The following is a 130,906-nucleotide window of genomic DNA, read 5'->3' on the forward strand; positions in this document are numbered from 1 at the left end:
CTAATTAGAAATATATTATTATTTTATTTATGTTAAAAAACACTTGTTCAATCTTTATTTTATTCACTGTATTTACCAAAAATCTACTGATTTATTTCAGTTTATGATTAGTTACTCCTTACAAAGCTCATAATGAAAAAAAAATGAAAACAACATTATAAGAAAATTTGAAAAACAAAAAATGGAAATAAGTTATTAACTTCAGGGTTTAACCCTAACGTTTTATTTAAAAAAGAATGCAAGCTTTAATGACATACAAGTTGCAAACAGTACAAGTGTTTTAATTGCATTTTTATTACAGTAAGTTTCAAATAGATGTTAGCCATATTGGATTTTAATGTTGGGTTGGTGATAAACCGTTTTTTTAAATGTCTGTCATAATGGTGGTACTTGAAAAACTAGCATTCAGAGGTGGTCCTCAAAAAATTTGTAAAGCCACTGGGCAAAGGCATTGCGCTCCTAAACAGCAGATGGCGCTAATGGAACTTGAAAGAATGACTCGGAAAAAGGAAGAAGGGGCAGTGGTGGCACTTCCGGGCGGGCTGATTTAAAATTAACAAGATGGATTTGTTAAATGCGCTGCAATTCCTGAACTTGAACCAAATCCCCCAAGGTAAGACCAAAATATTCTGTTGTATTTATTAAATGTCGGATATTTGGCATTTTTCCGGGTAATTTGGCTGCGGCTCTTGTTGCAGTTTCCCGGGTTCTGTCAGGAAACCTGCAACGCGATATTAACATGGTCACATTTCTAAAAACCTAACGCATTCTCCGTTTACAAAGGGCATACAAGGCTGTTTATACTTTATTTTATCTGAGCAATGTTTATAAAGCAATACGTGTTTAATGAAAATATGACAATAAGATAAAAAAAAACCAAAACAAAAACACAAATAAGTGAATTAAATGAATAAATACAGAATTATGGTACCTTTGGCAAGCAGACAAAAAAGGCAAAATAAATAGGTTACATAAAAGATGAATTTATTCCATTACTATTATTATTCTATTATCTATTCTGCTAAGTTCTGTTAACTTTGAACTAAAGCTAGTGTTAAAGATGAAAATGAAGCTATGGTTAAATTTTAAAATGACAGAAAATTGCTTAATAAAAAGATATCCTTAGTTTACCTTTAAACATTGCAACCCTCTCAGCCTTCTTCAAGACTTCTTGACCTGCATAAATAGACTACATTTAAGGACACCTTAGAACCAGTAATTACCATGTGATTTCCACTGTTTTCTGAAGATACATCATCTCAAGTGGTTTTAAACAAGCTTCATAAAAATGTAATTGTAGTTCATTTTAATCATCTTTCATCTCTTGTGTTGCTGTTGCGTTTCTGTTATTTTTGTCTCATTATTTTTCCATCATTTCAAACAAATAAATGTTATGGTACAGAATGGGCCATGTAAGAATGTAGCATTTGTTCACTAGTTTAGGAAACAGGCAGTAGAGGACAATCGTTGTTTCCCATTATTAATCAATCCAGTTGGTCCAGCATGACTTTTTCTGTGATTAATGTTGATATTTAAAAATAATGATGATGGCCTTTTTGGATCAATAAAAGCAATGTGGTTTAGAATGCAGTGAAAAATTGTGCTAAATAAATGTTAACATTCAAATTCCAAGCAGAAAAAGGCCAGGATTGGAAGCCAGGTCATTTTTGCTGTCAGGTAACAGTGCTAACCACTGTGTCACTGTGCAGTCTATGCTATGACCAGTCATTCCCAATTTCCTTTAGAATTGTCCTTTTAATTTGTTAACTTCATGTTTGGTTTGTTATTTTTATGTTTCTGTACTTTAATAATTTTTTTATATACAGGTCCTTCTCAAAATATTAGCATATTGTGATAAAGTTCATTATTTTCCATAATGTCATGATGAAAATTTAACATTCATATATTTTAGATTCATTGCACACTATCTGAAATATTTCAGGTCTTTTATTGTCTTAATACGGATGATTTTGGCATACAGCTCATAAAAACCCAAAATTCCTATCTCACAAAATTAGCAAATTTCATCCGACCAATAAAAGAAAAGTGTTTTTAATACAAAAAACGTCAACCTTCAAATAATCATGTACAGTTATGCACTCAATACTTGGTCGGGAATCCTTTTGCAGAAATGACTGCTTCAATGCGGCGTGGCATGGAGGCAATCAGCCTGTGGCACTGCTGAGGTCTTATGGAGGCCCAGGATGCTTCGATAGCGGCCTTTAGCTCATCCAGAGTGTTGGGTCTTGAGTCTCTCAACGTTCTCTTCACAATATCCCACAGATTCTCTATGGGGTTCAGGTCAGGAGAGTTGGCAGGCCAATTGAGCACAGTGATACCATGGTCAGTAAACCATTTACCAGTGATTTTGGCATTGTGAGCAGGTGCCAGGTCGTGCTAAAAAATGAAATCTTCATCTCCATAAAGCTTTTCAGCAGATGGAAGCATGAAGTGCTCCAAAATCTCCTGATAGCTAGCTGCATTGATCCTGCCCTTGATAAAACACAGTGGACCAACACCAGCAGCTGACACGGCACCCCAGACAATCACTGACTGTGGGTACTTGACACTGGACTTCTGGCATTTTGGCATTTCCTTCTCCCCAGTCTTCCTCCAGACTCTGGCACCTTGATTTCCGAATGACATGCAGAATTTGCTTTCATCCGAAAAAAGTACTTTGGACCACTGAGCAACAGTCCAGTGCTGCTTCTCTGTAGCCCAGGTCAGGTGCTTCTGCTGCTGTTTCTGGTTCAAAAGTGGCTTGACCTGGGGAATGTGGCACCTGTAGCCCATTTCCTGCACACGCCTGTGCACGGTGGCTCTGGATGTTTCTACTCCAGACTCAGTCCACTGCTTCCGCAGGTCCCCCAAGGTCTGGAATCGGCCCTTCTCCACAATGTTCCTCAGGGTCCGGTCACCTCTTCTCGTTGTGCAGCGTTGTCTGCCACACTTTTTCCTTCCCACGGACTTCCCACTGAGGTGCCTTGATACAGCACTCTGGGAACAGCCTATTCGTTCAGAAATGTCTTTCTGTGTCTTACCCTCTTGCTTGAAGGTGTCAATAGTGGCCTTCTGGACAGCAGTCAGGTCGGCAGTCTTACCCATGATTGGGGTTTTGAGTGATGAACCAGGCTGGGAGTTTTAAAGGCCTCAGGAATCTTTTGCAGGTGTTTAGAGTTAACTCGTTGATTCAGATGATTAGGTTCATAGCTCGTTTAGAGACCCTTTTAATGATATGCTAATTTTGTGAGAAAGGAATTTTGGGTTTTCATGAGCTGTACGCCAAAATCAAAATCATTAAGACAATAAAAGACCTGAAATATTTCAGTTAGTGTGCAATGAATCTAAAATATATGAATGTTAAATTTTCATCATGACATTATGGAAAATAATGAACTTTATCACAATATGCTAATATTTTGAGAAGGACCTGTTTAAGTGGTGTTACTAATAAGATAATAACTGACTAAAAGCGATTAGATCCAATACAGTATTTCAAGTGTCAAAACATATAAATATATTTTTTTAAATACATTCCTCTCAGTTGTTTCTACAAGGATATCACTCAGGGCTCACTGATTAAGTAAAATAATTACTTTTCAGATTATTATTTTTTTTGTAGATATTTTCAAAGATGTCAGCAGGTTGTATGCAATAAAAGTTTAGCCAATAATTATGTCTAAGAGAGAGACAGCATTACACATTAAAAGACATTGTTAAATTTGTCAACTAAATACTGCTGCACTAAAAGTCTTTTTTCGGAAAACACCCCAGTATTCAGATGTGAAGGCATACAACTTTTATCTGTTATGTTGAAAATAGAGTGAAATATTATGCAGGCTGAGATGGGTTACAAAACATGTACATTTAACTGCAATATATGCCAAGTATTTGACTTGCATTGTGATTTCCAGACTGGGTGGATGCTGTGTGGGACTTGGAGTTCACAGAGAGGAAACCAATAGAAGACATCATAGAGGACAAACTCCGAGCTGGTGGAGAGAAGTCCTTCAGAAGCCTGTACTACTCTTTACTGGATCATGCTGCAGAACAGCAACAGTCTGCTGGCAGGGATGGAGCTTCACAGGTCAGCTAGACTCCTTCTGTTTTACTCTACAACCTTTCTAACACTTCCCTTTGACAAAACGATGATCTGTGATCATGGTTATAACATTGTTCACAGACAGTGTAATAAGTATTTTACAATTGTGATGTGACAAAATGTGAAACAGTTGAAGAAGTATGATGTCCTTCCCAAGGGACTGGATGTCTGAGAAATGCTCTGTGTGCTACATGCAAACACCAGTCTATTGAGCTTCTATAGTGGTCAGACGGCAGCAGTACGTCTTGCTTATGTCCAATGTTGCAGGGTGTCTGGGTGATCCTCGGAGAAAATGGGGTGTCTCTGAAGTCTCTGGTGGCTGTGCTGTCCCACTTCGTCCTTGCAGTGAGAGCCAAAGGGGCCAGCGTACAGCAGAGGGTTTGTGGACTCTATGCAGCCTCTGTCTACCTGCTGCTACTGGGGATCCCAGGTGAGCATATCTGTAAACTTTGTTCAAACAGTGTCAATGTCAATTTTATTTATATAGCACATTTAACAACAACAACAACAACGTTGACTAAAGCACTTCACAAAAGTGTAAGAACAAACAAAACTAGAACTTCAAGCAGTTATCAACGGGTTCCAAGCCCGATCTAGCAAGTCCGCCAATGGCTCCGCCTCTCCAAGCACGCCACGTCAGACGCATAGCCAACCCATCATGTGTCCACCAATTAATATGACTCCATTTTCTATAGTGTCTGATTAGAACTTGCTTGCAGAAGCACTCATGTCTGAATAGCTTGGCCCTTACAATGCATTCTAGGTATTTGATAGTAATGGAGGAAAAATAAAAACAAATTGTCAAGAATACAGTGTCCTTAAATTCTCAAAAATATTGTTAGAGGAAGCATTTCATGACAAAAGTATGATATGAAAATCACATGTCCTTAGATTGATTATTTCTTCAAAAAAACATTTTAATTTCCATTTTTAGGGTGAACAGATCATTTAATGCAAATTTCATAAATTCACAAAAAACCCATGCTATGCCCGAAGATTCTGAATCTATATCTATGTATAAATATAATATACATTGCTTATTGTGTTCCTGATTCAGATAATTTTACAACAAAGAAATGATAAAATAACTTTATACAATATAACATAATTACCTGAATTTAAAAATTCAATAAAAAAATCCATTGTTCATCTACCAATTTCCAAATAATTCTTAGATGACCACAAATATAGAAGGAACAAGATGAGTGTTTATTCATATCTCTGGATTAAGTACTATTTTAACCAAAAATGGTTAACTGTCATTTCCACAATAGTTGCCCATATTCATAAGTACATTAAAAATAATTAGCTTCTAATAAACTTATCAAAACATTATCAATTGACAATGTCTGTATTAGGAATAATATACATTGTTTATCATGTCCCTAAATTTAATGATTTAAAAAATAATAATTTTTACCTATCATTTGATCTATGGTAGTGTAAGGGATTATGATTATTGAATATAAATATTTCTCAAAAAGTATAATAAAAAAAAACATAATTCAGAATTAATACATTTTAACCAAAAATCATGTCTTACGTATAGAAATTAGAGATACACTCCAGAGATCCTCGTAATAATTACAATAATTAATTGTCCTTAATTAATTATTAACCAAAACCATGCTAAATGTCTCAGTGTTATCAACCGTCTACCAAATGGTGGGGAACACTAACATTATTTTGACAGATAATCACTCTTACACAAAATATTAACACCTATGTGACAACAATTTGGACAGATACAGCAAACCTTCTTTCCACAGTGCCATCCTGGATGAGCTGCACTACCTGAGCCACTTGTGTGGGTTGTAGTGTCCGTCTCATGCTACCATGAGCGTGAGAGCACCACCAAGATTCAAAAGCGACCAAAACATCAGCCAGAAAGCATAGGTATTGAGAAGTGGTTTGTGGTCCCCACCTGATGCCTGATAATTTTACCTATTGGATGCATATATATAGTAAAGACAATTTGCCCAAGTACTGAACCCTGTGGTTCTCCACAATTAACTCTGGAGTTTGAAGATGATTTATCATTTACGTGAACAAACTGGAATCTGTCAGACAAATAAAATTTAAACCAGCTTAGTGCTGTTCCCATGATCCCCACAAAATGTTCTAGCCTTTCTAAGAGAATATTGTGATCGACTGTATCAAATGCAGCACTGAGATCTAACAGAACAAGTGCAGACACAAGTCCATTATCTGAGGCCATAAGAATGTCATTAGTGACTTTCAGCAGAGCTGTTTCAGTGCTATGATGAGCTCTGAAACCTGACTGAAACTCTTCAAACAGATCATTATTGTCTAAATGTCACACAGTTGATTAGCAACTATTTTCTCAAGAATTTTAGATAAATGGGGGCGGTGCTGATGGTGTAGGGGTTAAGTACGCGACCATATACAGAGGCTACAGTCCTTGAAGCGGCCGTCCGGGATTCGAGTCCCGGACCCGGCGACATTTGCCGAGTGACTCCACCTCTCTCTACCCCTCTTTCCTGTCTGTCTACTGTCAAAAAATAAAAATAAAAATAAAGGCCACTAGTGCGGAAAAAATATATATATCTTTAAGAATTATAGATAAATGTCTATGTGGAAATTTAAATATTTAGGAGTTGACTCATTTACGGTAACAATCCTCTTGCTGCAGCCATGTTTCTTTGAGACAAAATAAATCAATCAGGTTGTCACAAGTCAAGTCATTACCTAACAAAGTCTTTGAAGAGGGACATATTATGTTCAATAAGCCACATTTAATTGTTTTATTTTTCTTTTCTGTTTGAGTTTTATGTATCTTTCTGAGATTTTCATGGTTTCCTCCTTTTAGATAATTATTTTGATCTATTTAATTTTGGCTGTGGGCAAGATATTGTCTTAATAGGGTAATGGGTGGGTACAGTATAGAAGCTCCAGAGAGGAGTGTTAAACTACGACCCTGCTTCCTGGTATGAACCCTGGGTTGTCAGAGTTTGAGAACTAATACATTTGGCCAGATTCCTAGAAAGAAGAGCTGCTCCATCCAAAATGGGACGGATGCCGTCTCCGGATCAGACCAGGTTTTCTCCAATACTGTTTATACTGTGAAAAATTATTTTGTGTCACCAAAAAAACATTAAACATTCAAACACAGTTATCGTTAAAATATTGGGAAAACAAACAAAATGAACAGCAAAATAAAGATGGTAAATGATTTATTTTTGTGTACATATATTTTAAATTAATATTTTTTTAATGTTTTGCAGGGTTTTCAAAATTAGCAAAGCTATAATACAACAAACTATTTTTATGTTGCTAATATTATGTTCAGACTTAAATACTGTGACTATTTATGATAAACTCCGAACTCTTCAAACACATACTCTCAAAAGACAGTGTGAGTCTGTGAGAATTAAAAGTTCAAGGGAGACAACCCTCTAATAAATATTGGGCCATTGTCCATTTTGACTTGAAACCGGGCTGCTACTACCCCTCCCATTACAAATACTATAGGGTTTCCTGCTTTGCTGGGTGCAGGCAAAAGCCCATGCAAAGGCATGGCCTACTCTCCTTCACCGCATGCTTGAAACACTAATAACTTCAGAAGATACCCATAAAAAGAAAACAAAAATATGGAAACGCCACAACCTAACCCTAACCTTTCTGATGGAACTCAAACTGAACTCAAGTTACAATCAAGCCTCAAGAGTTTGACTCCCCCTATAGTTGCAACACACTCTACGGTCCCCCTTTTTGAATAGGGGGACCACCACCCTGGGCTGCCAATCCAGTGGAACTGCCCCCTGATGTCCATGCGATGCTGCAGAGTCACGTTAGCCAACACAACCCCACAACATCCAGAGCCTTAAGGAACTCTGGGTGAATCTCATCCACCTGCGGGGCCTTACCAACGAGGAGCTTTTTAATTACCTCGGTGACCTCAGCACCAGAGACTGGATAGCCCGCCCCAAGGTCCCCAGGCTCAGCTTCTTCAGTGGAAGACGTGCCGGTGGGATTGAGGAGGTCTTTGAAGTACTCTGCCCACCGACCCACAACGTCCAGAGTTGAGGTCAACAGCACACCCTCCCCACTGTAAACAGTGTTGGCGGTGTACCTCCCTCCCCCTACCCCCAAGCTGCCGGATGGTGGAAAGGGAAAATCATGATGTACTATTCCATAATTTCAACACATCTGCCAAAACCCATACAACTACGGGACTGACAGTTATGTGAATATCCTACAAAGATTACTCATCTTGGGAAAAGGGAAGAGAAAAAAAAGTTCAACTTGATAACTGGGAATAAATCCAAACTACTTATAGGTCAAGGACATATGGTGCTTTCACTGATCTACCATTGAGACTCTGGATTTGATTTGCTTGATGTTAAATTTACTTCTTGGTATTGGGGGAAAAAAAACAATAAAAATAAAGTAAAAAAATCAAAAGTTCTATCTGCTGTTTTAGTAAATATATACACAAATTATAGTCAATGCACACCGGTGTGGTAATATTGAATGTGACTTTCTGTCCTGTGGGTTCTATTGTGTTCTGTTTGGGATGGGACTATCACAGTGAGGCAAATGCTGTCAGCGAAACACCAATCAGTTCAGAAACAAAATCACTACTCCTGCTGGGGGAAAGTCACCAGCTTTTCTCCTAAAACCTCTGCTGCACTACAGACACTGAGTTGAGACACTGACTTTCCTGTCACCATGGAAACAACAATTTACTTATAGTGTATTGCCAAACCAAGTCTGGGTTGCAACATTAGAAGACAAAACAGTAGTTCTGCTTGTGATGTTGCCAAAATAAAGAAAAATATCACATATCCCCACTTTAAAGTGTGCACCCTAACACTGTCACATTTACACAATCTCCTACAACACAACTTTATGCTCACAGACATGAGGGGGAGCTGAGCTGACTGGGACTGGTTTCCTAATTCAAATGCTCAGACCTAAATGGAGACAACAGCAACTGCTTATTGAGAGCTTTATATCTGGGAACTGCAAAGCTTAGTATGCGTTATTTATTTATTTATTTATGTATTTATTTATTTATTTATTTATTGTTTCTCGAAGAGACTGTCATTAAAATTCAATTCAAAAATACTTTATTAATCCCAAAGGGAAATTAAATGTTGTTGTAGCTCATTATGAGGGTTTCCTCAAAGAGCCGTTGTAGATGCTGATGGCTGTGGGCAGGAAGGATCTTCTGTAGCGCTCCGTCTTACAGCAGATCTGAAGAAGCCTCTGACTGAAGACACTCTGTTGTTGTAGGACAGTTTCATGAAGAGGATGCTCAGGGTTCTCCATAATGTTCTTCATTTTATGAAGAATCCATCTTTCCACAATGATCTCCAGAGGTTCCAGAGGAGTCCCCAGAACAGAACCAGCCTTTTTTATCAGCTTGTTGAGATTTTTTAAGTCCCTGGCTCTGATGCTGCTTCCCCAGCAGATGATGGCAGAAGAGATCACACTTTCCACAACAGACTTATAGAAGATATGCAGCATCTTGCTGCAAACACCAAAGGACCTAAGCTTCCTGTAGATGGCTTCACAGTTGCATCTCCACTCTAGTCTGTTGTCCAGGTGAACACCGAGGTATTTATACTCCTCCACCACCTCCACTTCTTCTCCCATGATGGAAATAGTTTTTGACTTATTCCTGTTTCTATTAAAATCTACAATCATCTCCTTTGTTTTAGTTACGTTCAAAATGAGATGATTGTTTCCACACCATGCCACAAAGCGGTCCACCACCTTCCTGTACTCAGCTTCTTGTCCATCTCTGATCCACCCCACGACTGCAGAATCATCCGAGTATTTCTGCAGATGACAGGAGTCTGTCTTGTACTGGAAGTCTGAGGTGTACAGAGTGAAAAGGAATGGTGAGAGTACAATCCCCTGTGGTGCTCCTGTGCTGCTGACTACCTGGTTAGACTCACAACCCTTCAGTCTCACAAACTGTGGTCTTTTTGTCAGGTAGTCTGATCCAGGAGATAGTTGTCTTCTGGAGTTTCTGACAAAGCAAATCAGGTTGGATTGTATTAAATGCACTGGAGAAATCAAAGAACATGATCCTCACAGTGCTACTGGCTTTGTAAAGATGACAGTGGGTTTGTTGAAGCAGGTGTATGATGTAAGTATGATGTAAAGTAAGGTAGATTTATGATATGAGGAAGATGTGATACTTATGAAATCCTCCAATATCATGGAAGCATACATTTCTGATTTCTTTATGTTTTCTGAAAAATTAAAAAGTCTATGAATTGTTTGTTTTGATTGTTAGAAAAGGCTCAATTGTATATAGTTGGATAAATAATGTGTGTATAGTGGGGTACTCCGTGCTGGAGGCATTTCTTTAACATGATTGTTGCTATAAATGTTTGTTGCTTCCAGGAAGCATTGCCAACAAGGTTTTCCACGAGGTTTTGTTGGACACATGTTCTGACCTGACTACACACTGCTGGCCTCAGGAGTCTGGGAGGAAGCGCAAGAAGGACTGCCTGAAAAGTTCCCAAGCTGACGGCAAACGCTCCAAACCACAGCGGAGAGATGCTCCAGAGGTGCAGTACAAAATCATAAATAGGCTAAACAGATAGTTAAAATCTGCTAAGTACATGGAATTATTGTAGTCTGTAAGCCTAAACACTTCGGGGAGTTTTTCCTGCCAAGCATAGAGGTGTATTGTAGCACCTTTTTACGTTTTGGATGATAAGAGTATTTCTGGAAGAAAACTTCCCAGATTAATGAATTCTACTGTAAGTTTTTGTCTCTAAGCACATTTTTCAAAAACATGTTTTTTGTCCTTTTCTCAAGCTTTTTGATAAAAAAAATCATATATTATCACAATCAGATTTGATTGAATAGAAGAGTGTGCTGTTTTCAGACGGAAATGGATGAAGAAGAGGAGGAAGAAGAGCTACAGTTCTCTGGCCAGGACCTGATAAAGATCAGAGATGCTATTGCTCACTTGGTTCAAAGTCTTCTCCACCTCCTTCAAACATTTCCACTCAAAGACAGACCACACATTGCCAGCAACTGTGCCCAGGTAAATTTACCCACATGAACCATGTCCAACAGTGCAACATCTGAGCCGGTGAGCCGGTAAAATATTCCTTTCTTTTCCACAGATCTTCAGTAAGCTACTTTACTTTGAACTTGTGTTGGGGGAGCTGACCTTTGCTGCTCCACGGTGAGTTATTTTTTCTGCCTTAGGCCATATTGAAGAAGGGACATCTTGGAGATGAAAGTGAATTCATATCATTTCTTCACAGGGACGTCTCCGAGCTCAGGAGTGTCCCGGAGATGGCTTTCTATGGCCTAAAACTTCTCTGCTCACCAAAACATGGAGACCAGAAAGAGGTAGGATGCAAACATTATTACAAACTATACACACCACATGCCGCCCTAAGTGGAACTAAACCCCAAATCAACTTTTTTTTGCAGATAAACTGTATAAATTGGGCCTTAAAGTATGGAAGCCAATGTGTCCCAATATACAAATTAAAATGGAAATAGAAATGCCTTTTCATTTTCAAAATGAAGCTGCATTTTTTGACTCATAAAATAAAATTAAAAATAAATCATCCAAACTGCATTCAAGACTGCTTATTCTGTTAATTAAAATGATAAATAAAATAACGTTTAACATTAAACTTGTCCTAACAAAAAGTGACTAAAATTCATTTTTAATTGTCAAATTTGAAAATTAAAATGTATTAACAAAAATGCCTTTTCATTTTAAAGTCATAGCTGCATTTTCTGACCCATAAATGAAACTGCTAAATGATCTTTCAAACTGCGTTTTCATTTTCTTCTTCAAGACTGCTCACTGTGTGACACAACTGAAAAGAGAAAACTAAGAGGAAAATGCATCTTCGTTTTCATGCCCGCCCCTACAAAAAGTGTTCCATAAATTAATTAGACTTCGCAATTCCAAGCGGTGCAGGAGAGTGTCGTCAGTGGCAACTCTTCTTCTCCTGCCCCAGACCGCATCATTACGCAACTTGTGCGTTAGGGAGCGGTGTGCATTGCTCCCGAGATGAAATAGGAGCGCGAAGATTGTGTTCAGAGACAGTGGGAAATCACCATGTCCAAATCTGTACCAGAGCTGCTAAGGGAAGCCGCAGCTGCCCTGGAATGGCAACAAAATCTAATGCTTGTTTTTGCGACTGAAATATAAATTTGGCTTTTGTTTCCCACACAAATAAATATAAAAATTTCCCATTGGGTATCAATAGGCTACTTCTGATTTAAATTTAGCCTGAGGTCTCTTTCAGCAACAGCTTTTACAGCTAATTAAAGCGCTGAGTTTAATAGTTTGGAGATTTAGTTTGAAAGTTTATTACATTAAACTACTAAATAGTAATAAATGCTTTATGCTTACACAGAAATATGTATTATGTAATAATGTGTTGGACCACTTGTTGCTGAATATTGGACTACTTGCACAGACACCAGGCCTCCTGCTGCTTTCGGCCATTTTGTATCCAGGACATGGCGGCTGATATGACACTCCCCAAGTCTGACGTCACAAGACGCTATATAGGAAGGCGAACATTTTTAAAACTCGCTTTCCAGCTGGCAATCTTGACGGGGTCGCCACGCAACTGGAGCGTCCTTGGAAGTAACAGAGATCCCACGTGGAGTTTTCAGTTATTTCTCTCTCTCGTTGGCCAACGAACAATTCATAACTGAGGTTTCTGGACTAGGAAGGCCAGGAATTTCACTTTGCCGATCGAAGACGTGAGTTTAACACGTAACTAAAACACGGAGTTTGAGGAAACGAACCGCCATCGTGTTTCACCCCTAGTCGACTGCTGATGGTCAGATCCTATTTTTTCCTTTTCGTCAAGAAGACCAAAGGACAGGACTGACCACTCTCTTGGAGTGTAACTGCGGACGCGCACAACACTCAGCCCCCCCTTTTTCTCCCACTCGCGGACCCAGAAGGAAACTTCACCAAGTAAAACCCATCTTTTGTTTAACCTTTTAATTCTTTATTAGAAGGCCTGGGCAGGGTCAGAGGTTGTAGAAGCGATCAGAATTGCTGGTTAGGATCTCATGTGTTCTGAATGATATGCGCATGTAACCTTGCTTATTGAAACTTTGATGTGTTATTTTGATATCGGGATCCGCCGCGGTCCTAGAGCTGCTTGTGTTTACTATCTGAGAGTCAACGCGGGTGCGTTGTAAGACTGGACTGTTAAACGACCTCATGGTAAAATTCTCCATTTCCCCTTTGTCTTCAATCTCACTGTGCTAGCTTGCCGCCAAAAGTTAGAATCCTTTGTGCTCAGGAGTTGGGGGGAAGTTTTATGATCAGAAGATCATAAAGTACAGTCGGAGCTGCGCCCCAACCCCCCACCACTCGCCACCACACCACTTTTCATATTCTCATTTCCTTCTTCTGTTTTTGCCATAAACTGCTGGTTGATTCAATACATACCCACTGCCATTTGTTGAATTTTGCTTAGTTAGATGTGTTACCCCTGTGTTTGTAGAATTTTGCATGTTAAGTAGGTGGAGATTAAGAAATATTCACATAGATAAAGAGAGAGCGTTTTGTGTTCATTGTGTGCGAAAGTGATTCGTCAGTCAAAAAAAAGGATTAACGTTCCACACGTTTCGGCAGAAACGGTCCATTAAACACTGACATCTCCGGCAATAGTTATTAATTATTACGGAGTATTTAACGGTTGTAATTGTCAAAGGCGTTGAGCCGCAATTACAACACCAGAAACATCTCTGGTCTCGATTCATAAATGAAGATTTTGGTTAGGAAGTTGATTTTGTCAGATTATGATTTGTAATTATAATTATTGATCAAGATTAATCGATCAATAATCATAAACCCAACAAATGTATACATAAAACATTCATGTGCTTCAGCTGATACCAGGAAAGTCAAGTCCTGAGAAATTCAGCAAACGATTTTAGTAATACATGTATACACATACACATACACATACTATTGCATGTAGTCACATCCACTGCTAATACAAAAGTCCTGATGAACTTTGTAATATAATAACATCATGACTTCATGAAATTCAAACATACCTTCAGACATGTGTCCCTGATGGATTCAGAGGGATGTGGTGGAGAGATTGAGCAATCTCAGGTCATCTGCTTCATGGCATCTTGATGGATCCGAACATAGTGGTGGACGGCTCCTCTCTGTTCAATGCAGGACAGAGAAATTTTTAAGATCCTTCATTTCTGCAGCCATCAGACTTCCTTCTTATCCTTGGCCTCTTTTATGCTTTTTAAGATATTTTTTCGGCACTAGCGGCCTTTATTTATTTATTTTTTGACAGTAGGCAGACAGGAGAGAGGGGGAGACATTTGGCAAATGTCGCCGGGTCCGGGACTCGAACCCGGGACAGCCGCTTTGAGGACTGTAGCTTCTGCACATGGTCGTGCGCTTAACCCCTACACCATCAGCGCCGTGCCCCTCTTTTATGCTTTGTAAAAGCAAAATGTAAAATGCTAATGAAGTTTGTTGGGTGCCTGAAAACTTTGAATACACTACCATAGACCTGAACTTAAACAAGTTCAGACCCAACTGTGTGGGACTAAATAAAGCTGCAAAAGGGACAGTGAAAGTTTGTGCAGCAGGTCCTGTATCTGTCCAATATGGGCGAGATTTTTCCGTTCTGGAAGATTATATGCAACTGAAAAAGAGAGAGCCTAGTTAGTCCAAGTTAAATAACTTAAACATACACAGTAACATAAATATTTACTGAAATATAAACTTTTGGGCATCTCTCAATGAACCTCTGGGAATTTCTTTCAAGACTCTTTGGAAAACCATTTCAGGTGACCACCTCATCAAGCTCATGGAGAGAATAACCAAGAGAACAAATCAGGAGGGGACACTCAGGTTGTAACAGTTCGTCATATAACCAGTGGGTTGTCCGTTCGAATCCCCGTTTCATCTGTCTCAGTCGCTGGGTCCCTGAGCAAGACCCTTGGCCCCAGAAAGCTCCCCGGGCGCCGCACTGTGGCACCCCACTGCTCCCTAAAATGATGGATTAAAATGCAGATTTCAATTTGTGAGATCAATAACGTCTAAGTTATTATTACTCATTATTATTATGTTTACTGTATAATTCCATGTGTGTTTATTTACAGTTTTGATGCCTTCAGTGAGAATCTACAGGTCCTTCTCAAAATATTAGCATATTGTGATAAAGTTCATTATTTTCCATAATGTCATGATGAAAATTTAACATTCATATATTTTAGATTCATTGCACACTAACTGAAATATTTCAGGTCTTTTATTGTCTTAATACGGATGATTTTGGCATACAGCTCATGAAAACCCAAAATTCCTATCTCACAAAATTAGCATATCATTAAAAGGGTCTCTAAACGAGCTATGAACCTAATCATCTGAATCAACGAGTTAACTCTAAACACCTGCAAAAGATTCCTGAGGCCTTTAAAACTCCCAGCCTGGTTCATCACTCAAAACCCCAATCATGGGTAAGACTGCCAACCTGACTGCTGTCCAGAAGGCCACTATTGACACCCTCAAGCAAGAGGGTAAGACACAGAAAGAAATTTCTGAACAAATAGGCTGTTCCCAGAGTGCTGTATCAAGGCACCTCAGTGGGAAGTCTGTGGGAAGGAAAAAGTGTGGCAGAAAACGCTGCACAACGAGAAGAGGTGACCGGACCCTGAGGAAGATTGTGGAGAAGGGTCGATTCCAGACCTTGGGGGACCTGCAGAAGCAGTGGACTGAGTCTGGAGTAGAAACATCCAGAGCCACCGTGCACAGGCGTGTGCAGGAAATGGGCTACAGGTGCCGCATTCCCCAGGTCAAGCCACTTTTGAACCAGAAACAGCGGCAGAAGCGCCTGACCTGGGCTACAGAGAAGCAGCACTGGACTGTTGCTCAGTGGTCCAAAGTACTTTTTTCGGATGAAAGCAAATTCTGCATGTCATTCGGAAATCAAGGTGCCAGAGTCTGGAGGAAGACTGAGGAGAAGGAAATGCCAAAATGCCAGAAGTCCAGTGTCAAGTACCCACAGTCAGTGATGGTCTGGGGTGCCGTGTCAGCTGCTGGTGTTGGTCCACTGTGTTTTATCAAGGGCAGGGTCAATGCAGCTAGCTATCAGGAGATTTTGGAGCACTTCATGCTTCCATCTGCTGAAAAGCTTTATGGAGATGAAGATTTCATTTTTCAGCATGACCTGGCACCTGCTCACAGTGCCAAAACCACTGGTAAATGGTTTACTGACCATGGTATCACTGTGCTCAATTGGCCTGCCAACTCTCCTGACCTGAACCCCATAGAGAATCTGTGGGATATTGTGAAGAGAACGTTGAGAGACTCAAGACCCAACACTCTGGATGAACTAAAGGCCGCTATCGAAGCATCCTGGGCCTCCATAAGACCTCAGCAGTACCACAGGCTGATTGCCTCCATGCCACACCGCATTGAAGCAGTCATTTCTGCAAAAGGATTCCTGACCAAGTATTGAGTGCATAACTGTACATGATTATTTGAAGGTTGACGTTTTTTGTATTAAAAACACTTTTCTTTTATTGGTCGGATGAAATATGCTAATTTTGTGAGATAGAAATTTTGGGTTTTCAGGAGCTGTATGCCAAAATCATCCGTATTAAGACAATAAAAGACCTGAAATATTTCAGTTAGTGTGCAATGAATCTAAAATATATGAATGTTAAATTTTCATCATGACATTATGGAAAATAATGAACTTTATCACAATATGCTAATATTTTGAGAAGGACCTGTACAATGTAGATAGTCAAGAAAATAAGGAGATCCATTAAGTGAGAAAGTGTGTATATATATATATATATAACTATGAATTAACATGTGGAATTATATACTGAACAAAAAAGTGTGAAACAACTGAAAATATGTCTTATATTCTAGGTACTTCAAAGTAGCCACCTTTTGCTTTGAGTACTCCTCCGCACATTCTTGGCATTCTGTTGATGAGCTTCAAGAGGTAGTCACCTGAAATGGTTTTCCGACAGTCTTGAAGGAGTTCCCAGAGATGCTTAGCACTTGTTGGCCCTTTTGCCTTCACTCTGCGGTCCAGCTCACCCCAAACCAACTCGATTGGCTTCAGGTCCAGTGACTGTGGAGGCCAGGTCATCTGGCGCAGCACCCCATCACTCTCCTTCTTGGTCAAATAGCCCTTACACAGCCTGGATGTGTGTTTGGGGTCATTGTCCTGTTGAAAAATAAATGATGGTCCAACTAAACGCAAACCGGATGGAATAGCATGCCGCTGCAAGATGCTGTGGTAGCCATGCTGGTTCAGTATGCCTTCAATTTTGAATAAATCCCCAACAATGTCACCAGCAAAGTACCCCCACACCATCACACCTCCTCCTCCATGCTTCACGGTGGGAACCAGGCATGTAGAGTCCATCCTTTCACCTCTTCTGTGCCGCACAAAGACACGGTGGTTGGAACCAAAGATCTCAAACTTGGACTCATCAGACCAAAGCACAGATTTCCACTGGTCTAATGTCCATTCCTTGTGTTCTCTAGCCCAAACAAGTCTCTTCTGCTTGTTGCCTGTCCTCAGCAATGGTTTCCTAGCAGCTATTATATATATATATATATATATATATATATATATATATATATATATATATATATATATATATATATATATATACACCCATTTGTGGACGTCAGGCCCTCTTACCATCCTCATGGAGTCGGTTTCTAACCGATTGTGCAGGCACAAACATTTGTGGCCTGGTGGCGGTAATTTTGCAGATCTCTGGCAGTGCTTCTCCTGTTCCTCCTTGCACAAAGGCAGAGGTAGCGATCCTGCTGCTGGGTTGTTGCCCTCCTACGGCCTCCTCCACCTCTCCTGGTGTACTGGCCTGTCTCCTGGTAGAGCCTCCAGGCTCTGGACGCTATGCTGACAGACACAGCAAACCTTCTTGCCACAGCTCGCATTGATGCGCCATCCTGGATGAGCTGCACTACCTCAGCCACTTGTGTGGGTTGTAAGAGTTCGTCTTATGCTACCACGGGTGTGAAAGCACCACCATCATCCAAAAATTCAAAAGCGACCAAAGCATCAGCCAGAAAGCATAGGTACTGAGAAGTGATCTGTGGTCCCCACCTGCAGAACCACTCCTTTATTGAGTGTGTCTTGCTAATGCCAAAGATTTCCCCCTGTTGTCTATTCCATTTGCACAACAGCATGTGAAATTGATTGTCAATCGGTGTTGCTTCCTAAGTTATAAGTTTAAGTGTTTCCTTTATTTTTTTGAGCAGTGTGTGTGTATGTATATATATATATATATATATATATATATATATATATATATATTATGTACACACACATGCACACAATAGTCAATTTGATTCACGTTTAATACTTACTTTCTGATTGCCATCAATGTTGTCTCGCACATGTAAATAGATGGCATTTTAGTCATAGTCATTTTAATTAAGTAACAGAATAAGCAGTATTGAAGAAGAAAATAAAATGCAGTTTAGATGATCTATTACTCATTTTATTCATGAGTCTAAAAATGCAACTATGACTTTAAAATGAAAAAGCATTTCTCTTAATACATTTTAATTTTGAAAGTTGACATTTAATAATCAATTTTGGTCACTTTTTGCTGAGACATTTTTTGAAAATTAAATGTTAAATGTTAAGTATTTTATTTATCATTTTCATTAATTTACAAATTGAGCAGTCTTAGAGAAGAAAATGAAAATTCAGTTTGGATGATTTATTTTAATTTTATTTATGAGTCAAAAAATGCAGCTTCATTTTGAAAATGGAAAAGCATTTTATTAATCTTTTTGAATTTGTATTGGGACACATTTGCTTCCATATTAAAAGTGCTATCTTTATTTTACTGTGCAGTTTTTTTTTACATTTTCATGTTTATTATTATTCAATTCTGTAAAATGTGTACTAAAACCTTAGTGCTGCCTTCTTTGGGTTGAACTTTGGCTACTGCAGTTGAATTTTCCTATTTGCTTAAATGGTACAGCTTGGTACATATCTCCGTCAAAGCCCCACGTTGGGGTATAAACCATCTCACTCAGACACATAACCCCGTAGCGAGTCAGGAGTTGGAATTGTGAGCATTAATCATAGAGTTATAGCTTTATACCTTCAATCATATGCTTTACTTGACATAATATAAATTAACATGTAAATTCAAACTTTCTGAAAGTTAGTTACTGCTTTGAACGTTAGCCCATGTTAGCAATGATTCTGCTAACATCACTTTACCACAGACCTATGCGGTCCTACGCTGACTCAGTAATGCCCTTGAGACAGCGGCTCCAACTGATAAAGCTCAGGCCTGCTGGGGTCCACAAAGCTCTCTCAACCTCCAGTGACGAGGGGGGTGAAAAATTCTCCACTTCAAAAGATCTATCCTTGCCAAAACTACCAGCTTTGCTCTGCTCACTCTCCTTGTTTCAATAAGTCAAATTTAGCTACCTGCCACTTTCCCTCGTCTTCATGACCACGACCCTGCTTAATCCACTCCGCTCATACTCACACTTGGCCATGCCATAAATTTGTCTGTGGAGGGGTTATGCTTTACATCGGGTTTAGCTCCACTTTAAAGTTGTCTGTTGGTTCTTTATGCCTTTTTTTTTTTTTTTAAATAGGCACTTTCTTATGATTTTTGGGCACCAGTCAGCATCAGTAAGGAGCCTTAAAGCTGTAGTAGGGAGTTCTGAGAAAACCGTGGACTTAGTCTGAAAATTTTAACAAGCACCCTTTACAGGTCATTCCCCCATGCTCTCTGCCATGCTACAGCCCTCCACACACAGCTCCTCCCTCACAGTTTTCTACGCCGTGAAAGCGTAGACTAGCAAGCAGGGCTACCGATGACAGCGTATAAAAGGCTATGGCACATTCACTGGTGGGGACGTAACATCAACAATATGCTTTTCATTGACTATGTACTGTACATACCGTTAGCACAGCTTGAGCTTGAACGACCGTACACGCTGTGTGGGGGAGTGGCGTGGGTACTGTATACATGAGCGTGATTGACACTGCTAAGACATTCGGGAGCGTTGTCTTTCTGCAAATGGCAACTGGGAGGGATTTTTTAAATTTTGTTATTGTTTTTCTTCACAGATTATCTGTCTCGTATTCTACTGTCAGGACATAGTGACAGTTTTAACAAATATAAAAAATAAAAAATAAACTTTTTCAAAAGTTACTTACTGCAGCTTTAATTTGTCCCAAAACATTCAGGATGTTTTTATTAATTCTTACTGGGTTTAACCTCTGCAGAGATGGGTTGTTGTGAGAGGCCTTGCTTGTGCAGCTCAACAGTCCAGCCTCGTTCCAACACAGTAGGTCTTTCTGCTTTTGCCATAAAGGCCTTTGACAATATGAATGTCTGACAGAAATAGATTTAAGCACAAATTTGGACTTTTTAAGGCTGAGGGTCTTAAACTGTAAATGAGGTGATGAACAGCCCGTGAGTTTAAATTGCAGACTCTACTTCGTCCTGTTTTTTCTTTTAACGGTTGGAAGCTCAGCATACCACCTCGTTCTGTTCCTCGTACTCGTCGTCTTCCGCTTATCCGGGACAGGGTCGCGGGGGCAGCAGACTCAGCAGAGACACCCAGACGTCCCTCTCCCCAGACACCTCCTCCAGCTCCCCCGGGGGGGAGCCTAAGGCGTTCCCAGGCCAGCTGAGACACATAGTCCCTCCAGTGTGTCCTGGGCCTCCTCCCGGTGGGACGTGCCTGGAACACCTCCCGAGGAAGGCGGCCAGGAGTCATCCGGTATAGATGCTCGAGCCACCTCTATTGGCTCCTCTCGATGTGGAGGAGCAGCGGCTCTACTCCGAGCCCTTCCCGGATGGCCGAGCTCCTCACCCTATCTCTAAGGGAGTGCCCGGCCACCCTACGGAGGAAGCTCATTTCAGCCGCTTGTATCCGGGATCTCATTCTTTCGGTCATGACCCAAAGTTCATGGTGTTAGGATTATTAATCTGAGAATATTATTTAATATTAATATTTTTATATTTTGGCAAATAATATTTCGGTCTGTTAAGGGTTGTCCTGTGAATAAAAGCCCAGTAAGGCGATGGTAGTAGGACAAAATAGAAAGGTGTGAGATGAGCTCTGACATTATTGAACAGCATAAACTCTGCACACACATGGAATGAATTCACACAATTTCTTAAAATACAAGAATCTATTAACAAAAATAAGTCAACTCAAAATCAAACATATTTCAATCAACAAACTCTTTACTATGCTAAAACAATCCAACTAAACTACCAAGCAAAATTAAAGAATAACAAAGACTAATAGGCTATGTACAATATAAACAAGTTGATGAGAGATGATTGAAAATCATGACCAAAAAGAGTGATGCAACATTACCATGCAATGTTTATGTTTGAAAACCAAAGATTATCTTGAAGAATCTGGAAGTGACGTGAAGTTCGTCTTGGAACTAACTTAGACAACCATTCACAATGCAAGATCACATAAAATATTATTTTAATAAAATAATTTTTTAAAGAATGATCTGCTGAATAAAACCAACCTTCTGGATGACTAATTCTCAACGGGGTCTCATTAGCTGCCTTTATTAATTTAAATAATATTTAAATAAATATTAAGGCAAATGGTAAAATATTTAAGGAAATATTTTGGAAAAGAGCCAAATCTGTCTGGAGAAATGGGGCTTAATGGTGTTTACATAGTTATCAAATTTTGTAAAATGATGTTAGAGACACATTGTTTACTGGATTGAAAACTAAACCTTTCTGGGTAAATATTATTTGGCAGCAAGCACTGTCCTTACCTGTTAGCTGTTGAAGCTAACAAAGGAGGCTGATAGCTTAGCACCAGAATCAAACACACACCTTTAAAAATACCGTCAATAAAAGGGTTAAAATGCATGAACGCGGGTGGCGTGTTATGGCCTATCTTCTGTGTTTAAAATCACTTTAACCTAACTTTAAAAAAACTTTAAACTTTAAAAACACAGACAAAGAACACAAAACTGAACATGTGTGTTGCAGATATTCTGCTAGCACCAAGATAGCTGAGTTCAACACAAACAAAACAAAACTTCATAAAATGAAAAACGTTTAGATCATTTCAATCTAAATCCTTCACTATTATTCTGCCCAAACCTAACCTCTTATGAACGTGTTGAGGAGTTGTCCGGGCGACGATGAAGTTTGAAGAAACGTCCACAGTCAACAAACGGTTAGCTTTCAGCTAACCTCCATAGCTGTGGGGGGTTTGAAGGTGCGGCCGCTCTGTGAACAAAGGGTTAGCTTCCAGCTAACCTCCGTAGCTGTGGATGAAAGACGGCTCATTGTGTCCGCCAACCACACTGCACGTTAACTGCCGTAATGCGGTCTCCGTTGTCCTTCCTTGGGAAACTGCTGCACTCGGCGTCGTGCTGGGAACTCTCTGGAAACAGTTCGCTTCTGCAGATCTCAGAGAGAACAGTCAAGCAATGCTTGTACCTTGATTACCCCGCTCATGAATGAAAATCACCGGATATGCAGACAGTGATTTATTTCTACTTATCTTGTGCATATGATCGCATGATCTTATGACACCCTTGGATCCAGTTGAAGAGTTTATGTCTGTTTGCCAGACATTAGCGCACTGTTCCTCTCCGGGCAGTCTCTCAGCGAAGTCCCGGGTGGAAGGGGGTGCTTTTATACAGCCGGTGGCATCATGGGAAGTCTGCTGGACAGTTGCTGGAAGTCAGTTAAATGCAATTTATTTTGAAAGTCCCAGAAAAGTTTGTACCAGAGTTTTAATGTTGTTTCCATGGCTGTGGGTCCCAACAATGGCCATAGGTGAGGGTTGGAACGTAGACCGACCGGTAAATCGAGAGCTTCGCTTTTCGGCTCAGCTCTCTCTTCACCACAACGGACCGGCACAGTGCCCCCATTACTGTGGCAGCCGCACCGATCCGTCTGTCGATCTCCTGCTCCATTCTTCCCTCACTCGTGAACAAGACCCCGAGATGCTTTAATTCCTCCACTTGAGGCAGGAACTCCCCTCCAACCTGAAGAGGACAAGCCACCCTTTTCCGGTCGAGTACCATGGCCTCTGACTTGGAGGAGCTGATCTTCATCCTAGGCGCTTCACACTCGGCTGCGAACCGCCACAGCACATGCTGTAGGTCTTGGCTAGAGGGGGCCAACAGAACCACGTCATCTGCAAAAAGAAGAGACGAAATCTTCTGGTCCCAAAACCAGATCCCCTCCGGCCCTTGGCTGCGTCTAGAAATCCTGTCCATAAAAGTTATGAACAGGACCGGTGACAAAGGGCAGCCCTGCCGCAGTCCAACATGCACCAGAAACAGGTCCGACTTAGTGCCGGCAATGCGGACCAAACTCCTGCTCCACTCGTACTGGGACCGGATGGGCCCTAATAAAGGGCCCCCGATTCCATACCCCCCACAGGGCATCACGAGGGACACAGTTGAATGCTTTCTCCAGGTCCACAAAACACACGTGAACCGGTTGGGCAAACTCCCATGAACCCTCGAGTACCCTGTAGAGGGTATAGAGCCGGTCCAGTGTTCCACAGCCAGGACGAAAACCACACTGCTCCTCCTGAAGCTGAGGTTCGACTATCGGCCGGACTCTCCTCTCCAATACCCTGGTGTAGGCCTTACCAGGGAGGCTGAGGAGTGTGATCCCCCTGTAGTTGGAACACACCCTCCGGTCCCCCTTCTTATGTAGGGGGACCACCACCCCAGTCTGCCAGTCCAGAGGCACTGTCCCCGACCTCCACGCAATGTTGAAAAGGCGTGTCAACCTAGACAGCCCCACAACATCCAGAGCCTTGAGGAACTCAGGGCGGATCTCATCCACCCCCGAAGCCCTGCCACCATGGAGCTTTTTAACCACCTCGGTGACTTCAGCCTGGGTGATGAAAGAGCCCCGAGTCCCCAGCCTCTGTTTCCACCAGGGAATGCGTGATGGCAGGATTGAGGAGATCCTCGAAGTACTCCTTCCACCGCCCAATGTCCTCAGTCGAGGTCAGCAGCCTCCCACCCACACTATAAACAGTGTTGGCGAAGCACTACTTCCCCCTCCTGAGGCGCCTGACGGTTTGCCAGAATCGCTTCGAGGCCAACCGGTAGTCCTTCTCCATGGCCTCACCGAACTCCTCCCAGGCCCGAGTTTTTGCCTCGCTCATTTTGCTTGCTCGTTCTGTTCCAACACAACCAAATATAAATACTTTTTAAATAATTTTTATGCTGGTCTTAAGACTGCTTTCAAACGAATTGGAGTTGATAGGGCTTGTCAAAATCCCTTACGACTTCAAAGGCGGGGGTTCACACCTGTTGATGTTATGACACAGCTCAACCAGTGGGGGAGAAGTAACATTTCAACCAGTTTTTTAAGGTTTAACAAAACTGTGTTTTATTGTTAAGTTCTGTTTTTAAAACGCAATGAAAATGAAGAATAATCAAAAGTAAACTCCAGTGATTCAGAAAACAAAACAATCACAAAGTTTAAGGTGTTTGCAAACAGAGGTGTTAAGATCGCTTAAAACAAAACAGCATTTAACCCTCAACGCCCTGCAAAACCAGGCTACAAATCAAATAGCTCATGGTAAATGGACTGAATTTATATAGCGCTTTTCCAGTCATACAGACCGCTCAAAGCGCTTTACACTAGAGCCACATTCACCCAATTGCACTCACTAACGCTCACACATTCATACACCGATACGCAGATCGGTAGGCAACTTGAGGTTAAGTGCCTTGCCCAGGGGCACATCGACCTATGGCAGGAGGAAGCTGATTGCAAGACGACTACTCTTCCTACTGAGCCACAGTCGCCTCATGGAAATACAAAGTATAAAAACTAAACAAGAAAACTTACTAAAACAGGTCATTACACAGTTAACCAGCGCACAGGCTGAAACTACTGTATTAGCACACATAAAACTTACAAAATGCAACAGCCAAGCCAAAACTATCAAAACACCGGTCAAAGAGGCGAGCTGCTCAAACAAAGACAAAGGTTCATCTTCCCTGGGAGGAAAATAAGGAGGCCTCTTCAGGGATTGGTTGAGCCAACAGCGCAATGATCCAATCACTTCTGCCGGAGGCTTCAAGTAGGAAGTGCCAACCAGGATGAAGAAGCTGCAACTCAACAAAATAATTAAAATAAAGAAACAGACAAGGCTATTGGCCGTAACAAGGACCCACAAAAGTTACATTTTACTATGGCCATTAAAAGTATTTACTTCCTCCTTTTTTGTTGCTTTTACAAATGAAATGTTGATCAGTGTTATGTAGCTTTGTAGAAACAAAAAGCTTCTTTCATGTCAAATGAAAACATATTTTTACAAATTGTAAATAAGCAGTAGCATAAATATTTACACCTTTTTTAAGTGAGTAATTTATCCAAGCAATGTCACAGTTAGTGAAATGGGGATTACCTGAGAACGGTTCATGTGCGTCATGAACTTCAATGTCTCAGATAGGGGACACTGTACACATAGCAACTGTTACCTGGGTTCTTCACCAGTCAGAGCTGCATGGGACAGAGGCTTGTGGGAGCCTGGAAGGCCAATCAGAAGAACGTTTCAGTAAGGCAATGACACCAATCATATTGCAAAAACAGACAGTGGTTGGTTCATCACAGTCAGAGGAGTTGATTAGAACAAGCATGATTGGTTTCACAGAGGTTTAGTGACTGTAAACTTTGTGTCACTCAGTCCCTGCGGAGGATCTTCCATCGGCTGCTCTATGTCATCCTGATGATGAATAAAGACCACAGTGGGAAGCCTTCCCTTCTCGTCCCTAACCAAGCCATCCTCACAACCCGTGATCAGGCCGTACACTTTGTTTGGTAAGCAGCTTTGGTCTAATTTAAATTATGACATACTGTGCAATCTAATTTCAAACAGGGGGTTATTTAATTTAAAGTAGTCACTCTTTATGCAGTCTGAAAAAGTATGGAGAAATGTTTGATTTGCCAGACCTTGTTCCTTATTGCATTTTCTAGATAATAAAATCAGAGTTTCTATCAATGTGTTTTTTGCACTGATTTATACAGTACAGACCAAATGTTTGGACACACCTTCTCATTCCAAGAGTTTTCTTTATTTTCATGACTATGAATATTGTAGCTTCCACACTGAAGGCATCAAAACTAGGAATTAACACATGTGGAATTATATACGGAACAAAAAAGTGTGAAACATCTGAAAATATGTCTTATATTCTAGGTTCTTTAAAGTAGCAACCTTTTGCTTTGATTACTGCTCCGCACACTCTCGGCATTGTGTTGATGAGCTTCAAGAGGTAGTCACCTGAAATGGTTTTCCAACAGTCTTGAAGGAGTTCCCAGAGATGCTTAGCACTTGTTGGCCTTTCTGCCTTCACTCTGCGGTCCAGCTCACCCCAAACCATTTCAATTGGGTTCAGGTCCGGTGACTATGGAGACCAGGTCATCTGGCGCAGCAACCCATCACTTTTCTTCTTGGTCAAATAGCCCTTACACAGCCTGGAAGTGTGTTTGGGGTCATTGTCCTGTTGAAAAATAAATGATGGTTCAACTAAACGCAAACCGGATGGAATAGCATGCCGCTGCAAGATGCTGTGGTAGCCATGCTGGTGCAGTATGCCTTCAATTTTGATTAAATCCCCAAAATTGTCACCAGCAAAGCACCCCCACACCATCACACCTCCTCCTCCATGCTTCACGGTGGGAACCAGGCATGTAGAGTCCATCCGTTCACCTCTTCTGCACCGCACAAAGACACGGTGGTTGGAACCAAAGATCTCAAACTTGGACTCATCAGACCAAAGCACAGATTTCCACTGGTCTAATGTCCATTCCTTGTGTTCTTTAGCCCAAACAAGTCTCTTCTGCTTGTTGGCTGTCCTCAGCAATGGTTTCCTAGCAGCTATTTTACCATGAAGGCCTGATTCACACAGTCTCCTCTTAATAGTTGTTCAAGAGATGTGTCTCCTGCTAGAACTCTGTGTGGCATTGACCTGTTCTCTAATCTGAGCTGCTGTTAACCTACGATTTCTGAGGGTGGTGACTCGGATGAACTTATTGTCCGTAGCAGAGGTGACTCTTGGTCTTCCTTTCCTGGGGTGGTCCTCATGTGAGCCAGTTTCTTTGTAGCGCTTGATGGTTTTTGCGACTGCACTTGGGGACACGTCTAATTTTGAGAGGTTTTTTCATGTTTATAAATACCCCAGATCTAATTTAGAAACAGAGAAAAATACCACACTGCTCAGTATGAAACCAGTTGTAGCATTGTGGTATGTTAGGATTTATGCAACTGATAATAAAGCTTTGTATTTGCATTATTATCTGTTCGCTATTTTACAAATTGCTGTAAAAATTTTGAAATTTCTGTCTAGAAAGGCTTGCTATTTCTAAATGGTAAATGTGACGGAACACAGTGTGCTTTATGGCACATTTATGGCCAATGGCATCTCCACTGCACTCTTTGCACACTGCCATCTGCTGGCGGTAAAGGGAAATGCAGTGAGTTCTGGGGAAACTTTCAAAAAAATGTAGTTTCCACATTTTAGAAGAGCAACATTCTGTAACAGCGGTAGATTTACAACTTCACCATATTGTGGACCCAGCACTTGGAGAATGTAATGTAACGGACTGCATTGTTCTAATATGGTCTTTCTGTTTGTGACTTCAGTCATTTAGTGGATGAGCTAAAAGAGCTGGCTTTACCTTTCCTTCAAATCCTCCTGCAGCATATTTGTTTCCAGGTGAGTCCTCAGCAAAAATCAATTCAAAACCTTTTATTTGCTGATAGCTACCTGTTGCTTCCAGAGTAATAGGAGAAAGGTGTAGCAATGAAATTGTGATCAGACAGTGCAAAAATATCTTCTGAGTCATGGTTCTGTTGCGCTGCTGTGTAGATGGTGGAGAAGAGTGAGTACCGCAACCATGGAGCTCAGGCTGTGGGTATGCTAACATCTCATATGGCCAGTACGGACTATGCCCACTTCATTAAGTGGCTCTTTAACTTCTCTGGTCATTCAAAGGTAACACATCATCATTAACTGTCTCATCATAGGTAATGAGTGAAGTTTTACATGATTAGCAGTGGGGTATTTAAAAATTAAATGTGAGGAAGTAATGTAATTAAAACAGCATGTTTTCAGACTTTATTCACTTATTTATGTTTCTGTATGTCTAATTACCTGCATAGGCTGTTTTACAAAGAAAGAGCTGTAGGCATGTGTCAGTATGACATCCTCCGTAGGGCTGCTCTGATTCCTTCATATAATTAATGACGTCGAGTGTAAAAATGCATCATCATTAAAGCTTTTAGTTGATACATGATTTTAATGATTTTCTTAAAATTCTTATCTAAAGTTACAGCTTTTCCAACATGCTTTGTGCACAGTGGGTCCCCTTCCTAGTATCTGCTGCTGTGTGCACATGTGTGTGCGTCCTCTTTTATTTAGACAGGAGTTCAGCTACAGTAAGGGTTAGGCTTTGACATTATAGTTCTGCAAAACAAACAAACAACCCCATATCCTTTCATATCATTCAAGTCAACCTCCAGGCATCACGAGCCTGCATGCTTGCATATCAGTTTGTATGCACAAACAACAAATTTGACGTCAGTTTCCATCGTTCTCCTCTTATAAATCAATATCAGTCCAAACAATAACCACCATGTGTAAAAACAAGTAAAGACAATGAACAGTATGTACAAGTGTGTGTGTGTGTGTGTATTTTTTAATGTATATAAAAGATGGAAGGCAGATTGTTATAGTGCAAATATGCTTATTTTTTCAGCAGAGTATGTTACTACTCTGTGAGGTGCTTATTGTGGTCAACAGAGAGACAATCTAGAGCAGGGATGTCAAACTCCAATCCTCGAGGGCCAGTGTCCTCAAACTTTTACATGTGTCCCTGGTCCAACACACCTGAATCTATGGCCGAATTACCTCCTCAGTATGCAGTCAAGTTCTCCAGAATCCTGCTAATGACCTAATTATTAGATTCAGGTGTGTTGAAGCAGAGGCACATCTAAAGGTTGCAGGACACTGGCCCTCGAGGACTGGAGTTTGACACCTGTGATCTAGGGGAAGAAACCGTCTCTGTGGAGGCTGGTTTTTGCCATTAGTGCTCTGCAGCTCCGGCCTGAAGATGAAAGTCTAAACAGTTTGTGTCCAGAATGTGTGCGGTCTGCAGAGATGTCAGCTGGGCTTTTCCTGATAAGTCCTGGATGGAGGGAACGTCAGCCCTGTTGATCCTTTCTGCAGATTTAATTGATCGTTGTAGTCTGAACCTGTCCTGTTTTGTGGATGAGCCGAACCACATCGTGATGGACGAACACTGGACAGACTGAATACTGGCAGGGTAGAATATGATCAGCTGCTCCTGTGGATGGTTGTACCTTTTGAGTTGGTGTAGAAAGTACAGTCTCTGCTGGGCCTTCTTCTGAACAATGTCAATGTATGAGGACCATGTCAGGTCCTGAGAAATGGTGGTTCCTTGGAACTGGACGTTGTCCACAGTAGGCAATGTTGTTGAGGAATGTGAGGAGAAGTAGAGTTGAGGGAGTTCATTGGAAACCCAACGTCATCTCCACTATCTTTAGTAAAGTTAGCTGCAGGTGGTTCTGAGCACACCAGTGGACCAGCCGATTCAGTATGTATGCAGACTTGTCAGTGTCCTGGATCAGACCAATAATAGTGCTGTCAACTGCAAACTTCAGGGGTTTCACAGACTGGTCTGCTGAGGTGCATTAATTTGTGTACAGAGAGAAGTGGAGTGGGGAGATGCAGGTCGACCCTTTGTGTGAGAGTAAGGTGTAAAAGCTGGAAATGAAACCTAGTGAAGAAACAATTCAGATCCTCAGCCAGGCGGGGTCACAGCATGTGGGGTAGGGCTCCTATACTGTAGTTGGTAATAGTCTGCAGACTCCTCCACACTGAAGTACTGTCATTAGCTGATAAGCTGGTTTTTATTTTCTCACTGCAGGATCTTTTACCTAGTTTGATCTCCTTTGTCAGTTTGTCTCTTGCCTGCTTATACAGGGCCTGGACTCCACTGTGGTAAGCGTCATCTGGAAGCCTGGCAACAGAGGTACGCTGGTGACAGATGATGTACTGCGATATCTCCTCCCAGATCCTGACCAGGATTTCTCTGAGCTCCTGAACTGCCTGGTGGCGTTGAATAGACCTAAACATGATGTCCCAGAAATGTTATGATGGATTTAGGTCAGGAGAGTGTGGAAGCCAGTCAATGTTATCAATTGCTTCATCCTCCAGGAACTGCCTGCATACTCTTGCCACATTAGGCCAGGCATTATCATGCACCAGAGGGAGCCCAGGACCCACTGCACCAGTGATGGGTCTAACAATGGGTCTAAGTATTTTATCCCGATACCTAATGGCAGTCAGAGGACCATCATTTATTCTGTAAAGATCTGTGCGTCCCTCCATGGATATTCCTCTCCAGACCAACCCTGACCCACCACCAAACCGATCATGCTGAAAAATTCTGCTGGCAGCGTAACATCCACTGCAGCTTCTCCAGACCCTTTTATATCTGTCACATGCACTCCGATTGAATCTGCTCTCAACTGTTAAAAGAACAGGGCACCAGTGCCCTGATCTTTTCAGTTTCGAACCTGCCAATTCCGGTGTTCTCTACTAAATGCCAGTTGAGCTCCACTTTGCTGGGCAGTGAGCACAGTGCCTATTAGAGGACATTGGGCCTTCAGACCACCCTCATGATGTCTGTTTCTAATGGTTTGGTCAGAGACAATCAGATCAGTGGCCCACTGGAGGTCACTTTGTAAGGCTCAACCTCCTCTTTTTGAGCAGTGTTTAATGAATATTACAGTTATAATAATGTTGTCTATAACAGTCCTTTCCCATTCTGTTCTTCATAGAGTAATGAAACTATAACAAGCTGATACCTGCTGGTTGGTCAGGTTATCTGCTTGAGTCATGTCTGTAGTCATTTGCAGCTGTTTATATCATTGCATTAATAAGAGTGATTAGTGGTGCTCCTTCAGTTTTCACACCATAACCACCAGGTTGCAGGATTTTAGGCACCAGAAATATTTTCAAACAGCCAGATTTGTCTTTCTTGTTATTGGATAGGTTAATAAGTGTGGAGGCCTTATTACTGTCAGCTGACCAGCATCTTAATAAAAATGCTATCATAAACTGTAGGGACTGTGTTTGGCTTAGGTTAAAACCTACTGACTACCAACCAGTAGTCAGTTGTCATAGATTGATGAAGTTACCTGAATGGCTTTCATCTTTAGGAATCACACCTGCACAGTGCCCATGTGCTCCCTGTCAGATCCATTGTCTGAAAGGGTTGTCTGCGGAACCTTCAGAGCATAAATCAGTCTGGCATGCAGGTATAGTACAGCAAACCTGTCTGTGCTAATAATATCCTAGACAATATACACCAATAAACATCTAGGAGACACTTGATAAAATACAATCAATTTTAGTCTGGGAAGTACAGTTCTGGAGGCTACAAGTAGGTTAAAAAGTCTGACGGGCTCAGGTAGAAAAGATGTGTGGTAGCGCTCCTAAACACATCAAGGCTACAGTAATCTTTGGCTGTGTGTACTCCTTAGGTCTACTGTGCTGTTGAGAGGGTGAGCAAGATTGTGCATAATAACTCTAATCTTCCCTAGCATTCTGTCTCTCACCGCCTTATCCAATGGAGCCAGTCTGGTCCCAACAACGGACTTTTTTATGAGTTTGTTTAGTCTTTTTGAGTACTTGGTCTTTATTCCGGCACCACAGCGAAGAAGATTGAAGTAAGCAACAGAGGATTAATAAAACATCTGGAGCATCCTACTACAGATATTGAAGGACCTGAGCTTGCAGAGGAAATAGTCTGCTCATGCCAATTTTGTACAGTACCTTAGGGTAACACAAAACCTGACCACCATTTCCTTGGTCTTACTTATATTTAGCTATAATTGGTTCTTACCACGCCACCTTACAAAGCTGTCCACCAGGTTCCTGTACTCCTCCTCCCATCCCATCTCTACATACCCCACTAAAGCCGTGGAACTGTAATTAAAGTCTGCAGTGTAGGTGGAGCAGAGGTAACGAGACCGCACTGTTCCCTGGGGTCCCTGACACTGCATATTAGGCGATCTGACACACAGCTATGCAACTTCACAAACTATGGTCGTTCTGTAAGATAATCAGGAATAGGCCTTATGCAGCAGGTGTGTAATTGCATCCTCCATTCCTATGTGGGGCCAGTAAGCAAATGCAGAAGATCCTGGGCTGCACACACCTGTGTCCTCAGGTGCACCAGAACCAGCCTCTACATGACCTTCATAATGTGGGAGGTCAGAGCTATGGGTCTATAGTCATGCAGTCCTTTATGATATATTTGCTTTGGCACTGGGACCAGACATTATGTTTTCCATAGCTCTGGAACTCTGTTGATTCAGGCTCATAGCAAATAGGTGCTGCAGCACTGCACTCAGTTGACCTGCACAAACCTTCAGAGTCCTTTGGCTGATGCCATCTGGACCAGGTAGATTCCCAGGGTGAAGGCTCTCCAGCTCTCCACGCATCTGGTCAAAGCTACAAGCAGAAGATAAATGAGGAGAGGGAGTCAGACCAAGAACCTTATGGCTACTGCTGGGAAGTAATTGTTGTAACAACAAAGCAGAATTAAAGTTGCTAGCGGGGTGTTGGGATTATGATTATTGATTAATTAATATTTATCAATAATTATAATTAAAAATCATAATTTGTGAAAATTAATTTCATAACCAAAAATCCTCATTTATGAATCGAAACCAGAGATGTCTTCTGGTGTTGTAATTGTGGCTCAACGCGTTTGATAATTACAACCGTTAAATACTCAGTAATAATTGATAACTATTACCAGAGATGTCCATGTTCAGTTTACCTGAGAACCTTGGAAAGATGGTATGTGGTGTTTCTCCTGGAGAGGTCCCAGGGGGTACTTGGAGTTTCCCAGGTTTGTCTCCCCATCCAATCAGGTAGACTCTGATGGCTGTGGAGACTGGGTCCACGGCTAGTCATGCTGACGGGAAGTTTGGGTCTGGTTTAACTCGAGGGTCAGCTTCCTGTTTCAAGGGTTGTGGGGGCGTGGTGGCCTGACGCACTGCTTCTGTCACCATCTTGCGTAAGGCATCCTCCATCTCTTTCCCCATAATCCCTTCTGCATGTCGGTTCCATCCTTTACCATCAGGTTTACCTTTAGGCCTCATGTGATGATCAGGTCGTCTGTTTGACTGGAAGTGGTCCTGCAGCTTTGACTGTGGTTGGTATTCAGTACCACCCCCCTGGTCCAGCTGACCAAACCTACGTTGTTCCCTGAACCTGTTCTTAATGTGGGTCCTTGCTGAAGGCATTTCCTGACCTTCTAACGCAAGGCTGGTTCTTTCAGTCTGGACCTGTAAAACCCTAGCCTCGCCCTCTGATGCCTTGGTCGGGCGAGCTCGAGTTTCCCACACCATTTGAGCATATTTGCGGATCTCTTGCATGCTCAGGGTCTTTGTTCTGCAATACATAGTAACATTGTATCGCACTTTCATGAAGGTTGTGGAGGAACAGGGATTTAAAAGCATGTTCCTCCTCAATGCCGGGAGCATTACGTCCTTGGAAGTAAGCAGCTCTCAAGCGCCGGTAATACTACCTGGGTGCTTCGCTTTTCTTTTGCTGGATTGCGAAAGCACCAAGTGTGGCGGAGGCCCGGTCAGTGTACACAGAATATTCTTCCCTTAAAGCTTCGCAAAGGGGTGAATAACGGTCTCGGACTGCGGGGGTCAGGCTCACCATGAAAACATGAACGCTCCTGGATTTTGTTTTCTAGATGAGCTTTAAATTTTCCCGTGCTGATGGGCTGTACAAATCTAGAAGACAGCGTTCAATTTTTTCAATTCAGTTTTATTTATATAGTGCCAATTCACAACACATGTTGTCTCAAGGCACTTCACAACAGTCAGGTACATATATTCCAATTAATCCTAACAATTGAACAGTGCAGTCGGAGTTAGCTTTTTATTCAAATTGGATAAAAAGTTTTTCTATCTAAGGAAACCCAGCAGATTGCATCCAGTCAGTGACTTGCAGCATTCCCTCCTCCCGGATGAGCATGTAGAGACAGTGGACAGTCACTGGCGTTGACTTTGCAGCAATCCCTCATACTGAGCATGCATGTAGCGACAGCGGAGAGGAAAAACTCCCTTTTAACAGGAAGAAACCTCCAGCAGAAACAGGCTCAGTGTGAGCTGCCATCTCCCACGACCGACTGGGGGTTTGAGAGAACAGAGCAGAGACACAAAAAGAACACAGAAGCACTGATTCAGAAGTACTTTCTATGGGAAGGAAAAGTAAATGTTAATGGATGTAGCTCCTTTAGTCGTTTCACCTAGAAAGAAAGAACAGATAAACTCTGAGCCAGTTAGAGTCTGAAAGAGAGCACATAATTAGTTACAGTAAAAGCTCAGTCAATTTCCATGTCTTCCCTAAGATAATCATCAATGTTTGATTCTGCATTATTAGGGTCGAAACGCTCTATCTCTTTGGCCAGAGACTCAAGCTGGCGGGTGCACAATCCACTCTCAGGGATTGGTGCCGGCCCATCAAATCAAAGTAGAAAATGCAGGTGTTGTTCTGTACGTGACTGGGAGAATGTTGGTCACAACTGTAATTATGCCCAGCGGACACAGGGGGCAGATCAGAAACCTGCAGCACAAATCTGGTTTCTGTGGTAACAGCTGATTGCCCCTAACAGACGCTGGGGGTGGATGTGATGCCTCTTGCTTTTGCAGGAATTTAATTTTACGTTTCACACCACAAGCTACACAACTTCCACCTTGCATCCACAAAAACACTTCTGAAAGATTATTTTATCCTCTGCAACAGAACTGAGCAAATTCTAGTTAAGATATCCTTTAGATCACAAACGCTCTCTGCAAAACTCACCAAATCTCACAATAAAGCTTGTTAAATGCCACGGATATCACAATTGTTTAATTCTGTGCAACAGTGATGTAATATCTGTCTTTTTAAGGCCCACCCAGGGACGCCAACTGTTGGGATTATGATTACTGATTAATTAATATTTATCAATAATTATAATTTAAAATCATAATTTGAGAAAATTAATTTCTTAACCAAAAATCCTCATTTATGAATCGAAACCAGAGATGTCTTCTGGTGTTGTAATTGTGGCTCAACGCCTTTGATAATTACAACCGTTAAATACTCAGTAATAATTGATAACTATTACCAGAGATGTCACTGTTTAATCAACCGTTTCTGCCGAACTTTAACCTTATTTTGGCTGACAAATCACTTGCACAAAATAAACACAAATGACTTCTCTTTATCTATGTATTTATTAAGTCAACAGCCTGATCCACCTCGCTATTCCGATTCAATAATCTTCACATAATCAAACATGCAAAGTTCTACACAGAAGGGTTAAAAAAAAAAAAATCTAACTAAACAAAATAAAACAAAACAGCAGTGACGGAATTTTAGGAAGCGTAGACCCCTCAACGTGTAGCTTAGTTACGGTGAATTTCTGTTTCAGCAGTTTTTGTATGCTTTTAAGTTCCTTCCTGTCAAAAGATTTAAAGGCCCTGTTTTTATCACTAACTAATGACTTCAACTTGCTTGTAACCCTGATTTATTTAGGTAACATCTGACCATTTTTGTGGGGATAGAACAGTCCACACAAAAGCCAATATAGTCTGAGATACACACTGTTAATCTATCTATATCCTCCATGTGACCTTTGTAAAATGTTTCCCAATCAGTGGCTTCTAATGCACCCTGGAGAGTATCTACACCCTTGGGGGACCACTTCCTCACTTTCTTAACAGTAGCCTGTTGCTGTTTAATGACAGGCTTGTACCCTGGTGAAAGTAAGACTAGATTTGGGAAAGTTTTACATAGGGAGGCATTATTGAAGTCACCAGTAATAAAAATGAACGCTTCAGGGTTTTTTGTGAGGAGGTCAGCTGTGACAGAATGAAAGACATCACATGCAGAGTAAGCTTTTCCGGAAGGAGGATTGTAAACATTGATGGCAATAACATTTGTAAATTCCCTTGGAAGATAGTAAGGGCACATTCCAATTGCAATAAGCTTGATGTTAGGATTACACATACGTCCTTTAAAGTGGATATGTCCTGGATTGCACCAGTGGGAATTCCATGATGGCCAATCCGCTTCCTCTGCACTTGCCGCTCAAAGTAGCTACTCTGTCAGCTAGAATGGTGTGGAAGCTGGGGAGGGACACGGAGTCCGGCGTCTGCTCCTGTTTCAGAGAAACACATGATGCTACACTCCTTGTATTCTCTCTGTGTCCTGGTGGGGGCTTCTAGCTCTTCCATTTTGTTAGTCAGAGAACGCACTTTTTTCGATGATGACTGCAGGGATAACTGCCTTGAATCTCAGTTGTTTTAGATGTCCCTTAACACCAGCCCCACAGCCTCTTCGTCTTTTCCTATGCAGCTCCAGTGGTAGGTCAAATGTTTACCCATGCAGGAGGCTCATGTGCCTTACTGCCATCAGCTGATTATGTGAGTACACAATGCCAACAGAGGTGCAGCTGGCATGGCTACTCGAGATAAAAAGTCCCAGTACAAAGTTCATAATAATAAACATTTCCAACCCAGTCAGCCATCATCATAACTCCAAGACCTCTGCATTCAACTTAAACAGTTCAGATCAAATAATACAACAAAACAAACACTCGCTGCGAGGGACAGGCAGCTGCTGTCACACCGCCAGTGCACCTTAAAGCAAAAGGTATATACTTAAAGTTGTTTTTGTTCTGGTGAGATTATGCCTCTGCAGTAAAAGATTAATTTAGATTGAGGATTTCTACAGATCTTTTTACGGGTTCCTACAAATGTTTAGTGTGATTTATACATTAAACATTGTATTGCCATGTCCCAAAAAAAAGGAATTACCAGTGTCAGCTATTATTCCTTTTGCTATATTGTTTTTGTTTTGATGAAAAACTGTCATTTACCAGCTTAACATTCTATCTTGTTCCACATCATCAAACATATCCAATTTGTTATAAAAAAATTTATTCTTTTGTCCGATTGCATGCTGTAGGAAGGTGGGCTACTTTTCTTGTAATTGCTAAAACTAGTGCCTGGCAATTCTAACTACAGACGGGTGCAAAGTTAGAGATTTTACAGACAGTAAGGACAGTAAAGCTGTTGCAGCTGACTTAAAGGACATCTATCTTCACTGAGAAGTTTCTGCCTTTTAGTCCTTAGTAGCTGCACCATACTGTAGTTTGAGTACTTGGCTTTTGCTGGACATGTACTGCCTGTTGGACTGCTTTTTGCAGATGGTGCACCGGCTGTTCTCCGTGGATGTGGTGATGGTTTTGTTGGAGCATCCGGAGAGAAGTTTGGATGAATGTCAGGATCTTGAAAGTGCCAGGTTCTTGCCACACAAGTTCCTGATCCAGGACCTGTTGTTTGCTCGACGAATGGACATATCACCCACCGTCCAGGGTCATGCACTTTCCTGCCTGGCTCAGTGTTTGGAGCTGCCCTCCCTCAATGTCACCAGGGCCATCCACAACCTCTTCTCTGCCAGTGAGAAAACACCCAGGCACACATAACACATCAGAATTGCCCGGAGTCAATCAATTCAAGAATTGGCCACAGTGTCTAAGTTGATAACTGCAACAAACATACAAGCACAACGAGCGCTCTAACAGAAATACAGACAATGCCCTTAAGTTTTTTCCAAGTTTTTTTATTTTTTTATTTTTTTGCTTCATCTTTTGGTATCCCAACATGTTGTAGAAAGTAGAATATGACAGACTCGGGTTGTATCACTTTTAACAGCATAATATAAGCTTTTGGAAAACATGCATCTGCTAAATCAGCCTGTATATTTTGTTTTTAGCCGGGGCACAGACAGTGCTGGAGGAGGATCTCACAGCAGGTACAGTCTTTTCAAATACTAAACTAGTTTGTTTGTTGATCTGCTAGAAAAATACTTCTCAGAAATCCATACCCCACTTTGAAGGGGAAAGTTGTACTTACTGTTGCAGTTTAATTTTTTATTTTAATTTCCACAACCCTTTAATTCCCTTATTTGTACTTGGGGAGTAGCAGCATTTAAGGATTTTTTTGGTGAAACATTATTGTCCAGATGTCACTTACAGGAACATGTTGTCAGATAAAGAAAATATACGAGCTAATAGATCAAATTCCATGATGAATGTCGATGGATGCCACTGTGTTGCAGGATCTTCTAGTTCCCAGAAAACCTATCGGACTCTTCCATTCAAGACAGTAGAGCTCAGTATTGCTGACAGCTCTAGCTGTGATGGTGAGATTTTCTCACATGTTCAGGTTTAGTTAGCACATTTAGACATTGATGAAATGAATGTGTGATAATGGGTCAAATCAATACATTAACTTTTTTAAACCAGCTAAAGAGAACCTGGCTCTTCTCCTGCGCCGTATCAGAGACTCAAAGACTAATGTGAGGAAAGCAGCTCTGCAGGTACTCTAATCAGAGCTTCATCACACAACTTTAAGTTTTACATTTAAATGATCGGGGAGCTGCATGCCTTTCCCTTGTGCTGCCTTACTGGGCCAAACATTAGAAGTCAAACATATTAGAGGAAGATGCTCAGGTTCTATTCTCCTGTTGTGTCTTCCGTTGTTCAGGCTTTGGTGGGTCTCCTGAAACATAGCGTAATTCCCACAACCTGGGAGAATCTGGAAACTCTGTCGGAGCGCAGCAGAGACCCAGCTGTCTCTGTGAAGAAGAAGGCCTTACAGTGCCTTGGAGAAATTCTCGCTGTGAGTATGGATGTTACAGAACCCTCTGTTAAACTTCTCTTGTAACTTTCTCCTTAAGAGGTGAGCTAATAATTACATTAGTTAGGCATCATGAAACTACTGCTTGATGTCCCCACCAGGCTAAACCGAAGGACATTGTAGTCCAGAAGGCGTGGCTGCACGGTGTGGTCCCAGCTGTGGTAGATTCTGAGAACTCTGTACAGGACAAGGCCTTGGAGGTTCTTGACCAGGTGCTGCTCAGTCAGGTGAAGCCTGAGAATCACCACTTGGATGACAGTCAGAAGCTGGCTTGGGACCTGCTTGACCTGCTGTGTAACGAGTGCCAGGACATTAGGTCAGGATTATCCACTGTTTGTTTTTTTTACAAATGTAGACATGCTTTACATTTTTCAATATTTCTAATGGTTATAAAGTACTACAGAGATGTCAGCCAGGAACAAATTAGGTTCAGCATAGGTAAGCTGCGCAGGTTGTTGTCAGATTTTATAGAAACTTGAACTTGGGTAGATCTTTATTATATTAGACAAAGTTTGAGTAATTTTATTTAGTGTATCTTCATGATGAAAGGTTTCTCCACTCACTTTCCATTCTAATTTTAAATATATCTGCTTCCTGAGATGATCAGAAATGAGCTTGTTCTGAGCAGGCCTCAGATAAACATGTGGCTTATTGCACTGTCCAAAATGCTTGATTTAATTCATTGTCAGTAAATATTGTAAGCTCCATACAAGCAGAAGTTGTGGCAGTTTTCTGATGTTGAGCATACAGGTGTGTGTTAAAACAATGCCAAGAATAGAAGATGTCCGCAATGGCAAGGGTTATAACTCCATTTAAAACAGCTGAACTCCCACATTGTGCAATAAGAAAGATTATTCCCAAATGGAAAACGTTGAGGTCAGATTGTGTAATGCAGAGAAATGGGCAGAAAACCCCACCAGAGCTCCACCTCAGACTCTACAGGCCCACTCAAATGGCAAATGTTGATATGTTAAAAAATGACTTGTTTGAAACGGTTGCCAGGAGAGACCCTTTTTCTCTGAAAACAAAAAAGCACTACATGATTATGAAGAGTTCTTTGGGTGGTTTTTAAGACAGATGAGGTTTGAGTGGATATGTTTGGCTAATACCCAGAAGCACTTTTGGCATAAATCAAAGGCAGCAAATCAGTTCAAACACCTCATAACAACTGCAAAGCATGGTTTCGGAGGTAAGATGATTTGGGCTTGTTTTGCAGCCACAGCACCTGGACCTGCAGCCACTGAGCCGATCATGAACTCCTCTTTAAACCATAATACTCCAGAGGTCAGCTGAAGCTTGGTCCAAACTGGGTCATCAACAGGCCAATGGTCCCAAACACAACAGCAACTCTACCACAGAGTGACAGAAGGAAACAAAAATAGCATAAAGGTGTTGCAATGGCTCATTCCAAAGTCCAGTTTTTATTCTACTGGAACTATCTTACAAATAAGAGTGAAGACCGAAAACCCATAAAGTTAAATCTAGTTTTTATTTAAATGATGCAGCATTACATGTGTTATTGTTTGTGTTTAATACCCAGAAGCACAACAGTAGGTCAGTGATGGCACCAATGTTATTTGAAAGAAGATAATAGAGACATTTGGTTGTTTTTCTTCTTCTCTGCAGCCGATATTTCAGCAGGGCCTTCCCCATCTGGTCCAAAGAGAACAAGTTCTCCCCAACGTTCATCTCTAATCTGATATCCCACACTGAGACAGACCATGCTGCAGGGGCCTGGCTGCTGCTCTCCAAGGTTGTCGCCTCAGTGTCCAAAGTACCATATGGCAAAATCCTGGATGCCTGGGACACCATGGTCAGGTGAGGACAACAGCTTTTATTTACAGCATGGACATTAAATCCCTACAGAAGTCCTGAAAGGCAAGTAGAAAAACGTCTACACAGTTAACTTTAATGTAAATTTATTTTCATAGATCCAAAAGTGTGAATGTGACCAACTGCTGTCACATCCTTTCTGTTATTGGAGACATTGCCTCTCATTTGAATGAGGACACCAAGGACAGGATAGTTGGTAAGCAGCTGATGAAGAGGAGCTGAATGTGAATGTGTTCTGAAGGACTCAGCAATTATCCTAATGTCTCTCCCTCCCTCTGTCCTTTCTAACTCTAGTTGACCTGATGTCTTGGCTGAAGACTTCTAGTTTGTCTTTGGAGGTGATCAGTGCTGCTACGCAGTCACTTTATCAGCTTGGTTGTAGTGATGACATCAAACGAACTCAGGTTGGGAATGTGACCATTAAATTTGCTCTTTTATCCCTTATATGCTGTATAGAAATGTTTGGACTCTTTTCCTAATTTCTGCCTCCAGAAACCACCAGCTTCAGAATCACTTGAATAGGCACTGATTTATTGTACTCTTCACTTCAACATGCTCAAAACTAAAAACTACATTACCTGAGGTTGTGGGGTGTACTAAGATCTAACAAACCCTTTCAATTTATATTTATATTTTAGTGTCTTTGTTTATAAGAAAACACCATTTCTAGAAGTGGATTTGTAATTAATACCCACGTCACACTATTCTGCCTTTTGTTTCAGTCGCATAGAAAGAAATGCATGTGACACTACAGCACACGTCCTCAGCAGGTAACAGCCTGCCCCAAATTTTTTTAGACATGTTGAAAAATACCAATCCATGGGCACTGCAGCTCTCACACAATTTGTAAACCACACATGTGCAACACAGTTGCTGAGACAATGCAGCTGCAACTGAAATTTCACAGCAATCTGGCCTACAATATTACCCAATCTCACACAACTCTGTGCTATATGCATTGATATTCATTTACTTTGGCATGCAGGATGCTTGAAACTAAAAGTAGTGTCACATGCGTGAAGAAAAAGTCTCCATTGAGAAGTGCTCCACCAGTCAGAAGTGAAAAAAAGGAGTGTCGAAAAGCTGAACAAAGGTGGTGAAAGGATAAACTCCAGGTTCACTATAACATCTATAAAGAAAGACTCCACAGATATAACTTACAACTGAAAAATGCGAGAGAATCATTAGCAAAAACATTTAAAATGCTTGTGCCTTATTTAACATGGTCGACAGGTTAACAAACCCTCCTGTAACTGTAGCATCTGGACTTCACTTAACCAGGGCCTGCAATGAATTTGCTAACTTCTTTACTAAAAAACCCCAAAAGATCAGAGGGGCAGTCAGCACATCCACATCAACTAGAATTGATTTTGACAAAATATTCCAATTTCACCAAATAGACTACAAAAACGTAGAAGAAACTGTACAGCAACTAAGTTCTTCTTCCTGCTGTCTTGATGTTTTGCCCACAGCTTTCCTTAAAAAAGCTTTGCCTGTCATAATATCTGATTTAACTCAAATAATAAACCCTTTTCTCAGTTGTTTTCCCCTAGGTGCTAAAAACAGCACCTCTTTTGAAAAAGGGCAACTTGGACACGGTGCTACTGCAGAACTACAGGCCTATCTCAAACATCCCCTTCATCAGTAAGATTATTGAAAAAGCTGTGTTTCAGCAGTTAAACAACTTCCTAACAACGACCAGCCACTTCGATGTCTTCTAGTCAGGCTTCCGGACTCACCACAGTACAGAGACCGCCGTTGTCAAGGTGTTCAATGACATCCGACACATGACACTACTGTGTCAGCATTTAACACAGTTGATCACTCCATTTTATAAGAGCGCCTGGAAAACTGGGTTGACTTTTCTGGAATAGCACTCAATTAGTTTAAATCTTACTTGAAGGACCGGTACTTTTTTGTCAGTAGATAACTTTACATCAGAGACCACAAAAATCATATGTGGCGTTCTTCAGGGATCCATCTTAGGGCCCCTCCTATAATAAACAACAACAACATAAGTTATCATAACTATGCAGACGACACACAGCTATACATCACATTGTCACGAGGTGACTATGAACCCATTCAATGCTTAGAGAAAATCAATGCATGGATGTGCCAAAATTTTCTTCAGCTGAATCAAAACAAAACTGAAGTAATCATTTTTGGACCAAAGGAAGAGCGTTTAAAACTAAGCACACATCTTCAGTTAATATAGCTTGAAACAACCAGTCGGGCTCAAAATCTAGTTGTAGTGATGGAGCTTTAAGACTCTGTCTCTGTCAATGCTAACATTGTTCTGTGCAGAACTGAGAACAGAATCTCTAAAACTTGACACCTCCTCACTATAATCATGAATATTAAAACAATTATAAAACACATTCAGTTCATTAGAGAGCTCCAGGTCAGTTTGGCCATTTAAGGAAATTGTATATATTTTGCTCTGCATCCACATCATGTTTTTAACTCCGTTCCATGGAGGTCGTGAACTACCAGTTCCCAGCAAGACCTCCACTTTATCTTTATATGCCCACTTGGCCAATTTAATATCCTTCTTCACCTGTCTGTTGAATTCCGTGTATTTATCCATATTTCCATGGTTAAAACTTATATTTCTCCGTATAATGACCTCCTTGACAGCTTTAGTTATCCAACGCTTAGTATTTGGATAAATAATAATGTGTTTTTTAGGAATAATTGTTTCCTCACAAAAGGAGCCTTCCCGGCGGTGAGGCTAGACGGTCCCAATCTGCAGCTGCTCACTTTCGGCCTCCGTGGTTTTAGCGGTTGACAAAGGACACACCCCATGTAGACAGAGTCCTTCGAAGGATCCAGCCCTTGAATCCAGCCCCTGAATTGAGACATACCCTGTGGGGTATTTCCCAATTCAGGGGCTGGATCCTTCGAAGGACACGGTCTACGTGGGCTGTTCCTTCATCGTCCGCTAAAACCACGGAGGCCGAAAGTGAGCAGGTGGGGATTGGGACGGTCTAGCCTCACCGCCAGGAAGGCTGGCGAGGCAAGCCGGCAGTTACTACGGCGGGAGCGGAAAACTCAGAATACGTCGGAGCACGTTTGAAATTAAGTGATGTCTTGATAAATAAAGCAGATATTTCACGTCTACACAGTTATATTCCCGCACTAAAAACATTGTAGAAGTTCATTTGTGTCACAGAAAGTGTAATTTTTCACAATTTAATCACAGCTTTTGCCGCTGTGATTTGTCAAGCATGGCTGCCCCTGCTTGACAAATCCGCTTCGACCCGCAATGAATCTATGGGAAATGATGGACCGCGAAGGATACTCATGACCCATCCTTCAAATCGAGCAAAAGGAGGACACATTTGTCGGCCGCATTTGAATTTGAATTGGGACAGCCGTGTGGTCTGACTTACCCAGAGATACTCTGCGGAGGGATCTATATCCCCCCTTAATGGTCCCAAAACAAAGATCCAAACACTTGGAACGACGGGTTGGGCAAGTAACATATTGATAAAAGTTGCCGAGAGACTTGGCTTGGAAGTTCTATATGTGGTGTACAAAGTTGTTCTCTAACAACCACCGTGTTATACCAGTCACTGTTCACATAAAGACACAGCCCTTCTCCCAGTGACTTGCCGGTCACTGTCGGGTCTCTGTCCAGGCGGTACGGTGCTCCGAAGCCATCAATTTCCAAATCCGAGTCCAGATCATGCTGCTTCAACCAAGTGTCAGTGAATGCTAGAAGACACGCAGTTCTGTATTCCGCCACGTACTTCACATTTCCCTGGAGTTCATTCACTTTATTTCAGAAGGACTGGACTTTAGCCAGCATGATGGTTGGAAGGGTAATCCTCCAATGTAGAGTCCCAGCCTCCGGAGCCGTTACCGCACACCCCCACGACGTCCGCATTTCCTCGCTCCTAGCCCTGACCTCCTCCGGTTACCTGCCCAAGGATCCGAAGGCTGGAGAATCTCTGCTGAAGAAACCGCAGAAGAATCCGAAATACCCATTTCAGAGCAATGCCATGACAGGAGAAATTCCCGGCTATACTGCATAAGCTCTCCATGACAAAATCTGACATAAGATGTCAGCAGAAAAAAAGAGAGCTGTCAAAAACAGGTGAGTTCTCATGCTGCCAGTGTTTCTCAGAAGTGTAGTTAGTTCAAAAAAAACAAAAAACAAAAGATGATCCAAGATGAGATGAGTTTATAATTTATTAAAAACACAGTTAAAATAAAAATGAAATAAACAAACAGACGTAATCAAACGACCCTCAAAAGACGCTCACTTGTACACACTGCCGCTGCGTGTCGCCATAGCCAGCGCCACCCTTAAAGGTCAACTTTCTATCACCTAAAGAACATCTCCAGGATTAAAGGACTAATGTCTCAGCAGGACCTTGAAAAACTAATTCATGCATTCATTTTTAGTAGACTTTGATTACTGCAATGGTGTCTTCACAGGTCTGCCTAAAAAGTCAATCAGACTGCTGCGATTAATTCAGAACGCTGCTGCCCGCGTTCTCACTAACACTAACAAAGTGGAGCACATCACCTCAGTTCTAAAGTCCTTACACTGGCTCCCCGTATCTCAAAGAATAGACTTAAAAATACTTCTGTTATTGTGCTAAGCCACTGAATGGCTTAGCACCAAAATAAATTACATACTTGTTGTCAGTGTATCAACCATCCAGATTGCTCAGGTCTTCTGGCTCAAATCTACTCTGCATACCCAGAACCAGAACCAAACATGGAGAAGCAGCTTTTAGTTCTTATGCTCCACTAATCTGGAATAAACTCCCAGAAAACTGTAAAAGTACTGAAACCCTAAGTTGCTTTAAATCAAGATAAAAAAATTATTTCTTCAGAATGGCCTTTGACTGACATCTAAACATTATTAGTTTTCTGTAGAAACTTTCATTTTCTTATCAATCATATCTTTTTTTATCATCTTATCATTTGAATTTTTAATTTTTATTCTCTTAATAATTTGTGTTTGTTAATTATTTCATTACCTTTATGCCACTGTAATGTACTTTTAATGTCTTTTTTTATGTACAGCACTTTGAATTGTCTTGCTACTGAAATGTGCTATATAAATAAACTTGCCTTGCCTTGCCTTGCATTGAAACTAGTTTCAGAAAGCTTTAAAATTTCCCTACAGATCCTTGAATATAGTATGTACAACCCCAGTTCCAAAAATAAAGACAGAATACAATAATTTGTCACACTTCAGAAAACCATTCTCAGATAACACAGTTTGGCGCTAAATCTACAAGTGCAAGTTAAAACTAACATGCAAAGAGAAAGCCATATTTCAACAACACTCAGAATTGTTGCCTACCTCTCTGGGCCTGAGCTCTTCTGAGACAGACTAAATGGTAAATGGCCTGCAGTTTCATAGCGCTTTATCAAGTCCGAGGACTCTAAAACGCTTTACACTACAATCAGTCATCCACCCATTTATACACACATTCACACACCGACAGTGATAGGCTACATTGTAGCCTTAGCTGCCCTCAGGCAGACTGACAGAACTGAGGCTGCCACTAGACCCCATGACCACCATCAGCAAGCAAGGTGGGTGAAGTGTCTTGCGCAAGAACACAACTGAGATGGAAGGAGCAGGGAATCGATCCGGCAATCCACCAGTTACAGGAGGAACCCCCAACTAATGCAAAGTGAAAAAGTAAAGGAACCTTCTATATAGTTATCAGCTCAAAGTTCAAAAGCCAGCAGCTGTGATGGTATGGGGTTTGTCTAGTATGTTAATAGACTGGCCTGCCTGCAGTTTAGACCTGTCTACCACTGAAAATGTGTGGCACACTATGAAGCACAAAATACGACACCAGAGACCCCTGGACTGTTGAGCAACTGAAGTTGTTCACCAAGCAAGAATGGGAAAGAATTCCACCTACACAACTTCACCAATTAGTGTCCTAGTACCCTACTGCTGATTGAGTGGTGTTAAAAGGAAAGGTGATACAGTGGTAATCATGCCCCTGTTCCAGCTTTTTTTGGATAGTGATTAAAGCATCAAATTAAAAATGAGTGAAAATTTGCAATAACGATTAATTGTTATCAATTTGAACATTAAATATCTTGTCTTTGTAGTGGATTCAATTGCACACACGTTCAACAGGATTTGCAAATCTTTCTGTTCTGTTTTCATTCACGTTTTCCATGATGTCCCAACTTCATAGGAATTGGGGTTGTAAAAAACAAAAAGTAAAACAAGAAGACTGTAAAAGTAACCTATCGATCCAGATGCAGCAGAAAACTGAATTCCACACCCTTGATTCCAAAACTGATGCACTTTTCAGAACAGGAGAGCAAAAAAATGCCACACATATACTTCAAAGACATGACAGGACCTGATGTTTTACAACATCTGCTTATTTTCCTCATGTTCAGACTCATGTAACACAGGGTTTTTCAATACACCTGCATACATGGCAAGAAAGGAAAGGAGTGAGGACAGCTTAAGAAAGTAAAAAACATAATTAGTTTTATTCTGCTTGTCTTTGTTTTTTTCATCTAATAATATAGTTGATTTCCTTTTCTTTGAAACAGGCTTTCTTGAACCAGCACTGTGGTGAGCTGGTGTCAGTCTGTGAGGCTTATTTAACCAGCATTATTCTCACCGAGAATGGAACCCAGAACCTCAATGAGGACCTGATGGTAAGAACTGACACCTCCAAACCTCACCACCTTCCTCCTAGTGCTAATTAACACGTTCCTTTCGGTCCTAAGCTGTTACCATGCAATAGAAAAATAGTTTAGTGTTGTTTAGTGTTGTCAGCTTCTGCTTATCTAGGACCGGGTTGCGGGGGCAGCAGTCTTAGCAGTGACTCCGAGATTTCCCTCTCCCATGTAAAGAACATGTAAAGGTAACAGAAGTAGAGGGATCAAAGAATAATGTTCAAAAATATAATATCATTCTGTTTTCAAACAAATCATCATGATTGAAGCTTTAGGGTCTGCTGTGATCGTTACTGCTTGTACAGGAAATGGAGAAAATTTGAAGATGATATGTGTTGTGAAAGAAGTGAAAACCTTTCCACTTTGGGGATGGGAACACTTGTACAATCCACATGAAAAGTAATATTTCTAATAAATACAGGAAAAAAGATATGCAAGATAGAAACAGAAGTACAGCAGATATACTGATGCTTTTAAGCAAGACTTCATTGAGGAGAGCAAGTGTTTTGGACATTGCTCAAGACAATGCAACAATTCAATTTCAATTCAATTAAGTTTATTCACAACACATGTTGTCTCTAGGCACTTCACAAAAGTCAGGTACATACATTCCAATTAATCCTAACCATTGAACAGTACAGTTAGATTCAGTTATTTATTCAAATTAGATAAAAAGTTTTTCTATCTAAGGAAACCCAGCAGATTGCATCGAGTCAGAGATTTGTAGCAGTCACCTGGATGAGCATGTAGAGAAAGTGGACAGTCACTGGCATTGACTTTGCAGCAACCCCTCATACCGAGCATGCATGTAGCGACAGTGGAGAGGAAAAGCTCCCTTTTAACAGGAAGAAAACTCCAGCAAAACCAGGCTCTCAAACCCCCAGCCGCGACCGACTGGGGGTTTGAGAGAACAGAGCAGAGACACAAAGAGAACACTGAAGCACTGATCCAGGAGTACTTTCTATGGGAAGGAAAAGTAAATGTTAGTGGATGTAGCTCCTTTAGTCGTTTCACCTAGAAAGAAAGAACAGATAAACTTTGAGCCAGTTTTCAAGGATACAGTCTGAAAGAGAGCACATAATTAGTTACTGTGAAAGGTCAGTCAATTGCCATATCTAGGAGGGAGAAAGGGTTAAACACTGAAAGACAGGGCCAAGTGGATCATTTGTAGAAGGTGAGCATTACGTTGTTGCTAGCAGAAGCTTGGACAATGCCTCTCTCCAGAAAGGTGTCACAGGTAGACACAGAGTCAGGCCAGGTTTAGCTTCTAGGAAGAGAAAAGAGAGAGAACATTAAGTTAAAAACTGAAATAACAGCAAATAATGCAAAATTGGAGAGTAGTGTGAGAATGTAGCGAAGAGGGTGAAAGTGGTCATTATGTCTTCCAGCAGCCTAAGCTTATAGCAGCATAACTACAGAGATAGTTTCAGTTTATTTATTTATATAGCGCTTATTTACAACAATGTCGTCTCAAGGCACCCCACAAAGGGTCCAGAACGGCCTGGGGCCGCAGGGGAGGCCAGACCAAACCACCAAGTGCCAGAGCCTGGCCACCCCAGAACGGGCCACGTGTAGGGGCACTAAGTAAAATAATAAACTGATAAAGTTTGTCCATCTAGAGCCCACTGATGGCCATTGTTATACTAAAAACCACAAGGATTGGGATACCTCTCTCTGTCAGACTGATTATAACCATTGGAAAAGAGAAGGGGTCATACAGGTAGCAGAAATGGAGGGTGTGTTTGCACCTCAAACATAACTGAGCCGGTTTAGGCTAAACCTGACTCCCCGTTACTACATCCAACAGGGAGGGAGGAAGGCGGAGGTAAAAAAATAAGAAAGATAGTTCAGGATATCCTTAGCCACTCTAACTATAAGCTTTGTCAAAAAGGAAAGTTTTAAGCCCAGCCTTAAAAGTAGACAGGGTGTCTGCCTCACAGACCAAAACCGGGAGCTGGTTCCACAGGAGAGGAGCTGGATAACTAAAGGATCTGCCTCCCATTCTACTTCTAGAGACTCTAGAAACCACCAGTAAACCTGCAGTCTGAGAACGAAGTGGTCTGTTAGGAACATATGGAACCATCAGATCTCTGATGTATGATGGAGGGCTTCATATGTGAGGAGGAGAATTTTAAGTTCTATTCTGGATTTAACAGGGAACCAATGAAGGGAAGCTAAAATAGAAGAAATATGATCTATCTTTGTGGACATCCTGATAGTAAAGAATTACAATAGTCCAGCCTTGAAGTAACAAATGCATGGACTAGTTTTTCAGCGTCACTCCTGGATAGGATATTTCTAATTTTGGCAATGTTCAGGAGGTGAAAGAAAAAAATCCTAGAAACCTGTTTTAATATGGGATTTAAATGACATTTCCTGGTCAAAAATAACACCAAGGTTTTTTACTTTATTACTGGAGGTCAATTTAATGCCATCCACATTAATTGATTGACTAAGCAATTTCTTTTTCAAAGATTCTAGTCCAAGGACAACAGCTTTTGTCTTGTCTGAATTTAGAAGCAGACAATTGAAAGTAATCAAAGTTTTTATGTCTTCAAGACATGCCTCTAGTCTATCTAACTGGTGGGGCTCATCAGGACTTAGAGGTAAACAAAGCTGAGTATCATCAGCGTAACAGTGAAAATGTATCCTATGCTGCCTGATAATTTTACCTATTGGAAACGTATATATAGTAAGAGAATTGGCCCAACTACTGAACCCTGTGGTACTCCACAATTATCCCTGGAGTTTAAAGATGATTTATCATTAACATGAAAAAACTGGAATCTGTCAGACAAATAAGATTTAAAGCAGCCTAGCATTGTTCCCCTAATCCTTACAGCATATTCCAGCCTTTCTAAGAGAATATTGTGATTGACTGTATCAAATGCAGCACTGAAATCTAACAGAACAAGTACAGACACAAGTCCATTATCTGAGGTTAGGAGAATATCATTAGTGACTTTCAGCAGAGCTGTTTCAGTGCTATGATGAGCTCTGAAGCCTGAATGAAACTCTTCAAACAGGTCATTGCTGTGTAAATGCTCACACATTTGATTAGCAACTATTTTCTCAAGAATTTTAGATAAGAATGGAAGAGTGGATATGGATCTGTAATTTTTCAAGTCTTCTCGATCAAGTGAAGGTTTCTTAAGTAAAGGTTTAATTACAGCTACCTTAAAAGATTGTGGTACATATCCATTCACTAAGGATAGATTAATTATATCTAAAATGGGGCTGGTAATCAGAGGGAACACTTCCTTCAATAATTTGGTCGGGATTGGGTCTAACATACAAGTTGAAAGTTTAGATGAAGCTAATATTTCTGATAACTCAGGAAGCTCCACAGGATCAAAACAGTCCAAACACAGATCAGGTTCTGCAGTTATTTCCAATGTTGTCTCACTTGCAGAGGATGAAGTATTCATCTTCGGGAGTATGTCAAAGATTTTATTTTTAATAGAATCCATTTTATTTAAGAAGAATCCCATAAAGTCATGACTGCTGAGAGCTAAGGGAATGGATGGGTCAACAGAGCTATGACTCTGTGTAAGTTTAGCAACTGTACTAAAGATAAACCTAGGATTATTAATGAGATATAAGCTGTTCTAGCTTGGTGAAGTGTCTTTTTTTATACAACAGTAGGCTATTTTTACAGTTTAGGTAGGAATCCTCTAGGTGTGTAGAATTCCATTTTCTCTCCAATTTTCTAACATTGTGCTTTAAAGTACTCAGATCTAAATTAAACCAGGGAGCCAGCCTCCTGTGAATAATTTCCTTCTTTTTCAAGGGGGCTGCATTGTCTAATGCACCATGCAATGAGAAAGTAACACTATGAACACAATGTTTGACCAACGTGTAAAACTGAAACATCTTCTGGACAATATTGTGTTAACATGAGAAATGGGGGACTTTAGTGAAAGCCAGGGGGAGAAAAATTAGACTGCCGTAATGACCATATCTTCACTGTGACAAAACATGACAACAAAGGATTAAAAGAGAGACCTGTAGAAACTACACCAACAATTCGGACATGCCTACTGTAAAAACTCCTGTTTCTGTTCATGTAACTGTAATGATGAAAGCACTGAAGAATATTGTAAAACACTGTGAAACATTTATTCCATACATTAAACCAAACTTTAAGCATGCAGTGGGTTTGCCCATGGTTTTTACCCACAATTAAAACTAGCCGTGGACCTGCATGAACTTGAGTCCCCGCTGTGGTATCTACATTCAAGAATCATTGCAGGGAGTATAATAACCACAAAGAGGTCCAAGGAAGTAATGAAGCACTTTATTTACTGCTGAATAAGCATTTACCGTCCACCATGTAGGCTATTCAGTGAAAATGGATAATGACAATGGAGAATGAAGAAGAAATAAGAGACTTGCTGAAAAATAAACATTGAGACTCCAGGATACAGTCCATGGAAAAATGGCAGAAATATCCTTATCCAAATGTTAAGGTGCCTACCAACTGCCTTCGGTCCTCATTGATAGATGTCCAACTGTGAAAACTAAAGTTACTGGATAGCTCAGCACATATAGCTCAGAACATAAAATGCCACAAAAAAATCTTTGACAGAGGCTAAATGCTCCCAGAGGATTAAAAGAGCCCTTGGAAAACAGCTGCAGCCCATTGATAATAAATATAAAACGAGACAAAGTATATTATAAAAGGACAGACAGGGGCGTGGCGCTGATGGTGTAGGGGTTAAGCACGTGACCATATGCAGAGGCTGCAGTCCTCAAAGTGGCTGTCCCGGGTTCAAGTCCCAGACCTGGCGACATTTGCCGAATGTCTGCCCCTCTCTCTACCCCTCTTTCCTGTCTGCCTACTGTCAAAAAATAAATAAAGGCCGAAAAAATATCTTAAAAGGACAGACAGTCATAAGTGTAAAGGTTCAGGGATGGTGATTGGCCAAGATGGGTATAGTAATATTTGTCAAGGATGGAGTCTAGGCTAAGAAAACAGGATGAACCACAAGATAAATGTTGGAAAAAGAAGAAAAATCTCTTTAAAGGATTTTCATCATTGAGTGTTGGGAGCACTGTCAACAGTCAATCCAGCTGTCTTTTATTGGCTGGATGATTTTCATAAGGTGACAGGATTCCTTGCATGTCATGGGTGGGTTAGTTCAGACATGTTCTCAGCTGTCATTCCCAACAACATGCATACAGAAAAAAACCTGCAGACTATTCCTGTGGATCCCACCAGAGCACCACAGCTGGAGGCTCATCTAAAAGACACACATAAACATGTTAAAATCCAAGTTGGACAGATACTTTGGGTAGCAAGACAGAGCTTATGGAGCCTCTTGAAACCTCATGAAGATGTAAGATGTGACAGAATATTCTTTATTTTGAAAGATGTCTAAATAAATGAAAGCTTCCAGCTTTCATGAGGATGTAGTACAAATGATATGAACGCTCTAAATGAGTTTTATTCCATCCAGCAGTCAATAGGAAGGTGTTCTACACATTAGCACATTGCACTGAGCTGTGTAGGACAGTGGGTGATTTATTTGGAGCATGCGTGAATGCAATCATGAACTGATATGATTTTAGATTTAGCACAGTACACTGTAGTGACATGATGTTTGACAAAAAGAACATTGTACTGAACCCTGTAACAGGGATAATGCTGACTGCTCAGTAAACATGAAGAAAAGCACTGCTAAAGTGAGGAACAGCTGTTCTAGCTGGCTCGTTGTAAAGTTGCTGCTCTGATTGAGTGGAAGATTTTCTGTGTTCCAGATAAAGCACCTCCACACTCTGGGCGTGGCCTCTCTTCACTGTCCAGCAAAGGTTGGTAGGAGGACAGTCCTGCTGGTGGAGTCTGTCCTAACGTCACATTCTGAGAAGCTGGCAGGTATGGATGCTGGACATGTCAGCAGCATATTGAACTAAAGCCCATTACTGGTTCTGGAAAACAGCTCTGAGCCATTATTGAAGATCAGTTGTAGGTCCAGGTGTAGACAGATGTTAGCAACCTATTCAATCAATAAAGCCCCAAAACCTACACCACTCTTTAAAAATTAAAATGAATACATTAAATAAATGTTAGTAAATAACTTTTTTTATATTTCTTAAATGTAGATTGCTGAATTAAATAGCTGCCTAGTATGTAAAATCTGCATGTTTTGTAGTAAAACTCATATTTGTAGGTTTTAAAAGAAAGGAAAAACTAAGTAAATAGGTCAGGCAGAGAGGTGCCACGAGAAAAGAAAAGAACTCATTGACGTGTTCTGCCTTCTTCCTGCTGATGACGAACAGACTGTCAGGAGGAGCTGCCAGCATCACTTCCTTTGTCTCACTTCAGAGAAAACTCTCTGCCTGCCAGAATTAAAGCCCATGGAGCGATTGCTTTAGGTGAGCTGTCCTACTGCTCCCCCACTTTCTGTCAAACTACCATTTTGTTGTTATTACATCGTCTGTCTGGCATCAGGGAAGCTGTGTCTGCAGCATGAAGAACTGGTCCAGAAATACCTGCCAGTGTTTGCCAGAGAGCTGGAGGTCAGCACAGAGGTTGCAGTGCGCAACAACATTGTGGTGATAATGTGCGATCTGTGTGTTCGCTACACCAACATCGTGGATCACTACATCCCTAACATCTCTGCCTGTCTGCGAGACGATGAAGCTGTCATCAGGGAGCAGACTCTCATCATGCTGACCAACCTACTTCAGGTATGTATGAGACATTTCTGCTTCCACAGTCTTCCAGTGGTGTTTCTGACATGGTCATGGGATGCTTTTTTTCTCAGGAGGAATTTGTGAAATGGAAGGGCTCCCTCTTCTTTCGCTTTATGATGGCACTGGTTGATCCAGTTCCGGCCATTGCCAGGTAAATTACAACAGAAAGTTTCATCATTCTCTAGAGTATGTCGTTGACAGCAAAACAAGGACTGGTTCAAAGCATCTCCCCAACCCTGTTTCCTGTTACAGTTTGTGTGAATACTGCCTGCTCCACCGTCTGCTCAAGAAGAACCCTGAGATGTTCAACCAGCACTTTATTGAGTGTATTTTCCACTTCAACTCGTACAGCAAACACAAGTCATACAACAAGTTTCCTCAAAGTGAGAGGTACTGATTAAAGATTCACTGATTAGAAATCTGTGGCCAATTTCTGCTTTTTGTCAGGCTACAGGTACCGATTTTAGCTGATTTCCTTTTCCACTCAGAACTACAGGTCCTTCTCAAAAAATTAGCATATTGTGATAAAGTTCATTATTTTCTATAATGTAATGATGAAAATTTAACATTCATATATTTTAGATTCATTGCACACTAACTGAAATATTTCAGGTCTTTTATTGTCTTAATACGGGTGATTTTGGCATACAGCTCATAAAAACCCAAAAGTCCTATCTCACAAAATTAGCATATTTCATCCGACCAATAAAAGAAAAGTGTTTTTAATACAAACAACGTCAACCTTCAAATAATCATGTACAGTTATGCACTCAATACTTGGTCGGGAATCCTTTGGCAGAAATGACTGCTTCAATGCGGCGTGGCATGGAGGCAATCAGCCTGTGGCACTGCTGAGGTCTTATGGAGGCCCAGGATGCTTCGATAACGGCCTTTAGCTCATCCAGAGTGTTGGGTCTTGAGTCTCTCAACGTTCTTTTCACAATATCCCACAGATTCTCTATGGGGTTCAGGTCAGGAGAGTTGGCAGGCCAATTGAGCACAGTGATACCATGGTCAGTAAACCATTTACCAGTGGTTTTGGCACTGTGAGCAGGTGCCAGGTCGTGCTGAAAAACGAAATCTTCATCTCCATAAAGCTTTTCAGCAGATGGAAGCATGAAGTGCTCCAAAATCTCCTGATAGCTAGCTGCATTGACCCTGCCCTTGATAAAACACAGTGGACCAACACCAGCAGCTGACACGGCACCCCAGACCATCACTGACTGTGGGTACTTGACACTGGACTTCTGGCATTTTGGCATTTCCTTCTCCCCAGTCTTCCTCCAGACTCTGGCACATTGATTTCTGAATGACATGCAGAATTTGCTTTCATCCGAAAAAAGTACTTTGGACCACTGAGCAACAGTCCAGTGCTGCTTCTCTGTAGCCCAGGTCTGGGGAATGCGGCACCTGTAACCCATTTCCTGCACACGCCTGTGCACGGTGGCTCTGGATGTTTCTACTCCAGACTCAGTCCACTGCTTCCGCAGGTCCCCCAAGGTCTGGAATCGGCCCTTCTCCACAATCTTCCTCAGGGTCCGGTCACCTCTTCTCGTTGTGCAGCGTTTTCTGCCACACTTTTTCCTTCCCACAGACTTCCCACTGAGGTGCCTTGATACAGCACTCTGGGAACAGCCTATTTGTTCAGAAATTTCTTTCTGTGTCTTACCCTCTTGCTTGAGGGTGTCAATAGTGGCCTTCTGGACAGCAGTCAGGTCGGCAGTCTTACCCATGATTGGGGTTTTGAGTGCTGAACCAGGCTGGGAGTTTTAAAGGCCTCGGGAATCTTTTGCAGGTGTTTAGAGTTAACTCGTTGATTCAGATGATTAGGTTCATAGCTCGTTTAGAGACCCTTTTAATAATATGCTAATTTTGTGAGATAGGAATTTTGGGTTTTCATGAGCTGTATGCCAAAATCATCTGTATTAAGACAATAAAAGACCTGAAATATTTCAGTTAGTGTGCAATGAATCTAAAATATATGAATGTTAAATTTTCATCATGACATTATAGAAAATAATGAACTTTATCACAATATGCTAATTTTTTGAGAAGGACCTGTATTAACAGGTGTAAGGACACCAGAAAAAACCTTTTTTCCCTAATCTCTTGTCATGATTGGCATGATTAGCAGAGGTGATGAGAGAGAAACAAAAACTAATGCCTCCAAAGTGGGATGAGGGTGTTTGTTGCAGCCTGAATGAACAGCAGACATGCCTCTGTAAAAGATGGATTTTTCTTTTGAAAAGCTTTGAACAGCTCTGTGCTTTCTCTGTCTTCATTTTAAACACCCCACCGATAGTGAACATGGTTAACCTTGAGATTTCTCTACTCTGTAACAACTTTCACACTGAAAGAACATTCTTTATTTTATGCATGACTTGGTCAACAGTTTTTCATTGTGTTTCTTTGTGTAGAGAAAAAGTTCAGTTCTCCCTGAAGGGAGCTCAGCACAAGGAGAAGCGCTTTAGGATCTATCGCTTCCTGTTGGAACACTTCACAGATGCCCAGCGCTTTAACACCACCAGCAAGATCAATCAGACCATCTTAGGTAAGCACACTGGTATCGGAGAAGTTAAGCCTTAACTGAAGTCTTAGCCTGAGGGTTGGTTCAGTCAGAAGAATCAGACCTTTTTAGTAGTTTTTCCTTTTTCTATACCAGCATGCTTCGCAGACGAGGAGCTGCCTCTGGATGCAGATGGTGCTGAAATCTTGTCAGAGACCTTCAATGTGTTGAGTCTCAAAGAACTGAAGCTGCAGGCAATTTCAGCACCGGCAGGGGGAGCTGGAGGTGAGGAGCCAGAGGAGGAGAATGTGGCCACCATGACCAAGGTTGTCCTGCAGGTGGCGCAGAAGAAGGTGGTGTCACAGGTCCGAGCACCTCTTATCAGAACTTTTTGATATTCTGCTGATACATGCATGCTGTGAAGTAAAGTGTTGCTCTACATTAGTTTCTGTCTGCTGATATTATCCACAGGTCCAGAAAAAGGCTTTGATTGAAAACACAGTTCCTCTAATTATCAGCCTAAAGAGCCTTCTGGAGCAGAAACGATCCCCTGTCCTCAAAGAGCTTATGGGCTATCTCCAGGCAAGTCTGCTATACTCATTATTGCTTCTGTTTCTTTATTCATCTAAAAAGGGACTTAAAGCCAAGCTTTTAAAATCTAAATGCAGTTTCTTCATAGTCATGAAATTGAAAGAAACTGCAGTGATAAACGCATGATGCATTCCATGTTCTCCCTCAGGTAATGATGCAGGACTATCGTAGCGAGGTGAAGGAGTTTTTTGCTGGAGATGCACAGCTGGCAGCTGAAGTTGAGTTTGCACTGAAGACAGCAGAAAAGAAAAGGGAGATGCAGGAACAGATGCAAAACTGCAGCCTGACGTCAGATGCCCAAACACCTGCTGCAAAGGTCAGAAAGTAGCACACAGGAAGTTTCTGTAGACGTTCAGCAAAGTAACACGTTTCTAACAAAAAAATTGGGGCAAAATGGGGTTACTTGCCAATTGTTCTACACTATTCTGTAAATTCAGAATAGAAATAACAAGCTGGGACATATTAACTATTTTGTTTATTTTGCTTTGACCTCAGAGTCAGTTTCTTTTTCTTGTCTTCATAGCTAAGTCGATCTGTGTGTCCATATGCAGAGTGTGAAATGACCTTCAGCATGCATTATAGCAGTTCACATACTCCAAATCTGAGGCCAAGGATCTCAACCAGGGAGGGTTCAGGATGAGTGTCTCCTATAAGTGAACTAGTTCAAGTACCTGATACACTGCCCAGGACTCTTCACAAAAAAATTATTTATTCCAGTTAGATGGTAATGCACTTGATTTAATGGTCCATCTATGTTTCAGCCCTATGGTCATGAAATACATATGGACCAAAGAAATGAGATCCCAGACAAAAAACACTAAAACACACATTTTTAAGAACTTTATGTTTTAGCAAAACTCAGTGGAATCATGTATGTCTAGTTTGCCGTGCATGTCCAACTGAGAGGTGACCCCAGTTCAGACCTACAGAACCTTTCCTGTGAATGTCTTGGGATCTGCCTGGACAATCTGGAGATTAATCTCAGGATTTCCCTCCTGAACCTGCTACCTCTGCGGGCCAGCCTTGGATAAATGAAAGATGGTGGAGTTTAATGTAACAAGGGGAGATTGACTGGCATTAAGTGGAAATCTTTTAAAAACATGATGAAAGGTCAGCTGAGCTCCTGACTGATACTGAATGCATATTTGCTCTTGTTTCTCCTCAGAATTTGGAACAGAGGTCTCCTGCTAAGAGACCCCTCCTGCCTTTTAACTTTGCCACACCACAGCCACCTCATCCTAGCACCACCTTATCCAGACTGGCCCTGACTGACAGGTAGGTTCTGCTTTTATTGCTCTCACCCTGAGAGCCAGGTGCTTTATTTCATTCAGTGGGAACATTTATTTATTTATTTATAGACATAGATCTCATTGAGACACCAGGTCTCATTTTAAATACCAAACCAGTTTCAAACAAACACAGTATGTGCAGTTTATCAAACTGATTTACTGAAAAATACAACAGAAACGGTCATCCAAAGATTGTGAAGTTCTGGTATGATTTCTTGTATAATTCCGCACTTGAAACGGATAGCTTCTACATGGAAGTTCCAACTGGATTTCACTTAATGATCACTTGACTTATTATTTAAGCATCATGGATGATGAATCATAGTAGTAGGCAGGTGAAAAACCTCAAAAAGAGGAAACATGGTTTTCTTTATGTTTGTGGCTATTTACATTGTATGTAGATTCTCACTGAAGGCATCCAAACTGTGACTGACCATATATGGAATTATGTAGCAAACGGAAAATTTTAAAATAACTTTAAATATGTTTTGTATATTAACTTCCTTAAAGCAGCCATCCTTTGCTGTAATGACTGAAATATTAACCTTTGACCATCTCTCTGTGAACCTCTGGGAAGTTCTTTCTAGACTCTTTGGAAATCGCCAAGAGAGCAAAGCAGTAATCAAAGCAAAGAGCAGCTATTTTAAAATGTTTTTACTGTTTAGTTATTTTATACTTTTTGTTTACTACGCACTACCATGTGTGTTCATTCATAGTTTTGTTGCCTGTGGTGAGATTCTACAATGTAAATAGTCATGAAAATAAAGAGATCCATTAAGTAAGACAGTATATCTAAAACGTTTGACCGGTATTGTATTACTATTTGTATTTTTTCTTTGCTGAATCTTAGCCATTTTATACTTTAACCAAAGTAAAGAAGAGTTTTAGGCAAGGCAAGTTTATTTATATAGCACATTTCAGTAGCAAGACAATTCAAAGTGCTATACATGAGAAAAATACATAATAGGAAGAGTACATTACAGTGGCATAAATGTAATTTAATAATTAACTAACACAAATAATTAAAGAGAATAAAATGAATAACTAAAATGATTAGATTAAAATGATTAGTTAAGAGTCCGTGTTTCCGGAGTGACGCGGAATGCACCACACTACTCAGGTAAGTTTAGCTAAACAATCAAAAGCAGTATAGGGCTTACCGGCTGTCTTACATAGTTTTTTAGTGAGCACTTTGCACAGTCCCTTTGATTGCAGAGATCTTTTCTACAATCCCTTTTTCTTGCACTACAAGTGCTACAAGCATTGCTTAAACTACTCGCACTGCGACCTCTGTAAAACATCAGTTGCTGGTCCATCCCTGCACATGCACTGAGTGTCCTTAGATTGACTCGGAGATTAGTTCCACCGGGTCTTCCCCACTGATAGACGGGGAGGAGGGATAACCAGGTTAACCATTTAACCAGAACAATGATGCTTTCTTCTTTGTCTTAAATATGTGTAAGATCCTTTACTTCAGTGAAGCTGTAGAGTTTCAGGTCCTGTTGAACTTTGTTCCTAGTAGGAGCATTGTAAAAAAGTTTATGTATGTACTGACGGAATACTGAATGTATGAAAAACCCGTGAGCGCAGGCTAGAATTACTGTGCTTAGGTGACATACAGAGTTATACTCTGGTAGTAAAGCAGTATATAGAAATAAATTATTGCAACAGTCAATAAAGAAAAGTATGTGATTGTGTATGTTGTTCTTCATCAGGCGTTTGTGCCCATCCAGGCAGGAGGAACAGAGTCGCTCGAAGTCTATGACTCTGGAAAAAACGGGTAAGAATCGCTGAAACTATCAAGGAAGAGCACATCAACTTCTTCCTATGAAATAAAACCTGATCGGACAAAGAGCTGCTGAGTCTTGGTGTTTTCTCTCTTTTCTTACAGCTATAGTTAAAAGAGGGGTTAACGACAGAGCCTTCAGCACCCCAAAAGGTAAGAGTCCTCCCTCTTCCATAACTCCATTGTTTGTGCTTCAGTCCAAATGTTCAGATAACAAACCAACCTTTGAACCCCTTTACTGGATGTGTTTTTGGGAGCTGAATATTTGAACCTTTCTCAGGTTTCAACATCAGCCTCACATTTAACGAAGGACTAAGTGCGATCTTTAGTGACCAAGGAGCAAGTAAGCTTTTCCCTATTTTAAAGTTTCCCTATCTAAATTAAGCTATTTTTATGTTTTATTGTTCACAATGAATAGAAGGGCAATCCCCATGGTTCAAAACTCCTCGCCTTGTGTGTAGAGATGTTTTTTTCTGTTGTTACAGGTCTTAGCAGAGAGTCCAGTGTTCTGCATGTGAGATCAAATGAACAACCGTAAGTCTTTCACTTTCCCTACTATACCATATAGAAATAACCAGTAGAGAGAGATTTTCTTGTGGTTATTCTTAGGTACAGAGCTATGGAAAGTATTTACCCTTTTACAGATTTCTTTTATTTCTATGCCTTTATCTTGCTTAAATGCTTCAGACCACCAAACTATTATTAATATCAAAGATAACTGCTTTTTATAGTTACTCAGGTTTTTTAAATGCTGTTATTTATTAAGGTTAAAAATCTATCCAAACCAACCAGGCTCTATGTAAAAAAAAAAAAGTACTGTAATCACCCCCTAACCCTAATAACTGGTTGTACCACCCTTAGCAGCAACAACTGCCATCAAGTGTTTGAATGCATGAGCTGCCTGTAGAAGGTAATGCCACAGCACCTTAATCAGATCTAAGGCGAAACCTTGATTAGGCAATGCTGCAATCCTTGATTATTATTGATCCATTGCGAGCTGGACTTGTCCTGCTGCATAACCAAGGTTAGATTGTGCTTAAGATCACAAACTGATGGTAGAGCTTATACAGGTCCTTCTCAAAATATTAGCATATTGTGATAAAGTTCATTATTTTCCATAATGTCATGATGAAAATTTAACATTCATATATTTTAGATTCATTGCACACTAACTGAAATACTTCAGGTCTTTTATTGTCTTAATACGGATGATTTTGGCATACAGCTCATGAAAACCCAAAATTCCTATCTCACAAAATTAGCATATCATTAAAAGGGTCTCTAAACGAGCTATGAACCTAATCGTCTGAATCAACGAGTTAACTCTAAACACCTGCAAAAGATTCATGAGGCCTTTAAAACTCCCAGCCTGGTTCATCACTCAAAAACCTCAATCATGTGTAAGACTGCCGACCTGACTGCTGTCCAGAATGCCACTATTGACACCCTCAAGCAAGAGGGTAAGACACAGAAAGAAATTTCTGAACGAATAGGCTGTTCCCAGAGTGCTGTATCAAGGCACCTCAGTGGGAAGTCTGTGGGAAGGAAAAAGGGTGGCAGAAAATGCTGCACAACGAGAAGAGATGACCGGACCCTGAGGAAGATTGTTGAGAAGGGCCGATTCCAGACCTTGGGGGACCTGCGGAAGCAGTGGACTGAGTCTGGAGTAGAAACATCCAGAGCCACCGTGCACAGGCGTGTGCAGGAAATGGGCTACAGGTGCAGCATTCCCCAGGTCAAGCCACTTTTGAACCAGAATCAGCGGCAGAAGCGCCTGACCTGGGCTACAGAGAAGCAGCACTGGACTGTTGCTCAGTGGTCCAAAGTACTTTTTTCGGATGAAAGCAAATTCTGCATGTCATTCGGAAATCAAGGTGCCAGAGTCTGGAGGAAGACTGGGGAGAAGGAACTGCCAAAATGCCAGAAGTCCAGTGTCAAGTACCCACAGTCAGTGATGGTCTGGGGTGCTGTGTCAGCTGCTGGTGTTGGTCCACTGTGTTTTATCAAGGGCAGGGTCAATGCAGCTAGCTATCAGGAGATTTTGGAGCACTTCATGCTTCCATCTACTGAAAAGCTTTATGGAGATGAAGATTTCATTTTTCAGCACGACCTGGCACCTGCTCACAGTGCCAAAACCACTGGTAAATGGTTTACTGACCATGGTATCACTGTGCTCAATTGGCCTGCCAACTCTCCTGACCTGAACCCCATAGAGAATCTGTGGGATATTGTGAAGAGAACGTTGAGAGACTCAAGACCCAACACTCTGGATGAGCTAAAGGCCGCTATTGAAGCATCCTGGGCCTCCATAAGACCTCAGCAGTGCCACAGGCTGATTGCCTCCATGCCACGCCGCATTGAAGCAGTCATTTCTGCAAAAGGATTCCCGACCAAGTATTGAGTGCATAACTTTACATGATTATTTGAAGGTTGACGTTTTTTGCATTAAAAACACTTTTCTTTTATTGGTCAGATGAAATATGCTAATTTTGTGAGATAGGAATTTTGGGTTTTCATGAGCTGTATGCCAAAATCATCCGTATTAAGACAATAAAAGACCTGAAATATTTCAGTTAGTGTGCAATGAATCTAAAATATATGAATGTTAAATTTTCATCATGACATTATGGAAAATAATGAACTTTATCACAATATGCTAATTTTTTGAGAAGGACCTGTAGTTGCATCAACTACAGCAGGTTGTCCAGGTCCTAAAGCAGCCTCAGACCCTCACCCTACCACCACGTTTGACTAGCTATGATGTTCTGCTTCTGAAATGCTGTTAGTTTTCTACCAGATGTAACGGGACACACACCTTTCTAAAAGGGCCACTTTTGTCTCATCAGTCCACAGAATATTTCCCCAGAAGTCCTGCTGGTTAAACAGAGCGTGGCTGTCCAAAATATACTTTGTTGTTTTGGACTGCTTTTTTCCCTTAATAATGAAACCGTCATTTAAAAACAGCCTTTTGTTTTTTCACTCATCTTTATCATAGATTTCAACATTTAAGTGGGACAAAAAAAGCAAAAACAAGAAATCTGAAAGAGGGAAAATACTATTTCATATCTCTTTATAGCAGGTAAATCTGCCTCTTTATTAAGAGTTCCCACAGGTAACAATCCTTATATTATTTAATATTTAATGAAATAACCATTTGTTCTGTCAACTATTGTCCTGTGAATACCAGCCCAATATGGAAGTGGTATTAGAACAATAGATGTGATTCAAGCTCTAGCGTCACTAAAGAGCAAGCACTGCACACATATGGAATAAATTCACAAAAACATCTTAAACTATAAGAATTTATTTACAAAAAAAAATTAAACTCCAAGTTAAACATATTTTAGATAAAAAAGTCTTTACTAGGCTACAATAAATTCAGCTAAAACTACCAAGCAAAATGAAGGAAAAATTAAAACTAATGAACTATATTCAAATAAATTAACAAGAAAACCAATAAATTTGATGCAATGATATCACAGTTCAATTTGGACTTGTGCTTAATAACCAACGTTTATTTTAAGGAACTTGGAAATGAGATTTATTTAGGTTTACAACTAATTAAGAACCATAATTGGTATGTCATCAAATGCAAAATCAGAAGAGTAGATAAAACATCATTTTTCCTAAAATAATGTTTTAAAATATGATTAGCTGAATTAGAAATCAACCCTTTTGGATAATTGTTTATTAACGTTATTTAATTTGCCATCCTGAGCTGCAAATATTTATCGGATTAATCCTAATCTGGCAGCGTGTTATATCCACTCTTTTTAAAATCACCATCAAAAAAAGTTTGTATGAACTTCAAAACCAAGCCCATCTAGCTTGTAACCTCAGGTTCTGTGGCCTGTTAGCAAATAGTTTAGCTTTAGTGCCACAAACGAAGCAAAACACTGAATTAAACAATATTTAGATTATTTCATCCTAAACTAATTTTCTCTGCCCAAAAACTACCTCTTAGTTCTGAATAACGAGGACAGTAGGTCCAAAGTGCAATTGTTTGGGTACCGGTGTTGGGCTGGTTACCAGCGAAAAACTTTGGAGCTTCTCAGTAGTAACTATGTGGGTAGCTCCCGCCGCCTGGCCTGGCATGTAGGAACTCGTGCAATACTGCAATTCCTACCGTCTCCTCTTTGGCTTGAAAGAAGGAATACACTTCACTCAACGTGATTAGAGACATAGTCTCTTCTGGTAACTCTCTGGCCCAGATATCCTTCTGCAGAAGCTCAGAAAGAAAAGTTTGTCTTTATTACCCATTTTTGCATGAACGCTGGAGATATTCAGACAGTAAATCCCACTTAACTTTGGTAGCTCTCGATCGACTATTTCGGTAACATCAGATCGTAGTTAATTCTGGATCCAAGTTTGAACAATATAGTCCAGCTTGCCAGCATGTCAAACTTTCATTGCCTCTACTGTCTGCCTCACTGAGAAAGTTATGTGGTAGAGAACGAGGTAAAGTGAAGAAAGTGTTTTTGTCAGTGGCTTCATGACATCATGGGGATTCCAGCTGACTCCTCCTTCTTGGGCTGAGCTAGAAGTAGGTTAGTGTTGTATTTAAAGTTGCAGAGGTTTCTACCAGCATCTTTGTTGTGTACAGTTCAGTCCATGTTTTATCCTTTTTAGTTTTGCATGGCTGGGACGCTAGATGAATATAGATCCAAAAACTGCATGGACGGCTGCCGGCGGGGTCTGTGGGCTTGTCGCTGCGGCTCCCTGGGGCTTCTGCATTGTCGCTGCTGGGTGGTTCCCCTGGGACTCTCCACTGCTCTTCTCTGGGGTGGGTTGGGGTAGTCCCTGGGGTTCCTGTGCTTTGGGGGGCTTTTGGACGTCTGTGGCTCGGATCTCCTCAGTGTCCGCCCAGGGAACACGGGGCAGGTCGGTGGGTCCTCAAACTCCCTATTGCATATTTTTGTGGAGAAACCTTGTATACAAAAGCGCGTCCACACCCATACTCACAGGTGTTAAGCTTCAGGTGTTGACAGATACACAGATGTTCTATATTGGGCTGCACCTCTTACTAAGTACATTTTACATTTAAAAATACCGTGTGCTATTTTGTTAAAGAAAAAAAAACTGCTGCAGGTGTATAAGCAAGCAGGGTGTAATCTTTTATTCTCTTCATCCTTCTTTCTCTCCTCCACTCTTTCCTTCTTTTCTCCCCTTTTGCCCCATCTCTCTTTTTCAAGCTTCCGTTTTCCTTCTCATTTCAGTCTCCGTGTCCGTAACAATTGAAATATTCCCGAAGAAGTTTATAATAAAGTTTATTTTATAAATATCAAGCAGAGCATTAAAGCATTAGCTGTGATGCTCCGCTTGTGAAAGTAAATCTGTTGGGCAATTTCTTGGCACTCAGACAACAATTCTGAGCGATACCGGACAGGACACGGTAAAAAAGAAAAAAAAAAAACTGCACCGCAATCCTTTTAGTCTAATAAATGGCACTGTGGGTGGTAAATAATTACATTTGCATATCCTCCTACCAGCATTTTGCACATTCTGATGATCAGCATATGTTCTGCATAGTTATATATGTTATATATATACTATTCTGCTCATTTGACAGACACAATCCTATTTGCACCTGGTTAGTAGATCAGCTTTGTGTGTGCTGTCAAGTTTGCAATTTTTTCATATACACATAAACCTTTAGTAAATCAGGTCCTATAAGTTCAAAAAGTCTCTCATTTATGCTGCTGATGAGTGGATGACCATAGCTGTAGCCATACGTATATACAGGAGAGCAATGGTGAACACACCTACGAAATTACAACAGTCCTTTAGACCAATATCCATAATACTTTGTCAACAATTCAATTTTTTTCTCTATGTGAACTCGTTTTTAGGGTCCTTTTTCAAACGTGTTGCTAACAGAGGCGATATTGAAACATTCTTAAAGACCAGTACAGAGGGCTTATGTAAAATGACCTTAAAATCCATCAGATACATTCTATTTGTAATTCATTTTTCATTAAAGATAAATGAAGCAATGTTCCATGTTTAAGGTTTGAAACTTTGTGCTCCAGTGTGAATAAGCTGCTGTTCAAACCTCTTATTTGTTGTTTTTCAGAGCTCCTGGGCCAAGGCGCTGGAACGTACTCTCCCCTCTTCGCCATAGTAAAACATCATCTAGAGTGTAGATGTTACGCCTCATCTGGCTATTTCTTTGTGTATTCCATCCTGTAGTTAATATTTATCTCTTCCTGTTTCCAGTCTCTCTATGCTGCAATATTTCCCTTGCATGTTTCTCTCACTTTTCTTTTTATGTTTGATAATAAAGGAGATCTAAAGAGGTTTTTCATCTAGCTTCTCTTTTATGACTGCAACAGTGTCTGTAGTTGAACATGGGTGCTAGTTTCTTGCAACTCAAGGATTTATACACCAAGAGGTAAACAAAAAGACAAGCTCAGGATAAATTAAGCATTTGTTTAAACCCATTTGTGTACTGGAACAGTAAAAACTATGTTATTGGATAATCTGTTTGGGACCAACCCAGTCTACGTTTTCCTGTTTCAAGGAAACACACCAGGAATTCATTTGCCCAACTCAGACACAAGGTATGCTGCTCTGTGACATAGATTACTGTACAGTGTTGTGTTACTCTATGCTCCATACATACTGGCATCTCAAGAGTGGAATGCTGATTAGTGAGATGGAGTAGCTGTAGATGCATGGAGATGTTTAAAATGGAGAGTGCAGAAGACTTTTTATCCAGATTGTTTCACAGGCCTCAGGAGTGAAAGGATGCCAGAACAATATGGGAGTGAGACCTGAAACTGACATGTTGAGGATTAGGGTTTTAGCATTACAGAACCCAACAGTGATCAAATGTGTTTACTTGAGCTGCTACAGCATGTGGGCCTTTTGGATAGACTCACTGTCCAGGATGGGATGCCCACATTCGATATATATTTTAGTGGTCTTGATGCAACAACTACAGTTGCTACAGAGTGGGCTCAGGTCAGAAGGGGCCTTAGACCAGGTCATTATTCCAGGGGAGCTAAATGTCTGATAATGTTTCCAAATCCTTTTATCCTTTGTGTGCTGCATTTTAGCCACAAACAAAAACTTCTTCTGCATAGCTATAGCAGGCCTGTAGTAGGTCATCCCTCCTGGAAGACCAAGCTTCTCACACTATCTCTAAGGGAGAGCCCAGACACCCTGCGGAGGAAACTCATTTTGGCCGCTTGTATCCGTGATCTCGTTCTTTGGTCTTTACCCAAAGCTCATGACCATTTATGAGGGTAGGAATATAGATTGATCGATTTTTGACTCAGCTCTCTCTTCACCATGACAGACTGGTACAGCACCCACATCACTGCTGATGCAGCACCTTTCTGTCTATCGATCTTCTGCTCCATTTTTCCCTCATTTGTGAACAAGACCCCAACATACTTGAACTCCTCCACTTGAGGCAGGACCTCCCCCCCGACCCAGAGAAGGCACTGTACCCTTTTCCGGCTCAAGAACATGGCCTCGGACTTGGAGCCACTGATTCTCATCCCGGCCGCTTTACAGTCGGCTGCGAACAGCTCCAGTGAGAGCTGTAGATCATGAGCTGATGAAGCCAATAGGACCACATCATCTGCAGAAAACAGACGCAATCCTAAGGGCCACCAAAACGGATTCCCTCAATACCTCGGCTGCTCCTAGAAATTCTGTCCATAAAAGTTATGAACAGAATCCGTGACAAAGGGCAACCTTGGCGGAGTCCAACCCTCACCGGAAACGAGTCAAACTAACTGCCTGCAACGCGGACCAAGCTCTGACACTGGTCATACAGGGACCAAGCTCTGACACTGGTCATACAGGGACCTAACAGCCTGTATCAAAGGGCCTGGTACCCCATACTCCCAGCGTACCTCCCACAGGATTCCCCGAGGGACTCTGTCAAACGCCCTCTCCAAGTCCTCAAAGCACATGTAGACTGGTTGGGTGAACTCCCATGCACCCTCCAGGACCCTGCTGAGGATGCAGAGCTGGTCCAGTGTTCCACGGCCAGGACAAAAACCTCACTCCTCCCCCTGAATCCGACGTACAGGCACCGAGATGGGGAACACTTATGTCCATTTTTGGCAATCTGTATAAAGGGTCTGTGGGCTGTGCTTTGTCTGATCCCTCACCTAGGACCTGCTTGCCTTTGGTGACTCTATCCTAATTACCTTTTCGCACATGTCCAGGTTGGTTTGGATAGTTGTTTTTTCTCTTAAATGATATATTGATTGGAAAACTCCTGCTTTTTGTATTTCACCAGGTTCATTGTCTGAAATTTGCATTAGTTTAATGATCTGAAACATCTATATGGGAGGGAAAAGAAAAAAAAAACCTGTGAGGGGGTAAATACTTTTGGCACTGTACTACTACATATTGAATGTTTGACGTGACAAAGAACTAATGCAACAACAGTTACAAAATTTTACGATACCAGTGTGGTACACAATTACCTGAAGCAAAAACACAGAGCTGCAGGTATACCAGCTGTGGAGGCCAGTTTATTGGTGAAATGCAGCCATCTGTATGATAAGCCCCACAGCTTGGGTTGGTTTTGTCTTCTAACGCTGTGATTAAAATGTGCTGTGAGTACAGGTTCTTCCTCGTCCATGCTGGCATTAGCTGGATGCTGTATAGTGAGGAGGTAACATATCGGTTTCTATGTGAAACAAGCATTCTTTCTTTATTTGTTACAACCTACCTCGGTGAGTCTGCTGCTGTGTTCATGTAACGTGGCATTCCCAGTGCCTCCAACAATGGACAACTGGATGGGTAAACACTGCGAATGAGGGCCTGTATTCACAAAGAATCCTGTCCGAGCTACAAAAGGGTCACCACTGTTTACAATCACTTTCCCTTAAAAGGAATGACTCTCAAACTGCTCTATACTCAACACTTTCATTCTAAATAAGGCAGAGGAATGGTTACAGAGATCAGCGCTGAGGCTCCCGTCCTTAACTCGCTCGATGAACGAAGTGAAGAAGCAGCCCCGAAAGAAGGTCACACATGGTTTTTATGTCTGGTACTCCCTTGCAAAGGATATACACTCCCTTCAGTGTTTATCAGTAGACTATATGTCACCATTCAGGTGTCTGACAGAGTGTGTAATAGGAGGTGTCCAAACCTGAATCCAAGTGTGGGTGCCACATTCTAATCAACCCAGTTACAGACTGTCCCACAATCAAACCCAATATAATAAACTTTATGTCAGACTGTAGGTCATTTGTGTGTATAATGTGCATCAGTAAGGATTCTTATCCTATCCTAACAAAAGTTAAAACATTAGCATTTATGCTTTATCATTGTGGTGTGTGTAAAAGCTCATCTATAAGCAAATAGTAAGCAAGGTTATTTCTAAAATCCCCCTGATGAGGTGTCATTTAAAGGCACCTCACCACTTAACACCAGTTAGCCCCCTGCAACCAGGTAACCCTGCCCCCAAAAGAATCACCCAACCCTGTTAGTGCATGCTAAACCTATACAGGTCCTTCTCAAAATATTAGCATATTGTGATAAAGGTCATTATTTTCCATAATGTCATGATGAAAATTTAACATTCATATATTTTAGATTCATTGCACACTAACTGAAATATTTCAGGAAATCTCCTTACAGCTGTCACGTGGTTCCACCTCCCCCTACGATGGAACGCTATCTAGTCTCCAGTAGACTCCTGATGGTGTCTAAGCAAAAGGTGACATACCTAGTGGAGATAAATCTAATCCCATCAAAGCTATATGTGCATGATTAGATAGAAAGGACAACAGCCTTGAAACACAGGTGAAAATTCCATCGAACATAATATGAATCAGTCAATGTAGATCCTAAATGTCGACTGTCCTCATCCACCTTCGCTTGCCTTAGACCAACATCTATCCCCAAACGTCCTCTGGCAGGATTTTCTACCTGAAAAGGGTTAGTCTCCTAATAAATGGAATTAAATGCAGGTACTTGATAGATTAAGTTAAATTGCAGTTAAGAAGCACCTAGTAGTATTATCATTCAAACAGGCCCCAAAGTGGGATAATTAAAGCAATTGTAACACATTAGTGAGGATTATTCAAGAAATTAACTCATGGGTCAATAGCTTTGACTATAGAAGCACTGTGGTGTGTTTAAATGAGACACAGAGGCCGTAACGTGAACTTAAAGAACACACCGGCTTTAGTGAATTAAAATATTTTGTACACAGTTGTACAATCATGAAAAGACATTACAAAAAAAAAAATATATATATATATATATATATTTATCTACTACCTAAAATACCAATAATACTCGGCCGAGTGTTAGTTCTCAGTTCTAAATTGGTTTGGGTGCACCCTGTTAACCTGATTTCTAAATTATTGTAGAACACAGATTACTCAAATTCAGTTACAAGTTCAAACTAAACCACCATTCACATGAGGAAGACTTCCTACACAGATTTGTCATACTGTCCCAAATGAAAATAATGTCCAAATGATACAGTCCGAATATTCCGCAGGGTGAAAAAAATCAAGAATGAGAAATTGTCAGTCAGTAGTCTGTTGGAAAATATTTAAAATACTTAATAGGGTCTGCATTGCTATGCTCAAGTTAGGTTTAATAATGTGTGAAATGAAATGTAATGTGTAACTTAGTGGCTTGCTCAAAACAGGTGTGTCTGTGTGTGTGTGTTTGGATTGGCTATAATCTGCCCTGCAACTGTGAAGATATTTCTGTACATGTCTGCAGAATAACAGGAATGTTGTGAAAGTCCAAAAGTAGAATAGCAGGAATGTTGGGAAGGTCGAACAGACAGCTGAGTGTCAGGTGTAATAGTTCAACTGACACTCGCTAAAAAGATGTGTTTTTTCTTTGTACACGCCTTGCTTTTGAATAAAAACCCTGTCTTTAGGGAAGAAAAGTCAGAAGTGCTCTGGTGACTCAGCTGATACGTCTCCCCGGCCGGGCGAAAGAAACTGTGTTTCCTTTTATTATTTAGTTTTACTAAAACAGTATAGCATAGGACTTAGCTTTACCAAAACAAACGAGCACACAGGAGTTTCTGGGAACAACTCCATCAACTTGGTGACTCCTGACGTGATTTTGGGAAAAGCAGAGATTTGGATAAAACAGAGATCCACGAACAGACATCTGACACCAAGGGTACCCGACAAAACAACATACGGTAAGCAGGAACCTGTTTAAATCAAATTCTGCTTTTGGCATTTTTCGATAGGCCTAAATTAAATGGTGTCTTATGTCCAAGTAAGTGGAAAACTCTGCTAAATTTATTAAATAAGAAAAATGTAAGGAAATCTGAACGAGGTTAAATAATAGTAATAATAGTTTTTTTTTAAAAAAAAGGTTGAAGATTTTTTCCTGAGTTTAGCAACTCCACATGTTTTTTGATGAAAATTCATGATTGTGCTGGGTTTGAGGCCCGTAGTGTAGGAAACTGCGAATTCTGAAAGCGGTTTTAAACAGGGTTTGAGTCCCTCTTGAGAAGGGTTAGAGTCCCTCAAAACGGGGTTTGAGTCCCCTGGAATTAAGGGTTGGAGTCCCTGTTTTGACAAGGTCTGAGTCCCTTTAAATAGGGTTTGAGTCCCTGAGAGTTAAAATGTTTAAAGGAGTCAGAAGCTGAGACCAGGCAAAAACACAAGGGTGTGAATGCTGTGTTTTATGCAAGTTCTGCCTCGATAAAACCAGATTACAGATGGAATAATACATAAAACACATAAGTCCTGTGAGGCAAATGAATTACTGTAAACAGGTCATATGAATCTGTGAGACCAGTAATAGTGAGAGTATGACTGTGAGTTATAAATGACATTTACACCAAGACCAGCATGAGAAACTATGAACTGAAATAGGATGATTCAGCATGAGTAGTCATAACTGGATGGCATTTAGTGCATTCCAGAGAAAAATAGAAGTTGCACAAAACATAAACACATAAAACTACATGAGCTGTTCATGGAAAATATAATCTGTGATACAGACATTGTTAGGAGGAGTGGGTGAGACAGAGTGTGAGTGGAAGAGAAGTGCTGCAGTCGGCAAACTGTCATTGCTGTTGTGTGAACGCAGTTACTCTGTCTGGAAACCTAGCAGTGTTAACAAGGACAGATAACTGATTGCTGTTTTGATGTATGATTGAGAAGCATTAGAGCAAGTGAATTTTAACAGAATAAAGATGGAAGGAGAGTTTCACAGGGTGTGAATACTTTTAAGGGTGTGAAAACCTTTTACAGAAGGGTGCAAAAACTTTTCTTCTAAACATGGACCAGTTTGATAGGGAGACTGATGACTCAGGGTAGGGTGCAGAGGCACCGGTTTGGAAAACATTTAAGGAACAGGTGTATGTTGTAAGACAGCTGGTGCAGCAGACTCAGGAGGAAAAACAGGCTGAAAAGTTGATTAAGAAAATGAACCAGAAAATACAAGAGGAAGTGGAGAAAGATGGTATAGATGAAAAAACCAGAAAGAGTGTTGGCAGATGGTTTTGGCTGAACATGAAAGCTAAAAAAGAAAAGGAGTTGGCAGAAGAGAAAAGCAAAGACAGTGGTTGGTTTAAAAGCAAGTTTAAAGAGACAAGGGACAAGGCAGCAAAAAATGCACCTCCCCCGCCGTCTGCTCAGCCTCCTCCCCATCCTACATCTCCTCCCACAGGGCTGTACCCTGTACTTGACGTCAAAGAAGGGCATGTAACTGTTCGTGGGTTGTCCAGCCCACAGGCTGCTCTCACCTCTTGTCCCGCCCTACAGCTCCACAAAAAAAAACAACAGGACTTAATTTCTTTCTTATCTGAATCACAAGACTCTCTGTCTGTAACTGACCCAGCTTGCTCTGAAGCACTCTCTGTTGGCTCTCATACTCCAGTAAAACCAGATGAGTTTAAGCTAAGCAGATTGCGAGAAATCTTGGATGGTGTAACAATTCCCATCCCAACTTTAACTCCATCTCAGCACCATCCCTCCCTAATCTGTTCACCCTGCACAGATTATTCACCCCAAAGCATGACCATGGCAACACCTGCCCCATCTAAGCAAGTAGGCTCAGTGACTGTTGCTGTGTGTGGTGACTGGCGGCCTGATGCCACACTTCCACTACAGACATCTACTCCTTGGGCTTCACCCACCCCTAGTGTAGAATGTGAAGCCCAGGAAAATGATGAAGCCATCTCAAACCTACATGAACCACCAGAAGACACACCTGAGCGCAGTGCCCTCCAACCAGAAACTCAAATCATGCAACCACACCTCCTCCGCAAGGTGGCATCAAGAGGGGAGCCTGGGTTCTATAAAAACCAGATGCCCCTGTACCATCAGCCTGGAAGCGGGGGCCAGCGCAAATATAAGCCTTTTTCCCTGGGGGATCTTACCACACTCTGCGACAAGCTCCCACCCATAACTGAGGGGGCTTCTATTTGGTTACAAACTTTACATTCCCTGACGGCAGACAGCACTTTGGCTCTAGTGACTACCGTGCAATTGCAGCACGTTGCATGAAACCACACACCTGTGGAGAGGTTGAAACTACAGCTCACACCACCTTCACCCTAGATTCAGACCCTTTCACTCGATATTCCCAGTGGATAGAGGACGCGCTAAGGGACCTATACCCTGTAACCAGAGGGCGCACTATCCCTAAATTTGAATGGAATCCAAACACCAATCCAAGGATCAATGCAAATCCATGTGGCAAACACAAACAGGAACTAATCCAGCCAATGAGGGCTCACAGAGGGCTTGTTTCAGAGATGCTGTGCTGAGAGGCTTACCCACACAGGTTAAAACCTACATGGAAGACAATCCTGATTTGCCAGGGGCTGATAGTGGAACGTGGGATCGCCATTTAATTCACCATCTATCTAAAATAAGAGAGGAACATAAGAAGGATGAGGAAGAACTTAAAGCATTGCAAACTCAGTTACTAAAAATGCAGTTACCTGAAGCACAACAAAAAGCAGGGGAAAAGAAATAGAGAATAAAACCACCAAAATAATGTATGAAGGTGCTGTGTCCCAACCACCACAAGCTCCTCCATTTCCTGGCCACCAGGACACGTTTGCACAGGGGCCTATGACCTCTGGTCCTCATCAGGCACATGCTGGTCGTTTCAGGGGACAAGGTGGGCCCAGGGGAAGGGGATTCCAGCGAGGGCCGCCACGGAGGTGGGGGAATGCTGATGTGTGCTACTACTGTGAAGAGCCAGGCCACTGGTCTTGTGAATGTCCATACAAGAACCCTCAAGGAGAGAATGGATGGTATGGTCCACTTGCAAGACCAGCAGGTCGCCCCCGCAGAGGGAGAGGTGGTCCGCCACGTGGAGGCCAACAGCAGCAGCCTTCACTCCAATTGCCAGCCTGGGATGAGCCCAGTCTCTGGCCAGACCACCACTGAGGGTCCCCACAGAACCCCCCGGACAGAGGGATTGAGGACCCCTTACTGTCCGTGACGGTGGATGGACAAAGTCTTCCTTTTTTAGTGGACACTGGGGCTACATGCTCAACCATCAAACAAGCCCCTCCCAACACTCTCTCCACAAGGACTACCACTGTCATGGGGTTTTCTGGGGCTAAACAGGCCCTACCTTACACCAAGCCCCTAAGAACTGAAATAGGAGGGCAAACTTTGAACCACAGTTACTTAGTGTCCGTAGACACACCAGTAAATTTACTGGGCAGAGATATGTTGATCAAAATGGGCGCGACCATTCTGTGTGGTTCAAACGGACTGCAGGTGCACCTTCCTAATGGCACCCAACTTTCACATGGCAGCAACACACACTTTTCACATGGACAGTATTTAATCCAGGTCTTACCCGATCCTATGGCTGACATTTACTGGGTCTTGCTACACCCAGAAACCACAGCGTGCAGAGGTGTTCTCTCTTCCTTCCTTCGGTGGAAATCCTGGATCTCCACTCTGGCACCCTATATTCCTCCCCCTGACCCGCCGCATGTCACCCTGTTTTATGACAGAAATAACTGTGAATGCTACCAGGAAAGTTTTGCTGATGAGCTGGAGGGTAAGATGTGGGACATTGTCACCACTGACATTTATGTAGCTCCAGAAGGCGTTGTAGCCTCTGTACAGTTATCCAAAGAACAGGAAGGGTGGTTTGAAATGTGGGCTGATGGCGTTCCGCGCGTTTCTTTAGCCCTCCATCCAGGACATGAAGCACGTGAGTTAGGGGGGGGGGGGGTGTTAACACGCTCCCTCTCCCTACAGGATTGGCACCCCTCTTCCACTCCTAACCTCTCCTATTCACCTTCAGAGAACACTTATCGCATTCTTAATTATTCCACAGATGTAGGCACCCTGGAACATGTACAGTTAGACAGAGAACATGGTAGAGAAAAATCAGATCACCCACTGGCAGTTGCAGTTGTACAGAGCATGCCCTCCACACTCTGGGCAGAAGGTCCCACGGACGTGGGCCTCATACACTGTATTCCCATTACTTTTCAGCTTACTTCTGATCAACCAATCTGGAGGTCCCAATACCCTCATAAACCCGCTGCTGAACTGGGCATTAAGGACACAATTGAGGGTCTGTGGAATGCTGGTGTATTAGAGTCGGCTGACTCCTCCCCGTGGAATACACATATTTTACCAGTTGAGAAAAAAGGAACAGGGAAATGGAGAATGGCACACGATTTGAGGGCCGTTAATGCAGCACTGTCCACTCCTACTGTCCCTGTTCCAAATCCTTATGTTGCTCTCACTAATCTTAATCCTGAACATGCATGGTTTACATGCATTGACCTGGCCAATGCTTTCTTTTGCCTGCCTTTAGCTGAAAAATGCAGGGACATTTTTGCTTTCACCTATAGATCACACAGGTACCGATACACTCATTTGCCACAGGGTTTTGCTCTCTACCCAGGAATCTTTAACCAAGTTCTTAAAGACTCCTTACAGAACTGCCCACTCCCACCACATACTACACTCATCTAGTATGTTGATGACATTCTCTTGGCCACACCCACTGTCACTGAATGTTTGGAGGCTACTGCTGTAGTTCTTTCACATCTGGCCAAGACAGGCTACAAAGTCAGTAAGGCCAAACTTCAAATCTGCAGAAGACAGGTGGACTTCTTGGGCAGGGTGATCTCCCAGCCAGGGACCGGTATGTCCCCTGCACATCAATCTGCAGTACTTTCTCATCCAAAACCACTCTTTGTGAAAGACATGTTGTCATTTCTGGGCCTTACAGGATACAGTAGATCATTTGTCCCCGGCTACACTGATCTCACAGCTCCCCTTAGAGACCTAGTGAAAAGACAGGGCATGAGAAATCTCACTGCCCCCTTGGAATGGACCACAGAAGCTGAAGAAGCTTTTATCACTCTCAAAACAAACTTATCTCAAGCTGCGCACTTGGCACACCCTGACTACACGCTGCCATTCTATTTGGATATTTCTGTAACAGCACACACAGCAAATGGGGTGCTGTTCCAGAAAAAAGGGGGTACTAGAACTGTACTGTATGTACATAAGTGTTATGTTGGACAACATGGAACAAAGACATCATGAATGCACCAGACATGCAGCAGGGATGGCTAAAATAATCCAGAAAACAGCCCATGTAGTTATGGGACACTCCCTCCCCATTCTCACATCACATGGAGTAGTGGCTTATGTGAACTCAAAGACATTCACACCATCACCACTGAGACAACAGAGACTGAGCAGGGTGCTGGAAGCTCCTAACATCACATACACACATGAGGGCATAAATATGGCAGACAGAATGACATCAGGAGAACCACATGTCTGTGCAGAAAAAGTGGAGTTTAATGAAAAAATCAGACCAGACCTACAAAGCACATCTCTGACAGATGCTAGAAATCTGTATACAGATGGTTGCTGTTTCAGACATGACACACAAGGACTTAAAGCAGCGTATGCAGTGGTGGAGGACTCAGGGTCGGACTTTGTAACAGTGAAAGCGGAAAAGCTGACAGACACACAATCAGCACAGAGAGCAGAGGTTTTGGCAGTGATAGCGGCCCTAGAATTAGGAGAAGGACAAAAAATAAACATTTACACAGACTCAGCATATGCCACAGGTGCAGTGCATGTTGAACTAAAGCAATGGTTGAGAACAGGGTTTAGGACAGCAGGACAGAAACCCATTAAGCATGAACAGGAAATGAGAAGGTTGGCTGAAGCATTGTTATTACCACAGGAGGTGGCAGTTATCAAGTGCAAAGGACATGACAGCAGCAATACCAGAGTAGCACTGGGAAATTAGGTGGCAGATCAAGCAGCGAAGCAGTGTGCTGGGTATCAACCAAAAAATATATTGTTGTGTTCAGAGGTAGCGTGGACACCAGAGCCCACTCTGGAGGAAGTAGTGAAACTCCAAAAGGGGGCCTCACCAGAAGAAAAGTCGATGTGGAAGGCGAGAGGAGGCAGTGAGGACCAAAATGGACTTTGGAGGAGTCCAGACGGACGTCTAATTCTGCCACCAGGGCTCACTACAGCAGCCCTGGAGGAAGCCCATGGCATGGGGCATGTAGGGACCACACAAATGATAATAAATCTCGAACACTGGTGGCATCCTTATTTAAAACCAATGGCAGTGCATTGGATAAACTCGTGAAATATGCAGACAGTTCAATGCCAAACCTACCTTGAAGCCAGCGCCAGGGAAATTCCCAGTGGATCCTATTGCAGGGAAAGAAATCATCATTGACTATACAGATATGACTGAGAGAGTGAATGGGTTCAGATATCTGCTAGTGTGTGTGGATGCTTTCACAGGTTGGCCAGAAGCCTGGGCCACAAAGAAAGAAGACAACAAGTCTGGTAAAGTGTTTAATAAATCATTACATTCCCAGACCCACTTCAAAAACGAAGAGCTCAGAGAAGTGGATACATTTTTGGGACTTAAACATTCCTTTGGGACAGTGTACCATCCACAGTCCCAGGGAAAGGTGGAAAGAATGAATCAGACCCTCAAAACCAAATCTGCTAAAATCTGTGCACAGACCAAAATGAATTGGGTCACAGCCTTGCCGTTAGCCTTGATGTCTGTAAGAAGCTCCGTGAATCAGAGGCATGGTCTGACTCCACATGAACTGCCGACAGGGAGACCATTTCCAGGTCCCCAAACCAGGCTACCTTTTCTAAATGAATGTGAACAGTCTATGTCTCACCGTGATTATTACAGATCTCTCCACAGTCTTGTTGCAGTGTTCTCTAAACAGGTCCCAGCAGAACCAGAGACCAGAAATGGCACCACCACCTCGGAAGCTCAATGGGTCCTGCTGAAGGTGATCAAAAGGAAGTGGTCAGAACCCAGGTGGACCGGTCCATTCCAGATCACAGAAAGAACCTCACATGCGGTGAGACTCAAGGGTAAAGGCGACACCTGGTACCACTGGAGTCAGTGTACAGCAGAGATCCCTCGCTGAGGTCCAGGAAAACGTAAGAGGAAACACTGGGAAAGAAGATCAGATTTCTCAGCCCACTGAAGGGCAGAATAATCCCCAGGGGTGAGAACACAAGGCTCCAGGTCAGTCTACACCTGGGAGCTGAAGAGGAGAAAGAACATCAGGAGAAGAGTGATTGAGTTTCCCTCTCACTGAAAGTGGTAGTTTTCCCTCCCACTTGTAAAATACTGAATTGAAAAAAAACTGAACTAAAACTTTTGTATCTCTATTAATTTCTTTTTTTACAGGTATCAAAGATTATATTACTCACAAGTATTACCAGGAATAATCATGGGGAGCCAAAGGGTAGGACCAAAACCCTCTAAGGGTTGGGTCATGGGATGTTTGTGTGTCATATCTTTCTGCATTATTACAGTGATTTTGGGTTTGTTTTGTGAACTTCCATTCCAGACATGCTCTGACAGCCACCAAACTGAACAAATGTTCAAACGTGCAACTAATAAGTGAAGGCTTCTCAGCATCCCACCATGATGCCACTGCGAGAGGTAGATGGTGATGAGGAGGAGCAGGAAGGCATGCTGAAGATTTAAAGTTGTTTCCAATATAATCTGTGGGCATTTTAAGGTGAAGTCTTATTGACTTCAAAAGGGGGAAATGTTGAAAATATTTATAATACTTAATAGGGTCTGCATTGCTATGCTCAAGTTAGGTTTAATAATGTGTGAAATGAAATGTACTGTGTAACTTAGTGGCTTGCTCAAAACAGGTGTGTGTGTGTGTGTGTTTGGATTGGCTATAATCTGCCCTGCAACTGTGAAGATATTTCTGTACATGTCTGCAGAATAACAGGAATGTTGTGAAGGTCCAAAAGTAGAATAGCAGGACTGTTGGGAAGGTCGAACACTCAGCTGAATGCCAGGTGTAAGAGTTCAACTGACACTCGCAAAAAATATGTGTTTTTTCTTTGTAATTGTACACGCCTTGCTTTTGAATAAAAACCGTCTTTGGGGAGGAAAAGTCAGAAATGCTCTGGTGACTCAGCTGACACCAGAGCACACGTCTGTGTGTGAAGGTTTGGATGATCCAGGCCTACCACACCGCAAGGTGCAGTAGATCTCATAAAATAGAAAAGACAGAATCCAAGTCCAGGTGGGAAGGCTCGCCATCTAATTCACCAGAGGAATCCACCTCAGGAACAATCCAGCATAAAAAACCTGACCTGTCAACAGACAGGATCAAAGGAATGATACAATTTTTCTACTAAGCTGTTCTAGCTATAATCCACAATTTAGGTTTCTCTAGACATATTTGACATTAAATTACTCAAATTTGCAAGAGTAAAAACATTTTGTCAAATACAGCATTATTTTTGGGCATTATCAATTCACTTTTTGTAAATTGCAAATGAATGATTTTTTCAAAAACAATATGAAAACATTACGTATCCCCAAAATTTCAGTAACGAATTAATTTAATAGCTAAACAATTCAGATAAACACAATTGTTCAACAACAATATGCAAATAGACTGAAACCTAATTGAAAAGCATAGAATACGCTTACCAATCTTAATGCAACACGATGGAGACAACAATATGGTGGCTTTCAGTCAGAACACGTGGGGCACTTGCAGTTAAAAGCAGAACAAGATTAACTTTTCAACTCAGAAACCAGTTGATAAACAGCAAAACTATACTGCATGACAATTTGTTGCAAGCTTATATGCCATACTTTTTCCGTCTTGAACTACGCAGACTCACGCTGCACAACGCGGCGCTCTTCCCTTCATGTCTGCATGTCCGTACAACCACAACACTGCTGCAGACACGGAGAAGAAATACAGGGCTTACAACAGGCTGCATTATAATTGGTTGAAACACCCTGCAACCTTTGTTAGGCATACTATCCAAGTTTCCCCACCTCTGCCCTTCTTAAAGAGGCACACTCTTGAAGAAGAAAATTAAATGCAAATAGGATTATTGATTACTAATTTCATTTATGAGTCAAACAGTGCAGCCACATTCTTAACATGAAAAAACATTTCTGGAAATGCTTTTTCATTTGAAATATGGTAACGATTTGCTTCCATACACTCATTTTATGTGGGTTACAAAATCAAAGTTAAAGAAAAGCACACTCCCACCAGCTCTACTGAGCCAATAAATTGCATTTTGGGTTTGTAATAACCGCAAACTTTCCTATAAATTATTATTTAAAAACATTAGCCCCATTTGACAAAAATAAATTTGTGAACATCTTTTAAAGCAGTATTTATCCTTTGACTTATGTTGAAAATCTACCTTCTATCACTTTGTTTCCTGTTGAAGGAGGTTAACACATAAAAATGAAAAACAATTTAATCAGATCTGGCCTATCTAAACAGTCCCAGGGCTGAGGCTAAACAAATGCCCCGTTCATAAAACTACCCCGATTTCATATATAATCTACCTTCATTAGCTAAAATCTTAATAATTTCACATTTACCCCCCCCCCCCATCTACTCTTATACAAAGAAAAACCAACACACATATTACATGTGACATTACACATTCCATCCACTGTGACTCTAAATTTGTATTATTTACTCATTTTAACATAATCGAACAATCCTCATCACTGTTGTTCTGTTCAGCCTGATTTAATATGCAGCCCATATATATAATATATTATATATATATATATAATATATATATAATATATATATATATATATATACACACATACAGGGGTTGGACAATGAAACTAAAACACTTGGTTTTAGACCACAATAATTTATTAGTGTGGTGTAGGGCGTCTTTTTGCGGCCAATACAGCGTCAATTCGTCTTGGGAATGACATATACAAGTCCTGCACAGTGGTCAGAGGGATTTTAAGCCATTCTTCTTGCAGGATAGTGGCCAGGTCACTACGTGATACTGGTGGAGGAAAATGTATGACCTTTGCCGAATGTCTCCCCCTCTCTTTGCCCTCTTTCCTGTCTACCTACTATCGTAAAATGATAAATAAAGGCCTCGAGTGCCGCAAAAAAAATTTAAAAGAAAAACCTCTTTTGAACTGCTACTCATAAGCACCGTCCCCTACCTGTTTGAAGGCAACATTATCCCAGTTGTAAATTTTGGCCTTAATACTCAACCACCCCTGTTTCTGTTAAACATTGGATCTATTATTAATACCACTGGCTCCATTGTTTCACTTGGTCCATTTAATCAAAGTAGCCAATTTTGTCAACCCATAAAAACCTTCCCATGCCCAGAAATGAATCATTTTGTCTTAACCACAATCTAGTTTGACGTTAACTGGTAATGGTTAATAAGCCCATTAGCTGAAATATAAATACTCTATTCTTAACTTCAGTTTATTTAATCAGCATATTATTTTAGCATTCCCCATTATTGCAGATTTCGTAATCCCTTTTAAAGAGTCCGATCAAAACTTATGTCCAAATTCCTGTTTCAATCTGATTGGTTAATAGAAGAATTTATTGAAATAAAGGTGCATAGTGCAAGTTAAATATTATTTAGTCTCTTTCCCATACATGCTTTTCTGATTGCCAGACATGTAAAATGAGTTATTAGTATGATTTGGGCCGAATTCTCAGGGCTTGTGCATGGTGCACGTCAGTGCTGCACGCTCTCGTTTACCCTGCTACTACTATAAGAGTCTCCACCGCTATGAGACTTTAGCAGAGAACACTGGCATACTTCTAACTTTCTTACCTCAACCAACTGAAGTCGCAGCGGCAGATGAAAGCTTTTTTTCCTCTTCTTTCATGCGTGCTCAACGCTGATATCATTTAAACTTGTCGCCAGACGTCTGCAAAAACCATGGATCTTGTGCTATGCTCCTTTTAAATTGCGATTTTAAACTGCGATTGGTTAATTTATACTGCAAGCTTTAATTCATGACATTTACTCAGTTTACCCATTTCACATAATTGATCAGTAATGAAGTTAAACAAAGTATTCATACATTCAATCAAGTCTTCTTTCTCTTTTACTCATTTGTCATTAAGGCAGAGAAATCTTTGTAAAGAATAGCCCAGGATCCAGTCCTGATCTTATAGATCATGGATCATTCGCGGTCACACCTGTACTCCTGTTAGACTTATCACGACTTCCTCCTCCTCATACCAATGCAATAAAGGAGTCAATATTTTACGCTTGACCTTTGATAGGCATTTGGGACTCCCAATCCTCTTGCATTCTGGGAGCCCACGGCTGTACCAATGCACAGCTCGAATACATGGGGCACAACAGCAGACAGTGATCACTGGAGTCACAATAATTAATAAAGTGAATTTACTCATCAATAGGTTTCCCCATTTTCCAAACCACGTCCCAAAGATATTTGTAAATGGTTCATCAAATCCTGAGTATGATTTTGATTTTAATGGATAGGATTTAAATCCTCATTTCTTTTCCATTTCCTTTTTTTTTATGACGTGCGTCCTCCGGCGCAAAAAAGCGATGTTGTTTTCCGGTTGGAACGCCGCTGGCGGAACTGACACTTGGCAGTGGAGTGTGTGGCATTGACAGTTCGTGAGACAACGTAAGCAGATCTTGGATTACCTGAGAGTTCGTCTGGCTCACATCAGAAGCTCACCATTCGGATCGAGTGTTTCATAACGCCGGTACCGTGAGTGACAAAACATCCTGTCAGCTTAAAGTTGCTGATACAAGTTGCTTAACTTTATGTGCCGCCGAGCACAGTGTTTGTTTTTTTGCTCCTTTGTGCGTGTATACAAAACACGACGTGGAGTTTTTCCTTCTATTAGTTTATTGGCTGGATTGGACTGGCGAGAGGAAATTCCTGGACTGGCTTATTTTTTGTTTGAACTGAAAATGACTGAACTGAGGAAATCCCGAGCCACGTCCTTTTAAGTGAAGAGTTCATTTCTTATTGTATGGACTATTATTGATTTTTGTTGTTTCTGCTGTGGACAATTGAAAATTGTGGTTGTTGGGTTATTCTTAATCATGTTTCGGGTGATGAGCATGTCTTTGCTTGTTTTCCCTTGTTTTGGATTGCAGAATAAATACAAGTCCTTCTCAAAATATTAGCATATTGTGATAAAGTTCATTATTTTCCATAATGTCATGATGAAAATTTTAGATTCATATATTTTAGATTCATTGCACACTAACTGAAATATTTCAGGTCTTTTATTGTCTTAATACGGATGATTTTGGCATACAGCTCATGAAAACCCAAAATTCCTATCTCACAAAATTAGCATATTTCATCCGACCAATAAAAGAAAAGTGTTTTTAATACAAAAAACGTCAACCTTCAAAATAATCATGTACAGTTATGCACTCAATACTTGGTCGGGAATCCTTTTGCAGAAATGACTGCTTCAATGCGGCGTGGCATGGAGGCAATCAGCCTGTGGCACTGCTGAGGTCTTATGGAGGCCCAGGATGCTTCAATAGTGGCCTTTAGCTCATCCAGAGTGTTGGGTCTTGAGTCTCTCAACGTTCTCTTCACAATATCCCACAGATTCTCTATGGGGTTCAGGTCAGGAGAGTTGGCAGGCCAATTGAGCACAGTGATACCATGGTCAGTAAACCATTTACCAGTGGTTTTGGCACTGTGAGCAGGTGCCAGGTCGTGCTGAAAAATGAAATCTTCATCTCCATAAAGCTTTTCAGCAGATGGAAGCGTGAAGTGTTCCAAAATCTCCTGATAGCTAGCTGCATTGACCCTGCCCTTGATAAAACACAGTGGATCAACACCAGCAGCTGACACGGCACCCAGACCATCACTGGCTGTGGGTCCTTGACACTGGACTTCTGGCATTTTGGCATTTCCTTCTCCCCAGTTTTCCTCCAGACTCTGGCGCCTTGATTTCCGAATGACATGCAGAATTTGCTTTCATCCGAAAAAAGTACTTTGGACCACTGAGCAACAGTCCAGTGCTGCTTCTCTGTAGCCCAGGTCAGGCGCTTCTGCCGCTGATTCTGGTTCAAAAGTGGCTTGACCTGGGGAATGCTGCACCTGTAGCCCATTTCCTGCACACGCCTGTGCACGGTGGCTCTGGATGTTTCTACTCCAGACTCAGTCCACTGCTTCCGCAGGTCCCCCAAGGTCTGGAATCGGCCCTTCTCCACAATCTTTCTCAGGGTCCGGTCACCTCTTCTCGTTGTGCAGCGTTTTCTGCCACACTTTTTCCTTCCCACAGACTTCCCACTGAGGTGCCTTGATACAGCACTCTGGGAACAGCCTATTAGTTTCTGTGTCTTACCCTCTTGCTTGAGGGTGTCAATAGTGGCCTTCTGGACAGCAGTCAGGTCGGCAGTCTTACCCATGATTGGGGTTTTGAGTGATGAACCAGGCTGGGAGTTTTAAAGGCCTCAGGAATCTTTTGCAGGTGTTTAGAGTTAACTCGTTGATTCAGATTATTAGGTTCATAGCTCGTTTAGAAACCCTTTTAATGATATGCTAATTTTGTGAGATAGGAATTTTGGGTTTTCATGAGCTGTATGCCAAAATCACTCGTATTAAGACAATAAAAGACCTGAAATATTTCAGTTAGTGTGCAATGAATCTAAAATATATGAATGTTAAATTTTCATCATGACATTATGGAAAATAATGAACTTTATCACAATATGCTAATATTTTGAGAAGGACCTGTATGTCAGGAGAGAGACCTGGCTGGCACCCCAGAAAGAATGTTTCAAACTCTGATTCCATAATACCGCTACATAAAAGAGTGGCACCCCAGATGGGACTCATGAATGAAGAGAAACATTGAATGAATAAACCCATTAAATAAAAACAATAAAAAAATAAATAACTTTATTAAGAGTACAACCACAAGAGGAATAACAAAATGGCTGCCGAAACAGATATTGAATCAAACTCTCCTGCCTGAATGTCCTCCCACTTCGTATTCACTGTTGGATGTTTCAAACTCTGATTCCATACAAGACTAAGGTAGCGTAGAGCTGTCTGTGCACGGCATTTCCCACCAAACACATGCATTGTTGTCCACCACCAGGTTCCAAAGCAGAGACCTTCTTTCAGGTTTACTGGAACACGCTCCTTTAAATTCAACAATAAAAAGTTTTGTCTATCTACTCCTTTATCACATTCCCTCTTTTGAAGTAACCAAGAGGAAGTTTGTCCCTCATCCGACCAAACGATCACACTGTATATGGTGGATCTTACCACTTTCAAATTTCCAGGTGCAATCTGTTCTAGGTTCTCTCCCAATGGTTCTTTGTTAGGTTCCTCTTGTGTGTTATGAGACAAAAACCTTCACAGCAGATTACAGTTGTTCAATTTAGCAGATTACAGTTGTTCAACTTAACATATTAATTTCTCTGTGAATCCAGCTTGGGTGCATAGTTCTTCCTGTCAGCAGTTCATGCGGTGTTAAACCCATGTGCTCAGTGGGTTATGATCTCATTGAAAATATCACTAAGGCAGCATCTCCCGTCATGTCTGTTTTAGCACAAACTTTTGCCAGTTGTTCTTGGAATTTGCTTTCTGGTCTCTCAACCCACCTGGTGAAAGTGTCAATAATAATAGATTAATCCTCTCACCTTTGACCATTATATTTATTTTAGCCAAGTCACTTGATAATCTATTGTTCTTTAACCACTAGTCAGTGTTCGATATGTCCAAACTGTTCATTTCCATAATAATTTTAAAAATCATCCCCAGAACAAAATATTCGGATTGTTTTCCATGAAGGTGTCTAGTTTTTTGGACAAACAACTTTTCAGGTCTTAATAATTTGATTACATCCCTCTAAATTAGACTTTTATGGTCCTTCCCAGTAACATCTACCACCAATACCTGTTAAGTCATTTTTCATATTCTGGACAACCTCAATCATACCATCACTCAGGTATTCATTCCTATTAACATCTGATCACAGCAACCAGTCATTGCCCCAATTTTTCTATTTTTTCTGCTTCCATCCTAGGATTATTATTACAATTTTTTTCTCTGTAGTTTAAAGGTACTCGTACTCATTGTCTTCCGCCTCATCCATGACCGGGTTGCGGGGCAGCAGACTAACATAACATAATGCCGGTAACCCTGTTATCATCCTCACATATTCAACTTAGTGCTAGGATGAGAGCAGGGGCTGACGTTCTGCTGAAGTGCTCTCTGGGATTTTCTGTCGACACATCAAGAACATGAAGATTCCTCCCAGGATGATGCCGACACCAATCAACATGAACGGGATGTTGTCCACGACGTTCTTCTCAACAACAATCATCTACAGCTTCTTGGCTGATCCATTGTCAATAAGAACATTCTCATTGAGACACATCACAAGAAAGACCACTGTCCGCACATTTCCTGTTTCACTGAAGTCTGGAATTTTCTCCACATAAACATTGGCCTGCATACGTTTGGCTGCTTGCAGGATTATCCCTGTCAGCACACACTCCAGACTCATTAGAGACACCCAGACGTCCTTCTCCCCAGACACCTTCTCCAGCTCCTCCGGGGGGGGGAGCCCACGGTCTTCCCAGGCCAGCCGAGAGACATGATCCCTCCAGCGTGTCCTGGGCCCCCTCCTGGTGGGACATGCCTGGAACATCTCCAGAGGAAGGCGTCCAGGAGGCATCCAGTATAGATGCTCGAGCCACCTCAACTGGTTCCTCTCGATGTGGAGGAACAGCGGCTCTACTCCGAGCTCCTCCAGGATGGCCAAGCTCCTCACCCTATCTCTAATGGTGCGTTCACACCGAACGCGGATTCTGCAAATATTTCGCGTCATTTGTGTGCTGTTGCTCGCTTGACATTCCGCATGAACTCCGCATTGCCAAATGTCAACAAACGGCAACGCTTCGCCGCGTCATCAAGTAGGAGGGGCTTCCATCTGCTGCTTGCTGGTTTCAACTGAACATGGCGGACATTGATTTCACGGATAATCACGGTGTTTTACCTGTGGAGAGCCGAAAAACACTGCCAACGTCCCTGGGTTCACCAGATTCTTGAAGGACGGGAACAGTTCGGAGAATGCCACCGCCTACTCCAGGAGCTGCGTCTGGATGACGGTCGATTTCAGCGGTACTTCCGTCTATCCAGGACCCAGTTCGAAGATCTGCTGTCCTGCGTTGGGAGACAAATCAGCCTCCGGGACACCAACTACCGGCGCTATATCCCCGCTGCTGAACACCTGTCCATCTGTCTTCGGTGAGTAAATAAATCTCAGCTCAATAAAAAAAACTGCCGATTTTTCATGTCCATATCTCCTAAATATAAGATATTTGTGCCTAAACATATGGACCGCCGATATAAATTAGCCAAAAGACAGTAGTACAATGGCGCTATTTTAAAGTTTTACCTGCTACTCCAGTCTCCTCACTGACTCTTCTCCAAGCCAGGTCCTTTCTGTACTTGTCTCAGTAAAATAATTAGTTGAGTCATACAACTCTGGCTTGCCGCACACCACCACTATGATCTGGTCCTCCATCATCACTGACAACTGCTTCTTCTCCGCTGCGGTCCTTCACCCTACGTCACAGCCACATCCAGTCCTTGATTGGTTGACGCCACGCAAATTTAGAAAAAGTTCAGATTTTTCAACTCGTCCACCGCTCCCGGTTCGCTCGGCGCGCCTTTCGCACCACATCTTTTGTCTCCCTTGCGCCGCCTCGCGCTGCTCCGCTCCTGAACCCGCCTCTACATAGGGATAACATGTAAATCGGCCGCTCCTATTGCAGAATCCGCGTTCGGTGTGAATGCACCATAAGGGAGTGCCCGGTGTTATGGAAAATTTTAGTGTCTTCCTTTCTTTTCTACTAGATACTCTGCAGGATCTGATAAAAGTATTCAAACCCTTCTGTGTTATTTTCTTCTGCCTCCGGGTTAGGACAGATGGTTCTGTCTAATCTTACAGAGATGGTTTTTCAACCTTCTCCTATTCACTTGTATGAGATAACATGTATGCCACACTGTGTAAGGTTCCATTTCCATTGTCAACATGTCTAGGACAACAGGTTTCACCTCGTCTCTCTGGGTCTCATGAGAGTTACCTTGAAAACTGTTGTAGCTTATAAGGAGAACCTTTGCTTTGTCTAGTCAGAATGATTTGTCAGCACTACTGAACACATCTCCATTGCTGTAAAAAAATCCTTCTCTCTTGCAAGATTATAATAAAGCTGATTCTGAGTGACAATCCTCGGTCTCTGTCTTGGTTAAAACAAATTTTTCTACAACAAATGGCGACGAGGATGGGATTCCTTGAATGGGTTCTTCCGGGGACATTGGCAGGAGTGTCTGATCAACCTGGGAAGAGCTTCCCTGCCTCAAACCCTTTTAGTGTTAAGGGGTGGAGGACTGCCGACTCGGTGTTCTTGGAGACTGAGCACTGGAATCCAAAAGAACCAAATTTTTTTTTCTTCTTGAGATGGTGAGAAACAATGAATCAACTTAATTTAATTAATTCTCATCAATATTAATTTGCTTAATAGTTTGATAATTATAACCAAAGCCCTATAAATTGAATTGCAAAATATATATTTTTTAAAAAGCATAGAGAAAATAATAAAAGGGTTAATAATAATAAGGACTTCTTAAATTTTAACTAAAAGGTTAAAACTAACAGTTTTCTACTGGGGACAAAGGGGATCTGGGATTTTTCCCGCCTTGGAACAGGAGCGAGGTGCACGGACCTTGCTGGCGTTGTTGATGCCACACTGCGCACGGGTGAACAGTACTTCACCAGTAGAATTCCCTTCCTGTACGGTTGAGTGAGGCTCCCCTAACCAGTAAATTAGGGGTAAGGCGATTAGGGTGTCAGAAAGCTCTAAACTCTTGTGGAGACGTCTGCAGGTTTTAAAGGAATATTCCCTGTAAGGAAGGGGTGTGGCAAGGCTGTCGGTATGGGTCAGCGGTTCAGTTCTAAGGGATTACCTCCTCACCTACAGGTCCTTCTCAAAATATTAGCATATTGTGATAAAGTTCATTATTTTCCATAATGTAATGATGAAAATTTAACATTCATATATTTTAGATTCATTGCACACTAACTGAAATATTTCAGGTCTTTTATTGTCTTAATACAGATGATTTTGGCATACAGCTCATGAAAACCCAAAATTCCTATCTCACAAAATTAGCATATCATTAAAAGGGTCTCTAAACGAGCTATGAACCTAATCATCTGAATCAACAAGTTAACTCTAAACACCTGCAAAAGATTCCTGAGGCCATTAAAACTCCCAGCCTGGTTCATCACTCAAAACCCCAATCATGGGTAAGACTGCCGACCTGACTGCTGTCCAGAAGGCCACTATTGACACCCTCAAGCAAGAGGGTAAGACACAGAAAGAAATTTCTGAACGAATAGGCTGTTCCCAGAGTGCTGTATCAAGGCACCTCAGTGGGAAGTCTGTGGGAAGGAAAAAGTGTGGCAGAAAACGCTGCACAACGAGAAGAGGTGACCGGACCCTGAGGAAGATTGTGGAGAATGTCCGATTCCAGACCTTGGGGGACCTGCGGAAGCAGTGGACTGAGTCTGGAGTAGAAACATCCAGAGCCACCGTGCACAGGCGTGTGCAGGAAATGGGCTACAGGTGCAGCATTCCCCAGATCTGGGCTACAGAGAAGCAGCACTGGACTGTTGCTCAGTGGTCCAAAGTACTTTTTTCGGATGAAAGCAAATTCAGCATGTCATTCGGAAATCAAGGTGCCAGAGTCTGGAGGAAGACTGGGGAGAAGGAAATGCCAAAATGCCAGAAGTCCAGTGTCAAGTACCCACAGTCAGTGATGGTCTGGGGTGCCGTGTCAGCTGCTGGTGTTGGTCCACTGTGTTTTATCAAGGGCAGGGTCAATGCAGCCAGCTATCAGGAGATTTTGGAGCACTTCATGCTTCCATCTGCTGAAAAGCTTTATGGAGATGAAGATTTCATTTTTCAGCACGACCTGGCACCTGCTCACAGTGCCAAAACCACTGGTAAATGGTTTACTGACCATGGTATCACTGTGCTCAATTGGCCTGCCAACTCTCCTGACCTGAACCCCATAGAGAATCTGTGGGATATTGTGAAGAGAACGTGGAGAGACTCAAGACCCAACACTCTGGATGAGCTAAAGGCCGCTATCGAAGCATCCTGGGCCTCCATAAGACCTCAGCAGTGCCACAGGCTGATTGCCTCCATGCCACGCCGCATTGAAGCAGTCATTTCTGCCAAAGGATTCCCGACCAAGTATTGAGTGCATAACTGTACATGATTATTTGAAGGTTGATGTTTTTTGTATTAAAAACACTTTTCTTTTATCGGTCGGATGAAATATGCTAATTTTGTGAGATAGGAATTTTGGGTTTTCATGAGCTGTATGCCAAAATCATCTGTATTAAGACAATAAAAGACCTGAAATATTTCAGTTAGTGTGCAATGAATCTAAAATATATGAATGTAAAATTTTCATCATTACATTATAGAAAATAATGAACTTTATCACAATATGCTAATTTTTTGAGAAGGACCTGTAGATATTACAGGTGTTAGCACTTCTCCTAGCCCAACCACACCTCCTCAAGCATTGGTCACTTATTTAAATGTCTCATCACCTGAAGTAATATTGCAGGTTGAAACTGGATTTTCTGACAAAAACACCTGGTTAGAATGGATAACATTTACTGCTAAAAGCAATAACATGACCAAGTGTATTGCCTGTTCATCAGCCAGATCACAACTTTTCACTACTCCTGCTCTCCCATGTGGTGTTCCAGCTGAGTATAAGTTAGCCAATCCTGTAGTCAACGGGTTTGAATTGAAGTAAGGGGTGTGGCAAGGCTGTCGGTATGGGACAGCGGTTCAGTTCTAAGGGATTACCTCCTCACCCCAGGGAGAAACGTGTGAAAAAATATGGACCACAATGCACCACGGACTAGAGCACTAGGCCAGCTTCAACCATCACAGGGTGTAAAGAAAGGAGATCACCCCATGAATGACAATAGCCCACCACAAGCCAAAGAACTGTAAGCTAATCACTGGAGAGTGATTGAAGAGTTGGGTGAAGAACACTGTTTTTACAATGGGCATAATAATCCCTTGGGCAGTGCAATGTTTGCTTTAAATAAGATCACGGATGAAAAGAAGATGTCTTTTGTCTACCTCAAGTCTCCCAAATTGAAGCTGTACAGAAGATGGAACTTTTTGTATGTTTGTTCTCTGTATTCATCATTGTTATGTTATCTGGGTTTATTCCTTCCATGTTTTTTTTATTTTTATCAAATCTCATCAGGTATGACAGCGCTGTCTCCACATCAGAACAACTGAGACAGGTAACCGTAAAGGTAACCCTAAGAATACCACAGTGGCAGCAAGGATTGACCTCTGTGATGTGGTACCCCGCAGAGGTTATGACAGTTGGTTTCAGATGCAGATGTGTACATTTGTGTCTGCACACCTGGGAGGCTAGCAATTGGAAAATGCTGTCCGGACTGGCATTATGTGTACTGGAATTCAAATCCAAAAGGTTATGTCAACCCGAACTCTAACTATATTCCAGAGGGCCTGCGGCAACACATCAGTTTGATTAGAGACAAGTCCACCCAACGAGCTGACAACACTAGATATAATCCCCTGGTAATAACTGTCACAAAAATATGGAAGAATCCCTGGCCTACTGTTAATCATGCAGAACTTCATGAACTTGTTTAGGTTTTAGGAGCTGATGTCTCTGGAAGAGACCCTCTGGGATTGTTTCGAATTCAGTTTGTGGATCAACCTAAACCTCCTGATGAAGTTCTAGATATTACTGGTGTTAGCACTTCTCCTAGCCCAACCACACCTCCTCAAGCATTGGTCACTTACTTAAATGTCTCATCACCTGAAGTAATATTACTGGTTGAAACTGGATTTTCTGACAAAAACACCTGGTTAGAATGGATAACATTTACTGTTAAAAGCAATAACATGACCGAGTGTATTGCCTGTTCATCAGCCACATCACAACTTTTCACTACTCCTGCTCTCCCACGTGGTGTTCCAGATGAGTATAAGTTAGCCAATCCTGTAGTCAACGGGTTTGAATCAATATTTCTTTGGATTACTCCTAACAAAAACGTTGATCGCATTTATTATGTTCACTACAATATGCAGCATTTAGCAAACATCACCAGAGATGTAATGGTTGGTGTTACTGACCAATTATCCTCCAGTTCTCTTATGTCTTGGCAAACCAGAATGGCTTTAGACATGTCGTTGGCTGAAAAGGGAGATGTTTGTGCCATGCTTGGTCCTTTATGTTGTACTTTTATTCCAAATAACAGGTCCTGATGGTTCAGTAACCAGAGCTCTGGATGGATTATGCTCCCTGGCTCCTTGGTACCCTGACTCTGGTGCTGATTCTTTGGCTGATTGGTTTACTGCTACCTTTGGTAAATGGAAGGGTTTTATTATTGCAGGTATGACTTCTTTTGTCATCTTCACAGGTATCCTCATTTGCTGTGCCCTGCCTGCGTACTCTAATTAATAGATTGATTACCTCTATGTCATATCAGATCCCCCTCCTGACAGGTGAAGGGGAACCCTTGGATTGCTCTGGTGAGTCTGAAAGTGACTCTCATGATGATGTTGTTTTTATAAGTTTTATCAATGTTCAATTTCCATCTGTTCACATAATCTTCTTGATTCTAATTATGTAGATGTGTGTCGAATACACACAGTTGATGATTGGCGAATCATTATTTCATTTCATATTGTTATCTTTTTTATTTTTCTTACTTTAATTGATTTTTGAGTGTTCTAATTCATTTCTTAAAATGTTGTTGATTACATTAATTTCCCCCTACAGAGTTAGTTGATAGGTGTTTTATACATGTTTTCCATCTGACAGATCGTTTTTGCCCATGGAGAGGTTGACAGTTATGGTAGTTTTGGAAGTTTTAATTTGTGATTTTTAGTAATCAGTTTTATTACAAATTTCTTCCTACCAATTCATACATTTTTATTTGTTTTTATTATTATTAATAATCTTTTTATTAATGTTTTTTATGAATAACTTTATTGTTAATTTTATTATTAATCAATTCACTTTTATAATTAAATTTTCTTATACTTTCCTTCATTGTCATTCAGTAAACATTTTTTTACTGTTTTCTTCAGTGTTTGATAACATGTGAAACAAGTTTCATTATGATAGAAGAGGATGGATTGTTATGGAAAATTTTTGTGCCTTGCTTTCTTTTCTACTAGATACTCTGCAGGATCTGATCAAAGTATTCAAACCCTTCTGTGTTATTTTCTTCTGCTTCCAGGGTTAGGACAGATGGTTCTGTTTAGTCTTATGGAGATGGTTTTTCAACCTTCTCCTACTCACTTGTATGAGATAACATGTATGCCACACTGTGTAAGGTTCCATTTCCATTGTCAACATGTCTAGGACAACAGGTTTCACCTCGTCTCTCTGGGTCTCATGAGAGTTACCTTGAAAACTGTTGTAGCTTATAAGGAGAACCTTTGCTTTGTCTATCAGAACGATTTGGAAGCACTACATGAGCGCATCTCCAATGCTGTAAAAAATCCTTCTCTCTTGCAAGATTATAATAAAGCTGATTCTGAGTGACAATCATCGGTCTCTGTCTTGGTAAAAACAAATTTTTCTACAATACTGGCTACCCTACGGAGGATGCACATTTCAGCCACTTGTATGGGGGATCCCGGCACACCGTCCCCATTAATGCGGCAGCCACACCGATCCGTCTGTCGATCTCCCACTCCATTGTCCCCTCACTTGTCAACAAGACCCCAAGATACTTGAACTCCTCCACTTGAGGCCACCCTTTTCCAGTTGAGAACCATGGCTCGGACTTGGAGGAGCTGATCTTCATCCCAGCTGCTTCACACTCTGCTGCGAACTGCCACAGCACATGTTGTAGGTCTTGGCTAGAGGGGGACAGCAGGACCATGTCATCTGCAAAAAGTAGAGACGAAATCTACTGGTCCCCAAACCAGACACCCTCCGGCCCTTGGCTGCACCTAGAAATCCTGTCCATAAAAGTTATGAACAGGACTGGTAACAAAGGGCAGCCCTGCTGGAGTTCAGCGTGCACCGGGAACAGGCTGGACTGTTGGCAAACTCCCATGAACCCTCAAGTACCCTGCAGAAGGTGTAGAGCTGGTCTAGTGTTCCACGGGCGGGACGAAAACTACACTGCTCCTCTTGAAGCCGGGGTTCAACTATCAGCTGGACTCTCCTCTCTAATACCCTGGCATAGGCCTTACCAGGGAGGCTGAGGAGTGAGATCCCCCTACAGTTGGAACACCCTTCTTATGAAGGAGGAACACCAGAGACTTGAGGTAGTCAGGGCGGATCTCATCCACCCCCGAATCCCTGCTCCCATGGAGCTTTTTAACCACCTCGGTGACTTCAGCCTGGGTGACGAGAGTCCAACCCCGAGTGTCCAGCCTCTGCTTCTACCAGGGAATGCGTGACGGCAGGATTGAGGAGATCCTCGAAGTGCTCCTTCCACTGCCCGATAATGTCCCCAGTCGAGGTCAGCAGCTCCCCACCCCCGCTGTAAACAGTGTTGGTGAAGCACTGCTTCCCCCTCCCGAGGCACCGGACGGTTTGCCAGAGTCGCTTTGAGGCTAACCGGTAGTCTTCTCCATGGCCTCACCAAACTCCTCCCAGGCCCACGGCACGCTTGGCCTCACAGTACCTGTCAGCTGCCTCAGCAGTCCCACAAGCCAACCACAGCCAATAGGACTCCTTCTTCAGCTTGACCGCATCCCTTACTGCTGGTGTCTACCACCGGGTTCGGGGATTGCCGCTGCGACAGGCAACACAGACCTTACGGCCACAGCTACGGGCAGCTGCATCACCAATAGATGCAGCTGCCAATAGATGCAGCTGCAAAGAACATGGTCCACTCAGACTCTATGTCTCCAACCTCCCCCTGAATCTGGTCAAAGCTATCCTGGAGGTGGGAGTTGAATACTTCCCTGGCCATGGGCTCCACCAGACGTTCCCAGCAGACCCTCACCATGCGCTTGGGCCTGCCAAGTCTGTCCGGCTTTCCCCTCTTCCAGCGGATCCAACTCACCACCAGGTGGTGTCAGTGGACAGCTCAGCCCCTCTCTTCACCCGAGTGTCCAAAACACTTGGCCGAAAGTCTGAAGACACGACAACAAAGTTGATCATCGACCTCCTGCCAAGGGTGTCCTGGTGCCGAGTCCACTGATAAACACCCATATGCTTGAATTTGGTGTTCATCAGGGGACAATCCGTGACCAACACAGAAGTCCAATAATGAAACACCACTCAGATTCACATCGGGGAGGCCATTCCTCTCGATCACGCCTCTCGGGGTGTCACTGTTGTTTCCCACATGGGCGTTGAAGTCCTTCAGCAGAATAATGCAGTCCCCGGGAGGGGCACTTTGCAGCACCCCCGACAGGGATGCCAAGAAGGCTGGGTACGCCGTACTACCGCTCAGCCTGTAGGCCGAAATGACAGTCTAAATTCGAAGGCAGAAGGAAGCGACTCTCTCATCCACTGGGGTAAATCCTACCATGAGACGGCTGAGCTGGGGGACAACAAGCAAACCCACCCCAGCTCGCCCCCAGTTCCTACAGGCCACTCCAGATTCGAAGGGAGTCTAGCCCCTCTCGAGGAGATGGGTTCCAGAGGCCATGCTCCAGAGCTCGACTATTTCTAGTCGATATCTCTCGACCTCCCGCACATAATCGGTGTCCTTCCCCCCCAGCGAGGTGACAGTCCACGTCCCTAGATTCTGTCTCAATATTTGTCTTCAATGTTTGTCTGATTAACCTTTAAACTTGAAGGTGTCTTGAAGTTTAAGGGTTGGTCAGACAAACAATGAAGACAAATATTGAGACAGAATTTTATACAAACTTTGTTTTTTCCATTAACAGTTGGTGTCAGACGTGGGATTTCTTTCACTGATTCCTTCCGAGGACACTGAACGTCAGAAGAGTTTGGCTGCCTCCAGCCTCTCCAACCCCGTTTAGAACTTAAGAGAGATAGAGGTCTCTGACGTCAGCATCCCTGAAGGTCAGCAGGAAATCCAAACAAACTTGCACCTTTTTTCCTGAAAAGGTGAGATGATCTTCTTTTTGGCACACAAGAAATTATATTTAAATATTTTAAGTCCCAAAGAGAATATTTCAATATTCCCTTGGGTTTTTCACTCCAAGGGAGTGAAAACACAAAACTGCTAAATAGAGTAACCATACAAAATAGGATTAAGATAGGAGCTAAATTTAACTAAGATCAGAAATTAAATTAGTAAATTTTCTAAATGATTAAAATTAGAATGAAACTAAATAAATAATTGATAACACTTTCTACTGGGGCAAGAAATAAGGCAATTTAGGATTTTTTCACCTGGAAACAAAAAGTCACCACACAGGGATGTATGCGTGGAGAGGGGTGCTGCTAAGATGGGCTTAAAAGGACGCGCGACAGGTGTGCCACAAAGCACCTAATTCTTGCTCAGACGTGGGTAAGTCTTAAAGAGAGATATCTCCCCATTTACTCGAAGTGTAGCAACAGTGAAGGTGTAAGTGCTTCACTCTGTGTACGTTGACTACTGGTAAGTCACTTGCGGATAAATTGAACAGAAAGCGAAGTTCATGTGAAATGGGACAGGCGCTGGGTTCCAGGAAATCTGCCAAAACCCCCCCAGGGAGAAACATTTGATTGTATGCTGAAAATATAGGCTCTGAAGAATTGCATGCATTAATAAGTGGATTAAATCTTACATTTCTTTTATTCAGGAGGTTTTTATGTAATGTGGCAACACTGAAAAGAAAATTAGGCAGACTGAATGACGGTAGAATGTTTGTGAGTTACTGCTCTGTTTCTCTCCTCCTGCTTCTTAATCTGACACACACTCACACACATCAGCTGATATTTTCACCAGTAGATAATATCTTTCCTTACAACCTGAATTCTCATGTCTCCATCTTTATTTTTTTATTTTTTATGATTCTTTGAGTCTGGCAGCTGTGATTGATGACTTGGACGCACACACCTTGCCCTCCCCTGCTTGCCCACCACTACAACTACCAGCTGACAGCAGCACCCACCAGCGGTCCCACCCTGCCCTCAACGCATTTCACAACCAAATCACACACATCTGTAAGACTTTGAAGACCCAAACAAATAAGTGCTGTTCTGACATTGATTCAAAAGTTGCTTGTTTGAACTGAACTGAACCTCTTTGACATTTGCTGGCATGCCTAACGCCTCAACAGCTCGCTGACAAACAGAAGGAAGCAGAAAAAAGGCAAAACTGAGCAAAGAACTACAATATGGCTGCCACTGCATACCAACACTTCACCTCTGAGAGAAGAAGAGGTGGGATGCTGTCACAGCTGCAGAGGGAGAGGAACATGGGGACCGGAGCTGTCCTCTGACCCACAGACATGTATGCTCTGACCTCCCGTCTTTTGTATCAGAATGCGGACTGACTGAGCAAGACAGAGAAGGGTAAGGCACCACACTGCCAGGAAATGTGTAACCCTGGTAACACAGAACCCTCAACCCTCTTTTCTATCTCTCCTACAGATGCACACACACAAGCTCATGCTCACACAAACACTGACCTGCTACCCTTTTTTCGCAATGAAGAAATGCTTTGTGCTGAATGGCGTGATGAATGTGATGGAAAGTTTGTTCCAACTTACACTCAGGTTCCTTCAGTAGCCCATAAAGCTCTTCCTATGTTTAAAATGAGAGTTTCGAATAAAAAAATATCTTTCATAGTGCAACATCTTCAATTCTTAGAGCTGATCAATTTTCTTTTCCTCCAAACCTTAGTGGAAGCTATGTTTTTTCATTGTCTGCCTCTGGCTAAACTACGAAAGAGATGTTTATGAAGCCCATTCCATGCATAATACCTGATGGGTTCTCTTTCAAACACAGTTTTCCGCTGTCCTAGGTGTGCCCAGTAAACGTGCTGGGAAGAGACCATGTGTATGTTAGGAATAATTTTAATTTTAACCCCTGAGGGAATGAAGGTCTGTGCTGCACATCCTCAGACAGTAGGCCTAGTCACTGTGGTACAGTTCGATCCACAGGCGCTCACATACAGGCATCCACATATCAGTGGAAGATCCAAAATTCTTTTTTCTCAGAGCAGAGCAGCTGCTGGAAGGGGTTAGAACAGCTACAAACCCATCTTCTGATTTCATGCAGCCTGGCGAGTTATACTATACGGCAGATGAATTACTTGGTAAAGATAAGGATTTTGAAAAGGCTTGGTTCCGTGTCTCTAAAAGTAACCCTCTCTGTGCTGTATTGGAACTCTGAAACAGATTTTCCTTTTTTTTTCCCTTCCTTCCTTTTTATCAAGAGAGCTCTATTTTAAATGGAGTGACGTGGTCATTTTGTAATTACATTTGTGACAAATTCTGATTGGGCATTGGTTCCACAATATCCTTATCTCATGTTTTTTCTAAGACACTTTCTGCTTTTACGAGCTCTTTACAGTGCTGTTCATTGTTAGAAGAACAGTCTATTTGGTTCCAGAGCATAAGACATCCTGCTCTCATTGTTTGTTTCCAGAAATCGACGTCCTGTGTGATTTAAAGTTCCTTCTGAACTTGGGGCAAAAGGTAAATGTGATGCTGGTCTGAGTCAAGGTCGTGACTCCTAAATCTGATTATAGGCCTTGCATGAAACAGTACCCGCTTAAAAAAGGAAGTGGTGGAGGGTATTAAACCTTTTGTTTTTTGATCTCTTTTTAAAAGAATGAGATATAATTCCATGTGGAAACTTTCCTGAGAGGACAACTTTATTTAAGCAAAGTACGTTTATATACTGCAGTTGTTTCATTTTAGTTTGGTATACCAAAATGTCAATGCTAGCTTAAAATAATTATCTACATTTAATTTGGGCAGACAACGTCTTGAATAGGCATACAGCTGTGACACTAAAGGTTGAAAAGGTAACATTAACATTCTCTGTCTGAATATCATTACAGCAACATTATAGATTCAATGCATAAAAAATTGGCAGAGTTTTCCAGCAATAGAAAGTCTGGATTAATTGAAGAGAAAAATTATATTTTGCTGTGACTCTAAAATTATGTTGGAGATTTTTTTTTTTGTGGACATATATTTTTATTGTAGGATCCTGGATGCAATTAAAGCAAATTAAATCAATCAGAGCTCTTAGATATATTGTGGAAAAGAGATTAAGAATTTCTTTAAATTCCTGAATCTTCATTAAGTTTGATAAATTGCAGTTTGATCACTTAAATGTTGGCCATTTTTGACTGTGGTTTTTCAGTCTGTTTCTCTGTTTGTTTGTAATTCTTTGTGGAGTGAATTGGTGTTCTCTGTTGTGCATGAAAAAGTAATCCATCCTCAGAATGTTGGTTACTAACCTCAGACTGATTAAAACTTTGAGTTTTCAGGTGTAAAGACCAAGTTACAGAGGTAAGCAATAGATTATCTGTTGAACTGTCTAGTGGCCTTATCTTTTCCACCTACTGCTGTGGTTTCCTTAGTTACTCTCCACCCTCCTCCCTTTCTGACTGAGGAGAGACTTAGACGTACCCTTTTCTGGCAACTTGGTGGTTATTTTGGGACCCAAACACTCCATCAAACTGTTGTTTTAAATTGTTGAAGCATTGTTGTGGGGAAAACTAGCTAATATAATTTTCCTCCCTGTTTCTTGTGCTCTCTAAGCAGGGAACTCATTTTCTTGTGATATCTCAGTCATTCTTTCTCTTCACACACAGACTTTTATACATTCTGGCCAACCAGGCGGTACAACACCATTTCCTGGTACAAATGAGAGCTTATTTCTTTATCTCTGACACCAAATCTAATTCACAGTAAAGTTTATTCAGTGAGCTAGCGTCCATTAGCTTAACATCTGGCAATCAGAGTCCGTCAGTGTAATGTGTTCCCCCCATGCTACTTCCACTAGCTCACTGTTATCGACTCACACAAGCATACACTGGCCAGTTGATGTTACACTTTTATATTCATACACCTGTTTACTCAAAAAGGAAGTGGGCAGCTTTTACATCTTTTAAGAAGATTAGAGGTCTGTTGAAACTCATACATTTCCTGCCGGCAGTATTTTTTGAATTTCTTAAGTTAGCTACTGGACCCAACATACCCTAGCTGAGTATGCGCATCTATCCCTTAGCGTATTTACCTACACGGAAGTGGGCAGCTTTGAGATTTTTTAAGAAGATCAGTGACCGTTTAAGCCCATACACTTCTCCAGGCAGTATTTTTTGAATTTCTTAAGGAAGATTCTGGACCCGACAAACCCTGCTGTTTTGCTTGCCTCTTTTGGGGAGGTTGCTTTTATTTTGTGTGCGAGGGAAAGCTATCTTCAATCGCAATTACTTCTCTTAAGATTACTCTATATTTCAGAGGGTCGTACCTCCTTCTCCCAGACTCATCACCATTGCAATCGGACCGCTATCGCACACGTCTTATACACATATGCTGTTTTCTCAAAATCTCACTACAAACCATTCTATTAAATTCAATTCAGTTTCAATTCCCATCCTTAATCCGCTCGGTGATCGAAGTGACAAAGCAGCCCTGAAAAAGGGTCACACTTGGTTTCTATGTCTGACATTCCTTCCGAGACTCCTTCAAATGCGACTGACAAATGTGTCCTTCTTTTGCCCGATTTTGAAGGATCGGTTGTGAGTATCCTTCGCGGTCCATCATTTCCCATGATTCATTTCGGGTCGAAGCGGATTGGTCAAACAGGGACAGCCATGGTCGACCACAGCGGCAAAAGCTGTGATTAAATTGTGAAACATTACACTTTCTGTGACACAAATGAACTTCTACAATGTTTTAAGTGCGGGAATCTAACTGTGTAGACGTAAAATATCTGCTTGATTTATCAAGACATCGCTTAATTTCAAACGTGCTCCGATGTGTTCGGAGTTTTCCGCTCCTGCTGTAGTAACTGCCGGCTTGCCTTCCCGGCAGTGAGGCTAGACCGTCCCAATCCACAGCTGCTCACTTCCAGCCTCCGTGGTTTTAGTGGTCGACGAAGGACCCAGCCCACATAGACCGGGTCCTTCGAAGGATCCAGCCCTTGAATTGGGACATACCCCATATGTCACCATTCTGTTGTCTATCTGATAGTGTGTGTAATTGCAGGTGTCCAACCCTGAATCTAAGTGTGGCTGCCGCATTCTAATCAACCCAGATACAGATTGTCCCGCAATCAAACCCAATGTACTAAACTTTATGTGAAACTGTAGGTCATTTGTTCTTATAATGTGTGTCAGTGAGAATTCTTATCCTATCCTGACAAAAGTGAAAACATTAGCATTAATACTTTATCATTATGGAGTGTGTGTAAAAGCTCATCTATAAGTAATAGTAAGCCAGTTTATTCCTAACAATCCTAAGACTAAAAGTAGCTCCTAGTGACATTATTCTAAGAAAAATCTTAGAATTTCTCAAATTCTCCTAACGTGAGGAACTTCTAAGAGCAGTGAGGAGGGAGGGGTTTAGTGAGCCTTAGTGTCTTAAGCAGAAAAAATGGTGGAAATACAGAGAGAAAGGAGAGATATTCTCCAAACAATGAGCAACAGTGAACCCTACTGGCTTGATCGCACAAGGATCCACCCCCTTAATAGTCGAGTAAATGAACATGTAAACTTCTATAACAAGCATACAATTATTAATAAAGCAATAAGATTTATCTTATCATCCCCCTAGGGTGAAATTAAATAGTTTCAACGGCAGGACAGATTAAAGGTGCACCTCTAGTACAGTAATATTAGAAAGGATAAATAAATAATAGAAACAATCATAACCATGAATTAAAAGTAAACAATATTACAAACAATATAGTACAGAATAATTTTAATATTTACAGACTGGTAAATGCTTTCAAAAAATACAATTTGGAAAAACTAAAAAAAATACATAAAAACTCTAGATGAGATAAGGTACAATAATTACTATACACATAGGAGAGAGATGTAAATAAGTGAATAAGTATTTATTGTATTGTACATGATGATGTCTAAAAGAAAAATCAAGTGACCAAAAGATACACGGACCCGCTACTTCAGTTTGGCATGCATTTTTCAAAGGGTGATTTCACATTTGTTTAAGTATTCAGAACAACCTTTACAAGTAATAAATTGTACTTGGATTGAACAGTGAATAGACTTCCAAACAATGAACTAAATATCCAGATAACCTTAAAACCGGTCACCATGGGGGAGTGACGAAAGCCCTCCACCTGAACACTCCGTGTAATAGCAAAAGGCTGCTCCTAGAGTTGCCCTCACAAAAACAAATATAAAGAAAATAAGATACAGAAAAACGTCATCTTACCCTGTCCCGTTGTGAGGAAAGTCCCTTTTTAATTTAAGAACGATAATATGTGTTCCTTAACTAGCCTTCTTCAATTATCAATTATTCCACATTTTATATTCTGAGATCAGATACAGTAGCGCCTATTTACGCATCCGTGATTTTCCCATTTAGTCATCACCTTGTAAAAGCGCCTGCATGTCCACAATGCTTAGCAGCCCTTCTGCTTTTCTGCTCACTGTGGCCCAGGAGTTGCATAACAGTTCTTCTCGACAGCTTTCATGCTCATCAACCTTGTTGTGTATTACCAGCTCCTCCAGGGTTAGAGCTGCTCTTGCAAGTGTAGCAAACGTCTATGCACCAGAGTCCAAGTAGTGCAGGGAAAGGTGAAACTGCCCTCACATTTCTCTCTTTAAGTTGTTTAATTACTTCTCGTACTTGTTTAGCGTTTCTTCTGTACATTAGTGGTGTAATCCTGGTCAAAATGTATCCTCTTGCCATGGTAGGTAACCTCACGTCTTTTCCATGCTGTCTGTATTATTTTATCTTTCATTGCAAAGTTAGAGAACCTGATGATGATTGATTGTGGTGAGATCGAGTCTTTGGGCATCATGTTTAGTGACTGGTGTCCCTCTCAACACAGAGATCCATATCCTGAGGTAGTTTGAGTGAAGAACACATCATTTCTGTTATGAAAGAAATCATGCCATTCTTGTCCTCTCCTTCTGGTATCCCATAAATACATATGTTATTTCGTCTCCCTCTCGATTTGAGGTCTTCACATTTGGCTGATAGCTTAGCTTGTCTTTGTAGCATATACCGCAGCACCCGGTCATGGCGAAGTAGCTGGTCCTCTGTGTCACTCACTCTCTGATTGGTGTCATTTATTTGGTGCTTGAGTTTCGACGTTCATTCAAGTACATCTTTCAAAGATGTTTCTACCCTGGACAGTGTAGCTTGGGTGTTTTTAGAAGCATCTGTGTGTTCCATTCTCAGTTGTATTATCTCCACGAGCAATGCCTCCATGTTGTCTTTATGTACACTCATGTCCGAAGCGTCTTCAATATGATTGCTAACTTTTTTCTTACTGGTAGACTTACTTTTCTTTTCAGCTTTTTGAGTTTTATATCACATTTATTTGCAGAGGCATTGGAAATGCTTAAAAAATGACATGATTGTGATTCTGGGGTCGAGAGGGATTCTGACTGCTCTTGGTCAGCATTCAGTTCCAGTGACAGCGGGTCAGAGAGTGAGCCTCCCCCGGCTAAAAAACATGAGTTGTCCCATTAGCAGGATGTTGTGGCGCATTATTTCAAGGTAGTAAAAGACTAGCCTATTTAACGATTTTAACATTTTAGACTATAGTTTACAGATTAGTTTGTTATAAATAGAACAAGACAAATATGGTATTATCGGAAACTGTTTGGCATCAGCACCAATTAAAAATAGAGGGGTGTGTTTGTAAGCATCGTTAAACCTTGAATAACCCAATGAAAACAATAGGGCGTGCTTTAGTGTTTACTTTAAATACAGAGATAAAACTCTGCCCTTTACATGCAGCATTCGTTGGAAAAGAACACCCGTTCAACAATGGCTAGAGTTAAGAGAGTTTATCGTCAAGCGGAGGAGAAACGCGTGCCAAGATGATGATGAACAAGCAACTGCATCATCTACTTCGTCATCTGAGATACCTATCGGAATTCCCGTCATGACATACTCTACCGATGATGATAATCCAACATCAACTTCAACAACCATGGTTGAAAATCAGACCTCGGGTCGGCCAAGAGGTATGTCAGTTCTGTGCGAAACCCCAGTGACCGTCTACCAGCATTCATCCCGTAAATTGAATGCTCCTAAGAAATCAACATACTACATCTGCAGGGTACAAAGACCCCCGTTCGACACTCTGCAGGAAGAATGGTCTTTGGAGCCATATGGCCTGGTTGGCAGCTGGGGTTATATTTTCATGTATGAAATAGGAGAGCTTTGCCTGTATCAATTGGATCAAGATGAGGTATTTAATGGATCACTGGCTCTGTGTACTCTCACCCACAGCGACTGGGCTGTGTTAAGGCTTGCAATCCCGCACCTTAATGATACCCCTGAAACAGTCTCAAGGCAGGAGAGGGAGGAAGAAGAAGAAAATGAACTGTCTCCTCGACCTGTAAAACGGGCGAGAATGTTTCATATACCATCTGATGTTGAAATAGCTGAGAGAGAACCTCTCTTTAGCGCAGTGTGGGGGTCAAAAACCACAGCAAATGGCCGCTGGTCTTTTCGGGCAAGCAGACGCAGGAGCAACCGGACGAGTCCCTCAGATCTGTTTGTGTTGGAGGCTTTCAATCAGGACTGCGGCGTATTCAAGACAATGCTGGCTCTGCCGTTTGAAGCTTGGGCAGAGAAGATGAGTGAAATTGGACATCGTCTTTCCGACCTTTTCCATAAGTCACAAAGTTGGATCGATGTCATGTCAGTGAAAAAAACCCTGATGTCTCCTGTTTTACGTTTAGAACGAACCCTCTTCTGAGGACACGCCCCTTCCTATGATATATATACGGGGGGATAACTGCAAGCTCACAGACACTGAGAATCGTATCATGAGAATGAGTGGACCGACACCATACAGGGATCTCTACAACCACCGAGCAGAGATCCACTTCTCTCCTAAGCACGATGAAAGCTTCAACATTGGACCATATCATCCGCCTTCCCCTGACCTCTTCTCACCATCCACCTCAACGTCCTCATTCTCAGAGAACCACCTCAGTCCTGCATCACCTACAGGATACAACATTAAATATCTACCGCTTTCTCCAGACCTCTGCTCACCATCGCCGCTATTCATGGCTGAGTCTGTAGACGCGAATGTCCTGCCTGAAGACATGAAGGTGGTCGTGGAGGAGGAGGTAGCCACCGGCTACTCACCCTCTACCGAAGCCCCTACACAAACCCTGGAACCGATGGAGGACCCTCAGCCTTCAGCAGAGGATGAGAGTAACCAGGAGTAACCAAATTGACGGTTGGTTCTCAACCACCCTCATCAATACGGTGAAAACAGCGATACTTCATTTATTCAACATAACCTCTTTGAACTATCTCAGAGAAACCTGCTATGGGTGTATAACGAACCACCCGAGCCAGCATCAGCACCATTGCCTGGAGGTATTAGGGGAGGATTATTACCAAGTCAACTTTCAACGCATCGTACGACGACTCGTAACCCCCAAACTCGTTCCTGCTATTCAGAATCTTCTGGTACTTCGACGCATACAAGCGGATGACTTCAGAGTGAAGACGATTGCCAAGATGGTTTTATATGAACTGAAATCGGTACAAGGCATCCACAGTGCAACAGCGCACGTTTATGATCGCATGGTCGATGAGAAACATCTCAAACAACTTAACTCTGTTTCAGAGTGCTATGGACTGACAAACTGATCTCACATGTTTGATGACTTGTTGTATCATTTTTTTTTTTTTTTAGTATTCCAGTACTTTAATTAATCTGCATTATATGATTTTTCTTCTTTTTTTCTTTTTACTATTAAATACAATTAAAGTAGGAACATAGTAACCTTTCCCAAAAGTGTTGTTTAAAAGCTAGTAGTGTTTGAATTCATCTGCATTAATCTGCATTTTATCTGATTTAGTTTTTTCGTTTGTTTTTAAAAAATTTTTATATTAAATACAAAAAATAAAAGAAATAAGGATAAATCTACCCTCCTGTGTGTTTTTTCTCATGATTTAACAAGTAATCGGCAGAGTGAGCATAAGGCAGAGATGGCAGGAAGACGGCTGATGAAGAAAGTATATTATAGCCCTTCAAATCCGGGAAGTTTTGGGGGTGTAGATAGGCTGCGGGAAAAGAAACGGGAAAGAAGGTTGCGGTTGAAAAAGTTAAAGATTTTTTATCAGGAGAAGATACCTATACTCTACATAAACCTGCAAGAATAAAGTTCCAGAGAAACAGAGTTTTTGTCACCAGACCATTGAGGCAGTTCCAGGCTGATCTCTGTGACATGCAAGCTCTGGCCAAGGAAAATGATGGTTATAATTATTTATTAACAGTCAATGACATCTTTTCAAAAAGGGCGTATGTACGAGTTTTGAAGAGGAAAACAGCCACTGAGGTGGTAAAGGCATTTGAATCAGTTTTTACAGAAAGTCAGATCCCCAAAAAACTTCAGACTGATGCTGGTAAATAATTTTTTAACAAGAAATTTAAGGTTTTAATGGAGAAACACGGTATTGAACATTTTGCCACAGCGAGTGAAGCAAAAGCTTCAGTGGTCGAGAGATTTAACCGCACATTAAAAACAAGGATGTGGAGATATTTTACAGCTAACAATACCCGGCGGTACGTCGATGTACTGCAAAACCTAGCTAGAAGCTACAACCATTCCTACCACTCCAGCATTAAAATGAGCCCTATGGAAGTGACCTCAGAAAATGCCTTTCAAGTGTTTCAGAATCTGTATGATGTCAAGTCCAACAGATATTGCAAGGATTCAGTGACAACGTTTAAACAAGGGGATCTTGTCGGAATATCCAAGGTCCGTGGAGTGTTTGACAAAAAATACGAACAGAGTTTTACGGATGAAGTGTTTACAGTGTATGAGCGGATACCCCGATCTCCTCCTGTATACAAACTCAAAGATTTGGATGGAGAACCTATCGAGGGTTCCTTTTACGCTGAGGAACTTCAAACAGTAAAAATATTTAACGACAAGATGTATCAAGTGGAAAAAATATTAAAACGACATACGGTCAAAGGAGTCAAACAGGTTTTTGTAAGCTGGAAAAACTGGCCTGAGAAATTCAACAGTTGGATCAAGTTTGATGAACTTCGAAACGTATAAAAAGGTTTGCACTAAACCTCACAGTTGACACAGCATCATGAACCGTCAGGTAGAGGATGATGGCTTTTACGTTACTCTTCCATCTAATGCTAGCATGGAAGTGTTTAAAAATAATACCAGTTCAGTCTAAATTTAGCTCAACATATTGATTTAGAAGGCCAATGGATGGTTGCATTAGCAGAGATTTTATACCCTCATACATGGCATAATTTACCGGATTATGATGCCTACTTAGAATGGAGGAAGGTTGGTGATATGGAGATCAATACGCAAAGGATCAGAAGTGGCTACTATAACAGCGTTATTCAACTCGAGACAGAGATGAAAATGTTTTTCAAAAAATTGAAATTGGGCATTAAATTCAGCAAAGTTCAAAAGAGATTTGCATTTCAAGCAAACAGTCCGTAGGAAATACGCTTCTTCAGCACTCTAGCTTATATGATGGGCGTGAAACCAGGGGAATGGATTCATGTTTCTGAACCAAAACTGGTTCCTTTTCCGGAGGATATAAAGGCTGGTTTCTATCACCTATACTGTTACAGCGACACGGTCAGCCCTCAAATAGTAGGCAACGCTTTTGCACCTTTACTGCGGACCGTCAAAGTACAAGGCAAATTCAGTGATATGATTACTCAGACGTTTAACCCCGCCCACTACCTTCCAGTCTCCAGAAGACATATTGAAAATATCAATATAGAAATTAAATCGGACCAAAACGTTCCTGTAAATTTCGTCTATGGAAAGACCGTCATAAGGCTACACTTCAGACCGGTGGTATCACAACGTAGCCTGAGATAAATTTTATTTGTATAAACTATTCCAGAGATATGTATATAACCTCTAAGACTGATTGGTTATCATTCATATTACCCTGGTCCTTCAACACTGTGCACCAAGCAGGCAAGAGAGAACATGGCACAGCTAAGTCTGAGACGTAATCCAAATCGCTTTGTAAATTACTATGTAAGTCAATCTGCCAGGGTTTTATGGGGCTCCGGTCATGTACGGACGCGGAATTGGATCATTATTTTCAAAATTATTCCGCTTCGACGGTCAAGAAGGTTCAGGAATTATGGTTTTATCCAAAAGACCCAGAACAAGACCCCCTGGTGATCGTTTAAGGACGGTTAAAAAACAACGACAAACATGAAAAAGGAGATAAGTTGGAGCAGACAAATGAAGAGGAAGGAAGACTTCCGCAAGTTTTGATATATTTAAATAATGGCTCTTTTACATAACAAATCATCAGAGTGCACGCTGGCAGAGTTGGACTTATTTTCTGCCCCGATGACGCAGCTATCGATCGAAGATAAAATTTACACCGAGATCCAGCCTTTATCAGCAATCACCGATGGAGGCCCGATCGAGTTTTTCATTCCGGGAGTCGGAGAAAAGCATCTGGATCTCAACGATACACTGTTGCATCTCAGAGTGAAAATTACTAACGAGGATGGAACAAACCTGCCAGATGATGCACCTGTAGGGCTCATCAACTACCCGTTAAACACCATCTTCAGTCAGTGTGATGTCACTCTCGGAGATCGAATGATTTCACAATCCAGCGCTACACATCCATATAGAGCCATGATTGAGACATTGTTAAACTTTTCTGAGGATTCTTTAAAAACCCAGTTTAGCTCTGGTCTTTTTTATAAAGACACTGCAGGTGCTTTGAACTCTATTGTTACAACTAACGGGCCAAATCAAGGTCTTAACAGCAGAGCAGGCTTTACGGCAAATTCCGGGGAGGTACATCTCCTAGGCCCCCTGCATGCAGACATACAGGTCCTTCTCAAAATATTAGCATATTGTGATAAAGTTCATTATTTTCCATAATGTAATGATGAAAATTTAACATTGATATATTTTAGATTCATTGCACACTAACTGAAATATTTCAGGTCTTTTATTGTCTTAATATGGATGATTTTGGCATACAGCTCATGAAAACCCAAAATTCCTATCTCACAAAATTAGCATATCATTAAAAGGGTCTCTAAACGAGCTATGAACCTAATCATCTGAATCAACGAGTTAACTCTAAACATCTGCAAAAGATTCCTGAGGCCTTTAAAACTCCCAGCCTGGTTCATCACTCAAAACCCCAATCATGGGTAAGACTGCCGACCTGACTGCTGTCCAGAAGGCCACTATTGACACCCTCAAGCAAGAGGGTAAGACACAGAAACTAATAGGCTGTTCCCAGAGTGCTGTATCAAGGCACCTCAGTGGGAAGTCTGTGGGAAGGAAAAAGTGTGGCATAAAACGCTGCACAACGAGAAGAGGTGACCGGACCCTGAGGAAGATTGTGGAGAAGGGCCGATTCCAGACCTTGGGGGACCTGCGGAAGCAGTGGACTGAGTCTGGAGTAGAAACATGCAGAGCCACCGTGCACAGGCGTGTGCAGGAAATGGGCTACAGGTGCCGCATTCCCCAGGTCAAGCCACTTTTGAACCAGAAACAGCGGCAGAAGCGCCTGACCTGGGCTACAGAGAAGCAGCACTGGACTGTTGCTCAGTGGTCCAAAGTTCTTTTTTCGGATGAATTCAAATTCTGCATGTCATTCGGAAATCAAGGTGCCAGAGTCTGGAGGAAAACTGGGGAGAAGGAAATGCCAAAATGCCAGAAGTCCAGTGTCAAGTACCCACAGTCAGTGATGGTCTGGGGTGCCGTGTCAGCTACTGGTGTTGGTCCACTGTGTTTTATCAAGGGCAGGGTCAATGCAGCTAGCTATCAGGAGATTTTGGAGCACTTCATGCTTCCATCTGCTGAAAAGCTTTATGGAGATGAAGATTTCATTTTTCAGCCCGACCTGGCACCTGCTCACAGTGCCAAAACCACTGGTAAATGGTTTACTGACCATGGTATAACTGTGCTCAATTGGCCTGCCAACTCTCCTGACCTGAACCCCATAGAGAATCCGTGGGATATTGTGAAGAGAACGTTGAGAGACTCAAGACCCAACACTCTGGATGAGCTAAAGGCCGCTATCGAAGCATCCTGGGCCTCCATAAGACCTCAGCAGTGCCACAGGCTGATTGCCTCCATGCCACGCCGCACTGAAGCAGTCATTTCTGCAAAAGGATTCCCGACCAAGTATTGAATGCATAACTGCACATGATTATTTGAAGGTTGACGTTTTTTGTATTAAAAACACTTTTCTTTTATTGGTCGGATGAAATATGCTAATTTTGTGAGATAGGAATTTTGGTTTTTCATGAGCTATATGCCACAATGATCCATATTAAGACAATGAAAGACCTGAAATATTTCAGTTAGTGTGCAATGAATCTAAAATATATGAATGTTAAATTTTCATCATTACATTATGGAAAATAATGAACTTTATCACAATATGCTAATTTTTTTAGAAGGACCTGTAGTTTCTCCACTTTAAAAGGTCACTCAATTTAATGCATGCACATCACACAAAATTCTGATAAAAAGAGAGAACCTGACAGAATTGTAAATTCATCTTGTTTTAACACGGGTTATTTAGATGGATGTTTTTACATCTAAAAAACAAGGAAACAAAAAGTAGATACAGAACCTTTCTTCCTCTGCTCAAATGTTTGAGCAATCTAATCTGCACCAGTAACTTGTAGAGATGATCTAAAACAGAGAAACCACTGAACTGAAAAAATAAAAAAATCCTCAGACATGTCACTGTTTATTGAATTAAAGCAGACATCTTGTGTATTGTCTCAGACAGTCTTCACACCAACTGTAGTCAAAAGTAATTAAGAGGAAAATAGCACTTTCCTGGCTATAAGTCTGGAGCATTGTCTGACAATACACATCCACTGTTTAATGAATAGATGACCAGACCTCTGACACGTCACTGTTTGTTGAATTAAGTCGTCTGCGGTTTTGCGGAGCTGTGTGTATATTCTTTAATGCGAAAAAAAACCAAAAAAAAAAAAAAAACCCAGAGAGCAAAGTGTACCGGAGTCAAATTCCTTGTTTGTACATACGAACTTGGCAATAAAGCTGATTCTGATTCTGATTAAGGGAATAGGAGAGAGGATTTGTCAGCTTAACTGTCAAATAACAAATATTTGAAATAAATGCATTTTTTCCTGCCTTTGTCTGATCATCTGTCCGTCAGTCATTCTCTGTTGATTTAATTTCATATTTTTTGCCCATTAGTGCTAACAGTCGTCATTCTCTGTAATGCTGGCGGACTATCTAAAATATGTCTTGCTTACAGATAAGCGCTTCTCTCTAAACCTCCCAGGAAAGAAAAAAAAAAGGACATTTAAAAATTGCTGTCATTTCCTTTCCTCAAGGCACCTGAGCAAGTCTTTTGTACTTGTTGTAATAGGGAGCCAGGGTTTCATTAACATAACTTTTAAATATCTTTGCCGTAACATAATACACTTGTACTGTAAAACCCAATAAGAATATGAATTGAGGCGTGTTGCTGGTGGTATAGGGGTTAAGCGCGCAACCATGTGCAGAGGCTATAGTCCTCGATGCAGCTGTCCTGGGTTTGAGTCCTGGACCCGACGACCTTTGCCGAATCTTTCCCCCTCTCTTTGACCTCTTTCCTGTCTACCTACTGTCAAAAAAATGAAGACTAAAGGCCTCTAGTACTGCAAAAAAAGGAATATGAATTGTATTTTAAATTAAATCCATTTCAAATAAATCTTTCTATATAATATATTTCTATTGTATTCCATATTTATGAAATGAACAAAGTATTCTACACTTCCTCTGATTACCAGAAAATATAGAGCATCTTTAAACCAAAAATAGGTTTGTGGATAATACATACTTTAATCACAGCCAAGTACTGGACTAGCACAGGTATAAAACCACGTGTTCTTCATATCTTAGCCTGATGCTAAGTTTAACTATACGTTTAGCTCAGTAATTCAGTTTTACACAAGCATCTCATGACATGACATTTACAACATAGGTTTCAGCCATAAACTCATGCTTTTAACAATGCTATGTGCATATCTCAAACAGTTCTGTGGTTCATTACCGCGATCGCCATGGACTGTGAGTCCGCCATTTTAACATCAGCACTGAAACAGCTCTGCTGAAAGTCACTATTGATATTCTCCTAGCCTTAGATAATGGACTTGTGTCTGTACTTTTCCTGTTATCCCCCTAAGGAACTCCCGGCCCTTTGCCCTTCGCCCCATTCTGGCAATAGGGAACCGCAACGTCGGATTTCCGATTTTCTTTTTTCCCCGCTCCTCCTCGGACCCGGGGATGCCCAAGACCCCCGTGCTTCGGGCAGCCCGCCGGGATCTCCGCCTGAGTCCGGGTGCGGCCATCTTGGACCTTCGGGCTCCGTGTGGCGAAATTCCAAAGTTTTCGAGGTGTGTTCTCAAATGTCCCACTACCGAAAACTGCCACCAGAGAGAGCAAGGAGCTTATCCCAAATGGCCAGAATGTTCCCGAACGGCCGTCTCTCAGACGCCGCCATCTGAGGAATGGCCCGGAACAAGGTTAGGGAGCTCCCTGGGACGTTTGCTCTATGTTTAAAGGAGGTCGAATGTATGAGGAATGGCCCAAAACTAGAGGCCTCTGGGGACTTTTGCCCTACGTTTAAAGGAGGTCAAATTTATGAGGAATGGCCCAAAACCGGAGGGCTCTGGGGACTCTGGCCTTACGTTTAAAGGAGGTCGAATGTGTGAAGAATGGCCCAAAAGCTTGGTGTTTTGGGACACTTGGCACACATTATCATTGAGGAAAGTTGAATATAAGAGCCATTAGGGCAGAATGGGCCAAATCATCAAGAAAGGATGGATTTCAAATGCAGTGTTCTCTGTTATTTTATTTCTACTTATGTGTATGACACAAAAAGATAGCTGGGATTGCATGAATAAAGTTCCATGAAATGTCTCAGAAACATAACTGCAGGCTTAAGAAATGTTTAATTGTGGACATTTGATTAAATTCTCATCCAACTGTGCAGCACATGTGCTGAAATTAACCAAATCTCAACATGATTTTTGGGACATTTGGCATACATTATCATTGGGGAAAGTGTCAGGCAGAAGTCAATGGGACACTTGTCAACAATTGTTCAAAGTGCTGCATTGACTTTTGCCTTACACCTCCCTGTATGATAACGTGTGCCAAGTGTCCCAAAACACCCTAATGTTGGGACATTTGGCGTACATTAACATTATGGAAAGTGTCAGGCAAATGGCCTGAGTTTACCCAGGGGCAGGTGCCTGAACACAACCCCTTGGGCACAACCAATGGTTCCAAGTGCTCCATTGACTTTTGAATTACACTTGCTTCAATGATAACGTATTCCAAGTGTCCCATTTTGGACAGTGACCCTTGTGACCTGAATTGAGCGATTGCTTTTTGAAGAAATCAAACACTTTTCATGGACCGATCAGTTTGATTTTTGGACAGGTTTCCTTATACGACATGCCAAATCATATTCTTTTAACTCCTCACTTCTACGTAGCTTCTAAGAGGAGTTTGGATTGGAAGAGGTGTTGAAAGGCATGCTTAAGAGCAGTGAGAAAGTGGAAGTTTTCATCAACATTTATCTGCTTTTCGTGACGGTGGAACTCACTGTTATGAAAATAGAACATGCTGAAGTCGGGACATTTGGGTATAAGTTCCCATTCGTTTTCAGGAACAATATTTCCCATTGAAATGTAGGCCAACGACCCAGACTGGTGCTTGCTTCCCGTACGTGCTGCGGAGCCGGGACCAAGTCAGAACAAGGCTTCCCGCTCCCCAGATCGACATATTAAGAAAGCAGACCTCATGCCCCAGCAGAAAAAATTCAGTTGTCTCAGGGTCAAATTTTGCTCAAGAGGCTCTTGGGTGCATGGACCCTAACAACATGGTGGCTGGCAAATCTGAGATATCCAATTAACTCCCACATAGCACATAGGGGTGATTTGACACTGGAATTTCATAGTAGAGACCCACACGGGTAAGCAATGCGAAAACGGTGTACATTTTGTTTACATAGTTGTATTTTACTCATTTATTAAGTGATTGTTTCCTTTGAAACAATCACTTAATAAATGATAGAAGTCAATTTACCAGGAGTGGGATGGGACAGGATTTTTTTTTTTTTCATGCTGGCCTGGGATTGGGATGGGACAAGACTTTTTTCTGTGGGAGCGGGATGGGACAGGAGAGAAAATCCACTCCCTGTCACCCTCTAGCACATACCAGTGGTACCTCAGACCTGTTCCGGGGAGACAACAGAGACAGACTCCACTCAACCCTTTGGCAGAGCCATTTCAGCCTGAACCATGCCTTCAATTTCAAGAAGAGGATCTGCCACTACAGGGCAAAGAGGATTCGCTAGTAGAGGGCGAAGAGGATGTGCCCAGGCAGATCCATAGCCCTGGCATTGACCTTGAAAGATCAGAGAGTGGTGACGCTGTGATTGACATTCTAGCTGCAAACGAAGGTGAGACTGACTCTGTGAGACAGCGACCCCAACGACAAAGACAGAAACCGATTGTACTGAGCTATGACACTTTAGGTCAGCCGACTTTGGTTCAGAGGGACTGTAAGGTAACGGAGGCTCAAGTTTGGGAGAGTAATTCAATTCAAAGATACTTTATTGATCCCCGAGGGGAAATTAGAATTCCAGTACAACCCATCCAAACATACATCATGACACAAGACAAGGGTGGGACGGGTCACCGAGGCTTTGCTGCCCACTCACAGGCGCTGGCTGCCCTAATGCCTTGTGGAGACTGTGGAGACTGGAGAGTAATGCCTTCTGGAGACTGTAGAACTGTGTTAAACTATGGTTACATGTATTGCATAAACAGAAACGTCAGGAGACATTTAATTTTGTTGGGGAGAGTGTGGCACTATAGTATAGATGAATGCATGAAAATAGTAGCCCTGCATTATATTTTTATGCTTAAAGTCACTTTCTTTTGGAAAAACTATTGTTAATGTCTGTTACCTGAAGGTGTAGTTAAGTTTCGCTAGCAGAGGGTGCTCGTTGCCTTGTGCATCAGTAGCTGGCGCTCAGGCCGGCAGAAGAAGTCAGTCGGTACGTGATGAAGCAGTGTGCAGAACACGCACAGAGTACGCTCCTGTGACCTTCTATTTTCTGTTTTTGTTGGTAAGCTGGGTTGTAAATAACATACAAGTGTTAGACATCAGCAGTCATAGATCATAAGGGTCTTACAGTGTAATGAATATCAAGATAAAGAGTAAATTCGTAAGTTTAAGGACTCGTAAAGGTGATTTGCTGCAGTGTGTAGTTAATTCAATTCAGTTTTATTTATTTATATAGCGCCAATTCACAACACGTCGTCTCAAGGCACATCACAAAGTCAGGTACATACATTCCAATGAATCCTAACCATTGAACAGTGCAGTCAGATTTAGTTATTTATTCAAATTGGATAAAATGTTTTTCTATCTAAGGAAACCCAGCAGATTGCATCAAATCAGAGACTTGTAGCAGTCACTCCTCCTGGATGAGCATGTAGCAACAGTGGACAGTCACTGGCGTTGACTTTGCAGCAATCCCTCATACTGAGCATGCATGTAGCGACAGCGGAGAGGAAACGCTCCCTTTTAACAGGAAAAAACCTCCAGCAGAACCACGCTCAGTGTGAGCAGGCATCTGGCACGATCGACTGGGGATTTGAGAGAACAGAGCAGAGACACAAAGAGAACACAGAAGCACTGATCCAGGAGTATTTTCTATGGGAAGGAAAAGTAAATGTTAATGGATGTAGCTCCTTTAGTTGTTTCATCTAGGAAGAAAGAACAGATCAACTCTGAGCCAGTCTTCAAGGTTAGAGTATGAAAGAGAGCACATATAATTAGTCACAGTAAAAGCTAAGTCAGTAGCTATGTCTATGAGAGAGACAGTGTTAAACACTAAAAGACAGGGCCAGGTGTATCTTCGGTAGAAGGTGAGCATTAAGTTTTTGCCAGCAGAAGCTTGGACAATGCCCCCCTCCAGGAAGATGTCACAGGTAGAGTCAGGCCACGTGTAGCTTCTAGTAAGAGAACAGATAAAGTTAAAAGCTGAAATAACAGCAAATAATGCAAAATTGGAGAGTAGTGTGAGAATGTAGCAAAGAGAGTGAAAGTGGTCATTATGTCCTCCAGCAGCCTAAGCCTATAGCAGCATAACTACAGAGACAGCTCAGCATAACCTAAGCCACTCTAACTATAAGCTTTATCAAAAAGGAAAGTCTTTGAACAATGACATAACCTTTATGTTTCAAGTTGCTGAAACAAAAGAAAAATGCACCTGGAAGATATGCTGTGTACGTAGACGTCTCAACTTTTTCCTTGTGACAGTTGGAGTCTTTTCGGGGCTGAACAGTCTGTGCTGGTGTCTTCTCAAGGGGTAGGAAGTCACAGGGCAGTAGGAGATTCTTGTGCACCACCCTAACTCTTCCCTGGCCAGTTTCAGGGCAGATCCGATACACTGGGCTGTCATCTGCTTTTCTCTCCCTCACTTTGTAGATTTGGTTCTCCCAAAATGACTGGATCTTTGCAGGTCCGCCTCTGGGAGTGAGGTTTTGGAGGAGAACTCTTATCACCAGGCTGAAGATCTCTCCCTTTAACTCTCCTGTCGTAATCTGATTTCCCTCGAGCACCTTCCTTTTGTAGCGGTTTCAGAAGCCACTGTGTAGGCCTCCTGCGTTTTCTTTTTCCAGCAGCTAACATAGTTGTTATAGTCCGCATGAGCTTAATCTTTTTTAAATTCAAGAGCAGGTCGATTGGCAGGCGTGGGGAACGTCCGAAGATGAGGTAATATGGGGCGTAGCCTGTTGCCTCACTCTTTGTTTAGTTGTACGCATGGACTACTTTAGCCAGTGACTCTGTCCAATCATCCTTATCCTTGTCCTCTAGGGTTCGTAACATGGACGTCACATGGGTACGGTTGAATCTCTCCACCTGTCCATTACCCTGTGGGTGGTAGGGTGTCGTGTGGGAGCCCCGGATACTTGAGAGTTATTTCAATCTTGCCATGATGAGCTTGTTGTCAAACCTTTTACCCGTGTCATGGTGTAATCTGTGCGGGAAGCCGAACTTGAGTGCAAAGTCATTTAAGAGCTTGTCATCAACTGTTTTAGCTGCTTTGTTCTTCGTCAGGTAGGCTTGGGCGAACCTTGTGAAGTGATCCATGACAACCAGTATATATTCGTAGCCCTGGTCATGCTTTTCCATGTGGAGGAACTCTATGGAGACCAGTTGGAACGGGTAAGTGGACTGGATTGAGCTCAGAAGTACACAGGTGTGCTTACTCGGCTTCTTCTTCTTGAGGCACTCACATTCTTCAGTAATAAAGTGTTCAACTTCTTTCGCCATCTGCGGCCAGTACAACCTGTCTCGAATCAGGTCAAGCTTCCTTTCTACTCCTAAGTGACCCTTGTCTTGATGGAGCTCTTTAAAAACCAGGGGACGATAGGCCTCAGGGACCAGTAGCTGCTATTGGTGGGTTGTTTTGTGGCCCAGGATGCAATCTTGGTTGACGTGAAGGGTCAACCACTGCTTGAGCAGCGCAGCTACTGCAGGATGCTCTGACTTGACTTCAGCCCTACTTGGTCTTTTACTCTGTGACTTCTACCAGAGCACTCTTGATAGAACTTCATCTGCTTCCTGGTCTGGTGTAAAAGGCTGAGTAGGGTCAGAATCTTCTATCACCTTCAGAGCACTAACTTGGATAACCCAAATGCCTTGGCAAGGATATCTCTGCTTCACCAACACAGACTCCATAGATGCACTTACGGCCTCCTGCCCAACTTCAGCCGTACAGCTCTTTATGTAGCTGTCAATGTCCAGCGGCATTCGTGAAAGCCCATCAGCATCTGCGTTGGCCTTGCCCGGACCGTAGCGGATGGTGAAGTTGTAGCTGGCACGCTCTGCGACCCGTCTGTGACCTGTGGTGTTCAGCTTTGCAGTAGTGAGCACATATGTTAGTGGGTTATTATCAGTGTACACCATAAATGATGGGGCATGGTACAGATGATCCAGGAAACGTTCACAAATGGCCCATTTCATGTAGATGGTACTTTTTCTCCGCTGGACTCAGGGTACGGGAACCATATGATATAACTGTCATCTTGCCTTGCTCACTCTGATATAAAACAGCACCTAGCCCAACTTGTTATGCATCACAATGTAACACAAAGGGCTCGGGAAAGTCGAAGTACCCAAGGACAAGAGGTTTGGTAAGTCCATCTACGAGCGGGTTCAATGTCTCTTGGTGGGAGCTAGTCCTGGATGGACGTGCGTGATGGTAAGTGGCCTTTACTTTTCTTCACCACCTCTTTAGACTTGTCAGTTGAGACTGGAGCAATGTTCTCAGAAAGGGGATGAATAAGCAGGCTATTGAGAGGATGAGCTACACAGGAAAAGTCGGGGATGAAAGTCATATAATAATAGAGAAAACCAAGCAATTGACGTACCTCTCTGACAGTTGATGGTGTTTTTTCCTTTAAGGCCATCACTGGGGCCAACTCTGCTGGGTCTATTGTGTAGCCTTGATCCGTTACCAGCTTGCCCAGAAATTTGACACTTCGCCTGAACAGCTCCAATTTCTTCTGGGTCAGCTTAACACCATGCTATCTGTAACGCTGGAGGACACGGCAAATGTGTTCTTGGTGGTCCTCAAAATTGCTGCAGTGCACCAGGTTGTCGTCCAGGTATAGGAGGCAAATAGTGTCTCTAAGGCCTGCCATACAATGTTCCATGCTCCTCTGGAACTCAGCAGGTGTGGAGCTCAGTCCAAAGGGAATGCGCACCCACTGATAGAGCCCCCAGGGTGTGATGAAGGCAGTTAGGGGCGGCTTTCTTCATCCAAGAAACCCTGGTGGTACGCCTTGCCTTGGTCTAACACTGAAAACCAAGAGCTCCCACCCAGTGCATCCAGCATGTCTGGAATCCTTGATATTTGATGGCGGTCCGGAGCTGACTTGCGGTTGAGCTCTCTAAAGTCACAACAAAAGCGAAGGGTGCCATCTTTCTTGCGGACACACACCACAGGTGATGAGTAGCGAGAACGTGATGCTGTCATCCAACCTTTGTTAACCAGGTCTTGCAAATACTCCTTCAATTGATTATGAAGGGGTTTTGGGAACAACATGTAGTTTTTTTCACAGGACTTGTGTCATGAAGGGTTATATGCATCTTCAGGGATGGGATGCAGCCCACGTCACTATCATATGCAAATGCCTCACATTCCTACCGCAACATCTTCTTCACAGCTGGTTGCTGATTTTCAGGTTTTGAAGATCCACTGGTGGGTCCTGTGACTTTGGTCTCTGTTTGGTCTTGTGTGTCACTCGGGTTGTTTGACTTTAACTCCGGACTCTTTTTATCCTCTTGTATCAGCTCATTTACCTTTGTGTGGATATCTGCTGCATACACAGTTTTTATTGGTTTAAGATGTCCAATCACTTTACGACTCATTAGATAAATGGAGTGGTCTGGGGTGTCACTGGGATGGACACATATGGCACTTTTCTGTCTGGAATTTGCACCAGTACATCATTGAATACAATGCCATCTGGTAGTGTGTCAGCTACATCAGATACAAAGAGCATATCTTGGCCAAGTAACGTGTGGAGTAACGTGTACCCGTACATAGACTGTGGTGGCTTGATTTGCTGGCAAAGGCACTCTTTTTACTCCAGCCCTTACCACACCTTCCTCTGCATCTTTACTGCTGTTCTGCACAAGCTTGACAACATTATGGGCAGTTTGTACAGTTATTTCAAATGCTTTACTTACATAGTGTGCAAGTTTTTTTATTCCGCTTTTAGTCTTTACTTCTTTTCTGTTGACCACAGCCTCAGTAACATTGTAGTCGATGATGGGATCACTGGCCATGGCTGGGTCCCTGGATACCAATATTGGCACATGCAACTCACTGGTTGGGGACAGATCACTGTCTAGTCTGAAGCTGACATCTATCCAGCCAATGTAGTAGATGGGTGTGTCATTTGCGGCTAACACTGTGAGCGTCTCATTGTCCAACAGTTCTGAAACAGGTCTGACCAATGTGTGGGGAAGGTGGTTTTGCCACCAGTATTCATTTACCATGCTGGACTGTGCCCCTGAATCCTATAACACTTTAACTGGATGATTGTCTATAAAACAATTCACAGTACAGCGGTTTCCTACTAGGCTTACTAACCTTGATTTGCATTGGGGGGGTAGATTTCAAACTTCGGTTACAGCTGATTGGGTGCTAGCTGGCACTTCATTGGAGGATGGTGGTGGGCTTGGCTGTTTATTATGGGGCTGTTGGCTTTGGAGTACTGCTGGTCCCCTCTCAGTAGTCCCTCTGCGTTTTCCTTTTCTGATTGACACTCTAGTTTCTGGATGTATGTGGCTATGTATTATAAAACTGTGCCACTATATCCTGTTTTTCACTTTTTTCAATCTCATCAAACATGCCCTCTGCCAACCTGATGAGTGTCCTCTTGGTCTTGCAGTGAGGCTGTCCGCTGTCCAGGCCGGAACATTTCAGTTGCCTGGAGACATCCACAAGAGGCTCTTTCTCCAACTGCCACAAGGCCGCACTCACTTGATTGCACAGAGGCTGCATAGCTTCCATTTTTTTAAGATTGATGGTGTTGACTCACTAGCGCCACCTCCTGACTGGCTCACCAAAATATGTTACACTTCTGAAAATGACAGGTCAACTCATCTCTCGTGCAACATATTTATTTTTGCAGGAACTGCAAAAACAGAAAATAGCAGGTTACAGGAGTGTACTCGTTGGGTGTTCTGCACACTGCTTCACAATAACAGTAACACAATACACTTGTACTGTAAAACCCAATAAGAATATGAATTGTATTTTAAATTAAATCCATTTTAAATAAATGTCTTTTTTAACATATTTCTATAGTATTCCATCTTAATGAAATGAACAAAGTATTCTACACTTCCTCTGATTACCAGAAAATATATAGCACAGCTTTAAACCAAAAATAGCTGTATGTAGCTGAGTAACTGGACTAGCACAGGAAAGACCACATGTGCTCCATATCTTAGTCTGATGCTCAGTTTAACTCTGCATTTAGCTCAGTAATTCAGTTTTACACAAGCATCTCGTGACATGACATTTACTCCGTACAACATAGGTTTTAGCCATAAACTCATGCTTTTAACAATGCTGTGTGCATATATCAGTAGTTAGCTCATATCTCTATATCTCACAGAGACATGAAACAGTTCTGTGGTTCATTACCGTGATCGCCATTTTATCTACACACTGCAGCAAATCACCTTTGAGTCCTTAAACTTACGAATTCACCCTTTGACATTCGTTACACTGTAAGACCTTTTTGATCTATTACTGCTGATGTCTGTCACTTGTACGTTATTTACAACCCAGCTTACCTGCAAAAACAAAAAAATAGCAGGTTACAGGAGCATAATTTGTGCTTGTTCTGCACACTGTTTCATCATACTGACGACTGAAACTTATACTACACCTCAGACAAGGGGTCTGAGGATCTCATCTCTGTACCTAATGACAGTCAGGCTACCTCTGGCGAGCACATGGAGGGCCGTGCGGGCCCTCCAAAGAAATGCAATCCCACACCATTACTGACCCACTGCCAAACCGGTCATGCTGAAGGATGTTGCAGGCAGCAGATCGCTCTCCACGGTGTTTCCAGACTCTGTCACGTCTGTCACATGTGCTCAGAGTGAACCTGCTTTCATCTGTGAAGAGCACAGGGCACCAGTGCCGAATTTGCCAATCCCGGTGTTCTCTGGCAAATGCCAAGCGTCCTGCACGGTGTTGGGCTGTGAGCACAACCCCCATTTGTGGATGTCGGGCCCTTATACCATCCTCATGGAGTCGGTTTATAACCGTTTGTGCAGACACATGCACATTTGTGGCCTGCTGGATGTCTTTTTGCAGGGGTCTGGCAGTGCTCCTCCTGTTCCTCCTTGCACAAAGACGGAGGTAGCAGTCCTGCTGCCGAGTTGTTGCCCTCCTACAGCCTCCTCCACATCTCATGGTATACTGGCCTGTCTCTTGGTAGCGCCTCCGGGCTCTGGACACAACCTTCTTGCCACAGCTCGCATTGATGTGCCATCCTGGATGAGCTGCACTACCTGAGCCACTTGTGTGGGTTGTAGAGTCCGTCTCATGCTACCACGAGTGTGAAAGCACCACCAACATTCAAAAGTGACCAAAACATCAGGTACTGCATAGGTACTGAGAAGTGGTCTGTGGTCCCCACCTGCAGAACCACTCCTTTATTGAGTGTGTCTTGCTAATCATCAAAGATTTTCCCTGTTGTCTATTCCATTTGCACAACAGCATGTGAAATTGATTGTCAATCAGTGTTGCTTCCAAATAGGACAGTTTGATTTCACAGAAGTTTGATTAACTTGGAGTTATATTGTGTTGTTTAAGTGTTCCCTTTATTTTGTTGAGCAGTGTAGTTTTTTTTTTATCCCAGCAAATGTAATATCATGTAAAAGGTAGACAAATTCTGTACAAAATTATTAATTTAAGGTTTATTTAAAGTAATATTGCATCAAAAGTCAAATTTCTACAAGCCAATTGCACCACAAGAGCACCTCAAAGGTCAGTTTTCTAAAACAAGGCCTAACCCCACATGAACACATTTTCATAACAAAATGAAATTCATAAATACCAAAATGACTTCACAGATCTGGCCTATTACATAACATCCCACTTGTCGATGCTTACAGGAGAATATACATTGTTTCTCCCATCTGGCTTTACCACCAAGTTTTTGAAATGCGTGTAGTTTCTTATGCACATCTTCTCTAGGGATAACTCCATATTCAAAGTGAATTTGGTCTTTCCTTCCAAAGACCTCTAACTATAACATCTGAACTCTCATAGTCAGTGGTGACAAGTGGAATAGCAATGTCACTTTCCTCTGAGACTCTGTACATGTTTTCTTCATGCGTTTAGTTTGATTTGATCCTTTCATACCCTGGCCTTATTTCTTTTCCATGTAACATTTTGTCATCCAGCAGATGTTCATCTGCTTCGCCCCTTGACATATGGAAATCACCTTCTCTACCTCTTTCACTGCCCTGTCCATGTCCTCTCAAGGACTGGAAGCCCTGCCTGTCTTCCTCTTGTAACTCTGTGGCATGTTGGTTTATTTCTATTTTTGGTCTAAAATTAGGAATATCACCATACACCCCTCCCACTCCCCCTCTCCCCTTCCCCCTTCTGATGTATCAGCTTGTCAGGTTGACAGCTTGACCTCAGCTGTAGGTATTGGAAGATATTACCAACTTCACTTTCATTAAATCATGTGACAACTTCATACTCTGCACCCCATTCCTGCTACTCAGAATCTGCTGACACAACGGCACATATGAGCGGAGGATCTCCATGTAAAAACCATAGCAGAGACACTTTTTTTTAACAATATATTTATTGACTTTTTGCATATATAAAACATAGAAAACATACATTTGTTGGACCATTTCTTTGCTCCTATACCTCCCATTGTCATCTGCTACTATATACCCCAGTATGGTATGCTACCACAACTCCCAGCAGGTATTGCAGCTGATAGGAAGGGGCGTCGCAGCTCTGATATCACAGTGGGCTATATAAGGACACGGGAGGCGCCCCACCATTGCTTTTCCTCCCGCTGGAAACCGAGACGTGGTTACCACGCAACGGAGGCACGCATCATTCTGGAGAAGAAACCACACATGGGTTTTCATTAATTCTCCCCACTGGCCAAAACTTATGAGAAAGGTTTTCTGGGATAAGAAGCCCAGTAGACTTTACTTTACCGATCGAAGGTGTGGATTTAACACATAACCCAAGAAAAACCCACGGAGGTTTTCCAAGGAGACAAAATTTTCCTAGCAAGTAATCCTGTTTGTTTTAATTTCTATTAGAAATAGTAGGAGTTTAGGGTGATTTAGAATCGCCACTTATAGTCCAATATGTTCTAAGTTGTATGTGGATGCAAAGTCTCATTGAAACTTTGATTGCTGCTTTTTTTGAACTCTGAAAGCAGCCACGCTTTGAAGCTGTGCATGTCTAACTGTGTTTGAACACCTGAGCGCAGATTCAGGTGAACTTAAAGTTGGACTGCTAGAACCTCATGGTGGAAAACTCTCCTTTCCTTTGTCTTCACTCTTTGTGTTTTTCCACTGGTTGCCTAAAAGTTTTATTACCCTTCGTGTTTTACTAACTCCACCTTTGGGGGTTTTATGACTGCAGTCTGGTGGAGGCCGCTCCCAAAGCTTTGCTCAGTACTATACAGGTGTTGGACAATGAAACTGAAACACCTGTCATTTTAGTGTGGGAAGTTTCATGGCTAAATTGGACCAGCCTGGTAGCCAGTCTTCATTGATTGCACATTGCACCAGTAAGAGCGGAGTGTGAAGGTTCAATTAGCAGGGTAAGAGCACAGTTTTGGTCAAAATATTGAAATGCACACAACATTATGGGTGACATACCAGAGTTCAAAAGAGGACAAATTGTTGGTGCACGTCTTGCTGGCGCATCTGTGACCAAGACAGCAAGTCTTTGTGATGTATCAAGAGCCACGGTATCCAGGGTAATGTCAGCATGAATGTCAGCAAGAAGGACGAACCACATCCAACAGGATTAACTGTGGATGCAAGAGGAAGCTGTCTGAAATGGATGTTCGGGTGCTAACCTGGATTGTATCCAAAAAACATAAAACCATGGCTGCCCAAATCACGGCAGAATTAAATGTGCACCTCAACTCTCCTGTTTCCACCAGAACTGTCCGTCGGGAGCTACACATGGTCAATATACATGGCCGAGCTGCTATGGCCAAACCTTTGGTCACTCATGCCAATGCCAAACGTCAGTTTCAATGGTGCAAGGAGCGCAAATCTTGGGCTGTGGACAATGTGAAACATGTATTGTTCTCTGATGAGTCCACCTTTACTGTTTTCCCCACATCTGAGAGAGTTACGGTGTGGAGAAGCCCCAAAGAAGCGTACCACCCAGACTGTTGCATGCCCAGAGTGAAGCATGGGGGTGAATCAGTGATGGTTTGGGCTGCCATATCATGGCATTCCCTTGGCCCAATACCTGTGCTAGATGGGCGCGTCACTACCGAGGCCAAGGACTACCGAACCATTCTTGAGGACCATGTGCATCCAATGGTTCAAACATTGTATCCTGAAGGCGGTGCCGTGTATCAGGATGACAATGCACCAATACACACAGCAAGACTGGTGAAAGATTGGTTTGATGAACATGAAAGTGAAGTTGAACATCTCCCATGGCCTGCACAGTCACCAGATCTAAATATTATTGTGCCACCTTTGGGGTGTTTTGGAGGAGCGAGTCAGGAAACGTTTTCCTCCACCAGTATCACGTAGTGACCTGGCCGCTATCCTGCAAGAAGAATGGCTTAAAATCCCTCTGACCACTGTGCAGGACTTGTATATGTCATTCCCAAGACAAATTGACGCTGTATTGGCCGCAAAAGGAGGCGCTACACCATACTAATAAATTATTTTTGTCTAAAACCAGGTGTTTCAGTTTCATTGTCCAACCCCTGTATTTTCTCTTGTTTTTGCCATAACTGCTGGTTTGACTTTCATAGACACTCAATGTTGTTTTATCTTGTTTAGCTAGTTATTTTACCCCTTTTGTGTAGACTTTTTGCATGCTTGATTAGGTGAAGATTATTGAATCAGAATAGCGAGGCGTATCAGGGCTGTTGATTTAATAAATATTTATGTAGATAAAGAGAAAGCATTTGCGTTTATTTTGAGCAAGAGTGATTTGTCTGTCAAAATAAGATCAAAGTTCCCCCACCTTCAGTGAAGTGGTTGATTAAACAGTGACATCTAGTAATAGTTATCAATTATTACTGAGAATTTAATAATTGTAATTATCAAGGGCTTTGAGCCATATTTACAACACCAGAGGACATCCCTGATTTCGATTCGTAAGTAATGATTTTTTGGTTAAGAATTTTTTTTTTTCAAAGTATGATTTTAAATTATAATTCTTGATAAATATTAATTAATCAATAATCATAAGTCTTTCATTTTCAAACAGCAAACACCCCACACCCACAATAAACACTCAGGGTGTAAAATACAATAAAATAAAATTCAGCTTAAAAAAACCCCCAACAAAATAAACACAAATGTATAAAAGTAAATGCATGTGTACAGATACATATAAATAAACTAAAAGTTTCAGTCATCCAACTGTAATGCCTGGAAAAAGTATCACTATGAGCCACAGGGATTACCATTAATCTCATTAGGTGCTGTTTTTTCATTTTGTTCCACTTCACTCGTTCATTTCAACTTGGTTACTTTCCAAACATTGCATGAAGGTGTCCCATATTTCCTTAAATTTACTGGTCTTTCCTCTAACTACGCATGTTAGTTTCTCCAATGCAAGGCAGGAAGCCATTTCTCGCAGCCACATTGGAGTTGTAGGATTGTCCATACTTTTCCATTTCAAAGCGACTACTCTCCTGGCTTGCAGCAAACACAAGTTGATCAAAGGTGCTGTTTTGTGGCTTGGTACAAAGTCATTAGAATAGATTGCTAATATACAGAACTTTGCCTCAAGAAGAACCTCTATAGAAGCTATATGTGAGAACAGGTCAGCTGTACGCTTCCAAAATAACTGAATCTTTGGGCATTCCCACATACAGTGCAGTAATGTGCCAATATTAACATTACATTTACAACAACCATCAGGAATGTCAGGGTTAAACTTATTAAGTTTCACAGGCGTTACATATGTCTGAACTGCCATTTATACTCTGTATTTATACTCGGTATTTATACTTAGTTTTAATCCTGTATTGATAGTTTGCATTTGTGCTTTTAAGCAAACGTTTTCCCACTCATCCTTAGTAATATCTACTCGTAAATTATCTCTTCAGGGATTAGGTCTTGATTGTGAGGTATCTTTGGATTTGGATCTCAGCAAAGCGTACAATAGTAATATTTGTCTTTGACTGTCTTCACTATTTACAGTAATTCTTTCTCAATCTGAGAAGGCATTACACATTATAAAACTTCTTAACTGTAAATACTTATAGTGGTGTTTTCTAGCAATGGAATATTTATGAACCAACTGATCAAAAGTCATTAGTTTCCCGTCTGCATATAAATCAGCTAATTTGGTTAAGCCTTTGTCCACTCATTGCTAGAACCCACCATCAGCTCTACCAGGAACAAAGTTATCGTTCCCCCATATCGGTGAGAATTGAGAGAGCTTAGGTGCATCCCCTGTATAAGCATGTACTTCGTGCCAGACAGAAAGAGGGTATTCCTAACAATGGATTTTTCGTCTGCTTCTTGAGTGTTTTGGAATGAGCAGAATAAATATATGATTGAAGAAGTAAACCACTTGCCGCAGTGCGTTCGATAACTGTCCATGCTGGGGGGTAAAGTAAAACATAGCTGCATTGTAGGTTAGGTATTTGAAGCCCCCGTCTATCATAGGGAAGGTACAGTAAAGAGAGCCACAGTCTTGGACACCAATTTTTTCATTCGAAATTTGTGATCAATTTCCTAAGCCTACACAAAAAACCCAGTGAAAGTGGAAGAGGTATAGATTGAAATAAATAAAGAAATCTAGGGAGGATTGACATTTTAATTATATTAATACAGCCTAGCATAGAGATCGGCATTGACATCCACCTACTCAAAGATTAACTTATAGACTGTACTATGGGATCATAGCTGAGCGAGACTATATTCTCAATTTCACGAATTATTTTACTCAAATAACACATCCTAGATCTGAATGAATGAAATATTCTCATTGAATACTTTGTTCTGTACAAAGTTGAATGTGCTGTCAACAAAATCACACAAAAATCATCAATGGAAATCAAATTTATTAACCAATGGAGGCCTGGATTTGGAGTCACACACAAAATGTAAGTGGAAAAACACACTACAGGCTGATCCAACTTTGATATAATGTCCTCAAAACAAGTCAAGCTCAGTATTGTGTGTGGCCTCCACGTGCCTGTATGACCTCCCTACAATGCCTGGGCATGCTCCTGATGAGACGGCGCATGACCTGGACCAAAGCATCCGCCAACTCCTGGACCTTCTGTGGTGCAACGTGACGTTGGTGGATGGAGCGAGACATGATGTCCCAGATGTGTTCAATCGGATTCAGGTCTGGGGAACGGGCGGGCCAGTCCATAGCTTCAATGTCTTAATTTTGCAGGAACTGCTGACACACTCCAGCCACATGAGGTCTAGCATTGTCCTGCATTGGAAGGAACCCAGGGCCAACAGCATCAGCATATGGTCTCACAAGGGGTCTCAGGATTTCATCTCGGTACCTAATGACAGTCAGGCTACCTCTGGTGAGCACATGGAGGGCTGTGCGGCCCTCCAAAGAAATGCCACCCCACAACATTACTGACCCACTACCAAACCGGTGTTGGGAGTATGATAATTGATTGAATAATCTTGATCAATAATTATAATTACAAATCATAATCTGACAAAATCAATTTCTTAACCATAAATCCTCATTTACGAATCGAGACCAGAGATGTTTCTGGTGTTGCAAGTGTGGCTCAACGCCTCTGACAATTACAACCGTTAAATACTCCGTAATAATTAATAACTATTGCCGGAAATGTCACTGTTTAATCGACCGTTTCTGCCGAAACGTGTGGAACTTGAACCTTATTTTGACTGACACATCACTTTTTGCACACAATGAAACACCAAACGCTCTCTCTTTATCTATGTGAATATTTATTAATTTTCACCAACTCAACATGCAAAATTCTACAAACACAGGGGTAACACATCTAAATAAGCAAAATCAACAAACGGCAGTGGGTATGTATTGAGTCAACCAGCAGTTTATGGCACTACAGACGAAGGGAGAGGGGGATATGAGTGGTGGCGAGTGGTGGGGGTTGGAGCGCAGCTCCGACTGTCCTTTATGATCTTCTGATCTTAAAGCTTCCCCCTAACTCCTGACCACAAAGGATTGATAACTTTTGGCGGCAAGCTAGCACAGTGAGATTGAAGACAAAGGTAAAATGGAGAATTTTACCATGAGGTCGTTTTAACAGTCCAGTCTTGCAACGCACCCGCGTTCAGATAGTAAACACAAACAGCTCTGGGGGACACGGCGGATCCCGATATTACATAACACATCAAAGTTTCAACAAGCAAGGTTACATGTACATATTATTCAGAACACATGAGATCCTAACCAGTGATTCTGATCGCTTCTACAACTTCTGACCCTGCCCAGGCCTTCTAATAAAGAAATAAAAAAAATGGGTTTTACTTGTGTCGTCTTCTTCCGAATGAGGGAATTCGAGCGAGGAAAAGTGGGATTAAGTTAATGTGCGTCCACAATTAACTTCAGGGGAACTTTGTCTTTGTCCTTTGGTCTTCTTGACAAAAAGGAAAAATATGATCTGACCATCAAAGTCGACTTGAAAATGAAACACGGTAGCGGTTCGTCTCTCCGAAACTCCGTGTCTCCAGTTACGTGTTAACTCACGTCTTCGATCGGCAAAGTGAAATCTCTGGCCTTCTTAGTCCACAGACTTCAGTTATGAATGGTTCTTTGTCCAACGAGAGAGAATGAATGAACTCTGCACAGAATTCTTCTCTTAAAGTGACGTGCTTCAATCACCAGATGATTTCTAGCAGAAGGCGACTTTTCAAACATGGGCGCCTCCTATATAGCACCCTGTGACGTCAGACTGGGGACGCCCAGTCATATCAGTCGCAATGCTCGATGGGATATGTAGGAGCGGGCTGTCCTGGGTACAAAATGGCCGATGCCATTGGAGGGGCACAGTGACGTCCAACAACGTGCAGATAATCCAATACTCAGCAAACAAGTGGTCCAACACCGGTCATGCTAAAGGATGTTGCAGGGTGCAGATGGCTCTCCACGGTGTCTCCAGACTCTGTCACGTCTGTCACATGTGCTCAGTTTGAACCTGCTTTCATCTGTGAAGAGCACAGGGCGCCAGTGGCAAATTTGCCAATCCTGGTGTTCTCTGGCAAATGCCTCCAGGCTCTGGACACTACGCTGACAGACCGAGCAAACCTTCTTGCCACAGCTCGCATTGATGTGCCATCCTGGATGAGCTGCACTACTTGAGCCACTAGTGT

General features: G+C 41.8%; 1 protein-coding gene across 2 annotated transcripts; it reads left to right on the forward strand.

Moving 5' to 3' along the window:
• Nucleotides 1–474: 474 nt before the first annotated feature.
• On the forward strand, nt 475–66,625 carry ncapd3 (non-SMC condensin II complex, subunit D3). 2 transcript variants are annotated; one of them, XM_047352476.1, is made up of 35 exons: nt 475–613; nt 3,915–4,087; nt 4,370–4,532; nt 10,484–10,650; nt 10,974–11,135; nt 11,218–11,279; nt 11,362–11,449; nt 25,815–25,948; nt 27,774–27,846; nt 28,000–28,125; nt 37,442–37,694; nt 38,011–38,049; nt 38,356–38,439; nt 38,543–38,616; nt 38,784–38,918; nt 39,038–39,252; nt 40,563–40,754; nt 40,868–40,965; nt 41,064–41,173; nt 47,325–47,432; nt 53,214–53,328; nt 53,733–53,828; nt 53,905–54,143; nt 54,221–54,300; nt 54,402–54,539; nt 56,567–56,700; nt 56,812–57,020; nt 57,127–57,237; nt 57,395–57,562; nt 58,412–58,521; nt 60,251–60,315; nt 60,427–60,474; nt 60,602–60,664; nt 60,807–60,855; nt 66,395–66,625. In XM_047352476.1, exons 1-35 carry the CDS (start codon nt 562–564, stop codon nt 66,462–66,464), a joined length of 4,203 nt encoding a protein of 1,400 aa, XP_047208432.1. In that variant the 5' UTR covers nt 475–561; the 3' UTR covers nt 66,465–66,625. The 2 variants fall into 2 exon arrangements, with proteins under 2 accessions (XP_047208432.1, XP_047208434.1); XM_047352478.1 differs by having other exon boundaries at nt 56,812–57,008.
• The last annotated feature ends 64,281 nt before the right edge of the window (nt 66,626–130,906 follow it).

This window comes from Girardinichthys multiradiatus, chromosome 22, assembly GCF_021462225.1.
Source record: "Girardinichthys multiradiatus isolate DD_20200921_A chromosome 22, DD_fGirMul_XY1, whole genome shotgun sequence".
Lineage (NCBI taxonomy): Eukaryota > Metazoa > Chordata > Actinopteri > Cyprinodontiformes > Goodeidae > Girardinichthys > Girardinichthys multiradiatus.

Coding starts and splice junctions, on each gene's coding strand:
- ncapd3 (XM_047352476.1), top strand. CDS start 562: ATGGATTTGTTAAATGCGCTGCAATTCCTGAACTTGAACCAAATCCCC. Junction 11,280..11,361: donor CTGACCTTTGCTGCTCCACG/GTGAGTTATTTT, acceptor ATTTCTTCACAG/GGACGTCTCCGAGCTCAGGA. Junction 54,301..54,401: donor CCAGTTCCGGCCATTGCCAG/GTAAATTACAAC, acceptor TTCCTGTTACAG/TTTGTGTGAATACTGCCTGC.